At 33.6% G+C, this 144179-nt stretch overlaps 2 protein-coding genes across 2 annotated transcripts in view; one reads left to right on the top strand and one right to left on the bottom strand.

Moving 5' to 3' along the window:
- LOC118184125 (cystatin-1-like) overlaps positions 1-2907 on the top strand; it is a 14517-nt gene extending 11610 nt beyond the window's left edge. Inside the window, exon 3 of the mRNA XM_035353775.2 lies at positions 2389-2907. Coding sequence (XP_035209666.1) covers positions 2389-2490 — 102 coding nt within the window. The 3' untranslated portion in view covers positions 2491-2907. The remainder of the gene's footprint in view (positions 1-2388) is intronic.
- A 20118-nt stretch (positions 2908-23025) lies between these two features.
- LOC118184127 (uncharacterized) lies at positions 23026-91882 on the bottom strand. The gene is made up of 10 exons (XM_035353777.2): positions 91664-91882; positions 81667-81787; positions 70175-70311; positions 52423-52544; positions 51518-51663; positions 43598-44251; positions 38844-39365; positions 34172-34235; positions 28520-28555; positions 23026-23164 (listed from the first exon to the last, which is right to left on the bottom strand). The coding sequence occupies exons 2-9, from the start codon at positions 81785-81787 to the stop codon at positions 28537-28539; spliced, it is 1785 nt and encodes a 594-aa protein (XP_035209668.2). The 5' UTR covers positions 91664-91882; the 3' UTR covers positions 23026-23164; positions 28520-28536.
- Positions 91883-144179: the final 52297 nt, after the last annotated feature.

Raw genomic sequence — 144179 nt, 5'->3', positions numbered from 1 at the left:
TTCGAAGACAGTCCAGATCTTGTGCCTTGAATGAAGCAAAGAGGTAGATTGAAGCCGGTGTGGACAGCAATATCATATAAACATTTAGCAACACTGATTATGCTGAACAGTCCTTTATCACTGCCAGAGACTGCTAATGTATTCTGGAGAATAAAGTCCAACCCATTTTTCATAAGTGTAACCGAAGACAGTGCCATGTATGAAGATGATAATGTGCCACCTAGCCGGGTTAGTGACTAGCGATGCCTGCCATGCCGAAGGGCCCGTGTTCGAATCTCGGAGAAGGCATGGATGTTTCTAAATGTACACTGTTTCTGTGGCATATGGGAACTCTAAATATGCGGCGAGCTGAAAGTCCTCTCGAGAGGTTTGTAATAGGGAAAGAGGGTGGGAGACTCATGGACCCGAAATGCTGTTTACCAAATTTGGGGGCGGAACTGAGCAGTCATACTGTCGCCTGTATGATGCTCAAGGCTCATGCCACGACAAGCGCAATCCTGCTCTCCTTGCTCCGATATATTTCGTGGTTTTCTTCTGATATTACTGTCAGAGATAAGTCACTTGTCTGAAAACAACAAACACAAAGGTGATAGTATACGAGTTTCACATCTCAAAACTGATGGCAGTGTTTTGAAGAGCATCAAATTCAACTTAAATTCATATCTTTCATGTCCTGCACAGTTTTCTGGTTTTAAAACCACTGGAGTTATTTGGGTATACTAGAACACAGTGCTGTAAAATATTTCCTCTTCCACTTTCACGAATGAAATAAATAATGCTTTGATAATAATATGTTGCTGTTTTATAATAAAATGAATAATCATTTATAACTATTTACATAATTAAATTTTAATAAATCAGTTTGTTTTTTCCAACAAATAGTTCTGCAGTGTTGGACTCAGAAAGCTGAGCTTATTCCCATGCTAATAAAATAGTACGCGCCAGGTGTACATGTTTGAATTTCATTATCAAAACTTTAAACATTTTTTGAAACATTGTTTGAGCGTACTAAAAATCGATTAAACTGTCCTTTATATACTTTTAGGACATGAGTGGGAAAAATCTTGTAATAATTAAATCATTAATTAAAAAAATAATATACGACTCTATTAGATTTATTAGTGTAAATGTAAGTACTACGCGATCTTATAATATATATTTTCTGTGTTTATGATACATTAATATACAAAAATAATAATGTAAGACTTCAGTGCTGATGCAGTTGTGTGTAACAAGTTAAAAAATGAAAGGAAATGTATTAATAAGATATTTCGCCTTAGTAATTCAACTAAGTAAAATAAGATGGAAAAAAAAATATTTCCCAATTAGTTTTTTAAAAAGATGTTTATTGTAATTCGATATAACTAGATATACTAATGTAAATACATTGTTTGTATGAAGTACAATGTAAAATGAAAGTTTGTACGCATATTCGAAGTAATTATGTTATATTAATCTGCCATAATCCAACTTTTGTTAATAGGTCAATCTCTTTGTAATAATTGTATACTGTGTCTTTGTAATTGTATATTCAATACGTAAATCTAGTATTGATGTAAAATTACTATGTAAATGTCTTGGTAGGCTAGCATCCGATGCGGGCCAACTAAAAGCCCAGCGGGGTACAGTAGTGCGGCGGGGCAACACCTGTAAAAGTCACTGACGAAGTTCTGGTGCTCCGTCCACTTTTCCCTGTCCCTGTCCTTTATATACTTCAGTTTCTTCAACGTTTAGAGTTTAAAAGTAATTCTTAAAGCACAATACTGAAAATTTTCATATCTTGAAAACATCTATCCTTTCAGATGTTGGTATTTGTACAGGTATTTTTATTTACATACCTAATGATATTTACTAAGTTTTGCTTCTAATAATTAGTTTATAATGCATTTTATTGATAATCTCAAATTATATGTAACAAATAAGGCTATTGTAACTGTGTTTTAAGTGGTTTAAAAAGTTTTTTTTGATTTCTTTTCAATTTATTGATAAAGACATTGCTTTAAACATTAAAATGTAAGTTATTAGATATATTTTACCATGTACTTTATAAGCAATCAACATTGCATGCACGTATGATATTACATATATTTATGAATAGGAAATAAGTCTCATCTTAGTGCTATGAAATGAAAAGTAAAAGCACAAAATTTTAGGAATGAAATGAAAATGCTAAATAAGTTCTGCGAAATTCTCTATATTGAAGAGAGTAAATTCTGCCTATTTGCTGATCGAATTTTATTTAGCTTTTGTTTAATTTAATTGTCGTTGAATTTTACTTATTACTAAAGTTTGCTTCTATTATTGTACGGAATTAAATACCTTTTATAAAATTACTTCTGTGTTGCAGAGTTTTATTTATTTAGTAATAAGCATTATTTTATCCTTCAGGCTCCAATGATTTGTAAAGCAACTGTATGGGATCAACCTTGGAAGGAAGATGGCACCAGGCTCTTAAACTATTCGTGTGAATCAGATGAAAGTCCATGTTAATCGAATACGCTTGCTTTTTACTCTTTCTTTAAATTAATTTCGTAGTGTTTATTTGAACTTATAATGTAGTATTCTTTAATTTTATATGAACGTTTTAAATTGCTTTTTAAAAATTGGGTGTTTTCCTTGAAGATGGGAAAAGTAATCTTCATACTCAAAAAATGTCAATATTTTCTTACTAAAGCTGAGAATTATTGCTAGCAGTTTAATAATTTACAAATATGATTACGTACTGAGTTATTTATCTCAATCTCTTGTATAACGTTGTTTAGGTTTTAGTATCGAGTTTTCTTGTAAAATACGTGAGTTTCTAACTCATTTATATTGTGGAGTCGTATTAAACTTTTTATCCGAAATTAGTATGTTTTGTGTATTAAATAATTATTATAAGTATAAAATAAAATAATATGCAATTGATTTGCTTTTCGTTTCTTGGTTCTTAACTATTTAGTTTATGTAATGCTCAATGAGTTGAATTCTTCTTAAGCAGTGCTACGGATTTTTAGAAAATAAAATACTGAGTTGAGAGAAATTCAGTTACCTGACTCTTAGTGAATATTGTTAGAGATAAATTTGGATCGGATTATTTATGTGTGGTTAAATTTGGATCGGATTATTTATGTGGTAAAATATACTAGGCCTTCCTGCCAAGGAAATGGAACGCTTTTCTGTATAATGTCCTAAGATAAATTCGTCCATATTTACGTTACACATCGGGAAAATTATAAGAAAATGGGATCAGCTGGTTCCATCATCTTTAGTGTAGACCTTTCCCCCCGGTTGCTTATGAGCTTGTAAATTTGAATGTTGGATTTAAAATGCATTTGTTCCCCTCCTTTATTACTGAGCCCTAATAAATGTTTAAAGAAAATGAATAGCAAGCTGAGACTAAGAGACCACAAGGTTGTGTAACTAAACGTTTTGCTCTTTGAAAGAGGTGCAATAAACTGTAGAATTCATCACAAGAAGGTGTTTTAAGAACAACAATATTCTGTAATTATGAATACTTGGTCATTAAACTGTTTCATTCAGGGTAAAAGTAATTGATATGACGGGGTAGTTCAGAGTAATCGTATTTGATATGACAAACTAAATAGCTGATATAACAAAATAATTTAGATTTCAAAGTACATCAGGTACATGTCAGTTGATGTTTCAATGATGGGTACGTGACGAAGGTAGAATTTTATTCGACATTCCGAGTCAAAACTAGTGATGTGATTGGACAGACATAATGCAATAACATTTAAACATACATAAAATAAAAAGTCTCATTTTACTAAATCAAAAACTAAAAATTATAAATCTTTTAGGCACACGTGTTGAGCACACAAAGAAGGCAATCTTGCTTGAACCCACTGTCTAGGGAAGATATATTTACAATACATTTTGCATTAAAATAAATTATCTAAATAAACTGAATATGGAATCCATAGAAACTCAAAGATTTGGAACCTAGCCTTTGATTCTTTGCATCAAAACATACCCACCGATATCTTTAAACATAAGTAAAAACGCAGCTTAATTGCCTACATTTACGAATACCTTCTTACTGATTTATATCGCACTTATTTTTGTATGCGCATGAAATCTAAATTATGGTAAAATATTGTTTTATATACGTAAGGAAAATAAGGAATATGTAAAAGATTAAATTATCAACTTAAATTTCCCTTCTCAATTCTAAAAATAGTAACCTCTCTCTGCACTGGGTAATTTCTAGATTAGTCCATGTCACATGACTCATATTCTGATGATATAAATGGAGCTTAAACTCCAACAACCAATAGTAATTTTATAGCAATATTAACTATCCAATCAAAAGGCATTGAGAACCAAAACTAACTCTTTCAATGATTTCACCCTAAACATAACGCACTTACTTTCAGCGCTTTGGCTTAGCTGGACTGCTGTCTGTCTGCTGCTTCCTTCTTGCTGCAAAGTTGTCAAAAATATAAACCTCTTGGAATAGATACAATTAATGAGGCAACTTAATTGTGTCCGCAACATTTTTGCTGAGAATATTTAATCTGTCTTCTGTTCCAATTTCCTATTCATTATGGATCAAAAGTTCTGCTGGTCAGTTACTTCTGACTTTTTTTTACCACATATATATATTTATTGACTATACTTGAGTATACACACAGTAGGCAAAACAGTGATTGATCTGCAAATGCGCAACTGGCAGACACACTGCGTTAAGGGCTAGATAACAAGACAATTTGATGGAGATGGATTAATAGAGAAAAAAAAAAAACTAGTGATATAAAACATTTTGTAAACTCAGTTCCAATAAACAGACGGACGTAAAAGTTTTATACCATTTGCATTGAAGCTATGTAAGTTATGGAATGAATTACTGCAAGATTTCATTGCCGAAGTTCTTGTAAATTAGTGGGTAAGGATGGCAAGACTATTTTACCTTAGCTAATTTTAAAATAAAAATATCCATAAAGAGTTGGGCCTAGAAACATGAAAGGTCCAATAGCAAAACATGTAGTCTCCTGATGTACTTTGATCAATTTGACAGCAAAGAATAGCCGTAAATTCAGACTACCTGCCTAACATAGCTCAGTATGGAGGTATATAAGTTACTCTTTTCCTTTTCGATGAGGTATTATATATACCGGGTGGCCATAATTAAACTGACAGTGCTCACAGTGTTCTGTAGCGCGATCTATTTGTGAGAATGACGCCACATTTTGTAGGAAGATTAAACAAGACGGGGGACGAAGGATTCCGCGAAAAAATATTAGTTCCAAAAGTCACCGCTAGGGGAATATTTGGCGCTGTGTAATAGAATATAGAGTGTTAACAAATGCAAATTAATACGGAATAAAATTACCTTTTATTATGGATATGCCTTATGGAATATGGATATGCCTTACAGTACGGTATGGAAAATCTTACGAAAGATTATCAACTTCTATCCGTACAAGATCAGCCTTGTACAGGAGTTACTGTACTCCACAGTTGACTCTTGCTCTCACCTTTCTTGCCAGAATGGAGGTGGATGATGCTTGGCCGTGATGAATGATCATATGGGAAGACGAGGCCTACTTTTACCTGAATGGAACTGTGAATACCCAGAACTGCTGAACTTGGGATGACAAATCACCACATGCAGTCACAGCAATTCCCTTACATTCACCAAAGGTAACTGTTTAGTGTGGGTTGACAGCGGAATTTATCGTAGGTCCATTCTTCTATGAGAACATTACCCCGACAAGACCGGAAACCTGCTCTGTTACCGGAGAGAAATATCGCAACATGTTGAACAGCTTTGTCATTCCGGAACTTCAGCAAAGACAATGCTTGGGGAAATCATTTTCATGCAAGATGGAGCCCCTCCACACGTTGCTGTACGGGTGCAACAGATGCTACGACAGAAATTCACAACAGAAAGAGTCATTAGCCGCTACTTGCTAACTGCATGGCCACCTCGGTCGCCTGATCTTACCCCATGCGACTTCTGGCTATGGGGTTACCTTAAGTCCAAGGTCTATCAAGGAGTGGTCCAGGACCAGGCTACGTTGAAGAATAACATATCACGGACTGTACGGGAGATTCCTGCAGACATGTTACTTTCTGCTGTTGTACATACTGTGCACAGAATGCAATATGTGGTCCACAACAACGGCAGCCACATTGAACCTCATTTGAATGCAAAATAAAAGGTAATTTCCCTATTGATTTGCATTTGTTAACACTCTATTTTCTATTACACAGCGCCAAATATTCCCCTAGCGGTGACTTTTGAAACTAATTATTTTTTCGCGGAAGCCTTCGTCCCCCGTCTTGTTTAATCTTCCTACAAAATGTGGCGTCATTCTCGCAAATAGATCGCGCTATAGAACACTGTGAGCACTGTCAGTTTAATTATGGCCACCCGTTATTTTCAGTGCAAGAAATAAAAATTTCGCCAAGAATTAAAAATCACTCTTCAAGCACCCTACTACAACTCAACTCTGCCAGTCTGAGCCAACCAAGAGCGTTCGACACCTTGTAGATAGAGTCACCGCAATGCGCGATATGCCCGAACCATCTACAGTGAAGGACATAAGATTTCTTGCTATTCTCAATATTTATCGACGTTTCTTACCTCATGCAGAGACCATACAACCACCTCTAGATTCGTTTTTGGTTGGAAGCAAGAAAACGCTAAACGTGTTATAACCTGAACCGCAGAATCTCGCGAAGTGTTCCAAAAATGCAAAAATGTTTTAATTTTGGCAACAAATTTCCATCAGCATCTAAACCATTATTACTCTACGTTGACGCATCAACAATATGTATAGGAGCAGTTTTACAACAGAAAGAACAAGAATTATGGAGTATGGAGTATGGAGACCACTTTCAAATTGTAACAAAAAAAAAAAAAAAAAAAAAAAAACTCTCACCAGCATAAATCAGATACAGCACTTACGATCGCGAATTATTAGGAATTTATGAAGCTGTTATTTATTTTTAACATATGCTAGAGGGTCGCGTTTTCATGATCTTCACAGAGCACAAACCCTTAACCTATGCTTTTCAACAGCGTTCGGATAAAGCTTCTCCTCGTCAAATGAGACACAGACTTCATAGGGAAATTTTCAACAGGCATCCGTTATATTGAGGGTTTGCAGAATATTGTTGCCTTGTCTCGTATTGAAGAACTAGCCGTTCCTTCGCCAATAAACTTTGCTGCCCTTGCGAATGAGCAACACCGAGATTCCTCTTAAAAAGCAAATCTTCCACCAATCTCAACTTGCAGTCTATGCAGCTGTCACCTGGAAAATCACCTTATTGTGATGTTCAGGATTCAAGATTTCGACCTTATGTTCCCTCCGGGTTTCGCCATGCCATTTTTAGTCAGTTACATCCTGGCATCAAGGCTTCGAGGAAACTGATATAGCAACGTTTCGTATGGCCTAGCATGCAAAAGCATATAACCAACTGAACACGTTAGTGCTTGGAGTGCCAAAGATCTAAAATTGTCAGACACACCCCCAGCCAATTAAAAAAAATTAATTTGCCCTCATCTCGCTTCAGTCACGTGCAACTCGACTTGGTCAAGCTATTGCCGCCCTCTAATGGATATTCCTATATCCTTACTTGTATTGATCGATTTACTCGCTGGCCCGAAGCCACTCCTTTGGTATATATTTCAGCTGATACGGTGGCAAAGACATTTTACACCGTTTTGATTTCTCGATTTGGAGTTCCGGAGCAGATTTTTACTGACGAGGGGCGTCAGTTCGAGTCCCAACTCTTCACGTCACTAAGTATTTGGGCCCATACACAGTGAGAACCAGCCCCTACCATCCAAGTTCCAATGGAATTGTCAAGAGATTTCATCGCTCCTTAAAACAATCAATTCGATGCCACACTGCTTTACAGTGGACTGATGTGTTACCTACTGTACTTCTAGGTCTTCGATCAGAGTTAAAAGAGGATCTGAATGCCTCTTCTGCCGAACTGGTATATGGTACTAATCGCCGTTTGCCTGGGGATTTCGTACATTCAGTCAGTCCATCTACCTGCAACGCAGATCCTGTTACATTCGTGGATCAGCGTAGAAAGTGCCTGTCAAAATTGCGACCAGTTCCTGCCAGCTTTCATTGAAAACAAACTGTGTTCGTACATAAAGAACTTAGAAACTCATCTTATGTTTTTCTCAGATGTGATGCTTCAAAGCCTTCTCTTGCACCACAATTTTCAGGGCCACATCAAATGCTAGCTCGAAATGAAAAAACATTTAAAATTTTGGTCAACGAAAAAAAAGTCTTCGTTAGTATGGACCATCTTAAGCCGGCATTTGTCTGGACACCAGAAGCCACCGGAGCGAATGCGTCTTTACCATCGCAAATTCCATCTCAAGATCCACATCTGTCTCCAACGAACTTCAGTGCACGCTGTTCCAAGCCTTCGACAGAAACCACGACTTCCGACTTATCAGATGCTACGACAAGAATATGCTCGGGTCGTCGAGTTCGCATCATCCCAAAGTATTTGTAAGGTATCGTTAGCATTGGAGGGGGAGTATTGTGGTGACCTGTCTACTACAACTCATCGCTGCCAATCTGATAACTCATAGCAACGAAAAACAAAATAATGATTATTCTATTGTTAATATTAACGATTTGTTTTTGTTATTATAGTTGTTTTTTCAGCTACGCTTTATTTATTATTGTTCAAAACGGCTTATTATACAAATTAAATTATTTTTATTATTATTACATTAAAAGCAGCGTGTAATTATCTGTCTCAAAAATTGTACTACCATACACCCTTTATTTCTTTTCCTTTCATTTGCTGAATTTTTAGTAGCATAAGCTAAGCAAAACTGATATCAAATTACAATGTATACTGGCTTTCTTAAGCTCGGAACGATATAATAAAAAAATGGAAAAGTGAAAGTTTAATTAATACCAAATTTCATACTAAAATAGCAAATGTGTTTAAGCATGACAGAAAAGGTATTATGTGCAAGGGAAAAATAATACTTAATTCCCGTAATTTATATGAGAGTTCGCATTTGGGTCATTAACAAATTGATGTTGAAAGCTAAAAACGAACAACAAAAACTTAGTTTAATAAAGTGTATGACCATCCCGAACCTTCACACAAACGTTACACCGATTGCTCATGTTTTCGATGATCAACAATCGCAGATAATAGTAATAGCCATTCCTCCATTAGGACAGTTTCTAATTGTTTGAGAAAAGCTGGTGGAAGTAAACGTGCAGAGACAGAAACGCCAGAGGGCATATCAAAGTTTTCAATTCGATTAAGGTCGGAGAATACAGTAGTCTTTCCGTATGAGAAATGCTTTCACACTTTAAATATTTGTGAAACGATGCTGGCTCGTTGGGGGCCGGGCATTGTCATTCATAAGGGGAGAAATCAGGACCAATTACTGCAGCATAGAGTCTCACAAAGTAGCGCAGAAGTTCATCTCAATACAGAGCAAGCGTCACGGAATTGTCTTTAAAGATATGCAGCTGGGTGCGATGTTCTGAATTCCAATCTCTACCAAGATGTTGCCACCTCTGAATGCAAGTTGGCTGATAATGTTCTGGGCCTGATACCTCATTCTCTCTAGACTTTTATACGATTATCATTTGAACACATACTAAACCTGGACTCATAAGTGAATAGAACATTGAATCAGTATGAGACAGTCTAACTGAGAAGTTGATGGCATATTGCCCTTTTGGATTAGGTGTTGGTGAAACTTTAAAAAACTGTACTCAGGCGTACAGTCTCTTCGTGTGAAATTTTCGGTACACATTACTTGACAAGTAACCCTCCAACCATGGATTTAACATTTGTGGAGGTTACTTGTCAATTCTACTTGGTTATTAGAACAATATATCGATCTTCAGAACGGGCAGTAACACTTAATTGACCAAACACAGGTCTCCCCCAACTGTTTGACCTGTTTAGAAGTTTTTCCACATTATAGGTATTAACGCCAAGAAAAGCGACATGTTTGATTGACATCCCTGATTACAAAGGCAAGCCTATTTAAGATTGGAGTAAGTCTATTTAAGATTTAAGCATGACTATCTCGCTAATCAGGCCTTGAATCTTGCCAAGTCAAAATTTCAACGATCTTTTTTCTTTTGAATGATCAGCCACATGTTACAGAATTCAGAAATCAGCAAATCATTTCGGTCTTTTTTTTTAGTTAATAAAAATTTTAATTATTATTGGAATTGATTAGCTAAATACAGCATTCAAAACAAAGCGTGATAAAGTGAGATTATTACCTTTGATGTAGAGAATTTTGATGAGAAAATAAAGAGAAATATAGCAAAACAAAAACAATATCGGGATAGAAAATAATGCGATGACAAAAGGTTTGTAACTTTCAAACAGCGTTATGTATAACACCGTAATAAAAATAATGCACCTACAAAATATCGAGCAATAAAAACATATTAGAAATATATATATTATGTGTCTACGGCTTTCAAAAACGTTAAAACATGCTTTTATTAAATTATACTATTGATTACATCTGTTACACATTTCATATAAAAAGAATAATGGTGTCGAAATTTATTAAGCAATTATAAACGAATCAAACTAATCTCTATGGAGCTATGTTTAAAACAATATTTTAAAATAATAGTAAAGTGAGAGAAGTCTTCCCATAAGAAATCAACAATAATTCTTTTTTTCATTAACAGAGCAAAAGCTTTTCTGTGATTACTCATAAATCTTCCACATATTTGCTTAAATATATCTAAATCGTGGATTAAAACTACAGATGTACAATTCACTAATTGTGGAAATCAAAAATAATTGTTATGTAACTTCAGTATGCAGCAAAACAATACCTAAGATTCATACTGAAAAACTCTGTGTTATATTTCCTGTAGCAAGTAACATAATCGAAGCAATGCTGCATTTGCAAAAGCATATTTCAAAGATTTCTGATTGTCTTGAACGTATAAAATGTATATTCTTGGCGATGTGTTTTTCGCTGGATGTGTTCAGCCGCTTTATACTATTTGACCACGACATTTTGGAACGTTGATGTTTACAAACTTCAAAACTTCGTCACCATTTTAATATCTACAACAACGTTTCTCACCGTGATATTGAAGATCTGCCAAATTATCTTCTTTTTTATTCTACTGAGTTGTTTTGTACGACGACTATTTCTTCGCAAGTTCCATGGAAGTGATATTTCCGTATGTGAAGATTTTAACACGATGTTTTAGTTCTTACTCACAGTCACAATTCCCTCCTTATGAGAGATCTGACCAAAAAAACTCATTGCCCAATTACATAATTCATCCATCGTACGACTACTTCGAAAACTAAAACCTGCACTACAAGGCCGAAAAGTTTTTTAATTCAATTGATCTCCAACGGAATGAGAAACAGATTCTCTACCTGTACGTGAGTTGCTGACAAACCGACCATTAGAATTCAGCAGTAATATCGTAGTGTGCTACGGGGATTTAATTAGATGATAAAACTATGTTAAATGAAAAAACAGCATTTTAGTTTTCGAAGTTGTATGCAGAGAAATATGGAAAAAAAGCAAATTTATTTTGCGAAATATTTTTGAAATACCTGAATTAGTATTTAATATGATACACAACACATTCTTTAAATTGTCTCCTCCATGTTCAATTATAATCATGCTAATTAAAGACGTCTTTGAGTAAAATGAGCATATTTGGTTGAAATCTGTATTCTCAGCGTTTCAGAGAGAAGAACAAAGTATATCTGGAATATTAATAAAAATTTGCTATGATATGAAAAATCGAAAACAACTTCATTTGAATTCATCATTTGATTATTAGCTTGATGCAGTCTGCTGGAATCAAAAGCTTTTCAGTGGAATAAGAAGCAGGAAGATTCAACGATGTCTTTATCTGATTTTCAAAATATAACTAAACAAAGAGCATATTAAATAAACAAATTAGATTAGGATTTCTAAAGGTATAATTAATTGAAGAATATACATATTTAATAGAAACCACCTTAACCAGAAATGGTGCAACGCGTAGAAATCCAATTAATGAAATAAGTAGCTTATACGGGACAAAAAATATTTTTCAGAACAAATGAATCAGAAGGTTTATAGTAAAGAGGCGACTAAATATTTACATTTAGAATAAACAAATATTTCTATGTCATAAAGCAGCATAAATGAATCATTACTGAAAATATTTATGCCGTGCGTTCTTTGGAATAAACAGGACATACTAAGATAGTCTGAAAATGACAAAGGTAAAGAATTATCTAAACCACTAATCAGAAATATAAATATTTCATCCCCCGCCCCCATACAAATAAAATATTTTCTCAGGATTATGCTATGCACTAAAGCATTTCTGAAGATATTCATTTAGATAGCTTCGTACAAAATAACACAATTTGAAGAATTTATCAAGCTGGGTATATCTAGAAAATTTTGGTTTTAAAAAACATCGCAAAATTCATTTATTTTTATATAATAAATTAATAAATCGCTTACTAATACGCACAGATTTTAATTGTAGCAGCTTTGTCTGCTGTCTATTCCAATGATTTTAATTCATAAAAATAACCGAAGTTTTAATGTGGGGGGGTAGATTTATATCTCGTTTATGAATATATAATGAGAAAAGAATTAGACAAATATTCTTACATAGTCTTAAAAGCATTTAATAACTAGATGCATAGAAATGCTAGAAAGAATTCGACCATTTTGCTTCCTGTTACAAAAACTGATTTCTCTTGTAAATAATTCAGCTATTTCACACATTCTTAATTCAACATATTTATTGTCTTGATATCATAAATTGAACATTTAAAAAACTGAAAATCAAGCAGGCGCAGATCATTCATAGTACTTAATTAAAATAATCCTATCTTGGAAAGGCAGATTGGAAAAATGAAACATCATATTTTCTAAGCAAAATTAACTGAAATTTTTACAGTATTTACTATTGGATTTTCAAACAATTTCAAAAATAAGTAATAATTAAATCTTATTGATGGAAATCCTTTAATAAATGCTTTAATACCATGAGTCAAAACTCACTTCGATTAAAAGAAAATGCCAGCTAATAAACTATCAAAAGCTATCGAAGATAATACCATCAGAGAGATTTTGCTTTTGCCTGGTATCTGTACTTATCGATAAAATAGAGGACTGATTTTCCACAGCGGATTAAAAAGGATTTTTATTGTCATGTCTATACGTACGTTTCTAGATATGTATATATATATATGTATGTATATACTTATGTATGCGTATATGTATGTATCTGGCATAATTCAAAAACTATTAGCCACAGAATATTGAAATTTTGTAAATGGGACCGCTTAATATGTAGTTGTGCGCCACCCATTGTTGTTGCAATCAGCGGAACCAAATGTACTTCCCGGCCTTTATTTTCGCAATCGTTGATCGCAGTCCTATATACTTTCATTTACAGAACTGTTTTAAATTATGAAAATATTCATGTTTTGTCAATGTCAAATTTTAAACATTTTAATTTCCGACTAACGAAATCTATCTTTTAATGCGGTCTCCTTCTTCCTAAACTTATAGTTTCAAACTTGTTATGAAAAAATAAAATTAGAAGAAATTCGACTCTTGTGTGAAAAACAATTAATCGGGATATTTAATTTCAAAATTTACAATTTTCGATGTCATTTTCGACTTGCTTTAAGAAATTGGTTAATTACACTGCTCGACATTGAAAATGCAACACCAAGAAGGAGTGGTGAGAAATTTATGCAAATTTTAGAGGCACGTCACTGAGTTGTGCGAATGATGTGAAATGCGCAGCTGTCCGACGGGCGTGGAGTAAGATATAAGGAAAGGAACGTGCAGAATGGGCAATATTCGTGTCATTATTTCAGCCAGACGAATTATCGAAGAAAGCTGGTTTTTGTCTCGGAGGATGCGTGCAATGAGAGAGAATGCAAGGCCGCCGTCAACGAAGGCACTTCCAGCAGATAGACGATTTTACGAGGGGTATCGTGATAGGACTGAGAAGGGCGGGTTCGTCCTTACATCAAATCGCAGCTGATACCCACATGGATGCGAGCACAGTGCATCGGCTATGGCGAACATGTTTGGAACAAGGAAATGTGGGAAGAAGTAGGGGTGCGGGTGCAGCCAGAGTTACGTCACCGCCGACAAGCTGTGGCGGTCCCTCAAGTCACTTGTACCGCGATTCTGCAGCATGTGCAAGATACCCTGGATGTTCCTGTGTCAACCAGAATCATTTCCCGTCGACTGGTTGAACGTGGCCTGCACTCACGGCGTCCGTTAAGAAGACTGCCATTGACCCCGCAGCATAGACGCCAACGTTTAGAATGGTGCCGGACTGGACGATGTAGATGACAGAATGGCGAAAAGTCGTGTTCTCAGATGATTCATGCTTCTGTCTATCCAGTGGCAGTCACCGCATACGTGTGGGGCGTCGATGTGGAGACAGATCTAATCCGGCAGTAACTGTGGAACGCCCCACCGCGCGACAACGAGGTATAATGGTTTGGGACGCTATTGCCTACGATTCCATGTCACCTCTAGTTCGTATTCAGGGCACTATGACGGGCCAACGATACTTGGATAATGTACTACGGTCGGTGGCCATTCTCTACCTTCAGGGGTTGCCTAATGCAATTTTTCGGCAGGATAATGCTGGAACACACAGTGCTCGCATCTGCCAACATGCTCTGCAAGGTATACAGATGCTTCCCTGCCCACGGTACTCTTCTGACCTGTCACCAATCGAACACGTGTGGGATGTGATTGGACGCCGTTTGCAGACTCTACCCTTGCCTCGTTCAGAAGGCAAACTGTGGCAAATGGTTGAAAGGGAATGGAGTGCCATCCCTCAGGACACCATCCGCACTCTTATTGACTCTATGCCTAGACGTGTTTCTCGTGCATCGCTGTCCGCGGTGGTCCTACATCCTACTGAGCTGACGCCGTTTTCGCTCTGTATTCTGACTATCATTTTGAAATAAAGATCACTTATTGCTGCTTGCTGTCTTTTTTTTTTTCCAAATTTCATCACTTTCTGACCACTCCTTCTTGGTGTTGCATTTTCAATGTCGAGCAGAGTATGTTAGAATAATTCGAGGAAACAGATTTAAATGAAGTGCAGGAAAAATTGTGTATAATTTAGTAGGACGCACGGGAAGTCATATGGTATACGCATCAGATATTTTTATGCATATATTATCTTAAAAATTATACAACAGTTTTAGTGAACGTAAACTTAATCATTCTGAGCAGCACAGCAATTAAGAGTAATCTGCCATTAAGAATAAACTGAATACTCACGAAATAAAATATAAATACTCACGAAATTCATTAATATAGGTATTACGAATTAGGAACATTTTTGAGTGGTATAATAATTTTCTGTGGAAGAGGGGAACTAATACTTCATTAATTCTGTATCACAAACTAGCTAGTTCATTTCTGCATGCGTTGAATTGTTCAGCTCTGTTACGAGTATTGGAAATACGTTATTAATACATAAATCATCTCTCCTTTTATGAGAATGACTAGAAACTACAAATAGAGTAGGAACAAATCTATTGGAGTTTCATGACTCGATTGCGTTCCGTGCGATTTTAAAATATGATACATATATATCAAACGCATGCTAGTAAATTAGAAAATTGATTTATACGACAGATAAAGCTGTATCAAAACAAAAATATGACATTTGACCTATACGGAAAGTCTGAATATTATGTTATACGAGTGATCAATTGCATCAAATTATGTAAAGCAGCTTTGATTATTGTAAGGGTATGTCGGCTGATTTACCTTCTTGGCACTTTTAGATTAGACTTTTATAATTTACGCCTTTTTTATAGGAGCATATGCAGAATCTGAACTTTTAAGTTGTATAAATGTACTCAGAGGAATGAAGCTCACCATAATACATATTGCTAAATATATACAAGACAAAGAATCTATAGAATTAATAACATTTTTGAAGAAATACGTATATGTTGCTTTCAGCGTTTTGAGAAAAATTGCAATGGATGCGTTTGAGTAGTTCTACAAACGTACGGCAATAAAAATTTGGCTTACAGAATAAATTTATTCAATTTAAGAGAAAAATATTATCTTAAGCTGAAACACTTGCTGAATTTTCAGTGGATCTTTCCGAGCTGCTAAAACTATCATAAATATACTACTCTAGCTCTGAATTTACAAAGTATATAAGTAGATAGAAAGTGACGGTTCACCGACACGCGGGTAGGGTAGGTGTGGGAGTGGCCAGTGACGTTTGGGGAAGGGAGGCTAGGTTATGCATGGTATCACGGGAAGATTGCAGCTTCCTAGAGGCTAATACTAGATAAGGGGTATGTTATAATTCCTCATTTAGTGAATAAGATGACGTCACACTTTGATAAGAGATTATCTTTTATTCATTTTCCGAAGGCTTTTGTTAATCAGTTTTTTAGCCTTTGTATTTTTTCTTCGTATTCCTATTTATTTAATACGTATATGATAGTTATTTCCTAGGTACCTTTAACGGCGCTTATTTTTGAATTTAATAACTGATTCAGAAGGCCTTAATTTTAGATGTAAATTTTCAATTTTTCCGCATATTGTAAGCCTTGTAATTTCCTATATACTCGGAATGTTACCTTATTTTTTAAATCTTCTGCTCCCAACATCAGATTTACTTTCCGTAATCTTATTATATTCCTTATTTTTATTTTTTATTGCATTTTACCCAGAATTTTTTCATGCCTTTAAACCTAGTACTTTCAATTCATTTGTTACATTTTACGAGCATAATTATTCAGATCTGCGTTTCTATTTATTATATTACTTAACTTTAGATGTAAATTTTTATCTTGTTTTTAACTAATTTAACTGTATTTTTACACTATATACATGACTTTTACTTGATTTCTTTCATACATTTTAACCTTCATAATTGTCAATATAGTCTTAATTTTAACACAATTCCTAATTTTCAGATCATACTCCTGACTTCTACTTAATCTAATTTTAGACGTAAATTTTATCTTCTTTGCTACTTTTTAACGTCTTTAATTTCCAACATACTCTAAATATGAACTAATTTGGTATATTTTCATACTCATTCAAGTTCATGACTTTTAATTTTTAACTAATTTTCATTCGTTTTTAACTAATTTCATACGTTTTAACCTTCGTAGTTTCAAATATGTTCTTAATTTTAGCTTAATTCCTCTATTTTCTGACCGTATATATGAGCTTTATATAATTTTAGATATTATTTTTAACTTGTTTGGTACATTTTGATCCTTCACAGTTTTTAAAGTACTTTAATTTTAAACTTATTCACTATATTGTATTTTCCTACCATATACCTAACTTTCACGTAATTTTAACTTCTGTAAATCTTAACTTCTTTTCTATTTTTTAACGTTTTTACTATCCAGCATCTCTGAATTTTAAATAATTTGCTATATTTTACACTCTGACTTTCACTTAATTTTTAACTACTTTCATACATTTTAACCTTCGTAATTTCAAACAGGCTCTTAAGCTTAACTCAATTCCTCTATTTTCTTACAATAGGCTTTATTTAATTTTAGATGCTATTTTTAAATTGTTTCGTACATTTCAAAATCTTCGTAATTTTTAAATTACTCTAAATTTTAACTCTTTTTTTTAATAATTTTCGATTGTAATCACGCTTTTGATTTTACTTTTTCAGCTAAATTTACATATTTAAATGTCTTGAACATATAGTTTTCAATAAAGCCTTTCATTTTATAGCCTTTAACTGTTCATGTCCAATTCATTGAATAGCCCCTATTTAGTCTATATTTTATAGTACTGTTTTAATTTGGCAATTCTACAATTTATCATTCTGCAGCAGTCGTAACATGAATTAATGCTGCTATTTTACGTCATTATTAACTTCATTCGCATTTTTAAACTTTAATATTTCCTGCATATCCTGACATTTCCTTATAGTTTTATATCACTTTTATATCTGAATGCATGCTTTTAAGCGCTTCAGCGTTACCAATGTTCAGTTTTAAACCTCGATTGTTATTAAGCTAACTTGATAGATTCCGTATTTAGAAAGAATCCACTACTTTCATGTATAATTTTAGAACCATATTCGCTGTTTCGTGTACTTTCTTATTATTTTAAACTTTTCATACCTTTTAATTCAGTATTTTTTACTAATTCACTGAAGCCCACATTACTTTAAATGTGCCGTCTATGCAAATGTTTACTTCATTACCTTTTCCTATACTAAGTACGGATATTTCTTGCCTTCATGGACAACTTTCATGAGTAATTAACGTTTCTTTACGTTTAACGTTACTAAGATAACGTTACTAAATTCTTAACGTTACTAAGATAAACATTTCTAGTACCGAATCAGAGATGAATGACCATTGATTTTACCCATTGGTTATAATTTCATGCCTTGAAATTTTGTTTTATTGATACAATTTTATTTCTAGTGCATAATGTTAACACATTTTTAGAACTTAGTTCAGTTCCAACTAAATTTCCTTAGACAATTACAGGTATAGACTATTTTTTTAATTTCTTAGACTAGGATGTTCTTTCATGAATGTCAATATCCATTAACTTATTTACCAATTTATTTTATTATGAACGAAATCTTTTGAAACACTAAAATACCTTTACGCAACATATATTTTTACCAATACACATATAGTTACACAAGGAACAAAAGAAAGAAACAGTAAGAGACATTTTACCCAAATCTCCACTATATTTCCAAATTTTTAACCTTCTGAATCCCGAATACAGAAATTTTTTCATAAAATACTCATTATATCAGTTAAATATTCATGACGAACAACCCTTTTTGAACACAAAATTACACCCAAATAATTGATGCATTTTCTTATAATTATACGCATATGTTTGTATTATAGGAACTTTCTACGTACTTTTGAGAAATGCAATCTAATTAATGTTGCTAAATATTACATTTTTCCAAGAGAAAAACTCCAAACATTACCTAAATCCTTCAAGCTGTTCTGCATTATCACTTCGGTGCAGAATACATATCTTAGAACTATTGTCTTAATTTAAGAACGAAATAAACATTTTCATTTAATGTTTTATCTAAAATGAGGGTAATGTGGTGTATTTAATTATGACAAAGCACACTAGGGCTATCTGCCTAAGGGGAGGGATGCCTTCGTGGAGGACTTTCTAAGGGAAACTGGCTCGTATACACGTTACACATGGAAAAACCACGAAAACACCCATGCAGCCAGCCCGTTCGCGGGATTCGAACCTCGGACCGAACTACCAATGTTCAGCGACTTTACCGCCAAAATGAGGGTAGAAATTTACCAAATTTAAGTTAGCTACCCAGAATTCTCAACAAGTTTTAGGATATGTGCTATAGGAAGCAAATTATTTACCTAAAAATGAGTCTTAACCAATTCTTATCGGCTTCAGATTTGCTATTAGTTGGGAAAACCTGACGATCACTTTATCTAGCCTTGTCAGTATACACATAAGAACCACGAATCATTGTGAAGTGCAATCAGCACTTCAGATACATTTAATGCTGATTCAACTAATTTTAATTAACTTTTAATTAAGAATTTTAAAAGATAAGCATATTTATGCTACATATTATTAGATTAATGACAAACATTATTGGGGGTGGGAATACAATTAAATATCCAAGACCCACGGGCCCACTAAGAGCAATAGGAATAATAAAGCTTTATGCATATTTCTATGAAACGTGAAATCTTGTAAAGGATTAGAATAAAACCTGAGTAAAAAATTACAGTGGTACCTCGATATACGAGTGCTCTAATATACGAGTGTTTTGAGATACGAGCCGCCGAGCGAGCGATATTTTGCTTTGAGATGAGAGCAAGATTTGAAATACGAGGAATCGCACACTACACCGCTGCACACGACCGAAACATGCTTACGCATGTTCGCGTCGTGTGCAGCATCTAACAGTTTCTACCTAAACAACTTAATGGATCTTCACCTCTGCATGGAAGAAGCTGTGGCCTGAAGCTGTAGCTGAAATGGCCTTCGAAGGATTGGAACCTGAAGTGTCAGTGGTAGAGGAGATTGTTTCTCTGGGAAAATCCATGGGTTTGGAGGTGGATGAGAGAGATGTGAACGAACGCGTCGAGGAACAGTCTCAGGAGCTGACAACCGAGGAGTTACACGATTTACATTCGCAGCAGCATACGGTGGTTCAACGAAACATTAGTTTTGAAGAGGAGCCAGAGGTGGAGGAGGTATCCCTACAAGAGATATAAAGGAGATCTTGGGAATGTGGGAGAAAGTTGTAGAGTTCGTGGATAAAAATCACCGCGAAAAAGTTGCAACTGGTCGTGCATTGGAGTTGTTCAACGAAACTTGCCTAACTCATTTCAGCAATATCTGAAAGGAAGGAAGAAATAAACCTCCTTGGACAGATTTTAAACGATCTGCAGGTGAAAATGAGCAAAGCGTGACGAAAGAAGCGAAGACCATTGACGAAAATTAAGCGCTTCCGTAAGCACTTCACTTTTGCTTTTAATTATGTTTTTATAGAATATGTATTTGTTATTTATAAATAAATGTTTCTTCTTGTAAATACATTTTTCTTATTCAAAAACACTTAACAAAAACAACTGAGGTGGTGTTTTGGGAGCTGGAACGGATTAATGGCATTTCAATTAATTTCAATGGGGCAAATTGCTTTGAGATACGAGCAATTTGACATACGAGCAAGGTTACGGAACGAATTAAACTCGTATGTCAAGGTACCACTGTATTTCTCTATAAGCAGTAATATGGTTAAAAAGAGTATTCTTATGATAACTTATTAACTCTTAAGAAATAAGAGTAAGGTAATGAAAAAACGTGTTTAGGAATTTTAATTCATTTTCTTAATCTATGCTTTTATATGAAACAGAAAATTCAGTGAAACCCCCAATTTTTTTTTCTATGGCATGCCCATTTCTCCTAACAGACGAAAACCGGAATACTTCACTTTTTCATAGATTTGTAGATTTTGCTTTAGACTTACTTTCATCGGAAAAAGAAAATGATTTTACTTACAAAATAGGATATCTGTCTACTAAAAGACCTTGAAACAATCACGTTCAGGTTTATATTTATTACTCAGTGGTTCAGTTTCAAACCAAATTTGACATTTTTTAATCATGCATGCAACGATTTTCATCTCCGAGTTAAATTTTATACGACTGCAACAGATATTTAATGGCTATTATACTTATACTGTGTAAAAGGCTTTTAGGTTTGAATATTTTAATTTATATTATTGAGAAATACATTGAATATTTTCAGAAAACTTTACAAAAACAGAAAAATTGTTTCCAATACCTCTTCTAGAGATACTAATAAATTCTGATGTAGAAAGAATATTCAATTCATATTATAACTCTAGTCTATTCGCAAAGAAAAAAAGACACTGTAGACGGTAACATAGTATCATATCACCCATATAATTCCTTAAAATTTACGTCAATTTCAAAAAAGCGAATTATCTGCAGAGCTTTCAAATACAGATATATTTCTGAAAGCTCTGAACATGCCGCTCTTTTACTTTTAATCATTTAAATAAACCAACAATTTAATAAAATATTTGAATTTTCAATAAAATTTAGTACATATATACAGTTGTTTAATTCATAAAATAACCAAGTATTGAAAATAATAAGAGTAAAACCATCACCATTTCAGGAATTTAAGAAGAGAATTTCAATAACGAGAATGAAAATATACTGATCTTCATGCAAGAGTTTTTTTATCGTTTAATACCAAACATTTCACAATTTCGTAGATTCACAGATATCCCAATCTTGCTCAAAGGATATATATATATATATATGATTTCACAATAATTAGGGAGTGCCACGTGAGTTTAACTGCAGATGTTTCCTGAATGATACTAAAACCTTTCAAATATTTTTATCGTTCATGAAAATTTATGAATCATAACGATCTGTCATAAAATCTTCAAAGCTTCACATGCTATGATACAGCTTCAAAAATATAAAAATATTTTGAAAATCCCAATTCCCATAGAAAATTTTAGCTATTCTTGTGTAAAGTTATATTTGAAGGTATATCACTTAAGTCGAACTTGAAGACCAACCAACCTTATCACATGTTTTCATACATTTCTGTTAATTTTTTTTGCCGAAAATAGAAGTCAATATTCTTCATACGGAAACTATTACAGCGAATCAGTTACATTTTATACCCATATTACTTAATATTTTCTTTACTGTTACCAAACTACTTTAAGTACCATATTTGAAGCTCAACATCCATAAATTAACTACAGCTACACAGTGCAAACTAGAAGAAGCTGGATAACCTATATTACATACAGAACATATATTACATACAGACTAGAATTCTCAAGGACTACCTAAAGAATACATTAAACTGTTCAAACAATTAATCACATTTTATATAATTCTATGCATATTCATACATTAAACACATTTCACGTTTTCAGAAATATAGCATCACGTTTTCCAAGACTATGGTCAATATATCCAACCTTATGAAAATGAATCATCTAAGGTAAAATGGGGTAGTTTTATTATCTTAAACTGATAAACAAGCGATTAGGGAAGTGAGGCCTTGTTAAACTAGTATATGAATATAGCCTAGTAATTGGTAGTCTAACCATCCTGGTTTGTGTGCAACTGTAACTGTGTATACCTTCCAATAATTTTGAGAAATCGAAGGTATTGCAAATTTCTTGGTGGTCGAGGGGAACTTTGTAATACCGAAGAGAGCATTAGTTTTCAGTTGAGTTCAGAATACTGAGAGCTCAGTAAGAGAGCTTGGCTTGTAGATGCGCTTTGCATTATCAGGTGTTCAACATTCTTAGTAGTTTGAGGTGATAGCTACTGATTGTAATCTGTTATACTAAGAAAAACTGTAAAAGTACTTTTGTGTGAAAAATTCCATAGTCTGATGAAAGTTTATCGGTTCTGTCCACTATTCAATCCATTACGAAACTGTACCCACGTAACAATATCAACAGAAATGCTGGCACAACAAAGGTTTTGTAATATTTATTTAAAAAATCAAAAGGATAAAAATAAATATTCATTGAATATGATTCTTCTCCATAAAACCACACATTAAAAGTTAGTTATTTTGCACAGTTGCAGTTTTGTGTAGACAGTCGTATAGGACCTGAAATAAAATTTCAGATTAGTTAAAATGGTTTGGCACTTTCCTGAACACACAATAATTGTTGCCAACATACTTTTCTCATATACCTGGAGTAGAAACTCGCCATTACACAAATGTAAAGCAGCTTTTTAAAATATATGCTTATTGAAAATTGTGACTCTTATAGATTTAAATTGTTATACCAAAAGAAACACACTTCTTGAAATTTAAAATTTCAGGAAAGAGAATATTCAGTAAAATATGTTGATATTTAAAATACCTTCATTTTAATCCTTTTTACGTCATGTTATTCTACAAGATCGTTGTCCACCTCTGCCTGGTAAATTATTATTAATAAAAACTGTTTTCTACCACAAGGCTTAAATTTTTTAATTTCCTTTCTAAATTTATAGCAATGCATGTTTATATAACACCGAATAATTAAATAAAATTATGTGCACTTTTTAATATTGAATTGATGCGACTGATATGTCCAGTTACAGGTACAATGGAAACATAGCTTTCTGGTCACAAGACTAGGCCGGGTAGGTTGTGCTATTAGCAGTAGATGCTATATTGTTCAACAGAGTTCGTCGAAGTGAATAAAGAGCACACTTTTATTCTGCGAGTTTAATTGGGACACTCTACATGGCCGTGTGACAGAGTATTAACATCGCATTCGGCACAGGTACGGATACTGAACACATCTGATTCCGAAGGTACATGAAACATGCTGAAGAAACAACGCTTTAAAATGTATTCTATAACCATCGTATGATACTAGTTTCAGATGAGCTCTTAAGAAACACCATCGAAACTGAGACACAGGAAAGTATATGCGATATTGCAAAAAAATCTTGGTATACACCATACTGCCGTCCTTTGATGTTCTGAATGATCGGTAAAGCAAAATGTACTTTATGTCGACATGAGGTGAGTTTATTCAAAAATACCGAAGCACACAAGGGCTAGATGCCTTCGAAGGACTTTCGAATAACAGCGACATGAGTCGATACCATCAACAAGGCATACCGTCTAGCACTGTAAAATTCGCTTTTTGAGGAAAAAAAGAGGAAGGAATTATACATTAGATTGTGGTATATGATGAAGAACGAATATGTCTCAACAGTCGTAAAGGTATCGCAATTATTATGTAATTAAAAATTTTATTATAATGATAGCATTAATATAATGATTGATTAACAATGTTTATAATGACATTTAAATAATGCTCAATGCTTATTTAAACAATGATCAGAGGGTTATCCCAAATACATTTTCCACCCACAAAAGATGTTGCTGATTTTATGATGATCTGTTTGTCCGTAATTCGTCAAAAATTTTGCAGTTTGAAACTCTTCCATATCTGTTGTAACTGTCATCTGCTGTTGAGAGAGATGTCCAGCATATAAAAGAAAGATCACAGTGTACTAACTTCTTTCACCAAGCATTTCAGTAATTGGCGGCAAATGACAAAAGTAAATGGATGCCGATGGAAACTACTTTGGCTAAACAAGCATTTTAGTTACACTTAGCATTTGAGGAAAATGTGCCTGTTGAATATTCACTCGCATCAGTTTATCTATCCATCTATATGTGATAATAGCAAGAAAAAGACGGAGCAGTATTGATGCGTATGTAGATGAATACTGAAGAGGAAGAATCTTGATTGTGTAGTATACTAATGTGTTCAGATCGTAATATCTAAGAAACTTGCCAGTCGAGGCATTTTTAATTCACTTTTTATTTTCTAGTTGACGTTCGTGGCCACAATTCACTTGGCACTCTAGTCGTGCTTATTCACAAAATATTTACATTTTTGATATTATTGCAATAGCAAGCAAGACAGCAAAACTAAGCAGGGCAGAGCGCGAAGCTGAAGTGCGCAGTTATGCAATATGGAATGATCTAGAAATGGAGCAATCCAGAGAAGTTATTACGATTTTTATAACACAGAGGAAGAATTAAAGGGTTACCGTTAGTTTAAATTATAATTTTGATTTACATATTTTTATCTTTCATATATATATTTATAACAACTACAGCCCATATAATTTTATAAGCCATGCAATGCTGATTTTTAAGAAAGTTTTCATGATTAATTAAAGCTGTTTATAACTCCAGTATATTACTTGCCCGAGTACAGAATACATGATTTAACTTTACATTCTACCTTTTAATAATATTTTTAATTGACGTAACTTATACAGTACTTCATTAATGATAGTCAAATACATGAAAGGAGTGTTTGAGAATGTGATAAGGAAGTATTTTAAGAAAAAGTTTCGTTTAGCTGATTATGGCAAAGCACATGACAAAGCTTAAGGTTATCTGCCTAAGGGAAAGCATTTCCAAGAGAAACTAGCTCGTCTACGCGTTACACACGGGGAAAACCCCCATGTGTAATGCCCATGCAGCCAGCCCGTTCGCTTGAAATCGAACCCAGGGTGGAACTAACAGTGTTCAACGATATTACCACTCGACCGCTGGTGGGCGTTTTAAGAAAAGGAGTGTTAATCGCGAAATGCTTAAATATGTAAGTGTTAATGAAAACATTAAAGCTGAAATATAAAATGAAATACATCTGTTAGGTATTGACATCGGTACGAACTTCAAAAGGGGTAAGGATTGAATTTAAGGGAAAATATAATTTTTGGATTTTCTTTCCATTATGCTTTTTTCTCTGGGGTTATTAAAATATTCCGCAATTTTTTACAAAGTAATATGAAGAGAATATATAAAAGTAACAGAATTTAAAACGAAATTATATATTAATAGCCTTCTTTTGTAACATATCTTGCCAGCTTCGACAGCGTGAGAAGTTCACACAGCATACAAAATACTTAACCTTTCACAGTCGGTTCTTCCCTTCGAGGGGACATTAAAATTTACTAAAGGTTATATAGGATAAATTTACCCTAAAACAACATTTTGAAAAAATATGCTTGTCTGCGTGTGAAACATCATAATTGCATGTTTCCGTAAAGATTTTTATTGGAATGACATTAAAAATAAAAAGTTTAGTTTATAACCAAATTTTAGTTTATATATCTAGATATACAAGAAATATCAGCCGGTGTTACGCCGTGAAAGAACGCGTAAAATTCATTTACGGTGCTGTCTAAGCTTCTGTCTAAAAATACTGCAGGAGCGTTTGTATATGTAACGTATTTAGTATACTGCAGATCTATATATAATGCATAGTATATCATCCGTACGGTACTGAATAGACTGAAATGATTATTAAGCAATTTAAATGTAACATACCTTCAAAACTGAATGCAGTTCTTGCTGAAGTATACAGGGGTATAGATCTCAACCTGTGCTAGTTTTAATTCTTTAAAAAAAAAATTTGTTCTGTAATTTCCTAATTTGTAATCTATATTTTCACGAAGAAACGTTATCAAGTTACTGGTAAAGTTTAAAATTGTTTGAATGTAAAGTTTAAAACGTTTCAAAAATGAATTCCTTTCTGTTTTGAAGAGATGTGAATTAAGGTTTTACAGATAGATTGGGCTTTACTATGGCCTGCAATTCTGAAATGTATCCCTGAAATTTATACTGAAAGGTTTCTAGTTAAGCTAAAAGATTCACTTTCTAGTTAAGCTAAAAGATTCACTTTCTATTTAAGCTAAAAGATTTGCTGTTTATTAAAATTTTATACTTTTCTTTAGAAGACTCCTATGCAGATATCTGAAATTAAAATTAAAGGATATAAAAGGATATAACTGTTAGATAAGGCTGAATAAAATCTTTTGTTTACGCAATTTCGAATTATTTCAATTAAGAATGAAGAAATGTTTGTTACTGAAACTACATTTTGGCAAAAAAAAAAAGTGGTGGATATTTGAAACTGCTTTAGGCATAAAACAGAAATATGGCTTCCCAAATGGCTGTTAATAGTACAGAAGGTATTTACATATTTTTAGAATGATTTAGGGTTTAGTCAATGTTTAAAATGTAAAGAGTATGTTTTTAAAAGTTCGATCTTATAGTCTTTCTTTCATAGTCTGCACTACGATTTCCATGAGTTGTTTACAAAGAAAGGCTTTTCATTTTAAATTTCAATTACCTTCCTGAGCCAATCGGTAATAGTGTGTTTGTTCTTAAAAAGAGATCTTTTCAAGGAAAAAAAAAAAAGGCAAAATAGTCCATAGGTGTAACGTCAGAGGACTTAGAAATTATGTTGGAAAGCTACAAATGCAATACTTGCATTAGTCTTCCCCCCCCTTTTTTTTTTTTTTTTCCAAGGAATACAACGATACTTTTCGAAGTATGATTTGTTGCTTTGTCTTGAAGAAGTTCATTGAACTTTGAAAGCTACTGGGATTAATAAATGAATTTTTTTTTCTCTAAATATCGGACTTAAAACTTTCTCTTGACTGCATGTAAAGTTGATTTTATCACTTGTTCACTCTTTTTATTTTAAATTTCAAATTATAAGGGAATCCTACGATGAATCATAAACCCTTTACTGAAACTTTTCTTTGCATTGACGGAACCGGTTTATATATATTTTCTTCCTTCGCTTTCGATAATAAATAGATTTTTTTTTTTTTTTTTTTTTTTCGTTGCAGACATTTCGGTAAATCCATACTTTTATTAAAGGCCGTTTCGGTTTATCTTCTGTTCATACAGGGTTCTACAAACTGTTCTGCTTTGAGCCACATTACCTTGGCAAATTATTTTTAGCTCTTTTAAGTTCTGAATCTTGGTTTATTATTTTATTTATTACTGCTACGTATGTATGTAAAGACATTGCACCTGATTTCTGCGTCGATGGATTCTCTTTTGCTACGATTTAAGTTTAGAAACTGTACGTTTTATCCACAATGAGTGGCGGGTTTTCCTTTTTTAGGTTAATAACACTGACTATTTGCTCTTGGAAATTTTAATACCATGCATTTCAAAGCATTATTGAAATATTTGATATGAATATATCTCTGCGGAAAGTGCAAAAACCCATCCTTCAAATTTTGTTTACATGCGATATTTTGAATGAAGAATAAAAGTTGCAGACGACATTTCTTATCTCAAATAATAAGTTGTTGCTAGAAATTTTTGTTTCAAAACATTTGCTTTTAATCCTTTATATAAATAGTTCTAAAATGTATAAACACCCTCCACATACCCGAGGAGTGGCCATCGATTTTTTTTTCTGTTGCTTATTGATTAATGATAAGAACAACATTTATTTATATTATTATGCAATAAAATAAACGCCATACAAGTTATACATCTGATTACTATGACATTGTCTATCTCATTATTAATGTTTCGTAATAACAACGAGGAAAATAAATTTACAGAATTTTATAGAAACGTTTTTGGAAGAACAAACTTGTACTTAAAAATATGCAACCAAAATAAATTTACCTTGAGGCTTGTTTCTATCATGGTCTTCTCAATTTGCTGAAATTTAAATATATGAATTAGCAAAACGTTTTTAGGAATAATACAATCAGAGCAAACTGCTAAGTTTCAGATAGAAATCCTAAGAATCTTACTATAATAGCAAATGGAAGTCAATTGAATATGAAAGCGTACTGTAAATTAAAATAGACGTTTGAAACGTTAAAATACAGTATCTTTCCTAGTCAGATTTACTGATTTGAGGTAAAGCACTATGAAATGTAAATGTACGTTGGCAATTCAAGCAAGAAGGTTTCATCTTTAAAAATACTATTCAAAGAAGCTCAGTTATATTCACGATACATACAATTATGAAATCGATTTAAATAGATCATAAAGAAGTTTATGTACAATGGCCTCCAGTCACGTATTAAACACTATTTAACAAACTTGAGATACATCATGCGAGTGGCCCTGGCTTTCGGTGGAAAAACAATTTCATTAGGTGGAGACAGCTGTTGTGTAAGCTGTTAGCTAACTTGAAATCCTTTTTAATTTTCTGTAACTGATTATTTTCAATTTAAAGCAGTTTCTATTTTAAACTGGTATTAATCAATTGCTTTGAATTCATTGATTGCATCATATTTTAAAAGCTAAGTATTCTTTTTTATACGAGTTGCAATTGTTTTACTTAAATTGGTAACTTATAATGATTAATATTTTAAATACTTTCCTAGAAAAACTTATTATAACAGGGTTAGTACAAATGAATGATCGGATTTTAAATATTTATATTTTCGAAACTATTACATATATTACAATAAGTTATACTCGAAATTAAAGAAAAATATACCAAGTTTAATTTTCACCTTCGATCAATAGATGGCAGCACATCCATAGAACGCTGTGATTAAAATCCCAAACAGCGACAGAGAAGAGGTTTTGCGTATTAGAATATGCAACGATTTTTTCAGTTAATTATGTGAAGCGTGCATTTAGAAATCGCTACGCATGGGAAGCATCAAGTAAGAGAACATTCTGAGGTAGTACAAATTTAAGGATACAGGTTGTTTGCGCAAAACGTAAAGCACAGGCCGTCCACGCATCTCGGAAGAAAGGTCGGAGAAGATGAAGCAGAATTTTGTTTGAAGCCGACGGATGTCTGGAGGCCTGATCTAGCACCACAGTTGACGTCCGTCAACTTGGAATTCTCAAGAAAACGGTATGGGAAATTTAGCGAAGAAATCAAATTTCAAGCCGTATCATCTACAACTGTCGCAACATTTAACAGCGAGCGACAAAATTCCTCGATCTGATTTTTGTGTTCGTATACAAGAGAAATTGGAAAATGAAGATTTCGCAAATAAACTGATTTTCTTAGACGAAGCAACCTTCCATTCATCAGGAAATGTCAATCGCCATAATGTTAAAGTGTGGGAAAGTGAAATTGTGCAGTTACAAAGAGATTCACCAAAAATCAATATTTTTGTTGGTGCTATATCACAAACAAAATTGTATGGTTCTTCTTCCTTGCAGATAAAACGGTTACATACGTGCATACATAAAGGAGGAGCTTCCACACTGATGGATTGGTGATCGATCAGCGATTTCCTCTTAATCGCATGGCCATCAAGATTCCCGGCTCTTACATCATGTGATTTCTTTTTAGGGGTTACATCTAACTGTTTATAAAACACCGATGCCGAAAACACTGCAAGAACGTAACACGTTCCCTGCCGCGTGGGGCGTATGCGCCCCACGCTAAACTTTTCGTTCAAGCCATTTGGTAGTATCATTGTAAAATGAAGAATATTTTAAAAATTCATTATGCAGTCAATTATGGGCATCTTAATACTACTGCTGACGCCCTCATTTAATCGTGGGGCGTGCGTGATGAGCAATTTTTTTGATCGCCAGGAACAAAATAATACAAATGTAAAGCGTGGGGGGCATACGCCCCACGCGGCCTGAACGGGAAGTCTTCAAAAAAGGGTCTGGCAGGGAACGTGTTAAAGAACGTTTCCTGCCAGACCCATTTTTGATTTAGGAACCATTGACAGTGTCATAGAACAGCAAGCGTAGAACAATTGTGATTACAGATTAGATGTTTGTTGTGTAACAGAAGGGTCACAAATCAAATATGTGTAACTGAAAAAAAACTTGCTATATATTTCATTTTAATTTCTTGTATCACTTGTTGTAATATGTGTACCAGTTTCGAAACTATAACTATTTAAAATACGGTCTTTCATTTGTGCTAGCTATGTATTTAATTTTCTTTTTGAAAACGTAATTCTTAATTTAAGTTACGGTTGATTTTATTCTTTTGAATTAATTGTTGTTTTATTGGTTTGGTAAAAATGTTTATTACTTTATTTTAAATTTAGATTTTGTGTTACATTTAATGGCGTCTAAGTGTGAATGTTTTGCCAAGTTGATTTTTATTCCTTTAAATTTTCCTTTCTTGTAAAGTTCCGATTCTGTAGTTTCTCGCTAAATCTCGTATTTTCGACAGCTTGTAACTATGATATTAGAAATTCAATAAATTATAAAGAATTAAACCTTTGCAACAGAAATTGTAAAAATATTAAAAAAAATGACTACACTTTAAAAGAAGAAACACTTTTGGGGGTGAAAGACTACAAATTCTGGAACTGAATTTCAGAATTTGTTTGGAATGTTATTATCTTTCGCGTTGCTTAACTTAGTGTTTCGAAGAAGAGACCTTCGCTTCAGGATGACAGTGCCCACATCACGTGACACTTGGGCAAATGGGGCCTGGTAACGAGTGTACTCTGAGAATCGTTGACGGAGCCAACGTTTGGGGCTTTCAGCTCGTGATTATGGAAAAATAGTTAGCTGTTGGATTATATTTTTAATTTTCGGAAAATTCATAACATTCCTTTTAAGCTTAGTTATATCGGCAGAACGTGATTAGCAATTAATCCTGAATAAAAAAATGAAATTAATAAATCTTCTATCGTTGATTTCTTCACCATATTTTTAAGTTTAAATGGAACGAAAGGTTTCACTAGAATAATTTACTGAATAGTTTTAATTCTGCTAAAATTATCCCGAAAACTTCTGAACTAAAATTCTATGATACTTTTCAAATTCACAGGTTCTACCTATTTTATATAATGATATTATTTCGTTCTAGTTTTTCCAGAAAATTAAAATATTAAAACTCAAGTTTGTCGTCAATAATTTTCCTTATTTCCCCCTACATAATAAATTGCGTTGTTCTAGTCATCTCTGCATTAATTTCCCTTTTTAATTTACTCCGATATAGAATACTTTTGTTTCTTGAAACAGAAAATCTCTGGTCTGAAAAACCTCAAAATCTGTAAAACCAACGCGACCGATTTTTCAAATTTCCAACAGGTTTATGTTCAACAATGAAGCTGAATTCTGTGTGATAATAATCTCAGATTCAAAAAACGAAGATAAGACACTTGTTTAATTCATTAATTCATTCATCGAACCAAATTCAACCATCGTCTTGGCATTTGGGAAGTCATTGTTTTTAAGATTAGACTACCTCTGGTATGCTTAATGGTTATTAATTGCACACTCCTTCATTATTTGATACACAGTGACTATGTTTTTATACAACAGTGCATTACACATATACATGTACACAAAATTAAACAAGAAACAATTTTTTGCAATACTACTCCCTACAATTTTTCAATTACAATATCTGCAAGGAAGTCGACTAGATATTTCTGGTTAGTGCACTAGAAACGAAAATTTATCCTTGCCTAAGCCTTTAAGAATACTACACGATAATCAGACCTATGGAGCAAAAACCTAGCGCCAAGTTATGTATCGAAAAGTATCAAAACATGTGGCGACAACATGATTAATGGAATCAAGCCAAGTTACATTATTCATGTTACTAGAATTAAAAAAAAAGTTTCAAAATAAAAAATCGCACGCTTATAAATTATTTATATGTGCAAAAAGAATTCTTTCAAAGTGGTGCTCTTCCTTCGTCGACTAATGCGAATGAGCAATTAGGTTTTTATTAAATATTGTTGCGTTTTTTATGACACCAGTTGTTACGTTATTTTCTTCCTTCACGTTCGTACGGGGTTCGTGTGGATTTAGAGTGAATAAGGACGACATCACTTGATGGAATATCGATACACACTTTATTTAGCCAATATTAATCAGGACAGCTCCAAAGTCACTTTTTACAGTCGTCGAAGATCTACTATAAAAACGCTGGAACAATCAGCGACACAGCCTTCAGACTATCACCGTGAATACAGCTTTATGGCAAAGTACTAGAGTACAGCTCCCGACTCTCCTCGGTCGTTCTCGGAACTCTACGTACTGTAGATACTCTCCATGCTACAACTCGTGGTGCACTCGACGACACACAAGAGTACAGCTGACGACTCGCTTCAGTCGTTCCCGGAGCTCAGCACGCTCCAAAACAAAACTCGACAATGCACTAACTCGCGATACATTAAAGACTCTCTCGATGCAATCGGCGACCAACTCGGCGCTAGAATTCGAGACACTCGCTCAATAACCGACTATCAACTCGCTAGGCATTAACTAACTCTCCTCGTACCAGCAGGGTTTATATAGCTTTCGGCTTACGTTCGACAACATTCTGAGTTAAACCGGTAAAAATTCGTTCCAGAAGGTTCTCCATCCGTCCATGGCAAATTTTGTCAGCAAACATAGCCAAAAGGGCGACTTTTCGCCAAATATGGCAACCCTGAACTTATTTTGCGGGAGAGTTATCTTATCGGGCCTGTACATTTCGTAACAATATATATAAATATGTTCTTCCGGTTGTTCACATTGAGAACTTACCAACAGCAAATTACCGTTACAACATATATTTTTCTCCAATATAACTAAAACATGTCGGATCTAATAATTAAGACAATGAAGTACGACGAACACCAATTTATTAATAAAGTAACACACAAACAGAAGAATAAAAGTGATAGATTTTTATAACCTACACTGCTCATGCGCAGATTTCAAGTCCTAACGAAAGTTCATTTTGTCGCATGATTTGTAAAAATTTTTTGGTTTGGTTTAGTTTACTATGACAAAGCACACTAAAGGCTATCTGCCTAAGGGAAGGGATGCCTTCGTGGAGGACTTACTAAGGGAAACTGGCTCGTATACACGTTACACATAGAGAAATGTACGGAAGCGCGCATGCAGCCAGCCCGTTGACCGTGATTCCAATCCTGGTTGAAGCTACTAGTTTTCAGCGATTTTACCGCTTGGACGCTGGCCGGCGGTTCGTAGAAAAGAAATGAATTTTTATATTTGGGTGAATTACGCATCACGTGAGCTGGAGCAGGTGCCCTGTTTGAAGAACGACTCACGCCAGATACATCGTTAATTTTTTTTATAAAATGTACGTAGTACGCAACTTACTTGCGATTAATTTAACAATTAACGTGTAACTTATCAGTGCCGCTCAGACGGTATAGTGGTTAGGGGAGCCTGACTGCGATACCGAAGGGCCCGAGTTCGAAATTCGGAGAAGGCATAGATGTAATCTTCTGTCCCTTCATAGGTGTCAAAGGTGGCTCACCTATTAGGTGCCTCCATAATAAAGAGACCACCATATATGGCCTTGGAGTGGCCGATATCGGCAAGTGCCCGCCATTGGGAAAAAAAAAATATTTAACTTACCAGTTAAGAGGTGGCTCTTTATAAGATTTAACTCTTGGCTTCCTGAGCGTTTTTCTTCTTTCATCTGACAGAAAAAAGAAATGTAGGAGAAATTAAGCCAACTATTTACAATTAGAAGTGAATTTAAGTAACTAATGTAATAATGCTAATAACTACTTGCATAATCAAATCAGCGAAATGATAAATACATAATCAAAAAATTAATGGTTTGCCTGTTTTGAAATTAACCAGACTTTCATGTTCACTTAATAAGATTTCCTAAGACACGATATAACGTGTAATGTAACATAAATGCGCATACACATGCAAGAAATAAATATACTCTCCACGAATTTTTACATATCGCAAGAATACTTTTATTATGTTGTCAGTGCAATGCTCTCTCTTATTATGTTTGGTTAATGTCAAAAGGGATTCGAATGCGAACTACTTTTGTATCGACGAAATTAATCTGCCTCAAATAGTTTTCTGAAACATAAATCGTCAGAGTTCTTGTTCTTAACACCTAAACTCTCTTCGTAAAAATTAATTCCATTGCTTCTTTTTAGATTTGAACAGTTTCGAAAGCAGTTTGCTTTAAACTAATTAATTGCTGGAAAATGTAACATTTTAAGTCATTAATTCAGCAAAGAAATCAAGTAGTTATGTTATTTATGAGGTTGATCAATAAAATCCTGGGAAACAGGTTATCTGCATAAGAGGTTTCATGGTTTCTTCATGTGTAACATGTAAATGATCCAGTTTCTCAAGTCCTATACGAAAGCATCTCTGCTCTCCGCGGATATCTTTATTGCGTTCTCACAATTCAAATTAAAAAAAAAACTGGATATTACGAAAAGAACAGAAATCTTTTTAAAACATTAGTAATTACACCTATAGTCACAGCTATATTAAATTTAGTTATTTGGCGTAGTCACAGCTATATTATATTTAGTTATCTGGCATAATCACAGCTGTATTACTTTAGATATCTGGCAAATAAATAATATAAAAAAAGTGTATTGCTATGAATAATGACCTTTCTATCACATGTAACCCTAAATTTCACTAAATTCATAATTTAAAAGTAACTTATATTCGAAAATAGAAACTTTCGAAATTATATATATATATATATATTAAAAAAAATCCGAAGACTGTTCGAGTAGAATATTTTAAGTTAACTAGTATGAAATAAAATTACTAATAATAAAAATGTAAAATATGAATATTACAGAATTAATTCAGCAGAATTGAATCAAAAGGTCTAACTGAAAAAACAATTTAAAAGATTAATAACAGTTTATGGAATTTTTGTTATTTTTCTTAATGTGTAAGAGGAATACGAAATTATTTGTCCTTGAAAGCACCTTTCTTTAATTCTTAAGTACTTTTTCGTAATTATTTTTCCTGCTTACTTATCAATTGGTTTTAATTCCTGCTACGAATCATTGATTGTTCCGTTCCGGATTCTTTCCTCGGCTACTGAGCAGTTAAGTAATGGGTTACATGGAGTTTTCCTACCTTTCCCTACCTTTAACCGAGCGGATCTATAACCGAATCGACTACAGAGCAGAAAGTATTCGTACAAGAGTGGTTTCACGAAAGAAACTATTATTTTGCCATGCTAATTCTATCGAAACTTCTTCGAAAGGCAAAAACTAATGAAAACACTTTTACACCAAATACGAGTGCACAAAACCATACGAAAAAGATATTGAGTTAGCTTTCAAATATATGGGAAACTAAAAATCTGGGATTTATTAGCGGCTAAAGAGTATTCGTATATTCAAACAAATGCAAAATTTTGGTAGCATTTTCTAATTGTTTTAGTCATTTTTTCGTTGATAAATGACGTGGTGTTTTATGAAATGATCGGGTGTAACTTTAAATGTGGTAAGAAAGGTAAAATTTTAATATGGGTTGTAAACGTAAAGAAATGAGGGTTTCCGAAAAGGAATTTAAGCTTCTTGAAGGTGGTAATCGTACAATGAAATTCCAGTTTTAGTCGTCAGACCACGTTCACCTGTTCAATCGATCATTCAAAAGTCTGTTACCTCTTAAACAGTGCAAAATAGTGCTGGTCGGGATGACAGACGATTTCTGGGACATTCGTTTGAAGAAAGACCTCGCAAGTGCTCTTAAGCTTACAGCGGAATTGAGGAGTAAAGAAAGAGCAGTATCCGTAAATACTCGTACAATTCGAAATGCATGCAGAAAACAAGGTTTCCATGGCCGTTTTCCAAAACGAAAATTCTTTGTGAGTGAGAACAATAAAGAATTTACGATTATCCTTCGCCAAAAAATACGTAAATGGAAGTCCAGAGTTCTGGAAGAATACTGTTTTTTCAGATGAAAGTAAATTCAATATTTTTGGATCGGACGGGGGGCGACTGGTGTGGAGGAAATGAAATGCAAAAAAATGCATCCAAGGAACTTACTATTAACACTAAAACATGGAGGTGGAGGCGTGTTGTTTTCGGGTTGTACGAGTACTTCCTAGATTGTTAATTCAGTCATCATTAACGGCATTATGAACCACTTGCTGTACACTGATATTCTGAAAAAGAATTTTCGGTCTAGTGCAACAAAAATGGGCTTGGATAGTGAATATGATTCCACGCATGATAATGACCCCAAGTATACAGCCCTAAATACCACGGCCATATTAGCCTAAAGTTTATGAAATTTCCTCCTCAACCAGCCGAGCTCAATTCTATTGTGAATTTATGGGAAGCGTTTGATAAAAGTACACTCATGTCCATAAATTAAGGATAATGCAAAATCAGGCAAAAGAAGAGTTAGAAGCAAAACAAATCTGACTTTGTAAAGCTTATTTATTAAACAAAAGGTAAAGAGCAAAAAAAAAAAAAAGGCTATATGTTTGATATTATTAAACAAATCAGCGATTTTTTCGTTCTGGTAGACATGTAGGAGGATGTTGACGGGCTGAAACTTGTCGCCCAAGCATGTCCCACACGTGCTCTACTGGATTCAAGTCCGGTGAGAATGCTGGCCAGTCCATACGGGTGATATCCTCCGATTGAAGGCATTCCCTTACGATGTTTGCACGGTGAGGTCGGGCGTTGTCATCCATAAACACAAATTGTGCGCCCATGGCGCCCCGAAACAAACGTACACGTTGTTCCAGAATGATGTTCCGATAGATTTGGCTTGTCATGGTTCCAATTTGAACACGCAGGTCAGTTCTGGAACCCAGAATAATTCCACCCCAAACGAGCACTTCTGCACCACCGCAACGGTGTTGTTCAATGATGTTTTCTTGGTGGTAACGGGTATCTGGAGCTCTCCATATGAAAATCCGGCGAGAATCAGACTGCAAGCTAAACCTGGACTCGTCGGAAAACATCACACAAGCCCACTGTTGCGGTGTCCGAAATGCATGCTCTCTACTCCAGGATAACCGCAGGCGGCATTGAGTTGCAGTAAGTGGAATGCATCTGACAGGTCTACGAGCATACAGACCAATCTGCCCTAAGCGTCTGTACGCGGTCTGCCTTGAAATTGTCGTACCAGTGGCTGAAGAGAGCTAACGAGACGGGTCTGAGGCTATGCTCCGCCTGTTTCTTTTGGCAGTAACTGCCAAATACCGGTCCTTATTCGGCTTTGTAACTCTGGGGCGACCTGTGCTGTAACGTCTACTCACTTTACCATCATCTTGGAATCGTTGCCAAAGCCTGGAGATGACACTATGGACAATTTTAAGTTCGTCTGATACTCCCAGTTGAGTACACCCACATTCCAGACTGCCGATAATTCTATCACGTAAAAAATCATCCAAATGCGACCTTTGTGTCATAACTATTCGGTTATTGCACTGAAATGCTTATAAAGCGCCTGCGAACAATTTTACTTCTTTGCCTGTATTCCTTATATATTACTCTCTTACACTCTCGTCATTGTGACGTACCATCGGTGACATCTGGTTACTTACTGAAATTTGCATATGATTCTTGAAGATGTGTATAATGGTTTTACAGGTGATATATTTATTTTAGAGTTCGATTTCCGCGTGACTCCGAATTATCCTTAATTTATGGACATAAGTGTATTAGAAAACGCATAGTTTTAATAAAAATGAATTAATAGCTTCTCTTAAACAAGAATGAGAGGCCATATCCAGCTCAATAACAGAAAATTTGATTGAATCAATGCCAAGGAAACTCGAAGCCATTATTCACTCTAAAGGATATCTACAAGGTATTAAATATATTTATGAAAATATTCAATATTACGTATAATGTACGAATACGTTTACACCACAAGATGGACGGACTGCTTTTGTTTCGTAAATATTTTTATGCATGCATTTATTTTCATGCAAATTTCACATAGCTATATTAAAGTATATTTGATCACTTATTGTGGAGTTTAGGTTCATAGGTTTTTATCAATGAGGCATTTTTAGATTACTGTACAATGTATCTGTAATACGAGCCGATTCAACCCTAAAATGTTCTCCACGAAAACATTCTTCTTCTAATTAATTCTCTTATGATTAAAATTTATTAATCATAAGAAAATTACATATTTATATAATTAAACACTATTTTATACAAACTCTTTGATGAAGCAATACTTTTTATAAACATTTACACATATTAAAGCAAAAGATTTAGGACCTACATATCGAAATTTTTTTATGGAAATTTGATTTGACAAAATTGCTTACCTCCGCAACTTCCGTTATCATATTTCGATTCTAGTTCATTTACTGCGTTTATTAGTGAAGGATTTTTTGCAGTAGCTGGAGCAACAGCAGTACAGCAATTACTTGATGCTTTGGTTCTTTTTATCATGCTAATGGGTCTTTTTTGTAAGGGTTCAGAATTACTTCTTTCCGACTTGTGCTGAATCTTTTCTGAATTTATCTGTTGAGTATTGATATTTCCTAGAGAAGGATTTCTTTGTAAAGTAGAATCTGAATTTTGCTTGTTTGAAAACATAAAAATCTCGTCTTCTATATCATCTAGTTCTGGTAAATCGTATGTCCATCTGATTTCAGAAAAACTTTTTCTTTTACGTTGGTAATGCAGTGGTGCTTCAGATACTCTGACATCGATCCTCGAAGGTTTAGAAATAACCTGAGTACTGTTTCCGTTTGAATAGTTTCCAGTTTCATATCTGCTGACTTGAGTAAAATTTTCATGGGCATTTTGACAAAGATTGTTACTTGCATGTTGATTAGAGTTCACTGAAAGAAATTAGTTAAAAATATTAATAATGTTGTTTTAACTATAATTGTTATCAAATTAAAATTGCTATTTCACTTTAAAATTAACGACATTTATGTTTTGGTTTACGCATACGGATTGAAAAACTTTAAACTGACATTTTTAATTCAAAACTACACGCACGTTATGTTGTTCTTTTAACGTAGTATCTTTCACATTGAATTAAATTTTCGAAATGCTTTATAATCAGTTAAGAAACTCGAAGCATTGCGCCTGTGGCATCCAGTTTTCACTTCCGCATACGAAAATGAAAAATGCCATGACCACACACCACACTACAAAAGAGTAATTGTCTCTTCAGATGAACGTATTTTCTCTCAGCTGTATTTTCAGCGTTAAAACAGATAGGATAGTGTTATAGATAGGACAGTTTTAGGATAGTGTTCATAGTTAGTACAAGATTAGCCCTAACTAGCTCAGCTAGTTAGGGCTAATCTTGTACTAACTATGAACACTATCCTAAAACAAAAAACCACTCCTCCATGGACAGATTTGATTTCTTACATCTCACGACTCCAAGCAAATGTAACGAGAATGTTTGCATGATAGTTATCATCCATTGTCGGCTTTTGTATAAGAAATGACTACATTCATAACCATCTTTAAATGGTCTGTATCATAAACACACTAAAGCAAGGCTGTTTCACCACCAACACTTGAAGTATTACAGATACTGTGATATTTCAAATGTTTCAGAAAGGCTATTCTCACGTTTGATGCAGAATTAAATTACATCTAGCATTTTACAAATAGGTCTTATTTGCCCGCTAAGACAAGCTTATCGGAAGCTTCCATTTACATCCAGTGTATTCTCGAGTATCCGTTTGCGGATTATCCGTACGTGGTGCCAACGAAGGTACACTCACAAAGTTATGCCCGCGAGTTTGAAAAAGCAAACCTCGCGCAAGTTCGATAATGAAAAAAAAATCTCCCTAATATAGAAATCGGAGATTAATTTAACTGTGAAGAAGCAGAGGCAGTAATTGAAGCTGTATGCCAAAAAACTGAAAATGTAAAATTCTTCGAAATGGTCTAGCGGAAAAACATCAAGGAATGGTTCGAAGGCGATTTGATGGAGCTGGGCTTTCAGTGCTTGAGTGATGCGGATATCGTATCAAATGTCTAAACAGAACAGGCAGTCAGTTGTACTAAAAGTACTAGCGAAAACGACACATTAGTCCCGAGACAACAATGATTTCTGTTGAAACTCTGTTAGACTTCGTGGACCAAAGAGGTTTCGAATAAAAAGCTATAAAATCACTTCAAAAAATGCGCAGTGAAATTCCATAAATATTTAAATTCTCAAAAATAAAGCTACTGGGCTTGCCCATGTTTTGAAATTAACCGTGAATTTATTGTCATGCATTAGTCGGGATAATCGAGAATATGTTGTAATCATACAAGATAAATACCAATACTAAAGATGCTGAACAAGACTAGAGCCATCGTTTATTCGGTGGTAGGTTCAGGCTTGGCAGAGTACTGTCAAGTCTTGTACTGATACATACTTGTCTGCCCTTGGATGCTGTATACTAAAGATGTTATCCAGCTATAAAATTTAAACAGGTCGATATTGTGCTTTCAGTAAAGTTGCCAGGTAAAATGCCGTGAATGAGAAGGCCGAAGTTGTAACATTTTAGTCTACTTTTATGCTTACGAGTTTTATAAGCAGCTGAAAGATTTCTATAAGGCATTAGATAGTTTTTGATTTTATTCTTTCTTATATTTGTGTTCTGATAATTTCGTTCAGTTAATAATTAAGGCTGACAAATAGTATGCAGTGGGTAAAAAGTATTGACAATTGCCTATAATTAATCATATTACCTAACAAAGCAAATGCTTGACATTTTTAGCTGGAAATAACGAACATAGGAGGTAATAAACACACAAATGTAATAAAACTTTCAATTTAATATGCCTTTTACACAAAATATACAACAAAAACGTAAATTTGCATGTCAAAAAAGTATTGGCAAAGTTCTAACTATGCAAATTTTGTTGTGTTGAGGTTACATGTTTAGACTGATAAGAACCCCTATTAGTATTAAGTCTGCAGAACCACTTTAAAATGTTATTTTGTTACTACTGTGATAAAATGGCTTCAAATTCGAAGGAGTTGAATGTTAATGTAAAAGCATAATTATTCAGCTCAGAAATGAGGTTTTAACTTATCGTGCTATATGAGTACAGTTGAACATAAGTTTATTTACTGTTAGAAGTGTTGTAAAAAAGTTCAAAGAGACAGAATCGACGGAAAATAAGATTACAAGTGTACGGCATCGAATATTTTCTGCAAGGCAAAACGGGGCATTATTAAAGCGGTTAAGAAAACCCTAAAATAATTGCACCCTCAGTTAGCCAAAGATGTTGCTAATATTTCGCATAAAACTTTTAGTGTACAGACTAGAGTGATGGACGACAGGATGTGTGAAGAAAGCGTAACACCGAACCAGGAAAACAACATTTAACTACGACTGTGAATCATGTTGAGTGAGCTTTGTACTTTGGGGCTGTATGGCAGCAAACAGAATTATTAACCTGTGCTTCATTGATGGTATTATGTTAGTACGCACGTACATTGACATACTGCGCCATAACATGAAATTCAGTGTCCCAAAAACTTGGTTAAGAAACATCATGTGTGTTTAAACAGGAAAATGACTTTAAGGATACAGTGAACTTCATCTCTCAATAGTTACTCTACAACGCTCCTCGCCAGTTAAAGACACCGCCGCAATAGCCTGACATAAATTAAATTGAAACCTTATAGCACAAATTGGACATAGAAGTCAGGAAACAAAGATTTCGTGTTAAGATGAACTGAAACGTATACTCCTGCAAGAATGGCACAAAATTCCCAACAAGACCTTTCTTTTCCCCCCAACAGGACTTTTTCAACAACCACGACTTTGGTTTTCTCTATGAGAAATAGATTACGAGCTCTAATAGATGCGAAAGGTATAAAAACAAAGTATTAGATTTTGTTCCCATGTTTTGCTGTATAATCTTGTCAATACTTTTTGTACATGCAAATTTACGTTTTTGTTGTATATTTTGTGTAAAAGGCTTATTGAAACGAAAGTTTCATTAGATTTTTGTCTTTATTGCCTCCTGTGTTCATTATGTCCTGCTAAAATTGTTAAGCATTTCCTTTGTTAGCTATTGCCAATACAGTTTTAAACCATTGTACGTTTCCTTATACAAGCAGAAACTATAGGTATAAGAACTAAAAATGTTATACCTACGTGATCTCTTCAGAGGTGAATATAATGCAAGGCTACCCTACAAGGTTTGCTCTTGTGTGACGTCATAGATTCAAAAGCATAGACTCCCTTTGTTTCTCCCACTTGAATAAGTAAGTGAAGTCTGCGTCGCGAAGAACCTAACATTGTTTTTCTGCTGACCTTGCTATAATGAAACGTTCGACTAGCTATAATGAAAGACATCCTGTCGTTCGACGTTGCTATAATGAAACGACAACTAGAATTACATTCTAGTTAACGAAAATAACATATTATTCCCATTTCACAGCAAAGCATAGCATGCATAAACTTAACAGTATTCAGTGTTTTACATCTGTCCGGCCACTGTTTTGATCTCTATAATACCACAGAAATAAAATGATTTATTGGGAAAAAATCTGTATTAATAAGTTTGAGTAAATCGACATTTGTTCAAGGTTTTATCAAGGTTACTGTACACTAGATTTAATCTTCTTGACCAAAGACAACCATTTTGACATCAACATCCTGTTTCAGATCAGAACAAGGTTTCTCCCATTTCATTAAGCAAAATGACGTCACTCAGCAGATCTATAAGATAAGTCACTGTCTCGAGCATCGGAAAGAGAAAGATTTGATCTTGAAAACACATAATTTGTTTGTCTATTATTCTCAGATTATACTGCACAGTTTTTGAAAGTTGGTAAAAATGTTTTTTTGATTTATTTCATTTATACAGTAAAAACTGTTCTTTACTTGCTACTTAAAATAAAATACCTTCTTTTGTATTGCATTTCTTTGTTTTCATTTTATCGTAAATCACTTTAATGAACCAAAAATTTCAAGAGATTTTAAATACTAACTTAAAGACTCAATATTGAAGACTCAAAATATACTTAATATGAAATAATGATATTTAACGTGGCATGTATTAAATAAAAGTATTCATTTACATTAAAAAAAGTAGTTACCTTCAGAATCTGCATCATTTGAAACATTTCTCAATCTACTTGTATCTGATAGATTAGTTGAAACAATTTCCTTATTTGAACATGAAACATTAGTTGTAGCATTTTTCACCGCTTTGCAAAGATTACTAGTAAGAGATATGCTAATGCTGCTTCTTTTGGGCTCAGAAATTTGACAATTTCTTGAAGGTTTTAAAGAAATAAGTTTAGAAACAGTGCTAAAATCTGCTTGAAGTAAGGTAGATTTTCGAGTAGAGTTGTTTGAAGTTCTTTTTTTAGGGCTTACAGATTTACTTTTTAATTTCTTTTCACCGTTAATGTTTGGAGAATTAACAAAATTTAAAGATTTCATCTTTTCCTCTGAAGGGTTGTGAGGTAAATCTGAATTCATTTGATTTTTTTGACTTAAAAGTATAGTATTGTCGATTGCCAAATCTAAATCTGAATAACTGATAGTAGTGTCACACAGTGACTGAACGGAGTGACGCCTCCGGCTACTTTGCTCTTGTTGCTGTGCTTCATCCAACATATTTTTAGTCACCGAAGATTCTAAGTTGAATTCACTAGTGCTCTGTTTCGTTGAATTATTTCCAGCTTTACATTTAGTAGTCTCTTTAGAGCCAGGGTCGTTACAACCACTCCAATTTGATAGCCTCACTGAAGTTGGAAAGAAACAATATTTAAGATGGATTATGTGGCGAATAATTATTAAAAATTTATTATAAAGAAACATGAAAATTTTGTTACTTTTGATACCAGGACACTGAATTATTTTGAAATAATACAATAAATAATTAAAAAAATAATAATTAATTTATTTGCAGCATGTACTTGCAGATTGAAAAGAAAATAATAAATATGAACTAGGTTTTTGCATATATTTGCAATAAAAAATAGTAACAACATCTTAAAAGTTAACGACGTGGAACAGCTATACAGTTTTCAAGCAGTCTTTATCCCCTTGACATACAATGACGTATGGGAGACGCGATTCATTTCATGTGTCATTCTAGACTTTGGCGTCTCCGAGACTGTAACAACCTTCTTCGCCGAACGCAGCGCAGTATATCATTAGGTTCTTCAACTGCTTCAGTCCTGCGTCTTGATCCTGTTTTATATGTTTTCCGTCTCTCATCAGACAAATATCCTGTTTTGTATGTTTCCCACCCCTCGTATTTGTATGTCAAAGGGTTATGACGTCAGGTCACAGAAAACGATTGCGTATACCCTGTTAAAACTTTAAATATTATTATACCAGAACTTCATATTAAATATGGAGAGAATCACAGTGGAAGGTTTCGAAGACTTCGGCTTCTTTCTTTACGAGGTGAAATTATTAACGAACACTTTCATCCATGCTGACAACTAAAATTACAGGCTAAAATTGGATTAATGTTAATGCAACCAGACCTGTGCTTAGGGACATCGTTTTAGGTAAGAACACCTCTAGAAATTTCATAGTCTCCTCAAAAACAATATTTTAATATAGCATGTTCACTTCCCTTTTAAGGACATATCAGATATGGGTAGGGACAATAAAAGCACTTGCAATTCCAAGAACTTTAACATCTTTGTCGAGAACACGCCTAATGTTGCTGTGTTTTGACAATCTTGGTTTCAACTTGGGACATTTTGTTGTTTAAACGAATTCATTTGCTGAATGTGTTTTAAACTTTAATCTCTTGACCTTACTTCATTTTAATAATTAAACTTCGTTATTCTAATTTCTATTCTTTTTAGATGGGATATTGTTCTCAAGTAAAAGAGTCCATACTTTTCTTTCCTTCTAGCAATATGAAATTAAATGGTTTAACTTGTTTCAGATACAATGCCTTTCCTGGTGTCATCTTTTAACCTTAAGACTCATCTTTGAGGGCATAACGAAACAAACGTGTATGCTTATTATGTAAACATTTTATAAAAAATACTATGCTTATTACTCTAGGAAAGAATGCTATGAATGAAATTATGTTATCTTTCTTAAAATAACATTTGAAAGAACGTTATGTTAACCTTTAAAAAATTCTTTAATTTGAAATATTAATAAAATCTCCCTTTTCTTCTCTTTAACACTAATACCTCAAAAGAAATACAAACTTTCATTCATCAAAATGTTAGATTATATTTCGCTTCTGTTTTGTTTTTCGTAAATTTACTCAGTTTTATTTATGTTTGTAAATCATTGTTAACAGTTTTGGACTAAGCTGTGAAGTCAAGAAACTGATGTTAAGCAGTACATGGCGTTTTTCATTTCAGACGGCTCTCGTGCTTGGGAGCATGTTCTTGAAGGTTAAGAAAAGGAATCTGAGAAAGATTTAACGGGGAATTCTTCTTCGAATAAATAGTGGTTATAGAACCTTAAGTTATGAGGCAACTTTTGTTCTTGTAGGGGTTCCGTCTATTAACTGATAATTTGGAAGACTGCATAAATATAAATGTTCCCTTCCCCGATATTCCTCATCCAGCTACTTTAGAGCCCATAAATTTCTACGATTTTAAAGAGAGTATTGAAATGCGTTTTCATATGATTTTCTTTATAGATGGCAGCAAAATGAACGATAAGGTTGCTCATACATTTGCTCTTTTGAAAAAGATTTTACCTTTTTGAAGACCAGTCTGAGGTTTGTTATTTTAAACACCTTTTACGGAAAGAATGCGCAGTTTTTCAAACAGACCATGACGAGATAAATACAAATACTTATCTTACCATAAAATTAATCAAGAATAATGCTGCAGCATCATCAAGGTACCTTATTTGATCTAATTCTCTTCCTTCTCTTCCCTTTTTAAACAGTGTTACCAGCAGCGACAAATTTGTTTTCGAAACTCTATTAAGTGTCAGTTCGCTTAGCAGTAAGGAAATTGAGATCCGTGTTGTTTACGTGCGTGCTCATATAGGTACTATGGAAATGAAAGAGCTGATTTCTTAGCTAAAGGTGCCTTATACACATAGCTATCAATAACATTATTCCATAGAGTTATTGGAAGTCCACCTATTGTAAGAAGCTTTAAATGGAATGAGGAATATATTTTATCTCGTATTGCTGAGGTCACCAAAAATGTTCTTTTCTTCCATTTACCATATACTGCATTGAGAGTCTTTCGCCTCTATGAATTTTAAAGTATCTTAATTTTTATCTGGTCACGGTAAATCTGTAAGTTATCTGTTTCGTTTTAATGTAAGATCAAATACGTGAGCGTTCAAAATATACCTCAAGATGTGGAACATTTAATGTTTTCCCGCTCTACCTTCGTTAGCCCTAGACCAGGGGTTGCCAAACATTTTTGATCATCGCCCCTATATAATTTTTTGAAATCTCCATAGACCCTCACAAAGGTAGTTTTCAGGTAATTAAAATAAAACTATATATTAGTCTAAATATTTAATAAATCAGAAACAGTAAGTAAAGTAGCTACAGATTTTTTACTTCTTAATGAGATGAGTGTGCCTGGTGTTTCTTGGCAAGGTTCGCTGTATTGGGTTCGAAATTAGTCAATTTTAACCGTAAATTCCCTCGAAGCTCTACATTTAATTTATTTCTGTTTTTAGTTAAAATTGAATTAACGTGACTGAAACCGGCTTCAACCATATACGAACTTGGAAACGCCAGTATAAATGGCTGAGCCATTTCGTAAAGTTTCACATATTTTTGCTTTATATTTATATTAGTCCAAAATTTATGTATTGTCAAATTTTTAATAAGCGTTTTTGCTTCAAGATCGGACAATAGTTCAGCAAGCTCATCTTGTATGTTGATGTCGACGTTATCAATTTGCGCCGAAAATGGCGCAATAATCCAATCAGGGATGTCGATGCTTTCCAAATCAACAAAGCGCAGTTTAAAATCGTCGCTTAATTTTTGAAGATGATTTGTATATATTTCCAAGTCTTCTTCTTTTATTTTTAATTGTTGCAGATTTGAAAAATATTTATAATCCTTACGTAGCAATGAAGATCTAAATAAATTTAATTTTATTTGGAAGCCTAACAGTATTGATTAGCTTGGATAATTGTTACATCTTTTCCTTGCAGTTTTGTTTGAACGTCATTAAATTTTCCAAATAAGTCTGCTAAATAAAAAATATGGTTCTTATTGTTTTGGAGTTCATTCCTTAGAACAGGATTTATTTCGTTCAGGAATTCTGTCGTGGAGTCAAATAAATTGACGAGCCGTTGCAAGCATACATCTCTAGACAACCATCTAACCTCGGTGTGCAGAAGTAATTGGTTAAATAACTCATTGGTTTCCTCACAAAGTTTGGCAAATAATCTTGATTTAAGAGGTTGAGCTTTAATTTGATTAATAGATTTAATACAAAACTGTAAAGCTTCATGTAACTCTGAACTCAGATATTTTGCTACTAAGTTGTGTCTATGCAACACACAATGAATAGTACGAATACCGGGCATTTTTTCTTTGAGGCATGTTGCAAAACCTCGGTAACGCCCTACCATAGAAGGTGCGCCATCTGTGGCTACTGCTATTATATTTTCAAGCGGAATGTCATATTTATTTAAATATTCTCGTAAACATCTAAAAATTGTCACTCCCTTCCCATCGGTTTCAAGACATTTAGCAAATAAAAATTCATCAATGACTTGTCGTCGTTCGCCAAGTCTGCGCCAAAGGCTCCTAATTGGTTGATGGGTTCGCCAGCAAGAGACACGGATAAGCCTCAACCGCTCTTCTGGCTACATACTATGAGTCGTGCAAATTACAAACTGGTCACAAGGTCAAGTTGTGACGTCACGGTATACATACGAAAAGGCATAAGGAAAAAAGGATTCTCGAAATACCTTAGCAGTGATTATGCTTTGGAATTCGAAGTACACGCATTAAAAAAAGGTAAGAAAAAAACCGCATTGTAATGACTGGTTTGATTTATTTAATTATGGCAAAGCACTCGAGGGCAATATGCCTAAGGGAAAGAATACCTTCGTAGAGGACCTTCTAAGGTTTGCTCGTATACACGTTACACATGGGGAAAACAATGAAAATGCCCATGCAACCAGCCTGTTCGCAGAGATTTGAATCCCGGACTGAACTACCAATGTCCAGCGACTTTACCTTCCCCGTGGTTGGTGGGCAATTGTAATGAAGTAAAAAATAATCATGTTTATTGAATAAAATACCAACATCAATGACAATGTTATACCTAAACAGTATCTGAAGTTTAAAACGCGGAGCTTCAATGCGACGTCACTTTATTTAACTTCCAATCGCGTCAACCTTGCATGAAAAGACTGGAATAAGAACCTCTTACCTATCCATCGGAAAAGGCCGAATTGGAATGATTTTCAAAAAAGCCTCATCTGTGACATTGTAATGTAGGACATAATATAGGTCTGTAGTTAAAAGCAGCCAGTATGCTCATGAAAGCAAACAGAATTTCGGTTTTCAGATTTTATTAATTCTTATCTTGCCTTAAATAATAGAATATGAAAAATTTTTATAGTAATCATTTAGCGAAAATCAAATCGGTGTAACATTTTTTTTAGAGTTTAAAATAGTAAGCTGGTTAAAAGCCAATTTGCTAAATTTTGTCGAAAACGAAGTGGAACAAAAATTAAACTGTGATGAAAAGGCACAATACAAAATAGAACGGTTCTCGGATTTGGCACTACTTTTCACTTTTAAACCTATGTTTAAAAAAATCACATACAGTGATTTTTGCATGTAGCTCTGGAATCTGCTGTTAAGATAATTAAATGTTTCAGAAATACGCTTACTTTAATATGATGTTCCAATTTTAATTCAAAATTCCCTTCAAAAAATTTGTAAAATATTAAAAAAATAAAATTGAAAAATGCCAATTTCATTTGCATTAAATCTACATTTCAGATGAAAGAAAAACGCAAGAAAATTTAAAAACGCGGTTTTATATCACATACAAACACATCAAAAAATCCGGAGCTAAAATGTTGAATATTAATTTCAAAAAATTGCTTGTGCAATTTTTTATGAAACGTGGCTGTTTGGCGCAATTCTAATTTCCATATCGAAAACATTATTCTTTTTATTTGACATAGAAAATTTATTAAAAAGCCAAACAACGAAGGAATGTTCGAGCGTCTTCGGTCTAGAAGAGACTGGCATATTACTTTACCTTATTGACATCAAAACATTCTATCTCCATAACACGATCCACGTTCTATGTAACAAACCTGTTTGCAGAGAAATTTTATGATCCTCTATTAAACTCCCATGTTCCTTTTCTCGTGACGTCCAAAGCATGGTATTTACATTGAGGAGGGAAATTTCTATTCCTCAATATTACAAACTCTGAACAGTCCAATGATTTAGAAAAAAAAAAAAAAAAAAAAAAAAAAAAAAAAAAAAAAAAAACTCGATCTGTTTTGAGAAATTACGTTTTGAGATATTACATCCATCCAGATTTTAGCGTTCAAGAGAAAAATTTGAGTTCATTAAAATGACAATAAATTTTCACAAAAATAAAAGTATGTAACATTAATTCGTTAATCAAATAGCAATGTTAAGTGATATTTGTTTAATAAGATATTTTTTTTGGACAGTTTATGATAAATCGTAAAAAAAGAAGCTGTTCCTAAATTTCTAGGCCCATTAGCAGGTAAAGTAGATGAATATCTATAAATTCGTCAAAGGTTCGAATCCCGCGAATGGGCTGGCTGGATTACAGCGAAAACATCGCGGAGAAAACAACGCAAGGCGTTGGCGTCGTGGTACAAAATATCGTGGGAGAAAAGAAAGCAAAGAGAAAAAAAGATAGTACTTGTAGTTCTAAAACATCGGGATCGAAAATAAAGTGGTTCAAAAACTTCGCAGTTTAAAACCATAGACTTCGAAAATATCATGGTAAAAAATAAAGTAACTACAAAATCATCGCATGACGATAACATCGCGCATATGCGTTTTTCAAGTTAAAAGTTGTAACTGCATTTTCGCGTAATGATTTGGGAGCGCAAGAAGGAAAGTGGGTTCACAACACTTCAAGAATAACAGGAAACAAAACAAGACATAAATTTCACTAAAGAGTAGCAGATTAACAAATGTGAAGGAAAATAATTTGATAGTTAACTAAGCAATTTGTACAGAAGTAAAAAACATGCAGTTACTTGTCTTCCTTTTTCTAAACACTTTTAGAGTGTATTTATCATAAAAAATTATCAGTAAAACTTTATAAAAAAGATTAATTTTTTAATAACTTTTGTTAATTAACTATGTTAATTAAAAAATTAAGTACTATAAGTTGCATTAATTTTCTACTCATTTTATATTTTTAAATGCTTCTTCTTACATTTTTAACAAAAAAATTATTACTTCATTCAAAAATATGAAATATAGAAGTAAAAATTCCCTCTTTCCTTCTTGCGTTCCCAAATCATTATGTCAAAATACATTTAAAACTTTTAAAACATGAAAAACGCATATATGTGATGTTATCATCATGCGATGATTTGTAGGTACTTTATTTTTTACCACGATATTTTAGATGATATTTTAGAGCTGCAGTATTTTCTCTTTGCTTTCTTTTCTCCCACGATGTTTTGCACTACGACGTTTTCACCTTGCGTTGTTTTCTCCACGACGTTTTCGTTCGCGATGTTTTCAGCGGATACCGCATGCCTTTTACGTGATTTTCCCCATGTATAACGTGTATACGAGCCAGTTTCACTTAGAAAGTCTTCCACGAACGCATCCCTTCCCTTAGGCAGATAGCCCTTAGTGATCCTAAAATTTCATAGCATTTCAAAATAACAAAAACCTTTCTCGTTAACTTCAGCCCGAGATGTTCTGGAAGTAATATAGCAGGTTTCGAAAAGATGAAAAATTCACTGAAAGTTTAAAACTATCTCATTAAGAGTTGAAAATATTTGCAATATAAAGCTACAGAAAATGAAATTATACAGTACAAAATGGTAAAAACTTTGTTGTAAATTACCTTCATTTTCATTTATAGGTAAAATGCATTTTCCTTTCTCCTGCTTATGATCGTCTGAATGTACTTCATTTTTCTCAGAACTCTCTGAAATTAGCTCATTAATTGGATTCAATTCTATTGTGCGGTTTTTGTGATCACTTCTATATCTGAAAAGAAATTTAATATTAATCTGAGCTTACAAATGCAAGAGAACTGTCTTTGTGACAATTGAGTGAGATTATTTATAAAACCAGTTATTTGATTGACCAACTGCCTACACAGTTATAAAATAGAAAAAATATATAACGATTTTAACAAGTCCAGTTAGTGTAATTTCATAAGAATATTTAATATTTCTAATTACACATTTCCTGAATTAAATGCATTTAATTTTTAATATAAATCAATCGGATTAAAAAGTCTAAAACTAATTAAGAACAGTGTTTACTGCTTTTAAATCGCTTGGGTTGTTAATGGATAACAAACATTAAATTTGAACGTTAAATATCTTAGGCTGTGTTGAATGGTAACAGGTGGGTGGGGTGGGAGCTAAAGTATTTTTTCAGGCAGTGGCATTGTTTTTATTGCTTTTAGGCCGTAACAATACATTACTTTTAAATAGTTGAGTTTTTTTGGTAAAATTGAAAAATCTTTTAGTTTTCCGAATGGAAACAGCCTGGAGCGCAGGATATAAAAATGTTTTATTTCGAGATGTGTTATTTCGAAATAACGTTCGAAATAACGCTCGGGTGGAGGACGCTCGGGTGGTATTCAAAATGTGGTTGCTATAGGTGCCGTTATTTTCCCACAGTGCGAAGAACATACGAACGTGCATATATACATATTATTTAACAGTAGAGATTAATGAAACATGAAGTTAATTTTTAACTTTAGTTTCTTTTTAAACTAAATTTTGTTATACTTACACGCCATTTAATACGAAAGGAATAGGTCCCGAAGGTATTTCCAGATACAGCAAGGTTTCTTCCAGATCTGTGAGAATTTGCTTAGTGTTTTGAACAGACTGGAGCAAGTTTGCACGAGAAAACTTTAAAGAAGAAAAATATAAAATTTGCTATTTATATCTGTATTATAAAAGATTACAACTAAGATAGCATAAATTTCATTTCAACACAAGATACTTTAGTTCAAATGGATAAAACTACTTTACGATAAATTTAATTAAATTTTATCGCAAAATAATTAAATTAATTACTTTTATTAAATTATTAAAATATTAATTATTTAAAATTAATAAATGCCATTTATTAGTATACAAATTTAGTTTTGTTTATTTGCGTTGCAATTTCTCGCACAAAACCTTACAAAGTTATCTGCACCGTACCGGTGGCCGAAGCGAAGATTAAAAAATGTTAAAAATCTGCATGCATACAAATTTGGACGATTATTTCCAAATGTGGTAGGATTGGTATATAATTCATGAGTGACAAGGTATTTTTTAAATTCTGCTTCACATTATCAAGGAAGAATGTAGTAAAATTACCACATCGGAAAGGGGAAAAAAATGTTCTTAAAATACATATTGAAAATATTAGTAAATAAATCAAACATTTTCGATGGCTAATTTAGTTTCTTTGGGAAAAGCGTTAATTATTTAGTGGACAAAGAACCTGATGTAGAGGAAGTTTACAAGGAAGATTAAATCGTAAATTTCAAAATGCAAAAATTCACGGAATACATTTCAAAAACCTTATTTCTTATTTACTCAAAATAGCTATAACAGGGCCACAGGAATAAGTTAGTAACTTATACTAACACAGCCAAAATCAATAACAGACTCAATCTTTTGGTGTTAAAATATTGTTTTTGGTGAAGCCATCTACTAGAGGAAAAACCCAGAAAAGGTTGAGATCTGCAGTCAGAGGGCAATCATTTATCTAAATCCTCACAAACATTTTCAGAGGCTCTGAAGTTCATTTATTAGTAAATGTAAAATTATTAATCCATTGTATATTTTACGTAAGCGATCTTACAATATTACGTCCATTCACCTTCGGTCTTTATAGGATATAGATTGTATTATTTATTTATTTTTCTGTTTGATCAATTAAATAGAAATCCATTAATAATTTTACTTTAAAAATTATACTGTGTAATTCAGCCATTTCATAGTTCGATAAATTTCAGAAAATCCGAGAAAAATTATGTGTTTTTTAATACAAAAGAAAATTACATTATATACGAAAAATTATCCATACCAAAAATAAAGTGTATATGTTACCGTTAAAGTATATAATGCAGTCATTTCATAGAATACTTAGTTATTCCATGAAATAACTGATCGTGTCCGTTAAAGTGTGTAATATGTTAATAATTTGACACTTTAACTAGTTATTCTATGAAATAACTAGGTATTCTATAAATTAACTAATGAGAGATAGTTAAAGTGTAAAATAAACAATTTATCTAAAATGAAATAACTAGGTATTCTATTAATAAATTAATGATAGACAATTAAAATGAAAAAGAAGCAATTTATCTAATTTTTGCAGCGTATAAATGCTATTTATGGAAACGTACCATAAAATCACTTGTTACAACAAGGATTACTAAAATGACACTTGGAATTACAAAGAACATTATTTCTAAAACAGAAACATTTTTTGTTGACACACTGGGTTTTACACGAACATTTTTTAAATCCCTGACCAGTACCTAAACTTTGAGCTGTAGGAACCGACCGGAGCGATATTTCTACATCCGGTACTTCTTCTATTTTAATTTTTGTTCGCAGACACTGAACTGGGATCGGGAATATAATTGTTTTATGCGGCCGTTTCTTGTGCCCAATTGGAAAAATCCTTCTTCGGTTATTTTTATGATGATAGCTAAAATAGATTTGGCATCACCTTTTCCTCTGTCAACTTCAGGCACACAGTGGTGGAAGCCGCCGTTACCCCGTCAACGCTGTACGACGTGTTTTCGCGAGCTCGCTTTTCGCCTTATTATTTTAAGTTAGTTTTGATATAGTTTACACAAGAGTTATATCAATTTAAAGTTCTTCAAAATCTGAGCAATTTGATATACATCTGGAGCGATTCCGTTTATTAGTGGTGGATTAATTAAGTCTTTAAAGCAGAAGTCATTGTTCGTATTGCGATCTCGTGATATCTGCTGAGGGTTACCGTGACCCCGTGAAGTGCCGTTTTGTGGTGTTTACATCTATTAAGATTTCTCTGGCACCTACAGGCATCCAATTTCAATCCTAGTACCACTGGAAAGTGGAAGATATGATCTCTTCATTGATACCAGTGCTGTGATTGTGAAGTGTTTGTGCGATTTATTACAGTGTTTTTATTGTGCGACATAAAAGTGCCATACTTCTGGATTAATCTGCCCTTATCTCCGGTCTAAGTGGGAATATCGACACCATTCTTAGACGATAAGGTAGGCTTTTAGATTACCTTTCTTTTAGTGTATCATTCGTCCTGCTAGCTTAATTAGTGACTGAACGCCGTAAGATTTAATTGCAATTTTCCTGTGTGACCTTGTTCTTTCCCCGGTATCCTCACCCGGCTCGTTTTTACGACACAGCGGTGAAGGTTCGGTCCAGCAGGACAGGTCGCCTTTTGAACTTGTCGGACAACTCCTTGTCAAGCTCTTCTAGCGCATGCGCGCATAGTAGAGTGCAGTTGCTAGAAGTCTTGCACGTGCTTTTGTTTACAATTTGAACTTAGCTGCACGGTAATTAACCAGCCTTTAGTACACCCAAATTTTTAACCCTGCTCTAGTTTTTCACTGTGCATTTAACTTTTATTCTATTATATTTATTTTTTTTATTACTTTATCATCATTATTATAATTTTTATACTTATTTAATTTCATCTTCCTGTAAATTTTTGTTTGTGCTTATTTACTGATAGCCATCTATTGTACTCTGTTTCCATACCTTGTTAAGTTCGTTTAGATTTTATTTCTGTATATGCAATTATTCTGTGTATTGTATACATTGTATGAGAAATAGGCTCTGTGGCTGGTTTCTTCACAGCATTCAGTTCCGTACATTTAGCATTTGTGATGGAAATTAATGAGTTTTCTGTAAATTCCATTCACTTCTCATTTACTTGTCACCTTGTACCCGTGCACGCTAACTGTTGGCAGCGCTTTCATAGCACGAACTTATATTTAATTGTATTGCCTTAGATTATGTAACTGTACGCTTTTTATTGTAATTCTGCATATTAACTGTCATTGTCTGCATTCATCCTTATTAATTAGACAATAATTTTAAGGGAATTAGCTATAACTGATTCCCTTATATTTCGCTAAACATAACAACGTTAGTTCTCTCTCTCTCTTTTTTTTTTTCTTATCTTTAATTTGAACCGGGGAATATTCAGTAGACAATAAATTTTGCAATTTAAATTCAGTTGTCTATACATATAATGTAAGAAAGGCATACTAACTTAACTTAAAAGAAACTTCATATTAAAATAGTAACTACTACAAGCTGCTATTTTTTTGGTTTATACTATAGTATTATAATAATATGTATAGTGTAGTATTAGTGCTATGGTGTTTAGTATAGATATATAATAATATTCATCTATATGTAACCTCTGTACACGCATTGTAATATTTGGTTTATAATAATAGTATATACATAATAGTATTTGTGCTGTGGTGTGTATTATTATAGTGTATATATTGTAGTATTTGTGCTATATTTTAGTATACATATGTGTTATATTTAGTAATTTCGTGTGACACTCTGTGATTAGTGCCTTTACTTAACACTCTCCTACCTTGCACATGTGCCACTCGGAACTGTGAATCAGCGTAAGTACTCATTACCTGGTGAAAATAAGTGATTAATGACCTAGCGAATTAGTGGCCTATTGATGAACTCTGATCTAGTGACAGTAACACAGATCTTCGCAGTGCTACTTTTCAGTGATTTAGTGTAAATTCGGCTGACAATGATTAATACAGATACCTCTGCAGTTCTAAATACATCCAACCTCGATTCTCTAGTAAATTCCAGTGTCGTGTCTCACGAAGAAAAGATTGAAACATTGCACGCAGAGTGCACTCGTATAGCGCAAGTAAAACGAGGAGGGAAACCTCTGCTTCCCTTATACATACGGAGTAGCTTACTGGAAACACTACAGGCCCTTAAGTCTCTGGCACTAGAAGGTCCCTTCTGTAGGGTATCACCACAGATCAAGGAAGCCTCAACCAATACGGATCACGTGGTTACTAAGAACGCAGAAGTTGCTGTTAACTAAGACACACTGCAAGAAGCATCTCATTTCTCCTCCTCATCCTACCTTTGCTGAAATCCTCAAACAAAGAAGTCCCACATTAAGACAGACCAAACAGCCCAGCTTGCTGATTGCGCCAAAGAAGAACATTTCACACATTGAGCTAAGAGAAGAATTACGCGCAAAGGCGCCGATTTCTAAACTTCCAGTGGCTGTGGAAAAGATTGTAGTGCACAAGAAGGGCGGCTTCGAGGTGTTCTGCAAATCCTCGGATGACCTCACACTCCTGGAGGCACAATTACAAAGAGCGGAAATTCCGGCAGACTTTCAACACCCTGCAAGACGAAAGCCACGTTGTACAGTACACAATGTTGCAGAGGACACGAAGCCAGAGGAACTCGTGGATGAACTCAGTACAGCCACGGCAGCCCCAAGAAACACCTTTAGACCGCTCTTCAAGCTCAAGGAACGCAAGGAAAAGAACGTCAAATGGGTCTTTGAATGTGACCCGCATAGCTTCGCAGCAGCTCTCCGAATCAGACATTTATACACAGGATGGCATGCACACACCATCCGCGAATATCTCGGGATCAAGCGCTGCTTTAAATGTCAACAGCTTGGCCACCTACAAGTCTCGTGTCCTTGCAAATACCAGTACTGCGCGTACTGTGCAGGTCCACACCACGTGTGAGACTGTCACGCACGAAAACCAGCATGCATCAATTGTGGGGACGCAAATCATAAGCACGAAATGCAGTACGATACCAGGCACCCAGCTTACCACCATGCCTGTCCTGAGTATCAGAGAACAGCAAAACGAGTCAGAGATGCCACGGAATATTAACACAGACAATAATGTCAACGCCCAGACGCAAGACACGTCTGTTGGTCATTTCTCTACACGAGCAGATCCAATGACTAATTTCAACATACGACACATTGACCAAAGTGCACTAAAAATAGTTCAGATTAACCTGCAAAGAGCTAGAGCAGCAACGGCGCAAGTCATTCAGTACGCCATGGAAACGGAAACAGACTTCATCTTAGCCCAGGAACCTTATCTTTACGACAACAGTGTCCGATTTTCCTCTCTCGTGGACTGTATTTCAGGGCAATACTGCCGAAGGCCCGCGAACGGCAATAATATGCTGCCAACAGAAATGGTCTCCCACCATCGTTCTAGCCTCACGCGATGTAATAACTATAGCTGTAGAGACATTAAACATCAATGCGCTTATCACGGATGTTTACCTTTCACCATCTGAAGACATGACACACTCCTTGGAACTAATTCAGAGAACTCTTGTACAATATCCCAGTGCGTCACATCTGCTTGCAGGTGACTTTAATGCGCACTCGAAAGTTTGGAACTACCCAAGCACAGACGCAAAAGGGAGAACCATAGAAGATTTCGTGGCCAGCAATGATTTAACTTTGCACAACACTGAAGACAGTCCTCCAACGTATGAAACGGTTCATGGTAGGGGTTGGCCTGATCTAACCTTGACCTCAGCTTCATTGGCCCCATTTATCCAACAGTGGACGGTGCAAGACTTACCATCCAACTCTGATCATTTGTATATTACTTACAATAGTTGCCATCCACATACGAGAATGACCCTCAAGCGCTATAAGCTTACAAAGCGAAAGACTGCACAATTCATAAACAAAGTTCGTTTTTCCCTTAGAAGCGCAGAGGAAGATCTCACAGCATGCACTACATCCCAGGACCTGGAGTCGTTTACCAGCTCTCTGATCTCCACAATACAGGACATCTGCAACAGTACTTTTTCCCTGAAGACACGGAAAACGCTGCATATGCCGAACTGGTGGACGAAAGATCTCCGAGCGCAGCGCAGTAAAACACGCGCAATGAGAAGGCGCATGAAAGCAGAATACGACCAGGAAGCTAGGCTGGCACTCAGCATCTCATACCGAAAGGCGCAAGCGGAATATAAAAGAGCAATTCTTAATGCAAAGCTTGAGTGTTGGAGAAACTTTTGCACTAATAACACCGATATTTATGGTGCGCTATTCAAAATAGCACGAGGTAGTGTCTTTAAACCGCCACAGCTTCGCCTTTTTGACAGTTCACCACCCGAGCAAGAGACTACAAAGGAGGCAGTACTCTCCAAAATCCTGGATGCAGTCTTTCCCAACGACAGTCAGGAGGAATTCACAGAAAATTCTCACCTGGCATACCAGCTCTTCACGACGGCAACTGACGATCCTCCCTTTCAGGATCCGGAAGTCAACGCTATCATGCGTATTCTGCCCAAGCGAAAAGCACCAGGCCCTGACTCGCTTGATTACAGCATAGTCAAAGCTGTACACAAGGCACAACCCGGATTCCTTTGCAAGTATTTCAACAAATTGCTGGAGCACAGGTATTTTCCAGTGGCATTCAAAACGGGGCAAGTAGTCCTCTTTGCCAAACCTGAGAAGCATCCGAATGACCCTACCTCCTTCCGCCCGATATGCTTGTTGTCGGCAATAGGGAAGGTTTTAGAAAAACTTGCAGTCACCAGTCTAAAGCATCACCTCACCCGGAAAAAATTCTTGTCGCAGCTACAATTCGGTTTCAGGGAAAGCATATCAACGATCCATGCCCTTGATCTTCTTCAGAAAGAAATCACGGAAGCTCGCAGTAACAATCAACACGTAGCAGTACTAAGTTTAGATCTCCAAAGTGCATTTGATTCCCTGTGGTGGCCTGCTGTGCTCGAAGCCCTGCACACAGCTGATATTCCAAACAATCTTTTACACTTTTTTAAAAGTTACCTCAGCAACAGAAAATTCATAGTTGTGCACGACGGAGGAATCATTACCAGACAACAGACCAGGGGCTGTCCACAGGGATCATTCGCTGGTCCTGTCCTATGGAACATGACTTTCAATTCGATCTTGTGCACTCAGTGGCCGGAAGGAGCGAAGGCATTTGCATTTGCAGATGATGCTACATTCATCGTCAGAGGACACAGCAGGCACGTTCTCGAAGCCCGCTGCAATGACGTTATCTCGCAGTTTGACATGCTCTGCAACCAAAAGAAGCTACGAATCTCGAAGCTCAAGTCGAAATACATAATATTCCATAAACCTGGCCAGACACTCCTTCGCAATCCATGTATTAACCTTAGACAAAAGAGAGTAAAACGAGTGAAAGAACTAAAGCTTCTCGGCTTATTAATCGATGAAAAACTCTCCTGGCTCCCTCATTTGCGAGCTCAACGCATTAAAGCTCATAGAATAGCCTCCCGAATAAAGGGCATGCAAGGCTCAGACTGGGGGCTCCGGCCTCACATCCTAAAGATAATATACAGCACAGTGGTAGAAAAAATACTTATCTATGGAGCGGCCATATGGGCACTTCCAATGACTACAAGGAAGCAACAAATTTTGAACAGCGTTCAACGCCCATTTGTTTTGGCCATCACGAGGGCCTACAGGACCACAGCGACTGCAGCAGCCACAGTGCTGGCTAGACTTATTCCACTGCACATACGGGCCCAAATGGAAGCGGTCATCGCAAAAGTTACTCTCCTTAAGCAACCTGCTCAATACCAGAACCTCCATTTCTCACCGGAGGACTTTGAGAGCAATCTACAAGTTGCGGAAGTACACCCGGCCCTTTTCTGCAAGAATGTCCATGCTTATACAACGATGCTTGAAGACAACAACGATCACTCTAATGCCCTTAAGATTTATACAGATGGCTCCCAGATGAATGGAACGACAGGCTGTAGCTATACCATCAAACGAAATGGAAGCACCTTAAGGTCTTGGAAAGGCTTTCTGGGTGCAGGCAACTCGGTCTTTCAGGCGGAAGCCGAAGCCATACGCCAGACAATCCTAGCAGCGAGTCAATTTAGCTACTCCACCGCAGAAATACACACCGACAGCCTGTCAGCAATTCATGTAATTCGGAATCCTTTTCACAGGTCGCCCATCATAGGGCGCATTCAGCAAACCCTGCACCAGTACGAATGACGCATCCTCATCTTCTGGATTAAAGCACACGCTGGACACCAGGGGAATGAGGAGGCAGATTTACTAGCCAAAGAAGCCGCGAGCAATCTCGATGCGGAACAACTGGCAATAAAATTACCAAAATCCTATGTAAAGAAGGCTGTTCTAAACGCCGCACTCAAGCAATGGCAGGAAGAGTGGAATTCTATTCCGCAAGGAAGAAGGACCTACGAATTCGCTCACAAAGTCAGCCTTGAGAGACAGATATCTCAGCCACACATCACCAGATTTATAACGGGTCATGGTCCATTCCCCGATTATTTTCTAGAGCGAAGAATAACAAACACCAACATCTGTGTATGTGGCCAGGCAGGTAGCCCGGACCATTATGTCACCTTCTGTCCACTAACACGAGAGTGGCACATGCCGTTTTACAGCACAGATCCAGCCTATAAAAGATTCTTCATTCGCCAACCAGCGGTACTTAAAAAACTCAAGAGTATTATGGACAGACTGCAAGCATTAGGCCAGGACTTGTGTGATTCGGCTTAATCACAACCCTATCCTTTATGTAAATGTATATTAATGTATAAGTGTATCATTTCTATTACTGTATGTATAGCCACTTAGGATGATACATGATTACGTGTTACCATTATTCTTCATCTATCGTATAATGTATAAGTGCCATTTTCAGTATTTCATTTCCATTAATGTATAAGTCTTTAAGTGTATCATTTGTACTAATATATATGTATAGCCAAGTAAGGTAATACACGAATATGTGTAACCTTTAATTGTCATCGTTCACACTGATACACAATTTTCATTCTCAGTGTATCATTTCTGTCAACGTATAGGTGTGTATGTATCATTTTTATTGATGTGTGTATAGTCCAGTAGAATAATGTATGATTATGTGTTTTCATTTATCGCCATCATTTGCATGTGTTTATGCATATCATTTCTAGTAGTTTATGTATAGTCATATAGGATGACACACGATTACGTGTATTCATTAATTGTCATCTTCTGCATTACTGCGCCAGTTGCGTCAGTGTTTCATTTCTTTTAATGTATAAGTGTTTGTTGTTTGCCTATCTCATTAACCACTTAGACCAATATACATATGTATCCAATGTACCTATACCACCAATGTACCTATGTATGAAACTTTTTATTAATTGTATACTGAAGCATATATATGCACACGCCCTTGTTTGGCCACGTCAATACCACATATTCTCCATTAATATATTTCCGATGCAGCCCTTTCAGGAAGTCGTCAGGGTTGTGTTGTTCTAAATAGGTGCGGGTACCGGACGACACCCGATTTGTCATATTAAGCCGTCCGGGTGTCCGGGCCCTGCATTCACCTGTCACCTGTCAACTTCAGGCACTGGGATACGGACGGTAAACCCCACAGAGGCTCCACAATAAAATTTATCCGACATTAATTTCATCTTGTCTTGCATCCAAGTCGTCAACATATTTTCTATGTCCTGATTGGCTCTCTCAACACTGCCTTGGCTTTGGTTATGTCTTGGTTTGCCATGCACGATCTTAAGCTCTGGCCAACTTACTTTTAATTCATCAATAAGTTTGTTACAAAATTCTCTTCCATTGTCCGACTGCAATATACATGGGGCTCCTAACAACAGGAATATATCAAGCAACTGTCCTGCAACTTCTTCTGCTCTCTCTGTTTGAAGGGTTTTTAAAACCACAAACTTTGTAAGGTGATCTTGATAAACTAAAATAAATTTATAGTTTCCATCAGGTTGTGATTGAAAATCTATGAGGTCAACCTGACATCTTGTATTCATATGTGAAAAAAATCATGTGCTTAACAACAACACCTTTTCTGCCCGCTTTCCATATTGTTAAACGAAACGTAAATGTACCTTATACTAAAAAGCGAGGTATAAGATATAGATTATTTTACACTTTAACGGGCTGCAGATCGTTATTCTATGAAATAACTAGTTAAACCATGAAATACATGAGAGTGTTACACTTTAACGGACACGATCAGTTATTTCATGGAATAACTAGGTATTCTACAAAATAACGGATTTCATACTTTAACGTATATACTAATATATAGAGACAAAAAAATATATTACAGTTGGGAATAGAAGCAGAAGATGAACGCTGTTAGCGTATTTGTAATTAAGCTCTTTCTAACAATCAAATTCTTCGTAAATATTTGTAAATGCTAATAAAATGTGTTGTGTCTATTTAAAGGAAGCCTCTTTTTTTTTAGTCTTATGAGTTCATATAAGAAATCCTCTCAGCCGTCCATCAAGAAGAACAAAAGGTAAGTTTACCTCTTTGGCATCTTTTACTTGATCTTCTAAAATAACATTTGGCTCCCGAACAGGGACGGCTTGAAGGATTTATTTATTGTATTATTTTATGATTATAAATATATGATTATTTATAAACTCTAAAAATAATGGGATTAAAGAAATTACGTACTCCTTTTAAGAAGTGTTTTTACACGAATATCTAACAAATTGAAAGACTGTTTTAGAAAAGAAGTACGTGATATAGAAGAAATCGAAATCCTAATGACACGGAAGAAAAATGGTCGGAGCTTGATTTGATAGAAAAAGAAATTATAAAATTGTTATCTGATGATCCTAAATGTTCTCAAAGTGATTTTAATAAGGAATACGAGGGTTGTACAATATATAGTGAAAATATGTGAGCCTTAGTTCGAAGAATAGCGAGTAATACTAATTCGGAAAATAACAGCACTCTTAATTCTACAGTTCAAAACCGAAAGTTCAAATTGCCAAAAATCGAATTTAAGAAATTCAATGGTGATTTTAAGAAATGGTTAGGATTCTGGGGCCAATTTAAGAAAATTCACGGTGATCCAGAAATTCCACCTGAAGATGAATTTCAATAGTTATTTCAAGCCATTGTTGAGGGTTCGCGTGCAACAGATATCGTTGATTCTTTATCCCCGGTCGGCTGACAATTGTTACCAAGTAATTGAATGCTTTTAAGCTCGTTTCGGTAAATAGGATCTCCTCATAGAAGTATATGTGAGAGAATTGTTGAGCTTAATTTTGAATAATTCATTGAGCCGAAACAAAGCAACACGATTCGCGAAACTGTACGATAAAATTGAAACTCATCTGAGAGCATTCGATACATTAAACGTCACGTCTAACAAATACGCATGTATATTATACCCTCTCGTTGAATCTTGTTTACTGGAAGATGTTGTTAGAGTATGGGAAAGAAGCTTAGGTTTATGTGAAACCAGTAAATCATTAAACAAACTTACTGCGTTAATGAACTATCTAAAATCCTAAGTAGAGGGTGAAGAGAGAATATAGCTGGCAAAGCAAGGTTTCGGTTTCGAAAGGTAAGGTCAAATATTCTACCCTCCCGCCATTTGCTAATGAAACGCAAACATGAGGTCCATGAACGCAAAACATTCCTATTGCCGTTGGACATTTCGACGTCAAAAACGCTGCGAAAAGTAAACAAACTGTCTGCTTTTTTTGTGGAAAGGGTATTGATTTATGAGCATGTAAAGCTGCATTAAAAATGCAACTAGATGATTAGAAAAAATTATTATTATTGAAGAAATCTTTTTTTTTTTTTTTTTTGTGTGTGTGTGTGTTGCAGAATCGGGCATAGGGTGTGAGACTGCAGGTCTAAAACTATTTGCGAAAACTGACGCGGCAGCCACTGCCGCAGCAATTCGTGCATTAATCGAAGATTTATTGCCAGAAGAGGTCGTCCAAGAAATATTTACAGCGACAATGGCACTAATTTCGTTGGAACTGAAAATATCTGTTAAGATCGATAGATTGGAAAGAAATTGTCATTCAACTAGTATGAGAATACAGTGAAAATTTAATCCCCCAACTGCTTCATGGTGGGGCGGTTGGTGGGAGAGGTTGATGCAAACAGTGAAGAAGATGTTGAGATATGTTCTCTGAAAGTATTGTGTCTCTTGTTGACTATACTCCGTGATGTCGAATCAGTGCTTAACTGAAGACCCATCACATACCTTTCAGAAGATCCAAGTGATCTTACGGCACTAACTCCTTCAATGTTTCCGCAAGTTGTGTGCGACGTCGGAGTACCAGACTTAGACCACCTAGATACCATAAATCTGACAAAAATATACAAGTTCTTGCAGAAATAAAGAGAACACTTTCTCTAAAGATTTTGTAATGAATATTTAGTTATCCTAGTGCAAAAACCACTTAAACGATCTACTGGGACTATCAACAAAAATGACTTGGTGTTTGTCGGCAGTGACAACAAGAAGAGAATAGATTTGCCAATAGGTCGCGTTAAAGAAACATATCCTGCAAAAGACAATGAAGTACGTGTTGTCAAAGTGAAAACTGCAACAAATGAACTCCTAAGACCTGTGAAACGTATTTATCCTCTCGAACGTGATAGACCTAATTTGTTTAGTGACTTTAACATGAACAGAAAGAACTGTGCCAATGAGTGTGATAGTGATACGAACTATCAAACTAGATATGGACGTAAAACTGTAAAACCTGTTACATAATTTTAAATTGTTAATTTTTCATATTTGTGAAAGTTGTACTTGAACTATTGTTTGATTATTGATAAATTTTGTTTTGATTTTCCCATCTCATCATTGTAAAATGAAAAGAATCCTCCCACCTTTTGATTTTACATGAAATTTTATTTTTTATTTTACATTTGATGTTCTTGCCACTAGATGGCGGATATTCTTCCCATTTTTTTGCTCTAACTGAGATCTGAGAGAGACTGTAGCGTGAGAACGGAAGCAAAAGATGAACGCTGTTTAGAGTATTTGTAATTGAGCTCCTTCTAACAATCACATTCTTAGTAAATATTTGTAAATACTAATAAATAGTGTTGTGTCTGTTTAAAAGAAGCTTCCTATTTTTAGTCTTATGAGTTCATATAAGAAATCCTCTCAGCCAAGAAGAACAACAAAAGGCAAGTTTACCTTTTCGACATCTTTTATTTGACCTTCTAAAATAACAAAAGGTATTTCCGGAAAAATGAAGACTGCATCAGTTTACAGCATGTCTTGGATTTGCAGCGAAAGATGATGAAATGCCCTATCTGTGGTGATTTGTTTTGCTATACCAGACAATACAAGAAATTAAACTGTTTTAGTTTAATAGTCGAGTAGAATTAAGTCACCTATATATGGATTAATATTCACAGTCTCAGGAGATAATCCATGCTTATATCTCTAAGCAATCTAACCGCACAGTGAACAAACATAGAAAGGAGAATACATCACTTTTATTTCTGTGAATATTCACTATTCACAATTTCTTTTATGCTTGTGAAGGAAAATGTCGCTGAATGAAGGATATTGTCTGAATGTTACCGCTAAGGTGCAAAAGTCGTTAATGTGCAGTCGTTAGTCGAAAGTCGTTAATAATTACCCAGAAAATCTGCAGATTATCTGATTTGCTCCGTTAAAGTGCAGAATCAAGAGATTTCCTCATGTTAAGTAGGTAATGTGCACATTAACGGTTTCCGTATTGTTAAGATCTTTGCTGAAACAACAGCAACGTTTCTGTACGCTTAAATTAACAATAATGTTATTTATTTTTTGATATAAAAAATAAAGTTTATACAATAAAACAATCAACAAATTAGTTAATAGAATCAACCATCAGTCAATTAAAAAACTATAATGCAAAGAATAAAAAGCTTTAAAATATAACTACAATTAATGAAATGAATTGGCAAAACATATTATAAAATTATGCTCACGTATTAGTGCAATCTAACGGTTAGTGACACTTTGAATTACATAGGAACTAGATTTTGCGACAAGCACACCTATTTGTGGTACATTTAGCTTTACAATTACAAATATAATACAGTAAAATTTTCTGAAACCCTTACCGATCAACAAGTTAAAAGCATCGCTGTTTTAAGCTTGCAGAAACGTTGTTGTTGTTGTTCTAGCAAAGATCTTGTTTTCGCTTGAACAAGTGCCTAGTAGGTAATGTGTAAGTAGTATAGATAATTTGTAGATTACCTAGGTAGTTTAGAAATGAAACCATTTTTTTCACTTTAACGGATCCTGCAGAATAACCGATTTCCGCACTTTAGCGGTAACACGAACACTAATAAGCAGGATGATTTACAATATGTATACTAAAACTTTCTTCTTTAGTGAGGCCTTTCCAGGCTGTTCTACTCGTTTACTTAGTGTTTCAGATAATGATTATGATGATCTTGTCCACTATTTGCCTTATACTAAAGATTTGTTCATCAGTGAACCCGCCTTTACAGAAGCCACACTAATAGTCGCCAATTATATTATCTATATAAACAATCAATATGTTATAAAAATATTAGATAATAATTTACAAAATGCGTAGAGTAAAACCTATACCTCGATAATTTGAGAATTCCAAGGTATCTGCCTTTTGTATGAACCAGACAGATGGTACTAAGTCTCCATTATTTTGGTATTACTTCCTTCCTTGTTTCTAATAAATTCTATTAAATGTTGCAATTTCTTTACAGTGTCTCTACAGTTAAAATTTTAAATATGTGTTATTTTAGATCCATTGTACACTATGTCCACAAAAAGTCTTCACCCGGCTTTTATTTTTGCCACCGTTGGTCATAGATATATATTTCCAGCTACAGGTGGTAGGTGACGGAGGACAGGGACACTTGGTGTCCAACAAAGGTAAGCAGGTATATGTCCCACTGTGTCCACTATCTTAAAGCAGCAGCTCCCGAGACCCAGGAGGCCTGCCTCGCTAATCTATTCGATTCTCTGTGAAGTCGTATGAAAAAACTGGCACCTGGATGATGTTACATGAATGCATTAGCTGCATGAATATATAAGCATTAGCTGTTAGAATGCATTGATGATGCTCTTGGGTGCACTTTGCCGCAATTCTTACATACATCAAATACCAATAAGAATACTAATAATTTTTAAATACATCAAATACTTGCAATACTACACTAGTATAATCCGTCAAATTAGATACTTTAATACATTGGATACGTGATTAAGTTACATGGGTACATTGGCTATGTACTTGAGAGCTTGATTACAGTAAGACACTTGAATACATTAAACCTGCTTACATTCATTATTTCAGAATTTGCGTACATACATGCGTTAATATAATAGATACATGATTATGTTATATGAGTACTGTTTATATACTTGAATACTCGATTGAAATAGAGACACTTGATTAGTTGATTGTATTATCCTATATACATTCATTATATGAGTACTTGAGTACGGTTGCTGACACTAATATATGCATATATACAATAATTATTGGATACATTAAGTACTTATGTATCATAGTTTACAATAATAACATAAATTCATATAAAAACTTCCAGCTACAAAAAGAAAAAAAATGACACAAGGATTCATGTTTTAATGTTTTGAAATTAAAATATCTGATGTGGACCGCATGACTTTCTTGCACGGCCTGGTGAATAACACACATTTTAGTTTAGTTACACAGATAACATTTGAAAGTCAAATATATCCCTATTCTAACGGTTTTTGGATAATGGAAACTGCTTGATTAATGAGTATTTTTTATCATATCACTAAGTAGTATTGTTTCCTAGCACATTGTGGTTACTGATGAGAGATACTAAGCAATAACTGAAGATTGCTCTTCTCAACCATTGTAAGAAGATCAAAAGCTATTCTACCCTAAAAGTCTCAAAAGCAAGTTTATCTTACACTCAAAGGAAGTGATATCACCGAGTAAAGGCTATGTGCCAAAATCATCCCTCATTTTTTTCGGGGATGTGATCATACTATAAGAATAATCTTACACTAGAATAGAGATTTAATGGAAACACGTGAAACTGTACAATGAAAGTAACTACTATGGTCAATGAACACGATCTACTATGCTCAATGAATACTTGTTAAAATAAGCACTTGCATTACGACAAATCATAAGGATAAGTGCAATAAGTTGACCATATGTGATTCAACATCAAAAAGTTTAGTTCGTTCAGTTTCCCAATTCTAGAACATCTTCAACCATGATTCAGCAGCTTATCGAGTAGATGAAGATTAGATATGCTCTGGATATATATATATAAGAAAAATAAAAAAAGAAAGGTTTCAGATTTTAAATCACGTCCAAAGGGGCGTTTTTTTAACGTTATGTGTGTTACCTTTATTTATTAAATAGCATGTTTTTTGCACTTAAACCATAAAATCCGGTTCAACAGCAATGTCGCAAAATAATTTTAAAATGAACATATTTTAAGAAGTTCCCATACACAATTCGGCGCGATGGAGATAGAAAGGTATTTCCGTAGAGTGTTGCCATTGCTCGCTTTGAAATCGTCGAGTTTGTTAATCAAAAATTAGTTAAAGTTTTACAAAATATGAAATCGATAATGAAACAAATTCTAAATTTGGGACTTTCCAGATGCCCATATTCGCAGTAGGATTACGTCATTCAAAATTCCATGGCTCTAGGTACCGTTGTTTTATGACAATGCGAGAAACATATATACATTTATGCAGATTCTTCATTATTTAATTTCTTCAAATATAATATAGGGCGATAGTAGTTGGTGGCAACGATTTGAAAAGTGATAACAGCTTTTAAAATTTTCAACAAAAATTGCAAAAACGAAAACAATAGTCATCCAGGAACAAAGCCGCTTTGGACTAATAATTACATTTTCCTAACAGGTTAATTATGTTAATCGGTTGACAGTGTTATATACATGTCTACATTACATACATACATGGACAGTTTCAGATTTCACATTACTCACAAAAGGGCGTTTTTTTCATTTACAGATACATACACATTTCGAGAGCATTTGGGCTAACGCCACTTTGGGCTCAAAATATTTAAAAACAGCATAGCTTTAGAATTTCTAATGGACAGTCTCGGGCGCTATAATAGATAATATTGTTTCATTTCCAAAGTGTTGTCACTGCTGGCTTTGAAATTGTTCCGTTTCTTTAATAAAATTTCATTAAAATTTTGCAAAATACGAAATAGACAATAAAACAAATTCTAAATTCCAAATTCGGACTTCCAGGTGCTCATATTCGGGTGGAGGGTTACATTATTCAAAATTACCTCTCTAGGTATCGTTGTTTTTTTACAAATACATTCGTTTACGCAGATTATTTATTACTTAATTTCTTTAAATATAATACAGGAGGCTAATATTTGATGGCAACACTTTGAAAAGTGATTCAACGCAAAATCCCGTTTTGGGACTATTAGGCTTTCTTGGCTGACGCCATTTGGTCTAAAAATACTTAAGTAATTCCCATCTTACCACTATACAGAGGCAAGTATATTAATGATATTTTTGAGAGATAAAATTTTGTGTAGAACAGGAATGGTAAATTCGCCCGTAAAATGCAGTACAATTATGTATTTAATTGTATATACTACAGTACAGATTAGAAAATGATATATATCATGTTAAAAATGTAGTTGCTTACCATTATATTATTAATAACTTTTGCATAATCTTCGAGAAATATTTTGTTACGGTTTTCCTTTGCTTTACTTTTTTGAACGGCCAAGGCAAGGATTTTGTTAGTCTTTTGAAGTTCCTTAATTGCACGTAGGTAAGAGCCTAAAATTAAATGAAAATTTACAGATTAATATTTTGCTAAACGTGCCCAATATTTTGATGAAATTTATCACATATAACACGAAAGTTTATTTTATATTGTGAAAACATTAATCCCACACGCATTTGAGGTTTAAAAAATTATCTATTTTAATGAGTTTCCTTAGCTATAATGAATTCTTTTAGGCACCTTAAATCAACGACTATTGATTTGTTCTTGGTTTATTTTATTGAATATGGCAAATATCTGCTTAACACAGGAATGCTTTTTTGGAGAACTTTCTAGAGAAAACTGGCTTTTATTTAAATATTACATGTCGGAAAAACTGCTCCGTTCTCTAAGATACTAAAATTACTAAGAGGACAGCACTGAAAAAGTCTAGAAGCTCATTTGTTTGCTAAAGTTTAAGATTATACAAAATAAGACTGGTTTCAACAATTCAGTCTTGAATTGAAATTTTGAGCAGACATAAATAAAATGTGTAAGTAAGTATTTCTCATATTGTTGACACTTATTTACTTAATTTAGAAGTCAAACAAAAAAACATCAGCGTTATATTTTCAAATTTTTACAGGACTATTTCGATGGTTTTACCAAACCATAATCCTCAGGTGCCAAAGCGCAAAAGAACGAGATAAGATGTAGTGATTAAATAAGATAAGAATGGTTGGATAGGAGTTAAGCTAGTAACGCCGTCTATTGGTGAAACGAGAACTTAAACATAAATAATTTCCTTAAAGGCTGAAGAGAAAGATGAATTAAAAAGGGTTAATTAGGGTCGTTAACTAGAACAGAAAGATTTTTTGAATGTGAAACCCCTCTAGAAAATCTAATTCACCAATGGAAGATGTTGTTTATATAATTTTGGCTACAGAAAAATTGAAAGTGTTTCGAACCAACAATGCTGGGCAACAGAGGACTTCTACGTTTCCTTTTTCTAACATGTGCCTCATGTTCCTTAACGCGTAATTTTAATACTCTCATAGTTTGAACAGTGTAAATTAAACCACACTATAAATACCCAAAGAATTCATATCCGGAATGGGGGCTTTGAGTATGTAACTCGGAATTTTATTGATAGGAGAATAAATGACTCGAGAGTTAAATTTCTGTAAATACGGACAATTTGAGACCTAATTGATGGAAAGGAAGAAATGACAACAGAATTCTACTAAAACAAGAGTATGCATTTTGGTGTGCCTAGATGAGACTTTTTTAACTGCTTGATTAATAATGTTGAGTCAACAGCCCCTGCTAATAGCTCCTGCTTTTAAGTAATTTAGTTTTTGATCAAGAGCCAATTTAAAAATATAGGAATAAAATGAAGCTAATTTTTGTTTAGTCGGATGACATGATTTGAAGTGTGGTGGAAGGCAAACCGATCAAGGTTTACGGTAATCCGTAGTACTGAAGCTGAATGTGCTACGTGTGACCAAAATGTGGAGGAACGGAAGAGAATTGCATGTCTCAAGTTCAAAAGTGAGTTGAATAACAGGATCAATTGAATTCATTGCTGAAAAACCTTTATTTAAATCATCTTTATTACCGTCAAACAGGGAAAAAGTATCGCCTACGTAGCGGAATCATACCGGGAAGTTTAAATTGTGAAATAATTTTGATTCATTATAATGTATGTAGATATCAGCTAGGATGAGACTGAGGGGGCTTCCCATGACTAATCCCTCAGCTTGCTTGCAATACTTATTTTAGAAAACAAAATACGTGTGTTTCAAATAGAGTTTTGAGTGAGGGAAAGGTAGCTAAGGTAGCTTTGGTAGCGAAGGATGATGGTTCGGTAAAACCATCGAAACTAGTCTTTTAAAAGTGTGCAAATATAACACTGATTTTGTTGTTTGACTTCTAAATTAATACTCGTTCGGCATGTTATTTTATCTTACTTATTTACTTACTTACCACCTGCCGAGTAGCTGTACCGCCTGTTATATGATTATCAGCATTTGTACTCAATTGCTGGAGCATTCTGTTGTCGAATTTATAAAGTTACTTCGGAAGATAGGTACTTGTGACCTGTGGTTATTAAAGAAATCCTGGGAGTTCTGAATGAGGATTTTAGCAATGTTTTATGCATTAAGATTTTGAGTTGACAGAGAATGTTTATTCTAGAAATCAGTGGTAGCTTGGATATAAGAAGTTATTCAGATGCATTTATACTGTACAAAATCAACTGGGTATATTAATGTACATCATATGTGCTGTTCACATATTTTTAGAATTCCTATGTAATATTTGTTTGCCACATGAATAGTAGTCACTTGACGCTAGCGAATGTTTACCAAGCCTTTTTGAGCTCAGTTAAAAATTACCCGGGAAATATGATGGAAATTTAGGTAAAAATAGCTATAACACCGATGTGCACAATCATAACAGTGTAATACTTCTTTGGCGAAATGAAGCAACTCCAATGATGGAACACAGCAATAACTTTTATTTAACACTCAAAAAAATGGCGACATACAAACAAGAAGAGAAAACACATTCTATCATTTAAAAATAAATTACATTCTTCGTGCGAGAGTCGCACGAGGCATTCGAGTCTGGTTTCAAATATTGCCATTCACAAATACCTTAATGTTCATCTATTTAAATTATTTAATCTACAAGATTTTAATATTATTTAAAGCTGTTACAACCTCTCCCCCAACGGAGAGACTTTTACCGAAGGGAAAAGTTCTGTAAATTTCGAAAGTTTATAAGCTCGGCTTGCTCGATTGCTTAAAGAGAAAAGGTTATTTCTCTTATAAATTTCTAAATTTCAGGCCAAAAAATTTTAAGTTTTAAACAATACTTTTACACCACATTTAAAAAGAAAGAAATGGAGAACGTTCAAATACATTAGTTGAGCATACATTAAATAATAAAATTAATTCTAAACGTGGTTACATACACTAAGAGTTACATTACTTTATTCTACTCAGAACATCTACGTTCTTGTGCAAAGATCCTTTGCGATGAATGACCTTAAAATTATAAGGTTGTAATGAGAGTGCCCAGCGCATCAATCTAGAGTTACATTTGGCGTTGGATTGTAGTCAGACCAAAGGATTATGATCAGTTTGAATCAAGAATTCTTGCTGACCATCCAGATAAAAATGCAGTTTCTTGATAGCGTAGATGATAGCAGCGCATTCCTTTTCAGTAGTACAATAATTCTTTTCAAACTTAGTAAATTTTTTGCTTATATACAAGATAGGATGTTCACGTTGTTCATCATCTAATTGGCATAGTACTATCTATACCCATGCCGTTGTCTGAGGCATCGGTTTGTATAATAAACCTTTTATCAAAATCGGGAGCATACAGAATTGGTTTCTTGCATAGCAACTCTTTTAAATTTTTAAAAGCTCTGTCACATATTTCAGACCATTGTATATTTCCTTTTTTTCTTACCCCCTTCAAAGCGTTCGTGAGGGGTGAAGCAATTTCTGAAAATCTCGGTATGTACTGGCGATAATACCCTACCAGTCCTAATAAAGCACGTACTTCTGTTTTGGTTTTAGGTGTAGGATACTCCTTTACAGCCAGGATCTTTACTTCATCCGGGGTTCGTTGTCCTTGTCCCACAACATGGCCTAGGTATCTCACTTGATCTTGTGCAAATTTACATTTTGATGGTTTTAGTCGTAAATTTGCTTTCTGTATTCTTTCTAGAACAGAAGTTAAGTTTTTAAGGTGCTCTTCCCAGTTTTCTGAGTAAATGGCAATGTCATCCAGGTATGGTACAGCAAAACCTTCGCATCCAGCCAGGACTTTAGTCATAACTTTGCTAAAAAAATATGGAGCATTTTTTAATCCAAAGGGTAAACGTAGAGGTCTGAAACTTCCAAAACTAGTTACAAACGTTGCATATCTTTGGGCTCTTTCTGTTAACGGAATTTGCCAGTAGCCTCTAGATAAATCTAATAGGGTAATATATTTTGCTTTTGCTACAGTTTCGATACGTTCTTCAATATTAAGCAAAGGATAGTATTCAGTTTTAGTAACAGCATTGAGTTTACGATAATCAATACAAGGCCGAGGATCCTTTGATGAAGATTCTATCAAAATCATGGGAGATGTATAGTCCGATTCTCCCGGCTCTATAATTTTAAGATCGAGCATTTTCTGTATTTCCTTTTTGAGAATTTCAGTCTGTCGGGGTGACAGTCTGTATGGCTTTATTTGTATTGGTTCGTTATTTAATAGCTCAACATCGTGACAAACTAAGTTTGTTAGTCCAGGATTATTTGAAAAACAACCAGAATATTTCCATAAAATCTTTCGTAAATCTTCTATTTGCTCGGATTTCAACCTTTTCTCGAGTTCATTCTCCTCTATGATGTCCGAGAAATTTAATATACTTGGATTGGAAGGTAAACGAGGAATGTCCATTTCTAAGTCTCCTTCCACTTCAGTTATCATATTAATCATTTCTGGTCTTTTGTAATATGGTTTAAGCATGTTAATGTGATATACTTGATTTGGCTCATTTTGTTCCTCGAAACTTACAATATAATTGGTTTCTGAAATTTTCTGCTCTATTTTTCCAGGTCCTTTCCACTGTACTTCTAGTTTATTTTGACGATTCGTTGATAAAACAAGAACTAAATCTCCTCTAGCAAATTCTCTTTTCACTGCGTTTCGATTGTACCATGTTTTCCTCCGTTGTTGAGCTTCTTTCATGTTTTCCACGGCAAGTTCTTGGCATTTCTTCATTCGATTAATAAGTTCTAAACGTAACATTATTACTTTCTTCAATCGGTTCTAGCCACTGCTCATAAAGTAAAGTGACTGGCGTTCGTAGGTTTTTGCCATGAACTAATTCTGATGGTGTAAAACCAGTGCTTTCGTGTGTGACTGTTCTGAGAGCAAAAAGAACTGATGGTAGATAATTCTCCAATCCGAAGTCGCTCCTATACATACGACTCTTAACACCCTTTTTAGCGTTCTATGGAATCGCTCAACGGGATTACTCTGCGGATGATACACAGAGCTTCTTACATGTTTAATGCCGAAACGCTCCAAAAATTCCTCTGTCAAAGCACTGACGAAAGAGGTCCCCTGATCTGTTTGGATCCCTTTTGGGAAACCCATACGACTGAAAATCTGTAAGAAAGCATCAATCACAGATGGTGAAGAAATGTCTGTCACCGCTACAGCATCTGGATATTTGAACGACATACACAGAGCTGTAATAATATATTTTTTTCCAGTCTTCAAAATAGGTAGCGGACCAACGGCATCGGCATTTATTTTAGTGAATATTTCGGAAATTACTGGTACTAATGTCATTGGAGCCTTCTTTTTGTCATTTCCTTTTCCAGCGCGCTGACAAGCATCACAGGTTCTTACAAAATCTTCAGTTTCTTTGTAACACCTCGTCCAGTAAAAATATCCAGCAAGTCTGTCTTTGGTCTTTTCGACACCCAAATGACCAGAAGTTCCTTCGTGGCACATCTTTATAATTGACGGCTTGAGTTTTTCAGGTATAACGACAAGCTGTCTTTCAAAGCCCATTTTATCCGTCGTTTTTTTAACTAAAAGTTCTTTTCCTGTCAGACTATAGTTCTCATTTTTGCATGTACCTTCTTTAACTTCTTGGATGATTTTAGACAGTTCCTTATCAGCAAGCTGAAGTTGGGCAATTTCTTCTGAGTCAATTTTTACCAGTTTCATGAGAGCTTCATCTTCCGTATTTAGTTCCGGTAAATTATCTTCTTCTTCAAAAACATCTCTGGATGCTTTATTTTCTTCCTTCATCGGTTCCAAGAGCTTCTCTTCAGCTATTTCTCTTTTCCTTTGAGCTCTAGTAGAGACAGCATTAACTTGGTGAGGACAACTATCAGGCTCCTTTCCTTGTTTATTCAACAGTGCAAAAGTTCGATTGCTTAATAAATACCTTCCTTTGTCGAGTTCATTTCTAATAATGGCAGCCTTAGTTATTACTCGCCCAAGATCGCAATTTAGTTCGATCTCAGCCAATGGTAAACAGGTTGGATTCAAGTCTAATGGCTGTTGCACCCACACATTTTCACCTGTCAGCATTTCCGGCGTGATGTATTTGCGACAAACTATATCAATACTAGCACCTGTATCCCTTAATATAGGAATTTTATGACCATTTACGTAACTCATACTAGTATAAGGTAATAGAAATTTATCGTCTGGTTTTGCACTAATTCTGTTAAGATTAGCAGGAGATTCAGTACTATTCTTAAGTTTTGGACATTGGGGCCTTAAATGTTGATAGGACCCACACTGATAGCATTGTGGCGTCTTTCGTTTTTCATATTTATCATCTGGACGTGGACTTCTAGGTCTATGAAACAAGCTTTGCGTATTAAATCCTGATGACATTTTGTTTTCAGTTTTATTTTTATTATCTGAACTCAATTTACCTTGAGTTAGTGCATTGTATCTTTCTTTCTGCCTATCCACTACAGGCTTTTTTTTAAAGTTTCCGCAAACGTTTTCATAGGCATCAAGTTTTTCAGTTAATTTTTGAGATGAAATCATCTCTACCCACTCATCAAGAAAATGATCTCGAATTTCAGGAGGAACTCGACGCTTAAGTTGGTCAATCACCATCAAATCTAGCAACTGATCAAAAGTCTTAACTCCTAGACCAGTCACCCATTCCTTGCGATAATTTTCTATTTCATAATTGAAATCCACCCATGTGGATTCGGTACTCTTTTGATGTTTCATAAATTTCTGCCTAAACTTTTCCGGGCTTAGTTTAAACCGTCTTAACAATAAATTCTTCACGTGTTCATAGTCTTTAGCTTTATCGGAGGGTTCTCTAGCTATTAACTGGGTTACTTCGTAAGGAAGTAGTCCTAGTAAATGAGATACAAATTCTTCTTTATCAATTTTAGCCCATTCTGCTTGCCTTTCAAACAATAGCAAATATAGACTGATATCTCCTTTCTTGTCATCGAATTTCTGCATAAGGTGACGCAGCTCCGTTTTCGGCCGGATCTGTCCGGTATTTTGAGACTTTGTCTCTGCTTCAAGTCTTAATCTCTCTAATTCATACTGTTCTTTCCTTCTCCGCTCTTCCGCTTCTTCCTGTCTCCTACGTTCTTCTCTTTCCCTTTCCTCTCTCTCTTTCCGTTCTTCTCTTTCCTCCCTCTCTTTCCGTTCTTCCCTTTCCTCCCTCACTTTCCGTTCTTCTATTATTGTGTCTAAGACTCCTTTGACGAATACTTCATCATAATCTCTACTTTCAACAATTTTCTGTTTTAAACTGACTGTTTTCAGATCTGCAGTCACATGAACTCCCAGTTCAGCCGCGAGATTTTGCAAATCTTCCTTACGAGCTCTTCCTAAGTAAGACATTGTTTCTATGTTTAAAATTAACGAACACTATGTTCTTTATATTTCCTCAAAATAGCTAAATTCAATTACTTTAGTTAATGCAGTCAGGAATCACGAAATTAAATGCACTTTAAGTACGTATACCTCAAAAATGAAATATTTAAATTATATGAAGTTCATTCTCTCTACCACATTAATTGTGATTAAAATAAGAATAATAACATACAGCAATATATATATCTACCGTCTGCACAACTAAAATGAATATTAAATATAATATCAAATACGGTAATAAAATAAGACAATTTAATATTAACAGGAAGTAATAATCTGGTATCACTAATATTGCGTTCAGTGATGAACTAATAACATAAAGCAATTCTATATAAACATTAAGTAATAATCTGGTATCACTAATATTATGTTCAGTGATGAACTAATAAAATAAAAATACGCACGATTATTCGATCTCGGTCAGTGCCTCCAAAAATAATTAAGACTGTGATACTTCTTTGGCGAAATGAAGCAACTCCAATGATGTAACACAGCAATAACTTTTATTTAACACTCAAAAAAATGGCGACATACAAACAAGAAGAGAAAACACATTCTATCATTTAAAAATAAATTACATTTTTCGTGCGAGAGTCGCACGAGGCACTCGAGTCTGGTTTCAAATATTGCCATTCACAAATACCTTAATGTTCATCTATTTAAATTATTTAATCTACAAGATTTTAATATTATTTAAAGCTGTTACAACAGGTTACTGAAGTATATAATTACTATATGCACACCAAGCAACAAATTAACCGTTTGACTGCTACGCGGCGCAAAAGCACTGCGTTCATTTGTCCCGAAAACTGCGACGCAGTTAGTTATTTTAGAATGCACTCGTGTTACAAAGTACGCGTGAGGTCAGACTACGTTCACACCCTCAAAGCAACAAAGACACACTAAAACTGGCAGCGCAAAAGCGCTGCGTCGCGGTTTTCGAGACAAATGAACGCAGCGCTTTTTGCGCCGCGTAGCAGTCAAACGGTTAAGATAAATTACAGATTATAAAATATGATTTCTCAAAGTTAAATCAGGAGCCAAAGATGTGTGTTGCATCCTAAAATTTTGCCTTTATTTCTTCAAGAAGTAAAGCTATAGACAATCTAGGGCATCAGTACGATGATGTGGCGCGTATTAACTAACGTAATCTGTATTAATTTGGAAAACACAGTATAATTAACCTAGAACTTGATAGGGACGCACATTTTTTTTTTAAAGTTACCAATGGCGAGTTGTTGCCGTTTATAAGTATTGCATACTACTAAGGATGGAAGCGGTAGTCTCTTTATTATGAAGGCACCTAATAGGTGGGTCACAATTGCCTATGAAGGGAAGAAGAAATTACATCTATGCCTTCTCCGGATTTCAAACCCGGGCACTTTGGTCAGCGGTCAGAGTCACTAAACACTTTATAGTCTGTCTTTACGCATGCATACATGAGCATACATACATGTCTGAATCACGAGGAACAGGAGAACATGTCTGAATCACGAGTCTGAATAACAGGAGAATGCCATCCATAATGCATTAACACTCACAAAACGCAACATTTTTAACACTATAGGATTTATTTAACACAAGAGCGCACTGAAATATTTATATCATAGTTATTTCGAGAAGTTCCCTATCAGGGACGGCTGAATATTGGTAGTTAGCTTAAACCCAGGAAAAAAGGGTGGCTGCATGGTAGGTTTTCTCCCATAGGCAAAGTGAATACAAAGCAGCTTACCTCACCTCAGGAAGTCCCCACAAAGGCCTCCCTCCTCGTAGGCAAACAGACCGGTGCCTTTGCGGTATATCAACCTAACATAATTAGGGAAATACAGCAGAATTCGGCTGAGGCATTACAAAAATATCAGGCTGTGTCAAAAATATCAAACACGGCTGAGTCAAAAGTACAATTTTCTGGAACAAGATATTTGTTTATGCACACTTTGAACATTACTTACTCTCTAGAGCCACCATGCCACCCTGCAGAATTTAACATCTCAAGAAACTGTAAAACACCAGCTAAGCTAGAGGCCAAGGCTAATTACAGTGATGGCTCGAAAGTAGAGTATGAAACGCTCAGTGGATATTGTGTAATTTATAGAAACACAGTTAAGGTTTAGAAGAAATGCAACCAAAACATTTCAGCCTGGTAAGCAGTATTAATCTTTGAGACAGAATATCGTCATTTTAGCAGCAATCTAAGGCAATTGCTTCATAAATCTAATTGTTAGGGCCATACAAAAACTCCTTATTGTTGTTGTAAAATCTTTTATAGACCTGGCCTCTATTCTTTTCTTGCTTATACTGGAACACTCTAATGAGATTGCTGGAGCAATAGCTAAGAGAAACGACGGATTTCCATGTACATACAGTAGATCTTGCTACAGGCAGGATCTAATTTATGTGCTGAAAAGTAAACACGTGAACAGACTGATTACAGAGCAATGTTACTGAGAAACGGATACAACTGGCAAGAAAGTAATTTTTCCTCAAATAGGCCAGCCTAGTAAATGGCTCAGCTCATTTCACTCAGTATCTGACAGGTTACGGGTCTTTTGAGCTACCTCTACAGTTTCACGTAAAATTCACCAGTGTGCATGGGGGGTGGGGTGGCCTGGGATCAGTATTACATATTTGATTGCAGAATTGCCATCTTCGCAAACATTCTATAGACCATAGTCATTCATGGTCAAAAAATGCATGCACGAATACTCATGCCCTAAAATTCCCTACATTGCGACTGCATTAACATCGCTAATATCATTGCCTGCAGTTTCGAATAAAACTGAAATTTTTGTCTACATAAAATATACCTGCGCAGGAGTAATTCGTAACACTAATTATGGCATTTTTTAACTGTATTACAGAGTATATGTAAGCTTTGCAAGTCGGATTATTAGAATTCTGAATTTTATATTTCCTTTTTTTACTTATTTTATACTTCGCCCTTAGGCACTATGTGAAAACAGAAGGATGGCATGTGAAGGTCTGTTTATGGAAACTGGCTCGTATCCACGTTACACATGGGGAAAACCAAGAAAACGCCCATGCAGCCAACCGTTCGCCGGGACTTCTCGAATACCAGACCGAACTACTAGTGTTCAGTGGCTTTAACCACTCAGCCGCTGGTGGGCCATGCTTATGATTTCTTGTAACTGCAAATTTCATGCCTTTAATTTTCAAACTAGTTTAATTCTGTATTTATAGGCATTTCGTTACATATGTTTCCTGTTCATTTATAATGTTTGTATATTTATTTTTATCATCGAACAGCGTGATTCAGAAATATGTATTAATGATAGATATCTCAAAATTAGTTTTCTTACTGAGGACGCTGGCTGACATCCTAATGCCTCAGTCCACTGACGGAAGGGAAAAAATAAAGGCATTTATTGAACTTCAAATTATTAGCTAAAACTTGTCACCAAATACGAAAACAAAATAGTAACGGTTGCATACTTCTCAAAACATTTATAAACCTCACAAATTATACATAAATTTGAAGCAGAGCATTATTGTACTATTTCAAGCACAGTACTATCTATTGAAAAAACGCATTATTTAACCACATTTTTAGTCAAATATTTAGAATGTTAGACTGATAGTTTGTAATTTTATTCCTTTTCAATAGAAAAATGAATCTATATGCAACTTAGTTGAAGCTCAGTAAAAGATGTACCAATTCTTGAAAAGATGCGTTAGTGATTTGTGCAATGAAGTGAATGTTTAAACTTCTAATTTAAACACGTTTAGGTGGCAACGTTTTCAAGCTTGATCTTACTTGTCTTTCAGATAACTAACGATTCGATTATTTCTCTTGAGCACTTACCGGTAGACAAATTTTCGCTTTGGGAAAGGGTTTAAAGCAAAAAAAAATATGTTATTGAGTTTTAGGAGGTTGAGGTTACTTAGTAATGAAGAAGTTTAATTTTTTTAGAAAAAAAGCTTTCTTTGGAGGATACTTTTACAAGAGACAAACATGAAAACGTTACCTCTTATGATACTTGCAGTGAGAGAACTATGCTCATTTCTAGAACTCTTTTCCCGATAGAGTAGAGAAATTCTTTTCTTCTTTATCGAAGCATTCGATCTGTTTGAAGATTCTAAAGCCATCTGCATAAATGAATAATATTTGGGAGAATATAACTATGAAATAGCCGAATGCATAATATACATATGTAGATAGATATAATGTAAACCAAAGTTTAAAAATTTCAAAATTAAGATAATTACTAAGTCGCGCAGTATGCTGTGATGTCAAATAATCAAGAAATAATGATTAAATCAAAAGTGGATGTGTATTATAGTGGCTTTTAAATTAGGTACATCTTTCAGACATATTTCACTTTTCTTTCCCAGTCAATTTATTATTTAATCAATTCAACTTGTTATTTAATTAACTCCTTTTCCAAGTTTCGGGATTACTGTCTTTTGTATTATTTCACAAATTTAGGCTTATTACAGCTCTTTAAGAATAAATTCCTCTGTTGTTTCAATTTGTAAACTTTAGTTCTGCAAAATTGCCTTAAAAGATTATTGACTCTTCTTTTGAAATTTACTTGGTTATGTTTCCTTAAATTTTGACTTTAAATTGAATTAGTCTTGTTTTGAAGGGTTTTTTTTCCAATTTCACTTTTTTTGTTAGGTTAAACATTTTTTTGAAACATATTAATTTAGCAAGTTGCTTTTTATTTGCCCAACTGTTTTGCTGGTTTCTAAATTTATACTACTTCTTAATTTTCTGTAATATGATTTGTTTAAGGTCACATCGTAGCAACTCATCTTGATGGGCGTTAAAAATTAATTTAATTTGTAATAGCATTCTTTAATAATAATAGAAAAACTTTAATGGTCTGTATTTATTTTAAACTACCTTAAATTTGTTTTTGACTAGCGATTTGACTTCTTTTTTTATTTTTTCATGAAGGGATATAGTAATCCTTCAGACATAATTCAGAAATTGGCTCTATTGAAATTTTTCGAGTGTTGTTTAAAAAAGACTAACGAATTTTCAACTCTGCTACATATTATAATTTTATATTATGTTTTGCGTATTATCGCAACAAACCTTAAAACAAATTGGCAAATTTTCAGAATGAGCCAAACTCTGGCATTCATCCGCATGACGATTCTTCAGGCAACCATGCTCATAATATTCCTTCAGTCAAGCAACGTCGCCATTTTCACATGCGTTCTTTTTGTTGTATTTCAATGGCTTTTATAAACAAATCTGTTTCAAGCCTTAAGCTTAAATGCGCTCTTATGGAATTTTACACCGCTGAAAGAAAGTGAAATAAAATTTCTCTAGAAACACAGGATTTTGACGCAAAATCTCCAAGGAAACAACGAGGAGATGCGTGTGGTAGATAGTGATGTTACCCGAGGTTGTTCGGTGCCGTATCCCCTCAATTCTCTGAATTTTGTTTTAAGTGTGAACAGATCGCTGTGTACTTGGAAAAAAGAATAGCACAAAAATCATGGAAAGATTTTGAGAAAAATGAAAAAAAAATTAGTGTATCACGCAATACTTATTTAGTAATTAAAATTTTAAATTACTAAATTGCGTTTCCTTTCCAGACGTTGGTAATGTTTGCCAGCTTACAATAAATATGGATATTTCGGGAATCTTCTGCTATACTATTAAAATCTGTGCGCGTTTGTCTGTTTGTTTGTGATACATCTCCTTCGGAATAGAGGGGGAATTTTAAGAGAGGTAACCCGGATTCTAAACATTCATGAGAATCCATTTCTACCATTCTCATCTTCGTACGACTTTAATCAGACAAAATATAAATTAAAAGCTCTGAAAATGCTAATTTTCGCATCCTTTAAGTTGCGTTTATCCCTGAACTTTCTTAATGTACGACATGCTGCGCCGAAGCGCATACGAGGTGAAACTTTAAAATTACCATGCGTATTTTCCAAAAGAGAGGCAGAGAAAATTTTTTATGGAATCACGATGCTCATTTATTATTTTTAAAATATATATGAAAGATTTTATTCAAATTGAAATATTTGACATATTTTCGTTTCAGGTGTACCTAGAACTTTGCTTTGACCTTAACCAGCTAGTCGTTTACAAAAAGTCGCGAAAACCATCAGCTTGCAAATGATAAGCAACTTTTACCTTTTCATTTATAGAAACTCGCCAACTTATCCCAAGGTGGTTGTTTTAATACGCTTTTGTTTCAGTTTTGATTTTTTTCTATCTGTTAACAGGATTTGCAAACACTTTTGATTGAATTGTGTATTGACTATAAATAAATGCAGACTGTAAGTATGATAACTTTAAATACATGCCTATATATATAAACTATGTAATGCAAATATAAAGTAAATCTTTAGTGCTTCCAGTTGACAACGAGTATTACTCAGTTACATTCTGCTTTCATATAAAACTCAATCTCTTAGGTTTCATTAAAATTACGGAATAAATATGCGATATCAGTATATTTATATTTTCTCCGGGGGGCACACTATGAACATCTTTTAGATATAGTTGATTATTAATAGCAAATTCAGCCTTTTCCAAAATTATTTATTATTTATCTCGTGGAAAAAATCGAAATATTAAAAGAGATATGTGTAAAAATTCCAAATTGCAAAGCTTGCGGAGTGTTTGCAGTGCATGTAACGTAACTCAAATTTAGTGGAAATGGAGTTAAATATATGTAGAAATGTAAAGTAATACATCTGTAGTGCTCTAAACGATCAAAGCCTTAACTTAATAATTTTGCTCAGAGTTGAAAATACTGTATAAAGTAGAGAATACATCCCTTTTCAAGAACAGAAAGCAGAAATCTTATTCTTTCATTTGATTTCAAATAAAGTTCTTCAGTTGAATATCTTATTGCAAATGCATCTCAAATGTTGAGGAATATTTTACATGACAGCACAGTAGAATCCTGATGACCATAAATTATAGAAACTGAGAGTTAAAACGATTTTAAGTGAAGTATCGAGCCATTTGCTATAAAATTCTATTACAGGTATAAGCTCAAGCAAGGCAGGCTTAAGATAAGAGAATCTAAAAGAATAAACTTTTTTTTTTGGTCCAGTGGCAGATTGTGAACAATTACAAATGTAACCCAGTCCATTAATCGATACAAGGCCGGATGTGTTGGTCTCTTTATTATGGAGGCACCTAATAGGTGGGCCACCATCGCCTTTCCTATGAAGGGGCGGATAGTTACAACCATGCCTTGTCCGGATTCGAACCCAGGCCCTTCGGCATCTCAGTCAGCTACCCTGACCACTATATCGACTGCGTGGCTAAAAGACTAAACTTAATGGGGCAATTCAAACTAACAAGAGTGGGATGCTTTAAAGGGAGTAAAACAAACCAAAAAAATTTTTTTTTTCAAAATCGATTTTCTGATTTTGATTTAAAAGTATATGGTGTACTTCGGTGATTCCAAAAATATAAGCATTTACGTATATTCCTATCGTCAATCTAGGCAAAAAGTACCAGCAAACAAGGAAATTTAACACCAATAATGTTTAAGCGTGAAGTTAAAACACAATCATAAGATATTTTTTTAACTTGTTTTTATGGTTTATTTGATTGAAAAAAACACGCGAGGGATATCTGTCTAATGAAAGCGATACCTTTGTGGAGGAATTTCTTAAGAAAAATGGCTTCTATCAAAGTTACACACGGGAAAAACAATGAAAATGATCACGCAGACAGCCCGTTTGCCTAGAAATTTTAGTTATATTTGACAGATTAATTTTCAATACCTCTGTGTGTAATTTAACTGAATAAAGAGGATCTGTTATGCTCACATTTTCGACGGAATGATTAGCGGAAATATCTGCACATATCTCAGCTGATATTTAATTGAGTATTTTATACAAATATCTTGTATCTGTGATTAATTAATTAAACATCGATCTGCTTGTTCAAACTTCCATTGGAATGATTGGCGCAAGTTTGGGGAGATGTTTGCCTATTTGCTGATCGATAGGAAAATACGAAAGTACCAAAATCTGTAACACATTTAGGTTTAAAGCGTCAAACGAAATAAATTAAAGCAAAAGTTTCGAACTAACTGATCTTTTTAAGCTTCTTTCTAAATTAGCAAGATTTGTTGCAAGTTGGAGCAAGAATGTTGCACAAAGTCGCCAACAGATTTGTTTTTGGTCGATGGAGCACCCCACACCCCATGATTAAAGAATCAAAATATTTAACATTAGTAGTGAAAAATACCAACAAATGTTCCCCCCCCCCCCACAATTTCACTAAAGTCTTCTCTGTGACCAAAAATCAACTCAAAGACATTAAAGTACTCAGTCGCTATAATTCGAACCATGTTTCTTTTATAATATTGTTTTTGGTACGACAAATTAACGTTGCACCGCAACTGAATACTGTCTTGAAAATGCAATTTCATATCCTGATTTTTCTAATAATTTTTTTTTCCAACGGCAGATTGTAAACAGTTACAGTGTAACCCAGTCCATTAATCTATACAAGGCCAGATGTGGTGGTCTCTTTATTATGGAAGCACCTAACAGGTAGGCCACCATCGCCTCCTGTGAAGGGGCGGACAATTACAACCATGCCTTTTCCGGGATTCGAACCCAGGCCCTTCGGTATCGCACTCAGCTTCCTTAACCACAATACCGACTGGGCGGCTTTTTTGTAACAATTGCATTTATAGGAAAAACGTCTTTTTCTTGTAAAAAAGTACGACTTGTCCCTCCGTTGTAGGGGAGTCTAAAATTTCCATTATAATTGTGCTGGAATGTTGGTAAAATATATGCGACTGGTTGTTAGAAAATGGCGGAAAACAATTTCAATGTCAATGATAATGTTTGAAACACTATTTGACGATTTTAGCATGTATCGATAAGCAGTCAGATGCCCGTCAAAACATACAAAATTTTCTTTGCTTGAAAGACAGAATAATGCAACCTTAAAATGATGCTAATTGTTGCAAGAGTATCTAAGGGATGATAAGGTAGCGTAGTAAGAATTGTTGGCAGCTGTAGAAATATATGTTTTGACGGTTCAATTTTTAAATACTTATATAAAGTGCTATTCTTAATAAACCGAAGAACATTAGATATTTCCCTAAGGGCTTGATTTTGCAGAATTTGAGTTTATTTCTGCAGTAAGTCTCCATATGCGGGAGGCATAAGGGAAGGCTGGTCGGATTATCGTTTTATATAATATAAATTAATTGGGAAGAGAGACTGCTATGTTTTCCGAGAAGAGGTTAAGTTTAGCTGTAGAAATACTAAATGTATTTTTTAAAGTTTGGTTCAATGAGGTCTAAAAGTGAGTTTGTTGTCAAGTATAATGCCAAGGTATGCGACTTCTTACATCTAGTATATTTCTTCTTCAAATAGCAGGGTAGTAGCTGATACATTTGGGAAAACCTTTTTTTTAATATTTAAGTTTTATAGAATTTAGTAAAAATGTGCCTAAACAGGCAAAGCTGAAAATTTTTTATAATATTACTTATATAAATGCATTAATTGGGTACTTCCGCGGACTTTCAAGACACAATTAAACTACTAAAGAGAAAGACATAGCATCTGTTGATGAGGTGTCGGTCTGTTCTGTACGCTACTCTAAACGGTGTCGCCAACAGGATGCTGTCAGTGGTATGCAGCATTCAGAATGGCGGATAAATAGACAATTTTTAAACTTTTATACATTCATCTGATAACAGTATATCGGGATACCGGCCGTCTTGCTGCCGTGATCTTTTTATAACTGCACCTGTAGTTTGGAGGGTTTTCCAGTTCGTGAAACATTTTTTTCAGTTCCAAACTCTTCGGTGATAGACGTTAAATTCCCTTCTCAAGATTGCCAATCATTCCACCACGTCGAAAGGGGTTCTGATGTTTTCCTGTAGCCATGCTACACATACAGTACATAATTTCCCTTGCAGAAGATTGTCTGCAAATGCGCTTTTCTTTCTTCATTTTATGTTGATTTGCATTGCACACGCCGACTCGTCGCGTTTTCCGTGCCTTGACATACCATCTGATGTCATGGCACTGACATTTGCAAACGCATCACGTTTCATCTGAGTTGGGTTTTCATTGTATGGATCGCTAAAAAGTTGGTTTCAACAATTTTTAGGTTATATGTTGAAAAATAAATTTATTGCTGAAGTTTTGCACATTAGTGTAGAAGTTTTGCACATTAGTGTACAAGTCGAATCGAAAATTATTTATGATCAGGTTTCTTTGTTTATGGAATCTTACAGTAAGACAATGGTAAGTGAAATACTTCAAAGCATACAATGGAAATTCGCAAGGTCCATTACGAAGTTTTTAACGTTTCCATTTAAAATATAAGAAAACGTTTAAATGCATATACACGCTCGTATTATGCTAGTTTTGCGAGTAGTTAAAACATGAAGTTGTGGAGCGATAAGGCTCATTTATCTTCTACTTTTATTTTTGTAATCGGTTTATTTCGGCGAGAGACTTCTTAATTTAACAAGACGGCGTCTTTGGAAATAATTTATTAACATTTCCAATAGTGAATAAATGTTAAATAATTGTGAATTGCATATTTTTATTTAAGGATAAATACTAAAATCATTTGCCTGTTGTATCTTTTTAAATGTGTATGGATCCAGGTATAACGCGCTCCCGTATTTGCTTATAAACCGATACTCTTTTTAAATGTCAGCTTGACTATTCATGCAGTATAAGCACGTAAGCGTATACATTTGCTTTTCTGAACAAAAAAATAAAACTATGTGAAAGTGTTAAATTTATCTTACGCGTTATACATAACTGTTTACTGTGATGTATGAGTACTAGTCACAATTTTTTCGTCGCGTTACAGAATTTCGCGTTTTGAGCAAGTTTTATACAGGAGTCCATTATTACTTCATGTATGCCATGGAATTCAAAATTTTTGTGTGATTATTGGCGTGTGATAAGATGTACAGATAGAAAAATCTTTAATATTGATATAAAAAAGGCAAAATAAACTGTCCTTTAAAAGAATTCCCTTTACTTATTTCATTAAATATAGTTATATTTTTTAAATCAAAAATAACTTGGTATTGCTAGAGTCCAAAACAAAGTTGCTTTCAATCTCTGCTGCTCTGTGTTAAAATACCCTTTTCTACCCAAATGAACAAAATATATCATAGATAAGGAAAATTTAGAATTTGGGATTTTTTTGACGAACGTTTTTTTCAAGCCAAAAGCTGGGCTATACGATGTAAAATCTATTTTATATAATAAAATTTTCCAGAATAATAGCTGTCCTTATAGTAAATCGATCGCTTCGTGTGGGACATATGTTTCTTACCATTAACTACATATATATCTCAGCCGTAGTTAATGAATGGTAGGATACATATGTTTCACACATAGCGATCGATTGACCATAAGCACTCCTATTATTCTGGAAAACTTTATTATATGAAATAGATTTTACATGGTACAGGGTAAAGCATTCTTTGCATAACACAGCATTCAGCACTGGGCAACTCATATTTGTTCTTTTCCCTATGTTTATTTGTGTACAACGAGCACAGCTGCATCTTGATTTACAATTATTAGAAGATGATCTCCAACATTCAGGAAATTCTAAGTACTTCTTAACCCAGCGGTAAACCTTTAATGGGACATATATGTACCTTTAATAGTGAAAGGGTTAAACACTTGCTTGCTGAACATAATCAAAGAGAATACTCGTAATTAATCAAAACATTTTTTAAATTTTGGAAAGGTGTAATATATTTCGTAGTTAATGACATTTTTCGTACTTAGGAAATAATTTTCTAGCACACAAACAAAAAAACTAAAAAGTGATATCAAAACAGATTAATTAAACATTTCCTTCTGTAATAGTAGAAAAACATAAAACAACAAGTAGAGTTAAAACAATTAAAACAGTAATTTTTTACAATTAAAATTCAGTTTCTACGCAAAAGCAAGCTAATAACTTAAACGATAATTCCAGAATGAATTAAGCATAATTTAATTCGCAATAACAAAAAAGACGTTACTTTGTTGTTCCGAAGCTTAGTTTCTCTAGATTAGCAACAAATCCATAATTCTGCTAAGTTTCAATATAGTTATTGAAACTTAGCAGAATAATGGATTTGTTGCTAATAAAAATAGTTAAACAACCTATTACTCAGAGCCACCGAAATGGCAACTTAATCACCAGAAGTTCCAAGTCGTAAATTTCGAATATCGTCAAAGATTTATGCGGTGGTTGTGCTTTTTTAAATTGCATACCGATTTACTTATTTGATTCCTTCTTTCACAATTCGAAATTTAGATTCAATCCAGATAAAATTCGCAGATATATTTTAATTAATTATTTTAGTTTGTATTTTTTAGTAATTTTTCGCAAACTATTTGATTAAAGAATCCTGTGAAATTTTTACCATCACCTCAAAGTAGATTTATTCTTAGGCATACCTGCAAAAAATTAAAAGCTTTTAAATCAAAATCTTCCAAGATATATGTGAATGGATGAATTGGCGCATTTAAAAAAAATGGCATATTTTTCCTAAGAGATAATAACGCTAAATGTAGTTTACTCACTTTGTTAAAATTGTTTGAAAAAAATTAATGACGTACTTTTTTTACGGAAGTTAAAATAAAAGGTAAACAAAATACATTACCATAAATTAAGAATTTCATTAAGTGAATTATTCTTGGTGCAAATAGAAAAAAGGGTGCCAAGATCAGTTTTCAATTTCTCGTCAAGTTTCTCATTAAATTTTACGAGATATTACATTAAGGCATAATTTGAGTCGTATACCAATTTTTTTTGCATATTTTGATTTTACCATTCCCCAAAAAGTCCGATTTAGCGTCAAAATACCTATGTTAAAACAGCCCTATATATATAGTATATATCCTAAATCGTGCTTTTGAGATATGAAAAACGCAAATCAAATCTCATCAATCAGTCTAATAAAACGGAAGATATAGAACTGTCCTTTTTTTGTGCGCAGAGTGTACCTAAACAATCAGTAACATATGCCTATATTTTATTCAAGATGCATACTAGAGTATCATGCATGGTAATCTTCCAAGGTTTTAAATTGAGTTTCCAAGTTTATTCTTTTAGAAGTAGAGATTTTAATGGCGAGGCAACACGAATTCTGGGTACATTCATTTCGTGGGTTTGATATAACATGATTTTAGATGCACACGTTATTTTGATTTGGTTTATGTGATTATGGCAAAGCCTCGAGTGTTATTTGCCTAAGGGGAGGGATGCCTTCATGGAGGACTTTCTAAGTATACACGGTACACTACTAAAAACTACTAAACTGGGAAAACCACTGAAACGCCCATGCAGCCAGTCTGTTCGCCAGATTCGAACCTCGGACCGAACTACCAGTGCTCAGCGACTTTATCGCTCGGCCACTGGCGAGCCCTACGATTCTTGGAAGAAAACGTAAAACTTACATTAAATGCTGTGCTGCAATGTGATTAATGTTATATACTTATAAATACGTATTATATACTTATAAATCATGCCACTGTATTAAGGCTTATTACTACAAAAAGTTTTCTAAAATGGGGAAGTAAGTCTCATAAATGTAAAGGTAATAAAAGTAATAGTACATACAAAATTGCAAGTCTCTTTAAATAAGTACTTTCAGAGTTTAGTATCAAGTATTAGTTAACCAAATTTCAGTTCCAAACATTAGGCAACAAATTTTAAAATGTTCATGCAGTCATTATAATTAATCTTGTTAAGTTATGGGAAAAGATGTTAAATAATGCTATTTTGGCATTCTCGTCAAGCTTCATTTTCTTAATTTTTTAATGAAAAAAATCAAAATCACCCGCACGCTTATGCGGAAATGAATAATTAAGAGTCTATGGAAAAAAGAAAACTATAAAAGTTATAAATTTCAGATTTGCAATTCCACGTATATACTTACGGTATTTCACATTCAATTTAAAATATTTTATCAATAATCTACTGAGACATGCTTTTAAGATCATAAAAATAAATAAAATGAGATTTTAACTTACCAGAGAAGAATATTAATAAACCTTTGATGATTTTAAATCTGCGCTGCAGATTATTTTATTATAGAAAGGAATATTAAGACAAGTTTATAAATGCCAAATAAGGCAAACGACGTTAAGTAAGAAATTTATTTTCTAATATCCACATATCTAAATGAATGCAATGCAATGATTACAGTTACATTGACAGTTACAAATAAATGAAACTAAGATTTTCGCAAATTTTTGAGGTCACAGCAGTATTTCTTCTAATAACAACGTCAAGCCTTTTCGTTAGAGACAAACTGCATCAACTGGCGAAATAATTTCATTGTTTTGTGAGACATTCAAAATTAAGCGCACAGCTAAAAATTATCATTCATATTTTTACTTCCTTGTACGAAGTAAAAAGGAAGTATTGTAAAATTTCGGGTACCATATTTCAACGAAAATATACATTTTGATCGCCATCGAATGCAATTTAACGATGTTTTTGTGTGACATCTGTACGTAAGGACAGAATAAAGGACTCTTTTCCCCACAAAAAATTATAAAACTGATTTTAAATGAATTTTGATGAGATTTTTTTTCGTGGCGTCTGTACGTACGTACATATCTCACGTAACTCAAAAACGAGTAGCCTCAGAACATTGAAATTTTGTATATAGGACTACCATAACATGCAGATGTGCATCTCCCATTTTAGTTACAATCGTCTGAAAACGTGTATAAATATATATATCTATATCCACTCGGTTACTCGGTTTTTCACTCAGTTTCTTTATTCTTTCTTATATGTTTGTAAATTGCGCTTCTTTTGCTTTAAAAAGGATTGAATTATGTTGTTCTGGTTGAGAGTTTTCTGCCTCTAGTTAACCTGCATCTAATTTGCGGAATTTTCAACAATTAAACGTTTTTTTAAGTGAGGCTAAGCCTAAGTTTTGATACCATAGCAGCCATGTTTGTTTTTATTTGAAACTTAGCAGAATAATGGATTTGTTGCTAATCTAGAGAAACTAAGCTTCGGAACAACAAAGTAACGTCTTTTTTGTTATTGCGAATTAAATTATGCTTAATTCATTCTGGAATTATCGTTTAAGTTATTAGCTTGCTTTTGCGTAGAAACTGAATTTTAATTGTAAAAAATTACTGTTTTAATTGTTTTAACTCTACTTGTTGTTTTATGTTTTTCTATATCTTTTCAATTTTAATGAAAATATTTTGAATTTTTATGGACTTTTGCCTTGTCGCGAAGTAAGAATTGAATTAATTAGTAGCGTATGCGCATTAGGTATAGTGCGCTGAATCGTCCGCGAAAAACTGTTTCTTTTTCATTTGTTTAATTTCTTTTATACATCGTTTTAGATTTATTATAGTATTTGAATAGAAGTTATGATAATTCTTCAAATGGTATAATTTTTGTGCTCCCTGATTTATAAAATGAATGAGATGTAACCTGTTAAGTGTAGTGCCGAAGTGTCGCTGTGGTAAATAAATATAGTGAACTTATAGAGTGCATTTATTCTATTGTGATTTATGTGCTATCGACGAAGTAGATTTCTTAATTCAAAATTCATTAACTGTTAATTCAATATGTTTAAATCAAATATAGGAAAATTTCTTATAATTTAATCTTCCGTACAAGGAAGTCATATGGTGTACAAATCAGATTTTTTATTTTCAACTTTGCAACGAATGTGTTAAGTAATCAAAATAAAATATTGAAATATGTGTGTAGATATAATACCAATTACATTATGGACAAATATTATCGCAACTGAGGAAGAAAGTAAAATTAATAATAAATAAAAAGTGAAAGATTTCAGATTTCAGAAACACTTGTAATAACTACTGTAAATATATATTTAAAATATAAAATCTAGCTTTCAAATAATAAATTAATAGCCCTTTAACGCCTGTCTTCATTCTAAAAATAACAGAGCAATAAATTTTCTAACCAAATGAAAAAGATCCGTCATCTAATCTGTATTACTTACTTATCGATCAAGTCTGAACCCAACAAGTGTACATTAAACTGTCATGTGATCTGAAATGGAATTTGACATGAAAGGGTAATTGCGTCGCAACTCCCTTTTCTTCTGTCTTCCCTTCTGCCTCCAGAGGCTTGTGTCGCTTTGCCGCAGAGTTTACTTTTCCAATTTCCCTCTCATGTGGATTGGTGGGAGATCCTCGGACCCGTCTTCCCGGGGGCGTAATGGCAGACCGCACATTGAGTTGAACAGTGTTAAACGAATGTCGCATACTGCGCATGCCCAGAAACAAATTTGGCGTAATTATTATGTTGGCGCGATTTGAAAAGAGGATAAATACCGTATGTGGTAGATATACCGCCATCTGATTGTAAACAAATCCGGCGTTTAAGTTTTCGTAGAGTATATGTGCAATGTAAAGTAATTACTGTGTAAAATTAGATTTTTTTCCCGTACTGCTCCAACAACTGGAAAGTTGAACGATACGATCACGTTTAAATTCGATTGAAGAGTGCAAAAAATGGGTAAAGGAAGTCAGCGTAAATGTAGATGCTCCAGTGGATAGCGCGAGCTTCAAACCAAATGCTATTGCAAGATTGCTTTCAGGTATGTATATATTTTCCCATTTCAGTAAATTTGATATGTTACATGTGCAATATGTAATATATTGCATTTTAACACATATACAGTTCATTAACATTTTTTAACATTTCCTAAATTTCTATATAATGTAGCATTAAGAAAGATGTTTTAAGAAATAATTTGTTTCCTTACGGTTTTAATTTTTTCGAAAAGAAACATCATTTTAGAGAAACTTCAAGAAGAGAGTTATTAGTATATAAAGCGTAATTTTATTACAGCTAAAACTGATGCAAGGTACTTGAGTCTTTTATCTCAAAATGTGCTGAAATGTTTTGGTTGAAGTTAATATGATATAAAATAACGTAATGAATTGTGGTATAACTGTAAAGAATTGGTAAAAATAAAATATAATTAGTTCAAATTTACTTAACTCCTTATATTATCAAATATCTATTGAATAGAAAAATCTGTTGAAATATTAAATGTAACAAGTTCTATTTTTAAAAGGCAGATGATTGTACAGCATGTAGGAATTGATGATGATTTTTAATAATCCTAAAGTAATAGTAAAGTCAACAATAAAGTATATTTTGATGTATGTAATTTTCATCAATGATTACATAACATTGCACTTTAATATAAAGTATGCTTGGATTGTTTTCATGTATGCTATATATTATTGCAAATTAGTTCTTCATAAAATTGTATATTTCTGCAGTGAAAAAGTATGTATGCGATCATGCAAGTTGTAGGAAAACATATACGTGTACCAGGGCCATACATGTAACATATACCAGGAAGACAAGATAACAATCTGTCAATCATCATTTGCTGACTGTATCTGCCAAGCTGACTACACAGACTATAGTAGCCAAAGATAAGTTGTAGAAGGTGTGTTTCAGAATTGAATATATGAATTAAAGTTAGTAGGATAATTATTCTTAACTAAATAGTAAAATTTAAATAAAATAAAGATAAAACCCCTTATTTCATTTTTTATAAATTCTCTTATTATTATGATGTGATTTCACAACCATTGACCTTCTCCTATTGTTAAATAATTCATTCAGCGCTGAACAACATATTATTTTATTGGTATAAAAAATAATATATTTTGTGTGTATGACCAAGTTATGATCTAAGATTTTTCAATACTTGAATCATCCTTTTAAAGATTTTTATAATTTTTTTTTTTTTTTTTAATTTCAGGCATTGGCACAGTGAATGGCAGCTGAAAAATGTTGACCCTTGTTTCTGGAAGTGAAATGTTAGATGTAAGTAATGATGTCTGAGACCCTTATCACACAGCATTTGTTTCACATGAACAACTTGTTTCGGACAATTGTTCTGCCTGGTTTACTATTGAAAGAAAGACATGCGACTTTTTCCTTCCTTTCTAAAAAAATTGCAAATTGTTCGTTTTCAATCAATCATATATCAGCTTGTTTGTAATGGAGAACCAGTTTCCCATGTTAACCCCAAAGTGATCTATGATAATTGGCTGTTGTGACAAAGCAGAAAAATTGTTCCAAACAGTTGTTCTTCCGAAACAAACCGACGTGTGATAGCATCCTTACTGTTAATAATACTGTGAAGCACTTAATTGTATGCTTTGCTAATGAATATATACTAGGCAATTGTGGTTATTATGAAAGAGGTGAAATTTCAAATACAATTGTTTCAGTTACAATTATTACAGACATTATTTAATTTTGTAATAATGCTAATTAAAAATATGAATTAAGAAAATGCAAAAGTTAGTGTATAAGCATACTAAGTAGTTCAGAGTAAGACTTGTACTTAATTTATAGTAAGCACTCATTCACACATATGATGACTCGTACACTGATATAAATTTAGTATGCTTTTATACAGTTTACATGTCTTCTATATTCAGATTTGAATCATCATCTGCCAACAAATTCAGTTAATCAGGCATTGTTGACTTTATTAGTTTCTTGCAGATGTATGAACTTTGGAAACATTTTTTATATTTAGTATAGTTTTTGTTTGCATTTTAGGTTTTCACATAATATCAACTAGAAACATTACCTCTTCATTTTAAAGGTCAAAGAGATAAAAAAAAATTAATTAGTTAATATCATACCTAAAATGTTCTTTTATTACACAACTATTACTTAAGCCATCCAAATGGGCGCAATAATTTTATAATACTTTTATTTAATTTTCCAGTATATGTTATTGAAGCCATTCAAATCCCACTTGGGCATTTTCAAGCATATTAGTTGTTGAATATTATGTCTGACTGTAAACACACAGGCAAAGTATGTATAATTATTATGTAATTTAACATATCTTTCCTTCAAATATTTCTTTAAAATTACAGGAGACAGGCATACATTTGAGCTTTGATTAACAGACTTAGTGTAGTCGCCATGACGGATAAGAAAACAGATGAATAATAGACCACCCATAATCACCAACATATAATGCAAGGATTTGAGAATAACGATTGTTTATTAGCATAATAGTGCACTGAATATTAGATATAAAAAGTATAGAACTGAAAGATTTGTCACGTATCATCTTTGCTTATTATTATATATATATTGAAAATAAACAGTCTGCTTCTGCAACAGAATAAATATCGAGTGTCTTGAAATGTTTTGTATACCTGGAGCTTTACAGTTCAGTAAATTATACAAAGAGCAGTATATAGAATGATTATCAGGTCTGCACAGAAATTTTTAATGGAAAATTCTTGTGTATAGATTTAGTTGATATTTCGTATCTTGTATACAGATTTAGTTGATATTTTGCAAGACACGGCAATATTTCAGACTTTTATTCTAATTACTGTGACAAAACAATTGTAGTATATTACATTATGTAGCTTATATTAATAATTTTCATACGTGTATATGTAATATTTTGGCAGGCACAGGAATGACCAAAGCTTGACAATATAACTACATCATAGGCCGGGCATTGTGATGGCTGGATAGAAGGTTGCAAAATGACGACAAAGAAGGATTTAGCTGTTTAGATCCCACATCTTTATTCAATTCTCCGAGCAGATCATTTTGCATTTAGATGAAATTCTCAAAATTATATATTCAATATTGATTTAAAGTAAGTAAGATTAAATTTAGACTTTACGTCATATCTGCGTTAACAAACGAAAGAACAAGATGGGAGGAGCAGCTGCAAGGTCTTGTAGCAGCGGTAGAAGAAAGCAGTCTGACGAAAAATGGCACATATTCAGTATGTGTACTAGCAGTTATATAACATGCCAGAATGTTCTCGAAAGTACTGGTCTAGGGTAAGATCCTGAAACTGCAGTAAGTTAATTATAGGTTGCATGCTCGCGCAGAGCAAAACCACTGTATTTTCTATATTTTACATGTATGTAATACATATTCTTTGTGTCTTGGTGAATACATTCTACCTCGTAATAGAAACTGACGATCAAAAGATTGATGAATATTTAATAATTTTGATGAGATTATCTAGGAAAGTAAAATAGTTTATAACGTATTAAATGTGGTTTTCCAGAATGTTTCCTAGCATAGTTTTTAATCTCAGACTAAATGATACACATTATCTGGAAGTTCATATTCTTGTGTCATAAAGTATGCTTTATTGTAATTAGTCTTAGATTGTAAAGTTTAATTTATGAAAATATGATGAGTTAAAAATGTATTGCAGATATTAAACTAGATTTTAATTATATGCAATTTTGAAATTTTAGAGATATTGCTTCATGTAATTATTTTTAATGTTTTTATTAAATTCTTAATTAATGCTATTATGCATGCATTAGAAAGTGAAATGAAATAATACTTAGGGATATCATTTGGCTGAATTCTGTTGTTTCTCAGTTAAACTATTCTGCATTCAAAAAATTACTCAAGGATTCTCACGAATACCAGCTCAAACAGTTCCGAAGTATTTCTGCAAAATATACGTAATTACTTAAGAATTGTATATTTTTGATATTTTTTTAGCCTTTACAAGTTACTGCCAAAATTATTTTGTAAATCAGAAATCTTCGAGGGGATTAGTGTGTCACATAGTTACCCTGGTGCCACACTATAACACTGAAATTGATAGATGTATAATTGAATGGTTAATCAAAAATGTCTAATTCCTCTTTTATGATATTTCAAGAATTTATACTACTGAAACAAGAAATATTGGTACATTAACATTTTATTAATATTCATTGTGTATTTGTTATGATGCATGTATTAATGTCATTACAAGTTAGCATTTGGTAATGTTTGTTTCAACAATTTAGGTTTTGATGAAGTGCTACAGAGATTATCCTTAAAGAATGCGTGCAGGCTAACCACCAACAAAAGATATTAAAAGAGCAATGAAAATGAAGATTTAACTATAAAGAAAACTCTGACTAATATTATTACTCATAACACTTAATTGTTTCATATTATTGTAAATTTATGTGAGTTTTCCTGTATTCTGTTTATTTTGCAGCTTATGTAAATTCATGTATGTTTTCATTCTTGCTCTGTCATGCATTTCATACAATAATCGTTTGTTGTGCATATTAATTATATGTGTATATTACATCATTGAATTACTGTATTTGAATTTTAATAAACCTTTTTACCATTCAGTAGTACTTTTCCATAAAACTCTGAACATTCTAAACATCCCATATCACTGATCCTTGATTCTAAATAATGCTTGAGTTTACTTAATTCATGTATTAATAATGAATTTGAAAAATAATACAATAGTAACATATTTTGAGGTAAAACAAATACTGCTCAATTGGACATTTTAAAATGTTTTTTTCTTTTAATAGAGGAATATTTTTTAAGGATTTAATAATTAGTATTTGAATATTGTATTAATATATGATTAATAAGTATATGAATATATTGTGTGTAATGAATAAGTAAGGCAATGAATAAATTTTGAACAATAATTTCATATGAGGAAATATGATCTGCCTGGGTTAAAAAATTAATCTTTAAATGCTATTTATGAGATTATATGGCTGAAATCTGTAGCCCAAAAGCAGTTGAAGCAACCCACGCCCAAAAAAGAAGACATTTTAAATAGTTTCTTCCAAAACTTGAAATATTTAAACATTACACGACCCTAAATTTCTAATGAATTTAAAATACTCATTTCATTCAGTTTAGCTACTGGCCATTATATGAGATTTTCCTATGTTATTAAAATGTTCCTCATGATTTTTTGACCACAAATGTTCTGCCCTCATAACTAATGATGATATAATAAGCATGAAGTAGACTTCAGCGTAAGGAATATGGAACTATATATTTTGCTCTTTGTTTATTAATTAGCTTACTTTTAAAAAATTCATATCATATAGTAAGTAATATTCATAATTTTTCTCATTTTCTTAATATTTCATTGAAGTATTTAAATGTTAATTTAATTAGCAATACCTAATAATGTCAAATGCATATATTATTATACAGAATGGGATTCTGACCATAACACTTGGGCAAAGTGATATACATGTTAATTTTTCATTAAGTTTCTGTGTTATGCTTTTTACTCTCTACACAGTGTTTAATTTTTAATTATTATTTTTTATTATTTGTAGGACCTAAGGTCCTACAAATAATAAAAAATAATAGTAATACCAGAAAGTGTGACTTTCTTATATTATCCAACAGGAGACCTATGTTCACATCTTATATTCTGAATTTACAGTTTTCTTTTGTAGATGACAGACACCATATATTCCAAAGAAATTAACATGCTGCTGGATATATGCATGTGTTTTTCATATTTACAGCTGTTGCATGTGATGTTATGTAATCGGGTAAAAAATGAAAGAATTAAGTTTATTGACACCAAAACAAATGCATACTTCGATATAAAGGCTGCATAAAAATGAAAATGGCTAAATTAAAATAGTGAATTGAGGTTGTAGAGTTCTCAATTATTTTTATTAACCAGCTATTTTATGATAATTAGCTTTTCTTTCTTCCTTTCCATTTTCCTGCCAGAATGCTAATTTTGAGTGTATTCGTATGAGGTAGAAAGCAGTAGTATTGAAAGGAAGAGGTTTTAGGTGGTAGAATCTATTTGAATATCATACTACAATATTAGGTCTGAGATAATTTGTGCAGTTTCTTTCTGTGTAGCCTTCAGACTAACTAAATTTACTTAGTTGAATTAATTTCATGACTTTTGATTTATGCCATAAATGCTGGCTGATTCTGTATGAACAAGCTGTGCACTCTGTTAATTTGTCCGAGTCTATAAAAAGGTTTTTTTACACCTATTCCAAACCTCTGTTGTAATTTCCAAAACGTAACGAGAAGTCGCTTAAGTTTTCCAGAGTTCTCACACAGTACATATTACCAAAGTGGGTGAAACTCGTATAAGGTGTAAGAAAGACCGAAAGGAGATTTATTAAATCAAGAAAAGTAATCGGTGGAAAGGGCATGTAATCTTAATAATGAAAAATCGAATTTTACACCAAATATTCAAACTTTTGTAAATGTTTTATATTTAATTAGCGAGAGTTAAAAATAAAAATTACCTTTATATTCATAACATAGGTTACATTCTGTTAATTTCCCATAAATAAACATAAAGAATACATTGACAAAATCATTGTACTAAGCTATTTTGGTAAAATAAAATCTATTTTCATTGTACTTCAAATTTAGTTTGTTTTCATGAAATTCTTTTATTAAACATTAACTTATACTTGATAATCAATCTTCAAGTTCGAAAATAAGTTAACTGTAATTACATTTGTTTTATGATCAAATATTTTAATTTGGCATTTGAGCATTTCTAATGGCATTTCTTTTTCTGTTTGACATCTCTGCTCTGTTAAGGTTATAACCAGTTAAATTGTTACTGTGTCTCTGAAAAATCAACAGCATTCTTAAACACCATTTAAAAATATTTCTGTGTGTAGTATTTTATCAGTAGAATTTTTTCTAAATAAATTCAGAAGTTGTTATGGAAACATTTGAAAGTACATGTCTTGAAAGAGAAACAGTATTCGTAATGTTTAGTCAATTATGATATATTAACAGCTATCATAACTTTGCATGTATGTTGTATGCATTATATATATATATATGCATAAAGACCCAATTTTGGCAATAAGCAGAGCTGTTACAAAATAATCACGAAGTCTAATGGAACGTACTCGTCACACATACTCGGGGGAAATCAAATTTATGTACGCATTTGCCAGTCTTAAAGAATTTTTGGATGGCATTACAAATGTATCAATTTCTTATTAATATAAAATCATTTGTTAATATTAAAGAAAAATTTATTTATTAACTTACTAAGCCAGCTAAATCATATACTGAAATATGTGTTTCTGCAGATATTCAGAACTTCCGGAACTACGAGTACATTCACAGTTACAAAATATGTAAAATATTGTGAAATATGTTTCTTTTAAATGCTTGGAATATTCGGAAAAATATCTAAATTCAAAGAAATGGTAAAATACGTTTCACTTTCAGATTCTTTGTTATTTATTTGATTATATCACCATTAATAACAATGTTCACCCCCCAGAATAAAAATATATTGTTTATGTACTGAAGTCTTGGTTTGTTTCCCTTGACAAGTCAATTAATCTATCATCATTGACAATAGCTACCTTTTAAATAATTTTAATTTTGGTACTTAAAAGGTTTGCATTTCAAAATAATATTTCTATGCAGCTTTTAAATAATTTTTAATGCAACAGAAATCTAAATAACATATTTTCCACTGCAGTGGAATTCTAAATAACTTCAAATGCTGACTAAAATTCATTCCAACAATTCATCGCTTTAAATTTCTGTTCCTTGCAGATGATACAGGAAAAACCTTTTCTAATAATATATTTCTAATTCTACCAGGAATTATTGATAAATAACCCGATGAAAAAATTGATACAGGCATAGATGGAGATGTAAATAATTATTACGAAATAATGTGAAGCAGTGTTTGCATTCAAAATGTAAGATGTTATACTTATGAAATTCTGCACTTTACTTTGGAACTGTACGAAGTTTCGCTCAGAAAAAGACTGAAATTTAGGATATATTAGTTGAATATTTATTCGTTACACTTTTAAGGAATAAAAACAATTCAGAATTTACCATACGTTCCATTCGTACATACGTAAAAAATATAGCAAGTGTTTGCAAATAACATTCAAGAAATTTTACAATTTCTTAATGCTGTTTATTTAATTCTTTTAAATAAGAAATAAAAGCGCGAATATACGTTAACAAACTAAGCGGGTTGGTGTTGGTGTATTTAATTATGGCAAAGCACACGAGGGCTATCTGCCTAAAGGGAGGGATGCCTTTCGTGGAGGACTTTCTAAGGGAAACTGGCTCGTATACACGTTACACATGGGGAAAACCACGAAAACGCCCATGCAGCCAGCCCGTTCGCGGGATTCGAACCTCAGACCGAACTACCAGTGTTCAGCGTCTTTACCGCTCGGCCGCTGGTGGGCTCAAACTAAGCGGGAAAATCAAGTTTACATTACTGAGAATTATAACATGTAAACAAATTACATCTTTTAAAAAAAAAAAAAAAAAAAAAAAAAAAAAACGAATTATTATGCACAATATATGGTAACAATTATTAAATGCACTGTTAGACAAATTAAAATGAAACATATATTAGAAAAATAAGCAAGTGCAATCGGTATGAACGTTAAAATAACTAATAAACAAAGTGCCACAACATTGAAGTTGTAAACATCACGCGACCACACTCGACAGCCACCTTAGAGATTCTTTGTCACGAATAAGCTAGCGTAGGGTTGCTTTTAGTCGCCAATATTTCTTTCCGCGCAAAGGTACACCATCAAGCATGCGCAGTAAGCGAAATTCGCTTAACACTGTTCAACTCAATGTGCGGTTTGCCAATACGCTTCCCGGGGTCCATCAAAATTGGGGGCGAAACTGAGCTAAATCTCGCTGTCACCTGAATGGTGCTTAAGGCTGTTGCCACGGGCAGGCGTAATCTAGCGCCCCTTGCCACGAGGAATATCGTGGACTTAAGTTGACGTCAGATAATGTTAAGCAAGTGAGCATAAGCAACAACAGGGACGGAAATTTTACCTCCATGCCTTCTCTGGGATTTGAACCCGGGCGCTTCGGTACGGCAGTCAGAGTCATTAACCACTTTCCCATCTGAAAAATGTTTAGTATTTCATTAATCTGTTTTCCCTTCTTGTTATTTTTGAATGAAAGATTAGAGCGATTTGAAAAACATTTACGATTCGCATTGGAGAAAACATAGAATTTGTTCAATCTTAATCGCGTCCAAATTTCCTTCTTTTTAAAGGAAGGTTTAATAACGGAAATTATTTTTTATAAATTTAGAACTTCAGTTAAGTAATTTTCAGAAATACTATCTATTAAAATGATGCGCAATATAACATTAAATCGTTAAGAAAAAAAAATATAAAATACAGTACAATTCCGATTATCCGAACTTCGACTATCCGAATCGCTGATTATCCGAATCACTCTCGGAATTTAAGAAAAAAATTAAGACTAAAAAAATTAAGAGTGTGGCCACATGCAACTTCTCATTGTCAAGCGGATGCGCGATTCGGCTGCCCGAAAATGGATGAATACAGTGAAACAGCTTACTTTGACCGAGCAAACCAATGACTTTCAGCACTTGTAAGTATTCTAGAGTATCCTGTGCGTAAAAGCGTTGCTTTTTCATTTTAATTAATTAAAACCGTTTTTTCTTTAAAAATAGTTTTCTTCTACCATTTTCAACATACAATGCATAGTATAATTGTTGTCCTACGATGGCTTCTTTACTCTAAATATTGGCCTGAATTAGAAAAACTTGGGCTGGTACAGTTAGCATCTGATAATTGTATATTCATTTATAATGATACCAAAGACATTTTTATATTGTGTTTGTATGTTGATGATTTAGCTGTATTCTGTAATAATAAAGAAATGCTTGAAAATATTGTTTCTAAAATAAAAAATGTATTTCAGTTATATGAAAATACTAATTCAAAATTTGTTAGGATATGCTAGAGAAAGAAAAGGATATCGTATTTATGATATAGCAAGTAACAAAATAATTGAAGAACGATCAGTTAAATTTAACGAATCTTTAAAGGGTAGTAATTATATAGGAAAAAATAAAACCTTAGAAACTTGGGATATTGAAGAATTAGAAAGAAAGGGAAACGAAGTAGATCAAAAACCACGCTCTGCTACCATTTGTTGTTCAGAGGCCAATATTTAGAGTAAAGAAGCCATCGTAGGACAACACACTTTATTTACATGAATAATGAATAAAGATATCACACAGGAAATCATATTGAGTATCACACAGCAAATAACATATCAGCATCTCCCTACGCTCGAAGCTCGAATGACGGATGTGTCGGTAGAAGAGACAGCTGCGCCATCATAATTAATATGCATGCGCATAAGAAAAAACGTTCGCTCGCCTCAACCCAACAGTAATTAATTAAAGTGTACATAGAATCTTTCTTCGAAAAAAATCCAATTATCCGAATGGGGTCCTGTCCGAATTGATTCGGATAACTGGATACAACTAATTCTAATAATTCTACTGTAATTGGATACAACTAACTAGCTTAATTTAAAAATCTGAGTTTTAATTAAAATTATTCTAACCGTAAATCTGTGTCTTTTTCTACCCACATGTATTCAGAAACTGAGAAGCAGAGATAGACGCCATTTTCGGCAGAATAAATGTCTTTCAAGACGCAGCTATACTAACTTAACCGCAGTTCTAAACTCAGCGTATTTTACCCTAACCTTTTACATGCTTAAACACCGATCGTAGCTACATAGAACTTCGCAAGACAAAATTAAGCCACGAAATCGAATGGTACGACATTATCGAAGGCGACTGCCATAAGATGTCCTAAATGTTTGACGCAACTAGACTTTATCAGCGTGCACTGTGACACGAGTCCAACCAATCTCGTACTTTAGTGGCGGAATATGTAAATGAGAATCGAATTGCCGTGGAAGGAACAAGTTTGCATCAAGTTATGTTGCAGAGAAGGGTTTTGAATGTATTTCTAGGAGAAGTTTTAAAATAATTCGTTAATGTTTGCTTTTTCAAGTCTCTGTACTTTTCTTAAATTTTATTTTCTTCGCGCAAGTAGTAATTGTATCTTGTTATAGGCTGAATAGATGTGCTCTCTCATTAATTATTTTAGAAGTTAATTATCATTGTTATCCCAAAGGAGCCGTTTGCCTAGAAGGGCTATTAATTTCGTTTTGGCATTTTGCGTTGATTCACCATAAACGGCGAATCACTTTTTAAATTGTTGTAATCAAATATTAGAGTCCTGCATTATATTTAAAGAAATTAAGTAATGAAGAATCTGCATAAATGTATGTATGTTTCTCGAATTATGATAAAACAACAATACCTAGAGCCACTAAATTTTGAGTAACGTACGTCTCCACCGATTTGGATCTGAAATTCCGAATTTGGAATTTGTTTTATCATCTAATCCATATTTTGTAAAGCATTTATGTGTTTCTGATTAAGAAACTCAACGATTTCAAAGCAAGCAATGGTAACACTGTACGGGAAAAAAAAATATCTCCAGCGCGCGAGACTGTGTATTAGAAATTCTAAAGATATGCTCTTTTGAATATTTTGCGATATCGCTGTTGAATTGGATTTTAAGGTTTAAGTTCGAAGAACATGATATTTAATAAATAAAGGTAACACACAAAACGTTAAAAAAACTGCCCCTTTTTGCGTAATATAAAATACGAAAGCTTTCAGATTTTTTTAAATATATCTTTTACTTACTTTATTTGTTTCCAGCATACATTACTATATATTAGAGTCACCAGTACAATTCCCTTTTCCGCTAGTTAATGCTTTTACTAAAGCGCGTGAATAAATAAATAAATAAATAAATATCTGTAAGGGTTTAAATTTTAACGATCGCCGAAAAGGAATCTTATATAAAGTTAACATGTTTTATCAGTAGAGATTATCGATAGAGATAGCCCATGAGAACAGGGAAATATTTTACAGTATGTTAGAAGAATATGCATTAATACCAACATGGTAACGTATCATATCTTCGATAGACTGTAATTCTATAAAAACATTTAATGCTTTTAATTAGATATACTCTGAATTAAATGCATTTTAATTTAACTCAATCAGATTAAATAGTAAAATCTAATATTCATTAGAACTGCTTTCCAATAGTTGAGTTTGTCAATCAATAACAGATAGATTAAATATGAAATAATAATATCTTGTCTTTTGCAAACGGCAAAAGAATGAATGTAAAGCGAAGCAACGCAAAATGATGCTTCGCTACTAAGAGCCCTTCTAGGGTATTAAATTAAAAAAAATAATTAAAACTTATTTAGCTGTTGTTACACGCAGGAGTATCCCATACGAAGTATAAGTAGAATATCCCATACAGTACTTAATACAGAGTCTAGCAATAACCAGAGTCTTTTTACAATCTATATTGCGCAGGCTCCTCTTGATTCTTTTGGAGCAAAAATACTGCTGGATATATGTACGTAAATAATTAATTCCCGTAATGAACTAAAGGCAATAAAATGTGTGACATTTTTGATGACTCATAAGAAGGGAGAACACATTACCAACTAACAGAACAAACCGAAACAACTATAGATTTCTTACGTGGTATTGAACACAATATTGCATTATAGAAGATTAAAAATGAGGAAACCCTCGATAGAGGTATCAGACACACACATATAAAAACATTTAATGCTACTTAGAATGCACTAAATTCTGAAAGGTCCCGAGGCCTTAAAAAGGCATAGAGAAGGATGCCTGAGTTACGTATAAATACTTATATTTGTCGGACAACCGAATTGTCTGGCAAAGATAACAGATAAGTAATATACCCAAAAATTTAATATAATTATTGTGGCGTAACAGACCTAAAGGGCCAAGGCCTGCAGTGCCCGAAATCTGCTTTCTTGACCGTGGGCTCCGGGGTGCGTAAGCATATGCGCTGAACAAGTGGTCAGCTTGTCGCAGGACTCCCCAGTGTTTAGTCCCCAAGAGAAGTTGGTACTCATTTTATCGACCCAAGTGATGGAAAAAGGAATGTATTTTTGCAATAGAAAATATGCTATATAAAACTGAAAATGATTGTTATGGGAAATATACTTGAATTATAAAATGTAATTCAAATATTAAGATGCGTGAGTTGCCAATACTGTCTATTTATTAGATAATCTATCATGCCAACTAATCGCCTATGAAAAAGTCGTATTAATGGGTATTACAGCGTATATGTATCAGATTTTAGTATACGGATTGGTCACCTATTTCAGCAAGACACGATTTTCTCTGTAAACAATATCATCTGCTTTTATACTTAAAAACGTGAAGAGTTCTTCATTATGGAAATTAAAATAAAACAGGGAAATCGCACAACTAGCTATTTAAACTCAAAATACATTTTAGTATTTTGGTAAATTAATATGTACTTACATTAATATACACCTATATATCTAAAATATCTCTGTATAAATTTATGTAAATAGGAACACTTTGAGACTTCTTTACCTGTAATTTAATTTACAGCATATCGGTACCCTAAGCATATAATGTAGCATTCAAACAGCGTATAATCTTTGACTTGAGAACAATTAAATCAAATATCTACTGCTGATGAAACAGTGGATGCATGAAATAATAAAAGGACATATTAAAATATTGTGTTCATAGTGGTTTTTAATTAAATTAACTAAAGATAACTTAGCCTTTAGCTGTTCATATTTTTATGAAAGAATATTTTATGATGTGTGCAGCAGCATAATTTTAGATAGGTTGCTTGAATATGCAAAGGACACGAGGGATATCTGCCTAAAGAAAGGAATGCCTTCGCGGAGGACTTTCTAAGCAAAACTGAATCGCAAACTGAAATCCACGCATCCAGTCCGTTTGCCAAGGTGAAAACTAAGGTTAAATTCCCAGTATGCAATGGTTTTAACCATTTGGATACGGGTGGGGGATAGTTTTAAATAAAGGAAAGAAAATCTGTCTTGGATATCTGATTCGGAATACATTTACTGTTAAATTCAGTATTTTGTAATAACAAACTTCAAGTTGGGGATATGAGATGCATTTAAAGATTGTGTTGACAACAATGATGATCTACAATACCATATCTACCAATGTCTTGATCCTCAAAAATTGTATGGGCGTTTACGGGAATTTCCTTATGTGTAAAATGAATACTGTCCAATTTTTCTCAGAAAGCACTTCATAAAGGCATTCCATTCTTTAGGCAGATAGCCCTCATTTGCTTTTATGTCAAACCGATTAAAAAATTTGGTTCTAAGACATAAAATTAACATACTAACAATAGAATAAATTAAGGAAGGCTGAAATTAATTAGTAGTGATTTTGATTTCTATTCGGAACTAATACGTGGATTACGATTCTGAAGATCTGATAATTGATAATTAATTTTTTTTTTGCTGAAAGCGAATCGATTGTATTATATTTATCACTTAACTGTTACTGTAAAATATCAAATATCATTTAGAAGTGAATATTATTTCAGTGTGTTATTTGGTATATAATATTCATTAAAATCAGAAAAATTAGTGATGAATAGAACAGATTATTGTATTTTAATCCACGAATAATGCTTTCTAAAGATTAAAGAGTGAGGAAAATATCAGCACTTCGTATGAAAAAAGAAAGGATATATATGAAACTATTTTAGAATAATAATGTGTGAAATATTTTTAAAAATGGAAATTTTCAGCTGCAACATAATCCTGTAATCCCTAGCTAGAGTATGAAAGATGAGTTAATTAATTATACTATGAGAATTTTGTTATGACTACGAAATTTACTTATGTAAGAAACTTCTTAGTTGCATACAATAAATTCTGTTCTAAGAATATTAACTAAGAAAGTATGTATTAAGAAGTTTAAGCCCACTTTAACCTCTACCTCTGTACTTATCCCACCGCTATGAAATTTGTTATGATTTTATTATTAATTTTGGCCTCTGAATATTTTATTTCTCATAAATATATGCAGTTTTTAGCCCACAATGGGCTATTTATTACTATAACATATATACTATAATATATTTATTACTATAATATAGAATACTTTAAATTGTAGACAAGTGTCACGAAATTGTCAAGAAAACTATAGTAATTTCTTTACCAGTAATTACAGTTAGTCATTAAAGTCTGCGTACATCAAGAAAAGTAATATCAAATTCAAAATTTTAAGGTGCGAAAAGGGTAGTTTTTTAAAGTTTTATTTTTTAAATATTTAGTTTCAATAAGGGACTTTGAAATTATTTAACTGTAATATTTTCATATCTAATAATTTATGCACACTAATTTTTAAAAGATAAGTGGCCAGAAATCAAAGCCAATAAAGTTTGCATACAACGCGAAGGAGGCAGGGGATTTTTTATCTAACTTTTAAACTTCAAACTTGAGAATGCAAAGAAGGTTACACTTTCAAGGTCATTGACTTCCGAAGCAAATTTTACGTTGATTGGAAGTTGCTATTTCTATTTTCTTTGACGAAAATGACAACCAATAAAGAAATTCCTTTAGTTACGAGACAACTAATTATCAAATTGAGAGATGAAGGTAAAACTCTTCGTTATATTGGTAAAACCATTGGAAAACCATTTTCTAGTGTGCAAAGAGTTATTCAAAACTATCTTGTCACTGGTAGTCTTGCTGTAAAACCAAGATGTGGGAGACCGAAGAAGCTAACGCAGAGAGAAGAAAGAAAAATTCTTTTACGAATTAAACAAAATCCTAAACTTTCTGCTGCAAGCATTGCAAAAGACATTTTTTTAACTACCAACAAGGAAATTTCTTCTGAAACTGTACGAAAAGTGCTACGAAAGTCTGATTATCATGGACGCAAACCTAGGTCTAAGCCATACATTTCCGAGACAAGTAGAACGAAATGAATTGCTTTTGCCAAAACATATTTAAACTCTTCGCAGGACTTCTGGAACAATGTAATTTGGACAGATGAAAGTAAATTTACAATATTTAAAATTGATGGCCACCCTATTGTATGGAGAAACCCAGGAACAGAACTGAATCTGAGAAATTTAAATCCAACTATCAAACATGGAGTTGGCGGTGTGATGGTATGGGGGTGTATGTCGTCGAAAGCAGTTGGAAAGTTTCACATTATTGATAAAATCATGGATAAGTATGTTTATCTGGATATTCTGAAGAAAACTCTACGAGACAGTGCCCGAAATTTAAACTTTTCTAATACCTTTATTTTCCAACAAGACAACGACCCGAAACATACAGCTAAAATTGTGAAGGAATATCTCCTCTATCACACCACTCCAAGACAGTTGCGTAGTCTTCCACAGTCATCAGACCTCAATCCAATCGAACATTTGTGGGCAAAATTGGAGAAACGAATTCGAAAACACAATATTACGTCGCGAAATAAGCTAATTAGTAAATTGCAGGAAGAATGGGCGAAATTTACGTCGGATGACACAGAAAAACTAGTTCAGTCAATGCCCAGACGTCTGCAAGCTGTTTTGAAGAATAAAGGATATCCTACAAAGTATTGAAGTAATGTAAAAAACTTATATTTTGCTTTTTTTTTAAAGTGTACGCAGATTTATTGGAGGGAATTTCTGAGATTTTTTGACAAAATATATTTTTGAAAAAATGTAAAATGTATTACACTGGTATTATTTACTTTTTATTTAAGCTTACAATTTTAGCTAATAGAAGAAAAAAATTGCAATGATTAAAATACATTTTTCTACGCTTTAAGTGTTTTTGTAATTTAAAATTTAGTCTGTACGCAGACTTTTGTGACTAATTGCATATAGTTGAAAATTACCGCTAGTGCACATGCAGTTTTTGTGTTTTGCTTTTATAGACCTTAGAATATTTTGACATCCTTGAAGTGTTTAATCCCTTCGGCTCTCCTGGTGGCATTTTCGACCTTCCTATGTAGAGGTATGTTATTTCCACTATTTTATGCTCATTCTATTTTACCGATAATACAAAGTTGTTTTTTTATTCACCCTCAGATGTCTCATCTGGCAGATTGTTTTCGTACGTTTTCCACTCCACTGTTTATTCTGAGAGCTGATGGTGGCAACTGCCACTACATTCTAGTTTCTACAACTTAAGTAGGAACTTGTTATTATGTTGATTTTGACAGCTGATTGTGGCAACTGCAACTACATTCTAGTTTCTACAACTCGAGTAGGAACTTGTTATAATGTTGATTTTGAGAGTCGACGGTGGCAACTGCCTCTACATTCTAGTTTCTACAACTCAAGTAGGAATTTGTTAATATGTTGATTTTGAAAGCTGATGGTGTCAACTGCGACTAAATTCTAGTTTCTACAACTCAAGTAGGAACTTTTCATTATGTTGCAAGGAAATTATTCTAAAACTTGTCATATTTCGCAGACTATGCTTTTTCCTGTCTTAGAAACCCCAAAGTCGAAAGATTACAAAGATCTAGCTAGTGAAAAAATTGTCGCATTTTGCTCTATAATTGATTTTTTTCGATTAGATACTACTTTAGACTAGAGCAATTTCTGACGATTGTGTGAAGTTCCTTTACACGACACGTTAAAGTGGTTCGTAATAACTGCATTCTTAGAATGTGCATTAAAAAGTACAACACTGGGATTTTCCGAATCGTGATCAGCATGTGCTATAAAAACATTCTACATAGTGTGCTAAAGTGGTACGTGTTACAACCTATTCTTAGGACACAGATTTCAGCTCTCAGTGCTGATTTATTTCCATATGTAAAACACTTTTCGAAACATTTTTATCATGTGCTATAAAGTATACATCACTCATCTTATGTTTAGAAAATTACTTAGATTTTAGGTAACCGTCAACATATTCATTTTGCGCAAATATCTTAGTCGATACTTTTTTATTTTGTCGCAGAAAATATATTTATTATATAAAAACATTTATTCGTAACACATATCTTAAATAAAAGAAATTTAATACAAAAATAGTGTAAAATAATATTATTCAAAGTTTATACAGTCCATCAGCGAACAAGCAGTTCGTTGCAATGGGCACCAAGCCGAAGAGAGCCCGATTCCAGTCGACGTTGCATCACTTTTCGAACACTGAATGTATAGGCATTTCGGGTGTAGGTGGGTAGTGGGCGAGGTGAGGATAAGCAGTTATTTTTTTCTTAGGTAGCCGCAGGCGACAAGGCGATAGGTATGGTTTCCTGGGCCTAAGCTCTGTGCCAGACTAATAAAATTTGAATGACATGAAATGTAAATAGCATTTGATATAAACCAAAAGTGCATGACTTTACGATAAGCATTTCAAAATATCGATAATTAAATAAGAATTTGTAGAATGTAAATGCAGAAGAGGCAGTTAAGAAATGGACGTTCATCATGGCAAGGCGAAGCTTGAATGTGAGACAGCGGCGGTAAGCAGTTATTTTCATCGAAGGTAGAAATTCAGCGTAAGGAAGTTGAAGAAACGGTGATTGGGTGAACTCCCGGCAACCGGTGCCAAGCGACTTTTCGTGATAAAATGCGCATTTCTTATTTTAAATGGATGAGAAATTTCTTAAAGAAACTTTCATACCTATATTTGTACATCAAACATTGAATTCATATTTTGATTGTCTACCGTGTTTAAGAAAAACTAAGTGTCATTTAATTACGCTATAATTTCGCAATACTTTTATGTACTAATAATTAATTTCAAAGTGAGAACATCTAGTGGAAGAGGCACGCAGTGCAATTTTGTTTCGATAGGACGAGTTTAAAAATGCAATATTTACGAAATAATAAAGTGATTTGATCGTTATAGGATAGTAAATGTCAATTAATTTTCTCTAGAGCGATGTTTCAACCAATTTGTTATTTCCACTGTAGAGTTGCGCGCCTCCAACTTGCACGCAACCAAGAGGTGACTGTTGAAACTGGATAAATGACAGAGTCTTGCTAAGGGTTTAAGTCCCTTTTTATTCAACGTAATAAATTACAAGTGCGTGCTCTTGACGCTCACAAACTACGCCAACTCAGCGGTAAAATAAAAATAAGAACCTGAAAAGAAACTAATAACAAGACTCTAACTACGAGGCTCTCTAAAAGTAACTAACCTCACCGCGTTTTACAATACCGCTGCTAATTCAGCAAACTTTGAATATCCCTATGAACGATTAACAATTCTCCAAGGCAAGCACACAGGCCGAAACGCGGGGTTCTTCAATTTCTGGCTAACTACCTCCGCGCTTGTGAAGTACGAACAGCACACCTTGAACTCGTTTCCTTTCTATTTAACTCAGAATACTTCCGCTGATAATTTGAATCCTTGCGCGTTCTATAATAATATCTATAATTCTATAATTTTATATAAAATATAAAATGGAAACTATACAGTAGAAATGTTGCAGAATTACTAAAACTGTCATATGTTAGGCTAAGCTATTTGGGTTATGACAAAGCACTCCAGGGCTATCTATCTAAAAGGAGAGATGATTTTATGGAGGCAGTTTTAAGGGAAATACGCTCATATTCACATTACTTATTAGGAAATCACCATGCGGCCAGCTAGTTCGCTCACATTTGAATCCGAGTCGAAGTACCACTGGTTAAGATCGGCCGCCGTCGAGCACTAAAACTGTCTAACTCCGTTTCTAACTTTTTAATTGCCAACCAGCGGCCGATTAGTAAAGTCGCTGAAAGCTGGCAGTTCGGTCTGGGGCTCGAATCCCGGCCAACGGGTTGGCATTATGTCCATTTTCGTTGTCTTCCCTATGTGTAACGTGTATACAAGCCAGTTCCCTTAGAAAGTCCTCCACGAAAGCACCCTTCCCTTAGACAGATAGCCCTAGAGTGCTTTGCCATAATTTAATAAAGCAAACCATAACTATTTTTTAAGTTGTCTTCCGAGCATAGTCGACAAGCATTACAGCAAGGCACTTCCTAACTTAAGTGCATTTAGATTCAAAGCAAAGAGTCTTGGCTATTTGACAGAACTTTCATAAAACGAAAAGCTTAATTTAAAAAATGTGCTTGTTAAGAAATTTGTGAACTTAAAATTACTTAAACAGAAATTCATTTTGGTTTGTATACCTTTCATATGAAGATCCACACGCAAATTTAATTGAATTTTAAAATTAAACGAAGTTTAGCATTACGTTGCTGTTAGTGTCACAGGAAAGCTAGATTATTGATGGTTAATTGTTTTTTGCTTCACAAAGAACAGAAGCTGTGCCGAAACTCCTCAAAATGCAGAGAACGTTTCTCTAATGTCAATCTAAAATTGAATTCAGAAAGTCAGATGATACGTTCATATATCCAATAATTTTAATACATTCATATATTGAGAAAACTCATTAGTGATTGCAGCTCATTAGTGACAGATTGGAAAATACCGGTGAATTCTCGTAGTTCACCTCGTTTTCGAATCTTCCAGCCATTAGCCTCTAAGTTGTAAGAACGCTGCACACTGATAATTCGATCCAAATTCACGTTTTGGCGAACAGGCTAGCTGCATGGGAGTTACCGCGATTTTCGCTATTTTAACATCAGTATGAGCTAGTTTCCGTTAGATGTCCTCTACGAAGTCATTCTTGCCGGTGGCATATACCTTTCTTGAGCTTTCCCATAATCCAAATAATCAATTCTAAATTTCAGCGAACAGGTTAATTCTCAATAAAACGAATGCCCACGAGTTTATCTTCAAAGCTACCTTATGAAGTCATCTCTGTCTTTAGCCATCATTCCGACACAATCCATCGTGTCTTTTGCCATATTGGATTAAAGAAATTAATAAACAAACAACAAGCATAACAACAGCAAACATGTAAATTTTTTAAACAGACTTTAAATAAATATTTCAAATAGATATATAATTATGTCTTAAAAAGGAAGAGAAATACTTTCTAGAACCTTAGAAAATATGTATTTCTATGTAGTATCTAGAAATGTTAATAAATTATACCTTTTCTATTTTATGCACTTTCATAAAATCTTAAATTAGGCTGAGTGTAGTTTACATTGTAAAGTAGCGGAGAGGGGGGGAGAGAAAAGAAAGAAAACAAGTTCTGTTGACTTCATACCTGCCTTAGGGCTGAACAAAAACATGAAACCAAAATCTTGAAAACATCGGAATATTTACGGTGTTTTAAACTTTACAGGAGAATAAAAAAAAGTTTAACGATACCAATAGGATAGTGATAAAAAAAGGAGGCGGTGTAAAATCATCTCAACTTTATCTTACAGCTCCAAGACCATTATCATCTGGCTATAGAAAGCGCCGCAGAAAATGTAATAAACATTTTCCCTTTAAAGATCGTCTCGTGGAATGAATATTTCATGATTTCAGTACAGCTGTGAAATCCTTCATGATCATCCAAAAGTCCGAGGTTAAGAGGGAAAGAAATGCTAGATAGTATATAGTAGGGAAAAATTTAAAGGATGTGTGCTTTTCTGCATGCAGATTACCCTCAGTGATCTGCGTTTCGGGGCAATTTCAACAATTTGAATGTTTTGTGTTTTATGGTGTTTCTTTTTCCTACGTTTCTCTTTATTCAAAAAATTTGTTGCTTCGATTATCGGCACTGAAAATTAAAACAGCGTATTTTTTTATGGATATAAAGAGTAGGAAATTTTAAGATGAACTATTTTTCTTTATTTTATTATTACATTTATTACTTTGTTGTTTCAGAATTACCTAAAATGTAATAAATTTCATTATTTTGAAATCTTGCAAGTACAACATTATTGAAGCTTCTGTGAGACTATTCACAATTAATATCGTGATAAATATCAGCTTCTATAAATACTACAATAATTATAATAATCATACAAATATTAAATTAGCGCCACCCAAGTTACACCAAAGTTACTTTATTACAAGGTTAGCTCTTATGTGACGTCATTGACTCCTTGCCGATGACGCTGCTGAAACGCAACTACTCTGTTTATTCTCTCTATGACTTCGTGATTTTCACTTCTGTAACTAAGTGGCGTCAGAGCAGGGAAGACCCTAATCTTATTTGTGTCGATTTTTACCACAAAGTACGCGTTTGTCAGCAATATCAGAAATAGTTGTAAATGGGTTTTTGTCGAGAGTTTCAACTCCTGATTGCTATTGGGGTGCTGATATGGTGAAGTGTAGATTCATTACCAGAGTGAAAGCGTTAGCATCATCCCCGGCGATTCGGCATGGATTTCAATAGGTATTCTTACGTTAGCCACGACTTTAAAGAAAATGCATTGAAATTTATTTCCAAGAGCAATATCCCTATATAATCGTGCACTGCATGCTAAGACATCCATTCATTACCAACATTTATTAAATAGCCAACCAGTGTGTCAGAATTTTGAGACGCACATCTCAGTAAAAAGTAATGATGAAACTCATTGAAAATATCAAATACATATTGCTGCGAAATGCACAGCTGTAGTAAGATAGTTTTCCCGCAAAGCGGTGTTAGGTTTACCAGAAAGTGGTAAGGAAAGAAGGGTTGACAAATTAGGCTCGAAATTGCCCATATAGCGACAAAATTGGCGATAGGCCATAGACTGAGCGAGAACATTCTAGAACGTATTCTTAGAGATTTTCCTCGTGAATATTCTCGAAGGTAGGTTAAAGCTATATATATATATATATACCCTGCCTGCACGCGGAGAAGAGTATCTTGAATTCAGTAGTATGTTGAGTTCAGTAGTAGAGTAGTAGAGTTCAGAGATTAGCTTGAGAGCGACCGAGCCGAGTTGAAGCTATATTTTTGTGCTTTGCCGTGATGTTGTCTTTAACGTTGAAGCCTGAAGGCTGTGTTGCTGATTGTTTCAACGTAATTATCACAGTTTTTTGACGACTGTAAATGTGTCTTTGGAACTCTCCTGTGTAATACTGGAGAATAAATTGTATCTGGACTCTTCATCAAGTTTTATCGTCGATTACTTCTAATTCACGAACCCGTAGAACGCAACATTTTATTATCGTAAAAATAGTCACACTATGCCAGTCGAAGCATTTTATGAAATTTACACGCACATTATTTTTTGCACAATACAATACATTTTTTGTAAATGTGAAAAGGCACGCCAGTATTATTACTTCGGATTATTTAAGGATTCGGTTCATCGAAAAATAAGCTCAACGCCTTTTAAATATAAAAATTATGTAACTTTGTTAAATAATACTATAATGCATTATTATAAAGAAAGAAATACTTCATAATTAAGAGAGTATTTTATTGATTCCGAAAATATAGTCCCAAGATTTCAGCTTTTTGTGATAAAAAATAGGAAACTGTAAAAATATATTCTACGGGCATAATCAAAACCATATATTTGCAGAATCTAGAGAAATACTGTTATTACTTTAGCTTAGTAATACTTTAGCTTGCGTATGTATAACATACGCGATTTTCTTCGTTCCCGACGTCGAACGAACGGTGCTCCCTCCGTGACCTTGGGGCGCGGAAGATCACCGTGTGCTCCGGCACAATTTGCAGTTAAGCCTAATATGCAAAAATAATTCATGTAAAATCTGCTTTTTAACTGAATAGTGTTATAATGTTAAATTCTTGCATGCTGTTTAATTTTTTTTCAACATAAACAGAAAATCTTAAAATACAAATAAAAATTCAGAATAAGTACAGTAGTAGTAATAATGGTGGTGGTGTGTGGTGTATTTAATTACGGCAAAGCACACTAGGGCTATCTGCCTAAGAGGAGGGATGCCTTCGTGGAGGACTTTCTAAGGGAAACTGGCTCGTATACACGTCACACATGGGGAAAATCACGAAAACGCCCATGCTGCCAACCCGTTCGCGGGATTCGAACCTCGGACCGAACTACCAGCGTTCAGTGACTTTACCGCTCGGCCGCTGGTGGGGAGTAGTAATAATGAGCACATTCCATAGTTCAATTATTCCTGTAGAAGAATGAAGTAAAAACGTAAAAATTTAAATATTAGTGTTTATCACACTGCCATATTTGCCTACAGTCCTTTTAAGCCGCTTGCATTGCGTGAAATGTTTCTAAATTATGAAAGCGCGTTGTTTGTGTCGCGCATTTTACTTTCATAGAATAAAATAATAAGGAATACTTATCACAGCAATGCTAAAATTCTAGGGATCCCATTCAGTACATTTTTGGAGCATTCTGATATAATTTACGCGCATTTAAAATTTGAAATAAAATGTTCCGGGCCACTTTGCTCCCGTATCACATTTGATATGGTAGGCCCACGGAGGGAAACTGAGCCGTATCATATACGATATGCTGGGAGAGAAGAGGTTAAAATTAAAAACAATTTGAATAAAATTGCGTTATGTACACAGAACGAGAGTCAAAGTTGGCTATCAAATATAAATGTCTTGGCGAGTACTTACGGTACGTTAAAACTAAAATAGAAACGGGCGAGGTCTTAAAAACTTCTCTATTAAACATTTTTGTTGAAATTTGTTTACCATTTCTTTCTGCCAGAAACTCAGAAAAGCCAAATACAACTCTTAGCTTCCTTCTTCTGTTGCGAAAGGTTTATTTGACTAAATGGAAAGATAGAAGTCCAAAAGGCTGAAACGTTTGCAACACACATCATAATTAAACCCCAAGTAATTTTATAATGATTCAGAACGAAAACGTAACTAGTTTCATACTATTGAAAGAGATAAGCATTCTATTAGTTATTGGGGCATGGAAAGAGCAATTTCTTACGCTAAACATCTGTGTGCTACAGTTTGGTCATTAGTGCACCTAGACCGTTCTCTTGTAGAGAGAAACAGGTAGAACATATAAATGCAAGGGTTATAAGGTGTTTTCCGGCATGCCTTCGTGGTGTAACGGTTAGCACACTTGGCGCGTATTCGAGAGGTCCTAAAAGGGGGAGTATATAATGTATTTCCTCCCGCCTTCCAGAATGCCTTCCTGGTGTAACGGTTAGCACACTCAGCGCGTATTCGAGAGGTTCAGGTTCGAGTCCCAACGAGTTTACGTCCCTTACTTAAAATAACCTAATGTCTCTCTACAGGGTAACTAAACTTACAGCAGTCAATATTTTTTAATTCATAAACATGGTAAACGTTCACGAGTTGCAATTAGATTTTCTAGGAGACGTAACTGAATATATCATTTTAAATTGTAGTAAAGCATTTTGGCGCTAGAAAGACATCCTTCAAATAAACTAATAAAGTTTTCCCAGTTTTAATTAACGCGGTTACTTAAACAATAATAAACTATTCTTGTTAATGTTGCTGTGTCTACACATCAAATATGTTCTTAAGGTATACAATTTAAATTTTTTTATACCGTATTGAATATATTTTTCGGAGAGTAAACGAAGTCTTTAAAATATTTTACTTAAATAATTTAAATAAATTTATAAAATTTAATAAATTAAATAAATTTATTTATTTATTTAGTAAAATATTTTAAAGCCTTAATTTACTCGTATTAAGGCTTTAAAATATTTTACTATGATTAATTTTAACTGAAGTAGTAGACTGAAGTCAAAAGCAGGTATAAAAAAATTTGCATTAAAATAAACGGTTGTAATTTTAAATGAAGAAAAACGTAGTAATTTGAAAGATAGAAACTAGAGACTTTTCTTTAGTTTTAAATCATGTGCATTCTCTTTGAAGAACTAAAAATAAGCCGAAAACTGAAAATGCTGGAAAAACTCCAGCACAGTTACAAAAATTGTGGATATTTTAAAGTGAACTATCACTTTATTGCTTAAAATGTAATATTAATTCTTTTTTCATACTCAACTAATAATTAAAGAAGGAGGGTACCCTAGCTTTAAATAAGTTTTGCAGTATATTCTCAGTCTTTTTTTTTTTTTTTTTTTTTTCAGTATAAGATCTTTAGTTGTGTAGTTTTGTTGGGTCAAATTTGAAGTTATTATTTTTTTTCGCTCACAGTGTGTCGCAGATTCCTATGTCTATTCTACTGTCTCGATAAAGCATCGTCCTGACTTTTGTTATTACTTCTTTGATTATTTTTTTGGGTTTATCGAAATCCTTACATTTTGAAATCATTAGTAGTAATAGACGACTAGTTTAATTAAAGAATTAAGAGGAGACGTTGGAAACGTGAATCGTAGCACAGCAATATTCCCCTCAAATTATACGTCAAAAAATCAGGTCACCTTTTGGTGTTATTCGAGTCGCAGTTTGGCCATACTCGACTCATAATGGGAATTATTTCTGAAAGAAATAACTGTAAAAATTCTATAAATTACTATTAACTAGCTAGCTCTTTTAAAAGTTTACTAGAATTTAAAAGAAAATGCTGGACAATATTTTAATGAGGTAAAAAATTAATTACATTTATTGCTTACCTTTCCTAATTACTAATTTAATTTAGATGGTCAATATTTAATTTCAGTTTTTCAGTTTGAAAGTTTTCAGATTTTAAATTACGTCCAAAGGGGCCTTTTTTTTTAACGTTTTGTGTGTTACATTTTTTTATTAAGTATTATGTTCTTCGCATTTAAACCATAAAATTCAGTTCAAGAACAATATCGCAAAATAATTTTAAATTGAGCATATCTTTAGAATTTCCGATACAGAGTCTCGCGCGCTGGTGATAAAAATGTTTTTTCTGTACAACGTTGCCATTGTTCGCTTTGAAATCCTTGAGCTTGTTAATTAAAATTTCATTAAAGTTTCACAGAATATGAAATCGATAATAAAACAAATTCCAAATTTGGGCTTCCAAATTCCCATATTCGCAGTAGGATTACGTCATTCAAAATTGGATGGCTCTAGGTACCGTTGTTTTATCACAATGCGAGAAACATACACACATTTATGCAAATTCTTCATTATTTAATTTCTTCAAATATAATACAGGGCGATAATATTTGGTGGCAACAGTTTGAAAATTGATACAGCCTTTTAAAGTTTCCGACGCAAAATCGAAAAACGAAAACAATGGTTCTTCAGGGACAAAGCCCCTTTGAACTAAAAACATTCTACAAAAGTACGGAAAATTTTTCTTACGACATTGGAAAGTATAACTGGTTTTTATTATTTAATTTTTATACCTAACTTAAAAAGAGGTATGCACCTTTAAGTGCCCAACTACGTTAAATGCGAAAAAAATATTAATTAAAATACGTTAAAAACTCAATATTATTATGTGCTTTATTTTTTAAATTATAACCAGAAATTAAAAAAGAAAAATTCTTGTTTCATCTTCCTGAAGTGACAAATGAATAATCGAAAATAATTTTGATATTCTTTGGTAGCAAATATCGATCCGAAAAATGATGCATTTAACCCGATATTAATCCCCTGTAATTATAAGCACTCAATAACTATTTAAATATTTGAACACAATATAGTTATCGGTTTATTGACAGAAACATTACGTTATTGTACGAAAAAAACATAAAACATTTTTGACTTCAGAACGGACAAAATAATTACATTATAATTATTATCAGAACATGCATTTATAATTTATCATTTTAAAACTTATTAGTCCTTGGTTTTCAAATTTTACTTTTTTAAAAATGTTATTTCAAATATACTTTGACTCTTACTGAGGTATATGTTAAAGTTTTATTTTGAAATACATTCTATTTTCTTAATGTTTTAACATGCATTTATAATGCAAATGGACCTTTCACGTTTTCTGGCCTTTTTCTGAAATTGTTTTTACCACTTTATTTCAATTTGTGTGCATCTGTGTCACATCATTCTGACTGAATTCATAGATTCATGACAAAAAGTTTTGAATCCTTTCTAGTACGTAGTAATGTATTAATAAAAATAACTATATGAATGCGCCTTAATAAAAAGAGCATTTATTTTAATTATGAACATTTATATATTTTATACAGCTTTATAATATTTCAGTTTTGAAAAAATCGATCCGTTTCTCCTCTTCATGCATATCCAACATTTAAAAATTCAAAATAAGAAAATCTATTGTTTATAACGTCTTGAAATTCCTACAGTTTAAGAAATCGTTACTTCGCTCGTTTTTTAAAGCGATAATAAAATATGAATTTGTCGAAACCTAGGTGTGTGCTTTTAAAAAGTTTGAAACCTGTGTTAAAAAGGTCGTCTTTGAAAAACGTGTCGCGTTTGAAACCTCTTTCCACTTAAATATACAAATAATTTTCCAGCTGTCATATTATAGGATCGCCTTTTTCCCGTAAAATTCCCTTTTATTTCTAGTTACTTTTGGCTACAACCAGTATTTATATTCTCACAAAATTATGATGCTTTAGCTACTATTTGTTAACTCCTTAGTGTGCCTTAGGATCAGGCTGAAAGCTATAAAACATTTTTTTCCGTCTGCTTCTGAATTTTAGGTAAACTGATTTTATTTTTCCCAAGTGTTCAGCTTTAGATATTCCTATGAAAAGAAAGAGCGCTTGCATTGTTATAATGTAATGTACTATTATAAATATTTAAATCATATTGCAATCTCTGTTACGTGTAATGCTACAGGTTTATATCCAGCATCTGTACTGATTAAACATGCAATGAGACAAATCACTAGTCCAAATTTGAAGGGGGGAATCGAGTATTTTCCAATATTTATGCCATTTTTGTTCCAATATGTTATTTCATAGGTCAATAGTAATTATTTATGTATAATACTCAATCAATTTTATGTTAATTTAATGTTTAGTAAAGTATTTAATACTTTTATACATTGTTATATAATTAATATTAAAATGATACTAAAAACTTATAAAATTAAGTTACTTAAACATTAGAATGCAAATTTCTAGCGCATTTAAAAAAATAACCACATTCTTTCGAAATTGGACTTGAATTAAAACGATAATTTGGAGCTCACTTTTATGTGATGTAGAGACATTAGGTAATTTTTGGAAGCCGGAGAAATGAAAAATTTCGCCGGGAATCGAACCACGGGCCTCTGAAATACCGGCTCAGTGTGCTGACCACCACACTACGAAGGCACGCTAGGAAGATGGGATAAATACCTTATAGTGTAAATAATCTCTACATATACTAAAAGAAAGAGTCCGTCTGTGTGCCTTTTGTTCGTGCTGCGCGTAAGCTAATAGACCCAGGGCTACGAAATTTGGTGCATAGGTGCATCTAGACATAAGCCAGTGCACCTCGAAGAGATTTTTTCAAAATTCGAGTTAGATTTTTTTTTTATTTTATCTTTTCGATTTTATCGCACTTTTTTTAATAGTTTTTCTTTTAGAAATGTGGTTTTGGCAACAGTTTTTCATTCAATATTTTGTATACTGAACTGCTCATTGTTACAAATCAGCACTGTTGCCACTTGTAAAAATAAGGGCGATAATTCTGTGCAGTTTTTAAATTAAGGCAACAAGACGTTGATTAATATATTTATTAGGATAATTAATATTTGCATTAAAGGATATTGCTTATTTCATTGCAATTTTTTTATATGTAAAACATTTTTATTGAAATTTACGTCTTTTTTTTTTTTTTTTTTTTCTATGAAGTTGTTCTGCAGAGTAAAATTCTGTTAAGTTTTTAAAAGTAATGTTTAGGCATTTTCCCGGTACATTTAAAAGCCAAACGAAGGTGCTAGTGTTTCATAATAAAATCTGTTAATTTTTTTATGTATTAAAACTTCTTTAGTTTCAATTTTCACCTCTTTATTTTCTATTTTTATCATCTTGAATGCTTTCTGTGTACTAAAAAATTCATTTTAATCTGAAAAGAAAAAATTAGGAAGATTACATTAGAATTTAGTGTTTATGGTTTCATTAAAATATTACGTGCACACAAAAAATGGTTTCATTAAAACCACCAGTAAGTTCTTCCACGCAGAGATATTTTGAAAAATACTTTAATTGCAATGTGGGACATTTCATTCTGGTAACAGAAATTAGTTTTTTGAAAGAATGCGTGTCTTACAGATTGCTTTCAGTTTACGTTTTACTTATTACATTATTTCATTATTTTACGTTTTAATATTTCATGATCTACTACTTTGAAAAACTAAAACTTTGAAAAGGGCCTTTTGGCCACCTCGGCCAGTCGCCCAAATCGGAAGAGAAGTCGCCAAGCTTGTTAACATGAAAACTACATTTTTAACTTCCAAGGGATTGGTTATTCAGACTGTTTTTGATTCCGATGTTGTCCGTGTGATATTATCGATTCAGTAATTTGTTTTTTTTCCCTCCGAAATATTTAGCATTTTAACTTATAATCAATCAGAAAAAAGTGGTAATTTTCTGTGATATTTAAGGCACTTATATTTTAATGTTCGCTTTTGATCTCGTGATATCTTGCTATCGATAAATATTTTATTTTTAAATGTTCGCAATTTTTAATTCTGTAAATATGAAAATAAGTTTTATATTATTCGTAATATCTTTCATTCTTTCGTAGTCTTGATTATTAATTCTTCCTGTAAAATGTTGACCATATTTAACTTGCTATCAACTGAAAAAGAAGCAGTGTATTTCTCAGAAAAGCACCGAATTTTGTATACTGAAGCAAAAGTGTAAAAATGGCCACCAAATTAAATTATTTATATAGAAACTACGGCCAAATGGGAAGCCCGGTAGTGCATCGTGCAGCTGCACCAGCAGGGCTCAATCCCCGAGCTGGGCAAGGTTGATTCACCCTTTCATCCCTTGAGTGGGTCGACAAAATGTGTACCAAGTTCGCTTGGGGACTAAGCACTTGGGGCTCTGTGACAAGCTGATCAGGGCATATGCTCACGCAGCCCGGGGCCCGCTATCAAGAAAGTAGATTTCAGGCACTGCAGGCCTTGGCCCATTAAGGCAGTTGCTCCACTGAGTTTAGTTTTTATGGTCAAATGGGAAAATAAAAGACAAAGAGGATTTGTTCGCCAATGATTAGATTCGCATTTATGATAATAAATACTAGTATGTTGCGGCAGTATGTAAGATGAGACAAAATATTTGATTCTTTTACAGCAGCAATTGGCTCCACAAATGTAGATAAACGTTATTTCTCCAGTGTACATAAATTATTTCACCTTAAATGTAAATAAATATGACTAATTGGTAAATAGATATTATTTATTATGTTCCCGTACTGCGGTTGTTTTTATTTTCTGAAGGTTTCCATAGTATTTTTTATTAATCGCCAAATTAATTCTAAATGTCCCAAATTTCGCCAAAACATATTCAGCGGCTACTTTAATATTGAAGAACCGGCATTTTTCATGAACTGAGTATACTTTAATTAAAAAAAAACCTGTCGACGTCTCATTCAATAAATAATTAAATTCTAATTACATAAATAAAAAGAAAAATTAATTATATAAATACAAAAATAGAATTATTTCTCTAAATTCAACTATAAAAATATAATTATTTAATCACAAACGTTTAAAACGTTTCACGCATGTCACTTTCTCCGAATGAGATAAATCGTAGATCCAAATACTCTGTACGGTCGAAGGATGGATTACGTTAATGTTCCACGAGGTTACCAACTGCTATAGAATGACTAAAGCCCAAAGGTACAATTATCTGCTATTGTCAGGAGAGAAGATATTCCCAATTAAGCTACACAGTGGGGTTAGATTAAGATCGGAACTGACAGGTCGCTCTGAATAGGTTTAAACAGTAGAAGAGATTTCGGTGTTTACTAATTGTAAGTTTGTTGGCAAAAACGTATATTAGTATATATGTGTGTGTGTGCAAAAGGGAAGCTATGCATTACTTAAAAGGAAGTAATGTATGTTATGCTATAGTGGTCATTATATCGTGATCCGTTTACAAGACAGTCCAATAAGTTAGTTTTTCCATAACCTTAAACAGAAGAAATAATTTAAAGGGAAATACTACTGTAGAGGAAAAATTAAGGAGAAAACATTCTGTGGTAAAATTGCCTTTGAAAAAAATTTGTCAGAAATGTGACTTAAATCATTGGCATTGAAAGAAATCTACATCGAATACAATAAAATATGTTGAATTTAATAAATTTAATAAAACTCTGTTTTAAACGAAAAATTATTGGTTTAAAATTAAATTTCATTAAATTCAAAATTTATCATTTGTATAAATGTTAATTCGAAGCCAGTGCTTCTAAACTAATAAAAGCATAAAGGCCTTTTTTCAGAAACTTTAACATGGGAAAATTGAAAGATGTGTACTACATTAACTATATTTAGTAATCTTAATCTATGATTCGTCAAAATTCTATTAGTTGACTATAATTCTGCCTCTTTCCCTAGGAAACAGAAACGATGTCGCTCTGATTTGGTTATGAAAAAGTCTTTTTTAATTGATCACGTAACTATATACACAGTCATAATTACGTAATATTAAATAAATATCCTTCGGACACAAACAGACTGACAAGAGAAATATCGCTTCGTCTGGATATTAACAAAGGTCTGTAAATAACATTTCTAGTTTCTATCTAATCTAGAAATGATCAGAAAGCACAACTTGTGCATTTAAATAAATCTCCGCAACTTGCGAGTACTTAAAACAACAAACTAAAATTTCAGTTTAAAAGTATGGCAATCGGAAACTACGGAAGTTTCCCTACTTAAGCTAGCGTAAAACTTAAAGGTTAGGTTATTTAATAACGGCAAAGCCTCAAGGGCTATCTGCCTAAGGGGAGGGATGCCTTCGTGGAGGACTTTCTAAGGAAAACTGCCTCGTATACACGTTACACATGGGGAAAACCACGAAAACACCCATGCAGCCAGCCCGTTCGCGGGATTCGAACCTCGGACCGAATTACCAGTGTTCAGCGACTTTACCGCTCGGCCGCTGGTGGGCCTAGTCGTTTTAAGACGAATACAAGCATCTGAATTTTCGTTAGTTAAGCTTTCCCTGTTCTTATTTAAAGTACATTTCATGTGTCAAAATATTTACGCGCATTTATAAGTTGGATTGAATGCTGATAAAATGGAAAGTCAGGTTTTGGATTTAGGAATTACGGTTCGGCCTTGCTCCTCTTATTGTTTGGTCCTCGAAATAATAGTATATTTTTTATTTTTTAAAAATAATAACTCATATTCGTTATTGCAGCTTTTTAATCAAATAAAATTGTTACTATTATTATTTATTTTATGGTTATTTTTTATGTATTCTTCAAGTATTCGTGTCACACTTATGTTTTGTAATTTATTTTTGCATATAATACTTTATTTTTAGAATTCAGTTGGGTCACTTGAAATTATGAAACGAGTCACTCGGTGACTCGCGTGTCATAGGTTACCAAGGTCTGCTCTATATCTAAAACATTCAAAACCCTTGCCTTAAATACTCTACCAGTTAATTAGTATTTCGATAAGATCTAAAACAAAGGATAAGTTAAAGTTGAAATCATAATAATTTATTAGTTAACATAAAATGCCTTCCAACTAAAATTTTAATAGTTTGAAGATCGATCATACTTAATGCCTTTTAATAAAATGGAATCATAGGTCTACGATTCAAATGAAATTCAGCAATTGCTTTGAAATACTTTGTATAGCAGAAACGACGTCCTGGCTACTGGTTTAAAAAGCTAAACTATTGGCTTTAAAACCTCTAAGATATTTATATCACAAGAATAATATATGAATTCAATATGAAAGTAAATAAATTCATACATTAAAACAAAGAGGTTATTATTTTTTTTTTTTTTTTTTTTTTGCGTGCCAAAAGTTGATTTTACGTTCAGGAGTTTGGAAAATGGAGGTAAAACTAACTCTTCCAAAACATAAATCATACTTCTCTGGCCAAAGTCATTTACTTGAGTTGATTCTGTTGACTGTCTTATGCTATTACTTGATCTTTAAAAGGTCTCAGTAGATTGCCTTGCGCTTCAAAGCACACACAATCGCATTCTGTTATAAAAGGCATAAAGAAACCTATTTAATTTCTTCTATATTTCAAAGAATACACATATAGATTATGATTTATGGCTTTATGCATACTAGAACAACAATTTCTTTACATCAATTTCCTATATTGTCCCTAATAGTTGTATTCGAACTAAAAAGAGAGACAGAGTACAACTTTAACCAAAATCTACCGGCTCATAGTCTACTCTAAAGCAACAATTCCTATTTCGTTTGTGTCTCCGTTTTACCGCTTCCATACGTCAAGTTACGTCATTAGACTCGAACGCTGGAAGAACATAATCTTGTTTGTCTACTAACTTTGGCTTTTACTACACCATCCTGCCATAAAGATTTGACGTTTGTCAAAATCAGATAAATCTATATTTAATATATTGAAGCGAAACAAAATATTGAGCAAGAGAGCTTCGAAAAAGATATTTTACGCATGATTCGCAAATTTGGCACGTGCAGACCAGTTGTTACAGACATACAGGTGGCAGACAGATTTGTACAACAGAAAGTTTTTTTAAAGTCTTCTTAAACAAGGACTGTTACTTATGGTTAGACGACAGGTTATTGCTACTTATTGTAGACAGCTAGTTATTGTTACATATTGTAGACTATAAGTTATTGCTAAGGCAGCAAGTTGCAGTTAAGACAACAAAATCTCTCCGAATTGTAATTAATCAAATAAAACAGGGTTACCTTTACTCAAAATCCGGTTTTTATTTGACTTATAAATGAAATCTACACAATGAACACATTATATAAATGAACATATTTGTATCTTCCCTTCAAAGCAGGTCTCGGCTCAGAATGCAATAACATAGATCCATCTTCGACAAAGAATAACAAAATTATTTCCTTACGCAGCAACACTAGAACAGGTATGTCAAATATGGGTCATTTCACTTATTTTTCTAAGGCCCTCATTTCACCCCTAGAAAATGAGAAAAATATATCATTATAAAACATTAAAATTATAATGAATATAATATATTAATAAAAACTGGAATTTGAAAAAATATTGAGATGTATATAAAACGTCGCGTGCTAAAAAGGACTCTAGAGCTACTTATTTTACAAAATATTTTCTGAACAGACGTCAGATGCTGAGAATATACTAGCCCATTTACAAACGCAATTAAGAGAAAATTCAGTGTGACTGAACTCTAAAAAAATTCAATGAGGTGGGTATTCCAGAATTTTACAAATTCTTTATTGTGCGGGTTTCAGAAAACTACAAAATTGCATGGCTTATGTTTCCATGTTCAATAGTATACATCATCAGTGTAAAAAAACTTATGAAAAGGAGAAAGTCCTCTACAAACCGAAGTTTAACAAGTACAGATTGAAGCAAGGCCAACACCTTTGGATTCCCACAAGTATATATTAGGTATCGCACGGCCTGGCTAAAGTTAAACCTCCACCCCAGTTTAGAATTCAGAGAGAGAATATCCCTAAGGACGGTCCGAGGGTCTCCCATCCCTCTTTCCCTACCAAAAATTCATTGAGGTAGGAATTTATTCTTATCTTCATGACAAATCTCTCGAGAAGATTTAGGCTTGTTGAGTCTTTTGAGTGGCTCTTCGAACTCGGGCTCTTCGGCACGACCAACAACATCACTAATTACTATGCCGTTTGAGTGGTAGGATAATAGACATACACTGGTGTGCAAAAATTAAGGACGAAGTCGAAAAATTAGCATATCAGCTGAACGAAGAGGCAGAGCGGACAGAAAGACCAATTAGATTAAGTAAGGTGATGTACGGTAGCACATGCTCAGATATGCAGGTAGACGTAATGGGGGAGTGTCTGAGTAGTATAAAGCATGTTGTCGGTGTAACATCAGTATTTCTGGCAAAGAGATTGCACGCCGTATAGCAGATAAAATCACACCGAGTTGCTGCCTCAGCGAGAAATGGCGAATAATCAATCTGTTAGACGACATCTGGATGCTTTTACCCGAGGTCGAATCATTGGGAAGTTGGAGGAAGGCCGCAGTGTGACAAGTGTGGCTCGGAATTGCTCACAGCATCGTTTCACGACTTTGGAGACAATTTCAAACTACAGGAACAGCTATCCTGGGGTTTAGTAGTGCTCGTCCACGAGGAACCACACCCGCAGATGACCAGTATATTGCCTTACAGGCCAGAAGAAACAGGTGGCAGACAGCGGGAGAAAGACACAGGCGACTGGACGACCGATATCGCGTTTTACCGTGGCCAGAAGACTGCACGGTGGTGGTCTGTTTGCACGACGAGGCGTTCTCTGTGGTGCCGGGAACACCGGAATTGGAGACACAATGAATGGGGACGAGTACTCTTTACAGATGAGAGCAGATTCAGTCTGAGTAGCGATTCTCATCGCATACTCATCTGGAGACAGCGGGGAAGCAGCAATCATCCCTCGAACATCACTGAAAGGGACAGGTATGGAGGTGGCGGTGTTCTCGTTTGGGGAGGCATCATGCTTGGTAGTCGTACAGACCTTCACATCTTCGACGCAGGTTCAGTCAACGGGACCCGTTATTGTAACGAGATTTTTCTTCCATATGTGCGTCTTTTTAGAGGCGCTATGGGTCCGCAGTTCCTTTTCATGGACGACAATGCACCATGGCATCGCACAGTAGCTGCCGAACAGCTCTTGGATATTGAACGTATGGATTGGCCGGTACGATCTCTGGATCTCAATCTCATCGAGCATGTATGGGATTTTCTAGGCAGACGCTTGGCAGCTCGTACCTTACCACCAGTAACGATTCCGGAGCTTCGATTGGCGGTGCAAGACGAATGGGCAGCAATGCCTCAACAACTCATTGACACGCTCATTCTCAGCATGGGCAGACGCTGTGAAACCTGCCTAGCAGTCAGGGGAGATATCCCCCATTAAAGACCGGATGTTTCTTGCTGGACACCCATCACAGGGATGTTTCGGCCTTCAGTCGCATTGCGCTCCATGCTACTTTTTCAATAAAGCTTCTTTTTATCCCTCTGATTTCTCTTTTAGTAAGTGTTGCTTACATTACTCATGTCCTTACGTATCGGGGATCTTACGGTATTAAATGTGTTGATTTGGAAAGCTTTTGTACAAAGTTATATTGAAAAAACCGTCTCGTCCTTAATTTTTGCACACCAGTGTAGATTGGACCTCTTTTCTGAAAATCGCTAGTACGAGCAGCATGTCTCCAGACATCTGAAAGCTTGTTACAGGAGAAAGACGCCCTGAGTCTTAAAGGAAACATCAAATATCTATCTACTACCAGGATTTCCTTATGTTTCATGTATTTTTAAGGAACTGCAGTATAGGAGTTTACGTATTTAGTCGTTTTTAAATACGTCATTAATTATGAAAACGGCTTTTTTTAACTTTGCGGGTTGTACGCTGAAAAGTATTGGACCACTTTAGGGTACTGAGTCCGACATGCCTGGCATACAGGAAAGTATCTTACAGCCAAGTACTCGAAGGTTATCTATCATTGACGGGATACCGTAGTGTAATTGTAGGACTTTTAATGAAACTCTCTAGGTTTGGAATTCTATTTAAAGGAGGCCCACTTGAGGTACTGAGTTTAACATACTTGCACTAGAGTATTAGCAATATTCGAAGCCCCAATCTTGCATTCCTTGCCACGATGCATTTCTTGAATTTCTTTTGATGTTACTGTCAGGCAAGTGAGATAAATAACTACACAACACAGTTAATTTTAGAGTAGAATATTGCAGAGTGGACTATAAGACTTACTAAAAGACGTAAGGTGTTCTAGAACAAAGATACGTTTTTCTCTCATTTTTAAAAGACGTTTTCATTCTAAAAGACGTAAGATGTTTTAGAACAAAGTCACAATTTTACTCTCAATATGCATTTAACGCTTGTATTTATAATAATTAATGCCAAATGAAGAGCGATTTGGATTTTACCATTATTTGAAATTCAGATAAGAGGTCGTTTTTTGCAACGCTTATAATTGACTTGTGCATAAGTAAGTGCGTGAAGTCTCGAATTATATATACTAAAATCACTTATATATACTAAAATTACTAATATTACTAATTTTAATTAAAATTAGATAACATTAAATTAAATGAAGATTTTTCTTCCTCAAGGCTTAATAGGCGATGAAGGTAAAAAAAGGGTTTTCAGCATTAAATCTTGAATTTTCCCCCTTTCTCGTTTGAAAAGTATTTTGGGTCTTAACTTCTGCTCTTCCCCACTCATCAATCAAGATTTAGCAGACGTTTCATCGCAAAATCTAAAGATCAAATTACAATTTCTATTTTTGATCTTATCATGCTGATCTTGCAGATTATTTAGAAGTTTTTGAACCTGAAGAATTCTAAAGGGGTTAGGCTTGCTGCCGTGGCAATCTACTGCATACCTGAAGAAAGATTTATGTTCTTTAAAAATAGCTTTTCGATATTAAGACCAAGATAATGGACATTCAATAAGAATTTTAAATTTTTAGTCTACAAAATGTGATTGAATGATATAGTTATAGAGCAATTTTTATAAATATAGTTTATAAACGTTTTTGTATTTCTTTCATATTTTAAAACAATGCAGAAATAATACTTGTATATCACATTGTATTAGTAAGCAGTCTATGATCAAATATATTTAAAGAGTATGTACAATTGAAATCTACTTAAAATGAGTTCATAGGAATGATTAAATGATTGAAGTACAGCTTACATAAAATTTATTACACGTAGCATTAACAGTTATTAACTGCAAATTTAGTTAATGTTGATTAGATTTACTTTAATTGTAATTAATTTGATCATCTATAAACCAGTAAATTGTAATTCAATTTACTTTATAACACATATTTTTATTTTTGATTATTCCGTTCTGATTAGCTTGATTTTCATTTAATTCTTGTTCAAGTTTTTTTTTTTTTTTTAATCATAATTGTTGCCAAAGTTTTTTTTTCTTTTTTTTAACTCTTAATGCAATTCATGCGAGCATTAAATCTAATTACAAAATTTCAGCAGTAATTTATTTCCACAGAAGTTTATATATATATATATATATATATATATATATATATATATGGTATATGGAAAGTTTTTTCTTCTTATAAATTATGATGAATTATTGGTTTATATATATATATATATATAATGTAATAAAGGAGACTTAGCTGCTGTAATAATATTGTAGCAACTTTAATAGCGTAGATGTAAAAATAGTGCATTTCGCAGATGCTGATCCGTAATGAACAGCAACGTGGCAGCGGAGGCAGGTTAAATATTCATTTTTATTTTCGGTAAACATTTTGCAGCCGCAAACAAATTGGCACACTACTCGTGCCTTTCCAAGAACATTTGCATTTTGGATAGCTATGCGATGAAACGAGAGGCAGCAAGCAACAGTCTAACTAAGCCGGGGTGCAGAAAGCAAGTGTCTTGCGTTCAAGATGAATTCAGAATGAGTTAGTTTCAGTTTTCAATGCATTTGATTGGATAATTAATAATGCTGTAAAATTATTATTGGCTGTTCGTGTTTAAGTTCCATTTATATCACCAGGGTTATGTAAAAGTCATATGACATGGCTTAGTCTCGAAATGAGGCAGTGTAGAAAGAGATTGCTATTTTTAGAAAGAGAAGGGAAATATACAAATTAAAATTAAGTATCAAAGGGCTACTGTTAATTTAAATTATAATTTATATTTACATATTTTTTGTCTTACGTATTCCCTTCAAGGAGAATAACGTTTAGCGACAGAGAAACCGTTTCAAAGAAAAAGTGTTAAAACAGTAGCAAATTAAGAGAATTGTAAATCATAAATTTTTGACAGACATAATTAACTAAATAATTATAAAGTATAAATTTTGAATACAAGATTAAAAAAAATAAATGCATTTTTCGTGTCTTATTGAAATTTTCAGTACAAAAGTGTTTATGTTTTAGAATCCGCATAAGCATATTTATTCAGGTTCTATTAAATACTCTCGTCGAGCTAATTTATTATTACATATATGTGAGATTAAGAATTTTACCTAGAGTTCAATGGCAAAAAATACTTTTTTTACTTAATATTTAATGCATTTCGACCCGAAACACATAGTCTGAAAAAATTTTCAAAATTGACGGTATAACATATTCGTTTTAAAGTCGTTTTTATCCAGATAAAACATATTGCAGCGTACAAAGCAGAAATAAGCTTTTGTACAAATATCTGTCTCTGATGTTTGTGAAGCGCATCGTTTTTTCGATAATTCTATTTACATTTCGGGCTTAAGATTACAAGAAATCCGAAGAGGCAACATTAAGTCCCCGATACGTTCAGGATAAATCGTAATTTTAGAATGAAACATATTGAGTTAAATCTTTAATGCGAAAACGATAAAACTGATAGATGGTAAATGATTTATGTTCCTACTATCCGTTCTTTTAAAATGTCAGTCAAAATCTTACGCACAGAGGTTCTTACGCGTGTGTAACTTCATGGTCATCGGATATACTTTTTTTTGGCATGCGGAGGGTGAGATAAACAGCGAAGTAAGTTTTTAGGTTTTATTAAATCAGTTTATATAACCAAATAAGTATAAACATAGTAAGGTATCTTGCATCTGAGTTCTTTTTGAGTCATGCTACTCTTCTGGAGGTGCGTACAATATGCAAAACATATTTTATGTCATCTTCCCAATATAGTCTTCCCTAGACTTTTAAACTTCAGTTTTGAGACCACATGTGCTCACAATTATGACGTGAAAGCTTATATAATAATTTAAAAGTTCTCAGTTTAATGTCCATGATATTTTAAGAAATATTTTAAAGGAAACAATTGAAATTCCAAGGAAAAATATATAGTATTGATAAAAATTCGTTATTCATCACGGAACTTCTAAAAGATTACAACGAATCAGACGAAAATTTTCCCACAGTTTCACGCATTTAAAAGCCCTCTTGTAGCCCAGCGATACAACCGCTGAATACTAATAGTTAGAACTGGGTTTCAATACGGCGAATGGGCTAACTGCATGGGAGGTTTGAGATTTTCATCATGCATAATGTGAATAGAAGCCTTTAGAGCTCAATGTGAATACAGTTTTCCTTAAGAAATCCTTCACGAATCTCTTCCATTAGCTAGACGGCTATCGTATGCTTTGGCTTAATCCAATCCATTCTACTGCAGCTAACATTTAAAAAAAAGGTAATGCGATGTATTTTAATGTATTAGCTGAAGTAATACCTTATTCTAAAAGCAGCCTTAATTATCGTGAAACTGATACGAATGCTTGCTTATTTTATCTGCACAAATATAATCTGTAGAAGTGAGGGAAACTATTAAAAAGTAAAAGCAGAAAAAGTATTATGTGGGTCAGACGAAAGGAATAAATATAAAGAGTTTTGAAGAAATATTTCTTTGAAATGCAAAGTGAAATTTTGGTGAATGTCAGAAACAAGAAGGAGAAGTAAAGGTAGAAACGGAAGAGTCATCAGTCCGTCTCCAGTTAAGCCACTAGGTAACGTCTCTACCCTCTGACCAATTTGAGTGCAGCCACCCAGCGCCTCCTGTAAGCATCCGCATTTCACACTCAATCACATGCCTTGATTGAATATTGCCTGCCTTGCTACAGTACTACTAGATATACTAATCAAGCTAATGCGTTCCTACTTGTAAAGTAATATATAAAATTTAGTCTCCAAACAATAGTCTTGAATGCAGTCCTAATTATAGTCTAAATACTGTCTTAATACAAGTATTTATGAATAAGTAATAGGCTCTCATTCCAATTAATAAGTAAAATAAATTACAGTAGTGAATACAGAGCTAAGAACTACTGTAGCAGGTCAACGATGCTATTAGTAATAGCAGTTTACTTTTACTCTTTTGTAATGCTCGAAACAAGTGCGTACCTTTACTTGCCAGTTTGTTCGTGCTAGGTTGATTTTTGTTAATTAAGGCTGGACTTATTATAAGACTTTAAAATATCAAGTCAGTATTTCATGGATGCTTCAGATGAAATTTCTTGGTTACTGGGCATTAGAAGATGTAGTGGTCCGGGTCCCTTCGTTATCCACATATGCAAATGCTAGTAAAAGAACTATTTTTATCAATGAACAATGTGGGATAGGGATCTGACCTGTCATGCTATGTATGCTGGGTAAGAAACGGTATGAAACTTGTTAGTTTCTCTGAAACGTTTAGGAAGAAATCGTGTGTTCTCCTTCTGGCGTGGAGTACCATTCTTTTTGCCATCGCTCCAGTGCAATTTTCTTCAGTTTGTACTTTAGATGAGAGCGCGGCCAAATGTTGGAAAGTGAACCTAGTGTATATATGAGCTGCTTGCTTTGCAAGTTCTTCCACCTTCTCCTTTTCTTCGTGGCCAGAGTTCCATATTATCCAGGATATTGTGCACTTAATTTCGTTTCGAGTTGCCATCTTTTAATTTTGTTGGTGCAATATTATAGAGGATATTGTGCGATTTATTATTTCGTTTTGAGTTGAGATTTTATTGATGTCCTGTAGGATTTCGCGGGCTTTTCGATAGCCACTTTTCATGCTTGTTTGTCAGTGAAAACATTTATGTTCTTCATTGTATATTAAATTGCTACTTCTCTGGCGTTTAATTGTGTTTGGAAAACTCTATTGTTCTCCAAACACAATTAATATCTATTGTTCTCTATTGTTCGAAAGGTATCTATCAACTTATCTGCTATCTATTGCAATTTACTGGAAATACTTCAACCAGAGACAATGTCCCCACCTTGTTTACAATTTTTGAACCATCAATGTTTGCCAGTTCTCGGTAATCTATGGCCCACGGATCACCGGGTGACCCATTTTGTAATTTCAAGTGACTCACTTGAGTTCGGAAATAAAGTATAATATATAAAAATAAAATATAAAACAAACACTTGAAGACTATGTAAAAAACTTAACCGAAAATAAACAACAATAATATTTTTACAAAGTTCCAGTAAAGAAATTAAAGTTTATTAATTAATTAATTTTTTTGAAAAAATTAAAATTACAACATAATTTCAAGAGGAAATCGATAAGCTTAGCAACGCCTATTCATAATCCGTAATTAAAAAAAAACTGGCTTTGTTATTTTGTCCTCATTCGTTTCAAGTTAAAAAATGTGAGCAAATAGTTTCACGCAAGAAATTTATTTTAAGTAAGAAAAGAAGCAGCTGAATCACCGAACATTTAGATGCTTGTATTCATCTTAAGACGACTAACTGTGAGCCAGACTTTACTAAAGTTCAGCTGCAGAGGAGCCATTGATATCGAAGATAAAAATAAAGTTCAGCTTCTTTTTGCTATGATTAGGATTAGATATTTAATTTTTACGTTTAAATTTTAAAGCATATTGTATTTTTTTATCAATAAAATTCAAATTTTATCAATAAATGTTATTCAATAATTTTTAAAATCAAAATACCACTGATCCGAAGCATCTTAATACGCATATTTCGGTTGATTTGGACTCGCAGCCCATAAAAGTTGCTGACACTTGGTGTTTGCTGCTGGTATTGTTTGTGGATTCGGATTGGTTGGATGTTAAATTGCATTTTGTTTGCAAGGAATATTGGTTGTTTTTGATGGGGGGGGGGTTTGTTCGAATTAATCTGGGGTGAACAACTAACTGCCCTTTCATTTCCACGATTTATTTTAGTTGTAAAACTTTAGTACTTGCTACTTCAATTTCTGCCATAATGCTGAGGAGAATTACCCCCGCAAGAACTTTCAGGGTTACATTTGGTGTCGTTCTGTAGGAATTAGCGAGTTGCGGTAAGAAAAATCTTTGTATCGCTCTAAGTGTTCTTACTTTTAGTCAGCGTATGTGCCCACATTGCTGCTCTATATGTAATCATTTTGAAGATGAGAAGATGGCCTTTTAGAAACAAGAATGAGAGAATCTAGAAAAAGAAGTCTCCTAATTTACTTTCATAACTTGTGATCCAAATTCTGTTGGATTTCTATTCATTAGCGGCCGAACGGATGAGACCATTGAACACGAGTAGTTTACCCGATAATCCCGGCAAAAGAATTAGTTATATGGGAATTTTCGTGGCTTTTCCCATGTGTAACATAATTAGGAGCCGGTTCTTTTCAAAAGTCCTTCACGGGAACATCCTTTCTTTTACAGACAGGTAGTCTGTTCTGTACTTTTATAATCTCATAAATTCAGATATAAGCTATTTGCAGATAGCAACGTTTAAAATCAAAGCATTAATTCAGCAAAAACAATCCACAAGAAATAGACGTTGAACTGAAGAAGAAAGAATTATTGAAACTGAAGTACAAAGGAAATAATCATGATCAGAGAAATCCAATAAAGACGTCATTTGAAGAAAACGTGCATCAAACCCTGATGCTTTCAGACAGGAGAAATTACTGTCAGTATCAAGGAAAAATATTTATTTCGTATAATACAGTTTTATATTAACATTTTCATCTGGACTGTTTGCATTACATTGTATGCACAAAATAGTAAAAATTTCTTTACTGTTTTGGGTAACTGAGAACGGTTAGAAGAAACCAACTCGAGTTAGCAGACTTTAAATTGCCTGCCTAATGAAACAGTTTTTCTCAAGATGGAATATCTGATATGACGGACTATTTCTAGATGTACAATCATTAATCTGGGATAGAAGAACAATTTAATAAAAATTATTTTTCATGTTATTAAAACGTAAACTCGATATCAAAAATCTAATTTTTTAGTCAATGTATAATTTAAATGTAATTAAAATAAACGTATGGAAAAGAGAATGGTTAAGAAAAAAGAAGTCACCGAAACATTGGCCGTGCTTTGCTTGGAGTCGAACATGTTACTTTCAGATTATTGGATCCAGTGGTGATTGCTTCATCGAGCATAAACATGGAAGGAGCTCCATTTGTTCTGTCTACAGATGACTTGGGCGAATCCTATACGACAATTTAGAGCCTGTTCGTGGACTGTCGCCTGACATTTTCACTCAAGCGTGATTGTGAAGACAAGAGCAGTATTAAAAAAATTGTCAGTGGCCTTGTTTTATGATAATCGGTTTTAGGAAGAAGGACAGATTTCTTCCATCGCCAGTATTACAAATCTGTGTCAAGTACATTATACAATAGCGAATAACATTAGTTATATATTTAATATTCAGTGCTCTCTACGGAAAGGAAAAATATAGGAAAACAAGATTAAGCAAAACACTGCCTCCATACAGTAAAACCTAATGCAGTTTACTGCATGCTGTTTATTGCATATGCTGTAAAACCTAATGCCGTTGGAAAAATCGTGCATATCCTGACACGTTCCTTACTCACCTTAAGCAGTAATATGCAGTTGATCATGCAAAACCTGAAAAATCGTGCATAATCCTGACACGTTCTCTACTCATGTTAAGCAGTAATATGCAGCTGATCAAACCAAGAACTGTCATCCCTGTTACAGTGTTGCATGAAATTTCAGGGATTCAGCTACAAGATATTTTAAATTAAAAGTATAACACCATGTCCACATATTACTCGACCTTGCCTTAGACATATATTTCCAGTTACAAAAACATTTTGGAAGAAGTAAACATTTATGTGTTCTGATATTTTTATATTTAAACAAATTATTTTTTTAAATAAGAAACCTAACTCTTTAATACTATCCTTCGGTTCCTATACCTATGTGTAGAAACGTTTTGCATTTACTACCAAAAAAAAAAAAAAAAAAAAAAAAAATGCAAAACGTTTGACTCCATGTAACAAAATTCACTGAGATATTTAATTTCAAAATTTGCGATATTGGACGTCATTTTGAATTTTCATTGATAGGTCGGTTAGTAAATAAACTAGAATGGTTTGAGTTGGGTTTTCTTTCCTTAAATGCCATTTAAGGATATTCTTTCGTGGCTTGCTAATATCTTTATTAATATTTGTTACAGTGGCTATGCCGAACGAATTTTGACACAAGTAATGTATAACCTTTCAAAATCTAAAAAACACTTTCAATAGTTTCAAGAAGTTTTACTACTTTAGAATCATGATCTAAAAGTCGTAAAAATTCACTAAAGTACAAATATTTTTCACTTTTAATTAATGTAATTAATATTACGAATTGACTACGTGTCAGTACTGAAGACGGTTGGTATTTTCTAGAAAGCAGATGCTATAAAATTCTGTAATCAGATCTCCAGTCTGAAAAAAATATATTATCAATGTTTTTCATAATAATCTGGATAGAAATGCTCGCCACGTAATCGTTTAATATCATAAACCTCTTTCTAAACGATATTTAATTTTTAGTTACGTAAAAGTGCAAATATTTCGGTTTTCAATTTGTGTACGGCCTCTGAATATGTTTCCCGATTTTAATGTCAAAACATCCAGTCAATATTTATAATATATTTTGTATTACAATATTTTTTGTACATCGATATGTAACACAATATTTGTAGTACGTACGAGTCAAATGTTTTCTTTTTTTTTTTAACGAGAACAAAGGTTTCATAAAAAGTATAGAAACAGGAGGAATGCGTAAGAAGTTAGACTTCATATTTTACACAAAATCAATTTTTTGAAATTTAAAAATACAAAACCATGAATCTTTCAGTCATTTAAAACATTTTTATAATTGAAAGTGTATGCCTAAGACCAACGGTTATGAAAATAAAGGTCCAGTAAGGAATATTATAGACATGGTGGGTATAAAAACAAATAATGACAGGAAGATTACTTCGAACTTATTAATGTTTACCTTTTCAGTTTATCTGCAATATGTGATTGCCCCCTTTTCAAAAACGACCGCTGAATTATGTTAGTTGAAATGTAACATGAATATTTCATACCAGAACTGCGTGTGTCACACCATCTCGAAGTTGCTAAAAGCATAAAATAATGTTTTGTAGTATAAATTTATACTTTCATTGTGGCTTGATTTTGACGAAGAGTGTGGCGTTCGAAAAGAGTTAACGCTATTCTTTCACTCAAGAAGGTAGAAAAAAAGTAAAAGAAGTTTATAAAAATCCAGTTTGGAATTTTGGAGGAACAACATATTATCATCATTAGTGTTTTTTCATTCCGCTAAGCGTAGTGTTTTAGAAATCTCCACACGGCAAATTTAAAACTAATCTAAAAGCACATGTTCTAAGAAAGCTATATATACGCACAAAATCAGAAACTAATGGCATATTAAAAGAAACTTTTCTACGAAGTTCATTTTATAAATAATTTTACTATTCTCTTAGAATCATTACTTCCATTTATAGGATGAAAGTTCACATCTATTAAATTTCTTGGAACTGACACATGTATTTCTTAACAAAGTAAATATATAAAGAAAAATTAAAATCATGCTTAATACATCGTTGGAGGGTTTCACTTCGTTCAACTGAAATTTTAGTTTTTATGATAACAAAAGTAATTATTTTATAAAATCCTTCAGTTATAAGAAATTCTTACCAGATCTTACAAGCACATCTAGAAGCACTGTTTGACAATAAAACGTCATATTTAAAGTAACAAAACCTTAGTAACATTAGTTTTTATTCATGTTAAACATGAACTTAACGATGTTAAAGCTAATCCTGTACCCCCAAGGTCAATTAGACAAAGAAGGTTAGGTTCTTCCCAAAGCTAAAGTTCGATGACGTCATTGTTATAATAGATTGTGTGTTGAATTAAATGATTAGCAAATGTAAATCCAATGAATTGCTTACTTAGTAAATCGCGTTGTGTAGCAATAACCCATAAATACTTACTAACGTGCAGATCAAAATGTGTGATCTAGAAGGAAATATGAAATCAAAGTACTTAACCCAAAGTATGACAACTGCATGTTACCAAATCAATTATATTTTATTCTTCATCTTTGATATTGAAATAAACATTAATATAAATAAAATTATCGACCAGACAGACGAATAAATTTGAACATCAAGTACAAGTGATGCGCATCACCAGAAATAACGTTGCACTTAGAATAAAGGCAATCTTTCTCCATCAGCTCTAAACAAAGTCTTGGTGTAAAAGGAAGACTCAAATTTTGATGGCCGATATTAAGCGTATTCGATTAATTATGGTATTTCTGCTTTTCCTTCTTTAAATCAGGAAGGTTCAAATCTCACAAACACGTGCGCGAAGAGTTCTCGAAAGGAGGAAGAAGCTAAACAAAAATTATTTTCTGCAACAATGTACAGGTAGCAGGAGTAATTATTTTCTTGAATCTTCATGCAAAAATCTCACTAAAAGGATTTTCATATATAGCAGACAGCTTCGAAGGAACAGCAAAGAGAAACAGAAAAATGGCGCATCGCATCGGCCAGAGATAGGACAGACCGAAGCCCGTCCTACACCCTCGAACGCTAGCAGCAGAAGAACGAGAAACCGGTTGTTGCAATCTTTTTCGTGTTGTCCTTGAGCGGTTGCGGTTAGCACACCTGACGCTGAATAATGTGGAGGCTTGCTTGAACAGTCATGTAACGTACAGAAGTGAGAGAAAAAAATACAGATTTGGAACAGATGATGAACCAGATTTCACGGGCCAATGACGTCATAGATTTCTGGTCGGGAAAAGCAAAACTCCTAGTATAGTAACCTTGCGTATGCCTGACAGTACCTCAATCAGCCAAATGGAAGAAAGTGAAATATTACCTAAAGAATGGCATATAAAATATTTTTTCTACAATATCATAAGTGTGCGTCACATTCTAAAAATCAAGATCGGCGCTAAATTCACAAACGCGGAGGCAGGTCACATGGTGCGTAAGCCAACGTCAACTTCCGCCCAGCATCAACATCAACATTGCTTAGAAATTAATTCGGGAATCTTGAAATATGTCCGTGTCGATATCTGTGAATTTGTATGACTGTAAGATATTTAGCATTCTACAGCTGAATGGCTTGGCTATATTTTTCCGTATCAGAAAGCAAAAAAAACAATTAGCCATAATGTTTTAGGATTCGTCAAATAGAGAAAACATAGTGTACGTAAAAAATACCCTAGTAAGATTTTATAATATTATATATTTTCAATATAACTGATTCATTTACACAGGTTTGTACTCACATTATACTCGAAAATACCCCTAAAGCCATTTAAGGTTCAAACATGAAACTGAGATGAACTATCTCTCAGTTTCTTCATGTAACTTCTCATTGTGAAAGATTCATGGTTTGGTTGTTCTCTTTGCGAACAGATTTTCATTTATGTCCAAACTTTTTTCAGGGCCACCTACCAGATAATAAACCGGACTATATGCAGAGAGTACATCTCTCTCATAAAACTGTTCCAGTGAATAGTTGCATTTTTGTATTGTTTCTTTAATCTTAATCGACGTCAAAGAAATCATGATTGCAAACTGTATTTGTTCTGAAACGACTAAACCAGTAATCAAAACATACGCTTTCCCTTTATTTCCAGATTTCAAAGTCGCACATCTGAATGCTTTCATAGATATGAAGTTTTTATTTAATGGCCATTTTTGCATATTCAAATGTGAGGTAAAATGTACATCTTTCTTGAAAGGAAGATATCTTCCTTACTTCTTAGTGAATTAAAAATTTTAAAATTAAAAAAATAAATAAAATACATTAACATGTGTTTAATGTGGTTGCAATATATTTTTCAAAACTATTCAGAACGAGGTGTACATTAAAAATTATCAACATGCGAAACCGTATAAAAACATCTTCCAGTATATCTTCTATTTAAATACTACATGATAGTTCTTCCATAGATGACAATGCAAACAATTTATATTTAAACAAAATTTATTTCAGATATACAATAAAATAACAAAGAATGTCCCATTTATTACAAAACACGTATGACATTTTAAATTCATTCATTCTTCATCTGAATAATATATAGAGAAGCAAATATTATTTTTTTTTTCTAATGCAGTATAGGGATCAAAGCTGAAAATGTTAATTATTGAGTGAAAAAGATTGCAAATTTTGACACTATTAACTTAAGACTGTGCCGTCCGGCCGGTATAGTTAGTGATCCTGACTGCCTTAGTGATGAACCCGGGTTCGAATTTAGGAGAAGACATGGCTGTAACTGTCCGTCCCTTCATAGAAGGTAACGGTGGCCACCTATTGCTTCCATAATGAAATGGCCACTCCACCACTTCCGCTCTTTAAAGAGGCGCAAGACTAATGGCTATTAAAAGTCTGTACGCGCAGAAATATACTGAGCTTAAAGGGCGTATCTTTGATGTGAAATCATCTCACACTTAGATTAAGTGCCACCT

The sequence above is a fragment of the Stegodyphus dumicola genome, chromosome 12 (assembly GCF_044657685.1).
Source record: "Stegodyphus dumicola isolate Sdum_Otavi_A_Nest chromosome 12, ASM4465768v1".
In the NCBI taxonomy this organism is placed as follows: domain Eukaryota; kingdom Metazoa; phylum Arthropoda; class Arachnida; order Araneae; family Eresidae; genus Stegodyphus; species Stegodyphus dumicola.
The sequence above is the reverse complement of the archived record's forward strand: the minus strand, read 5'-3'. Positions and strand labels throughout refer to the sequence as shown.

Bases quoted from the DNA above. Each gene is read 5' to 3' on its own strand.
- LOC118184127 (XM_035353777.2), bottom strand. From the start codon at position 81,787: ATGGCTTTAGAATCTTCAAACAGATCGAATGCTTCGATAAAGAAGAAA. The intron at 44,252-51,517 runs GTAATTTACAAC...TTCCAACTTCAG, and splicing joins ACCTATAAATGAAAATGAAG to TGAGGCTATCAAATTGGAGT. The intron at 39,366-43,597 runs GTAACTACTTTT...AATTTCTTTCAG, and splicing joins AAATGATGCAGATTCTGAAG to TGAACTCTAATCAACATGCA.